Genomic DNA, 134,189 nt, shown 5'->3' on the forward strand with positions numbered 1-134,189 from the left:
GGTCAAATGACAATCGTCTGTGAATTTCAACTGTCCGTCTGACTCGGAATCCTGGGCAAGAAGAGAGGCTCGCTGGTCACTGGCCTGCCAGAGCTCAAAGGGCACCGTGCTCGTGATTTGTCCTGAATGGGACGACCGAATTTAGCTCTTTAGAACGGTGCATCGATCGAGTCCTGACAACAGGCGCCGAGCGGGGGCGCGCGCCAGCCGGGCGCGGCTAATCCCATTGTGGCTGACCCCACTGACCAGGCGCGCGCCTCGCCGCCGCCGCAGCCCCGTGGGAAGCGCTAAACAGCCGACAATCAGACGTCGCGTGACCGAGCTCTCAGGTGATTCAATCAGTGTCCCCGGACAGACCTTTGTGGGATTCTCTGTGCGCTGTGCCCCGGGGGCAAATGGAAGTGACGCCGCGCGCCATGCCGCCGAGGGGTCGGCGATGATTGAGAGCGGCGGCCAGCGACTCCGACCCAAGATTGGCCGGCCGGCGGTTCGCGGACGGGGTGCATAATTAAACGGCGGGGAGGTGTGACGTAATCTGCCGGTTATTGCCGCTGACGTCACCGGCTGATCAGCAGAAGTGGCCGTGATGGATGGTCGGTGACGTCACGCAGGGGTGCCGGTCGGCGCCGTCTGAGTCACACGCCGAGGTGGGAGCGCCAGATGTCGTCTCCGCGGGGAGAGATCAGACGCGGAGAGACGAGGGGACGCGAGTCGAGGAGTGATTCCGAGTCCCCGCTATCTGATCCCCAGCGCACGTCCAATCAGCGACTGTTCAGAGCCGCCGCCGGTCAGTGGACTGGCCCGACCACTGTCCGGCGGCAGTCGACTGTCGGCTCTCGAACCCCGATCTTCCCTACCAGGGGACGCGGTCAGTGCCTGACCACACGTCCGGCGCCCGTGCGCGCGGAGAAGACGGCTGCGCTCGGCACGCGCGTTCATCACCTCTGACGACGTGGGGTTGAACGGCTCGATGGTCTGACAGGGTCATTTGTTAGACGGTGGCTCACGGCAGACGGCGACTGGAGTACACGCAAAGAGCCCGATAGCTGGTCCAATACAGCACGTGGACAGCGCTCCTTCAGCCTTTCAGCACAGGGCGCACAACCTTCGGTTGTGCGCCCTGTGCTGCTGGTGACGATTCCATACCATCCCATAAACAGACAATACGATGACAACAATATGTATTTGGTACAAAGATGCATTATGTCCGTTCGAGACACAGCAGTGTTTTTGACCCTGCAGGGTAAGCATACAGACTTCTATAGAGCCTTGATACAGACCGTGCCCCGACGTCACACAGCACACGCCACGTGCTTTGCATACACACAGACCAGGCTCGGGCAAGGCTCTCTCCATCGTCGTGCCAAAATGAAACTTAACCCGGTCACTGGAATAAAAGAGCTAGCGACTAGAAGTTTTAAATTCCGCCGCCATAAATGATATTTAGCTATTTTCCAATGATTTTATTCGAATAAGCTCATTGGACATCTACATATAAACACAATTGTAATCACTAAATGAAAAGAAATGATCGAGGCATTAGAGTTTCGCACAGTTTTACGCGTTTAACATTTTTTCTTTTAAGGAATGAGAAGATGGCCGACCGACTTAGTCTACACCAGATATGAGCACATGTATGTTGTGTAAAACAAAACATCTAAAACGACGCAGGCCGGCCATTTCGTTGCATAGCGAAGTCCAGCACCGTGCATCCCGCCGATTCCACACAGTTTGAGCTGAGAACATCCGTCTGCCGAGCTGCGGACCAGGACGGGCCCGTCGGCGGCGCCGTCCAGATCAACCGTCATGAATTATGCAATACGCATGACACCAATTGCACAAATATTGCACACCAGATAGCATACTCATTGCAAATTGCCGGCCGTCAGAATATTTATAGGCGCCATATGCCTACATATCTGAGAATTGAAGCTGAGAGTAAAAGACGAGACGTAGAGATGCGAGGCTGATGGTAGACAAGATGTCTGCGACTGCACTGTTGTACTGAGTATTCGTCAGCAGTTTATCAAAATACGACATGAAGAACTCCGTGCGGAGCTTATCACCACTGTTTGAAAAGCAATTATAAGTGCGTGGATTGAACAGTGCACGTTAGCTCCTCCCCTTGCATATTGTACATCCCTCAGGCCACCGAATCCCGCCAACTTCCACAACCCCCCGCGGTGGCACCTTTGCCTTGTGGCCGTCCTCCGATCGCTCTCTGCCACTTGATCCGTCGGCACCGACCAGAAGAAAAACTCGGCCGGTGCCGCGCCGGCGATTAACGATGCAGATTCCTCGGCGCGTCGACGTCCGGCCGAACCATTTCTCACGGCGCGGGCGGAGAATTCGGCCGAATTAATTCCGCGTCCGTCGGTGCCGGCTCTCGACAGAACCGGCGCCGGCTTCGCGTCGATTTACGTCCCGGCCAATAGGATTACGGCCGCGCTGTGAATCGCACGCACAGCACGCACGGCCCGCACCCGGCGGCACACTTACCACCCGCTCCCACACATTTTCTACAGCTCACATGCAAGGTTGGCGTAGCCCTGACACACACACATAGCGCCCCAGGCATACGACACCTACTCACAAACACGAACACATCGGTGCGTAGAAATACGAACAGATTTATCACCGATAATCCATCGGGTATCTCCATGTCATGTGAGCGTTATCACGGAAACACGACTCAGAGCCGGCACTACAAATAGTTCAGGTTGGAATAGTACTCTGGCATGAACTCCTTGACGACGGTGAAGCGCGCCAGGATGGGGCAGTAGACGCCGACCAGTAGTGTGAAGATGAAGAGCACCAGGCCCCAGGCGACCTCACAGTGTCCCGAGCTGTACACGGTGGACTCGGGCCCGCACTCTGTCCTCACGAACGAGCAGCCCAGTCCCAGGGGGAAGAGCACCACTCCCAGCAGTGAGGGCACCACTGAAACACATAGAAACGACGTGTTACTACTGTAAAATATAAGATAATTTGTAATGGCCATAGCAACTATTCAGTCGCATGTTTTGTTGATGGTTTACATATCTTGCAATTTATATTGCACTTCAATCACCTTTTGGCACAGGATAAAATCAGTTGTGTTTGTCAGTCATTTGGCTGACATGCAATGCATGGAGAGATGGATTCCGTCATATTGCAACCGCAATATTTATTGTGTCATGAACATTGAATTGGTGCCAAGCTACCGCGCCACTTGACTTTATCAGATACCTACTATCACTTCGTTTGTGTTTATGAAGTTTGCGCTCCTAATTGCCGTTTTATACCATAAACATAAAGCAGGAAACATCGTATGAGCTGTAGTCGCAAATATAACAGCCGTGCATTAATCATATTAACGATGTCATTCTAGCACGGTCAGTGACACGCCCTGACAGTTGACGGCTATCAGCCGAGCTGCCTCAATCGTCCGATGGACGGGCGCCGATCGGCCGTCACCGCTGTCCTGAGGAGACATACCGCGCCACCATTATCTGATCACGGCCGTGCAGCGTCTGTTCGGGACGGCGTGTCGTGGACAGAAATCAGCCAATACCGAACGCCGGGGCTTTATTTAAGGGACCGCCACTGTCAGGCTCCGGAACACCAAATCGATTTGCCAGATCATTTAACACGCGCAGTGGAAGGGGGGGGCGGATTTCGCCCACCCCTCCTGTTTTTCGCCAATAACTCGCGCCGCAAGCATAATATCAATGTCAAATTTCGGATACCTGTCTAGAATTGAATTGCGGATCTTCTCGTGCAAAAAGTAAGAAAATCGGTTCACAACTTTTCTAATAATAGCGGTGTAAAGTCAAACATCCTGCCGCCGCGGCGGCGCGGCGGCGCGGCGGCCGGCGCTAGCCGTTACGCGCCGCCTGAATTGTAGACTGTTGCGGGGCGGGACGGTTCTGTCTTTACATCACGCTCCTTACCGCTGATTACATTAGATTCGCGTCAAATTCGGTGAGAAGACTGAGAAATGTTCAGGCAATCATATGGTCAAAGAATTTTGAAAATCGGCCGGTAACAACTTCAGTTATGAGTGTGTAAACACAAAATTGTGATTGCCGCGTTTCCCGCGTCGGCCGATCCCGCTTCAGCCGGCGACATCTTATCCTTAGCAGGCTTCTAACTGCCATATTTATTGTTCGATTATCTATAAATTCACCATACATACTCAAAAATGTTTGTTCTTTCGTATAGTGGAAGATTAAAGAAAATCTGCCGGTAACTTTTTGAGTTATCGGCGTGTAAACGCAAAAAAGTCGCTAATATGGCAGATTTGACCACATTTGACCTCATTTGACCTTGAAGATATTGACCTAGGGTCATGAAATTCACACACAACAGAGTTCCCCATAGCCCCCACCTACCCTCCAAATTTCGTCTTTCTAGCTCCAGTGGGAGCTGAGATCTTAGGGGGGGCGACATCCGCCCCCCCCTTCCACTGGGCGTAGTACTCGCAACCCTTCCACTGCGCGTGTTAAAGCCGATTTGTAGCATGGAACAGTTCAGAATAGTGATATACCTCCGTTCAAAACATATGGTGGGTGAAATAACAATTGGTGTGGAGTTCTGGTGCGCTTCGAAGCTTTTATGCACCTAAAATATATATTTTTTCAATGCGAAGTAAATCACGCTGTGATGGTCTTACATAAATACCACTCGCCAGCCATTGATGCACCGGAGATAGTGGGCCATGATTACAATGTATGTAGTTAACGAAAGACGTCGCTGGAAAGCTGGAACAGAGCACCACAAAGGTATTCTGACCATTTTTGGCTAATTAAAATCGGAAATTATCATTACCTAATACAAAATATAATATAGGTACTGGCAGGAACTGAAAACAAAACAATGAGTGCTGATCAGCTTTGTGAGTTGTGAATTGCAGTTCCTGTAACGCATTCATTCCAGGCCAGTGATTCAAATCGATTCGTTAGGCTGGAAGCCGTCCAAAACAGCCGATAACCTCATTATTACCCATCTCTACACACGGTGGTCGGTGTGCAAACCCAAACACGCTTAACTCACTCTGAATGGGCCTTCGCTATGATTTAAGAAGCTGCGGTCTCTTCTTAAGAGCCCCTGCATCAGTATTCATTACCGCATAAACTACGCATCTCGCCAAGTCGGTATTGATTATTCCAATGCCGCGCCGTCGTCACTGTTTCCGCTGTGTTTATTTGCATTGTGGTCCACGTGCCAAAATGCGGCCGAGCCGGCCTGGCCAGCGCCTTCTGATGCCAATTGGCCGCTTCACTGGCGGGAGAAGACCTCGGCAGTTTTGCGTGAGATACTCGAAATAAAGCTACAAAGTGAGGGATTGGGAGGAACGAGAGAGGGAGCGAGAGAGAGAGGGAGGAGAGAAAGAGAGAAAGAGAGAAAGAGGGGAGAGAGAGAGAGAGAGAGAGAGAGAGAGAGAGAGAGAGAGAGAGAGAGAGAGAGAAAGACGTCCTCATTAGAGAGTTATAAAGCGGTCACTTGGTGCCTGGAACCACACCTTGTAAATACTGGTTTAACACGCGCAGTGGAAGGGTTGCGAGTACTACGCCCAGTGGAAGGGGGGGGGCGGATGTCGCCCCCCCCCCCTAAGATCTCAGCTCCCACTGGAGCTAGAAAGACGAAATTTGGAGGGTAGGTGGGGGCTATGGGGAACTCTGTTGTGAGTGAATTTCATGACCCTAGGTCAATATCTTCAAGGTCAAATGAGGTCAAATGTGGTCAAATCTGCCATATTAGCGACTTTTTTGCGTTTACACGCCGATAACTCAAAAAGTTACCTGCCGATTTTTTTAATCTTTCACTATATGAAAGAACAAACATTTGTAAGTATGTATGGTGAATTTCTAGATAATCCAACAATAAATATGGCAGTTAGAAGCCTGATAAGGGTAAGATGTCGCCGGCTGAAGCGGCATCGGCCGACGCGGGAAACGCGGCAATCACAATTTTGTGTTTACACACTCATAACTCGAGTTGTTACCGGCCGATTTTCAAAACTCTTTGACCATATGATTGCCTGTACATTTCTCAGTCTTCTCACCGAATTTGACGCGAATCTAATATAATCAGCGGTAAGGAGCGCGATGTAAAGACGGAACCGTCCCGCCCCGGCACAGTCTACAATTCAGGCGGCGCGTAACGGCTAGCGCCGGCCGCCGCGCCGCCGCGCCGCCGCGGCGGCAGGATGTTTGACTTCACACCGCTATTACTAGAAAAGTTGTGAACCGATTTTCTTACTTTTTGCACGAGAAGATTCGCAATTCAATTCTGGACAGGTAGCCGAAATTTCACATTGATATTATGCTTGCGGCGCGAGTTATTGGCGAAAAACAGGAGGGGTGGGCGAAATCCGCCCCCCCCCTTCCACTGCGCGTGTTAACTTTGGATTTGAGATCACTTCACAGTGATATTTATCCTGGGCAGTGTAGCTGCGGGAAGGTTCTGTAAAGACCGCAGGTAAATGGCAAATGCAGCTTTTGGCTTGATGGTTCCTTACAGTTCCCCATTTGGTCTTTAGATCAACTTTCTCTATGAAACGAGGCGCCTCGTTAGCTAACTGAAGTTAGTGTAGGTAATTTGAGAAGTGCACGCACCGGCATAATGACCCCAGTTGCTCAATGTTCTCAAAAGTGACGAAGAAAAAGCTTGTGTACATTGCGTTATGAATCTTCCTCAGTAGAAGGGTAGTTTATCATAGTGCACCGGGCGTGTGAAAAACGACTCAAACGAGCGCGTCGACAGTGCAATTAGTTTCCGGTCTGCAGAAAAATAGTGCCCAGAGCGCATAATGTGATCGGATTGGGTGCACCGATTTGATCTCAGAATGGGAAAATTTTCCATCATTCACATTGAGTTTAAACAATTTTTGTAATGATGAAGGCCCGTGATATGACTCTCGATTCTACCACGATTCTTTGTAATTACTATTGTTTAGCTTCTCTTTCGACCTTCAGCCGGAACTGCGTTCGAGATCACCTCCATCTCAGAACTACTGGAATAGATTATGGGAGACCGTCTTGGAACCATACCGGCCTCGTTCAAGCATTGCTTAACCCGCGCACCGACGGGGGGGGGCGGATATCCGCCCCCCCCCCTGAGGTTTTTCGCGGATAGCGGGAAAACCGCGGCGCGTAGCGCCGCGAAATTTGGTATGACTATTCTCTTATCAATTTTACACATGGTGTGCAAGTTTGAACCTCCTAACTTTTAAGGTCAGGTCACCAGGTCACTTTGAATGACCCAACCTCAAGTCACTTTTTTGCAACTTTGTCACCGTGCCAGAGCTACAGTAGATGTCGGAGGCCTTTGAAAGTCGCAGGATGTTATTAGGTCATTAGTAGCTACAATTTGTATATCTCGGATTTTTGATGTCGGTGACCTAAGGTCAGGTCAAATTCGCGACCTCCCCATTATAAGTCAATGGGGGAAAAATCAACTCCCTGTTTTTACCACTAAAACGGGTCGGAATGGCCCCATATACCATACATGACTTCACATACGATCAACCTTCACTACCTTGAGGTCTGTTTTGCTGTTGGGCAGCTGTAAGGTCATGTGACGTCATCAAAGGTCACCAAAGGTTTTTTGCCAATAACTCCTTACAGGAACAAGATACAGCCGCGCGGATGGTCTCATTGTGTTCAGCTCGTCAAGACGCATCGAATGATATACATGATGACCTCGAGGTCACGTGACCTGAGGTCAACCTTTGACCTTGACCTTTCGAGGTCAACATATATATCATTCGATGCGGATTGACGAGAGGATCACGATGATGCCCTTAGTTTGTTCCTATCTTGACTACTTCGAAAGTTATTCGAGAAAAACCCTCTCCATATCTAGCGCCGCCATTTTGACTTTTTCGACCCCTGTGACGTCATCTTTGACCTGACCTGAAAATGACCTTAGTAAAAATTGTAGACCTTGTCCGTGCGTATCCGATGCCGTTTACGGCTTGTCGCTATCTTGCTTCGTTCTCGAGATCTCAGGGGGGGGGCGGTCATCCGCCCCCCCCCCCGTCGGTACTAAGTTGGCGCAGACCCCCGTCGGTGCGCGGGTTAATGGTAATCGCCTCTTCTGCCGGCCAATTTGCAATGCATGAAATCGTTCTGTTAGTATTCATGCTGCATAATGGATTGTTTGGCTGTGTAAATTGCAATGTGTCGGTTGCTGAGTATGATAGGTACACATGCCTCTCTTTGGACTTTTGATGTGGTCAACATGAGCTGTATAAAATCCATGGGAAGCGAATTCTTAGTTTCATGGTGGATTGAAAAAGACACTAAAAATAACGGTAGATTGAAATAGCTAGGCTTAAAACTCCTATCTACTGGTTTGATTGTGATGATAATTGAACACCGTTAACCCGCGCGGGGCTGGGGTCTCCAGCCGAACGCGCGGGGCTGGGGGGGGGGGTAAATTTTACCCCCCTGTTATCTCCCGAACTAATGGTCCGATTTGGAAAATTCAAACGCCAATCGAAAGATCTCATCACGAACAACTAAAAACATGTACTTAATTTAAAGTTTGAGGTCAAGGTCAAGGTCAGGTCAAGGGTACAAATTGCAAGTTTCTACAGTATCGGCCTTGCACCGTAGTTGCCGAAGAATGGAGTCATGGACTGAGACTGATTGCCCAAAACGTGTTCTTAGGCTACCAAGACAATATTCGTTGCATACAATATCATTCAGAGGTCAAGGTCAAGGTCAGGTCAGCCCAGCCAGCAATTCGCTTGGGCTAAACTATGGCAAACGTCGGGCAGCTTGGGCTTAGCTTGGGTTTTCTCACTTAGATAAAAACCAATGCATTTTTTACTTGGGCTGAGCTTGGGCATGCCGCAGCTATGCCCCAGTGTGGCCAGCTGCAGCTCAGCCCGTCATCCGCCCGCGCATCCAAAGCAGGCTCAACTTGGGCGGAGCGCGGGCTGATCAAGCTGTCTGTCTCCTTTGTCTAACTGCAGTAAAGCCAGAGTTAAGCCATGCTTGATCGGCTGTTCACGCATGCGCATTTCTACGCCAGTCACGTTTTGGTCGGGCTTACATCGGGCTACCGCCAATCGTCGCTCAACTAGGGTTTAACTACGGTTGTCCGGAGCTCGCAGAGCGGGCATACCTCCGGCAGAGCATGGGCTTTAGTCGGCGTTTTTGTGTCATACGCCGACTTTAGCCCAAGCCCTAGCCGACTTTAGCCCGACTAAAATCTCGGGCAAGCCGCACTTTAGCCTGCTTGGGCCCGGAGTGAAATTGCTGGCTGGGAGGTCAGGTCAGGTCACCAAAAACAAAATATATAAAAGGGCATGTGCGACACATGTTTTATGGGTCATTTTATTCATAGAATTCAATAGGCACACTCAATAAGTGATATGGACCACCTCTGGATGAATTTCAGGTCAAAGTCAGGTCAAGGTCATGTCAAGTGAGGTCAAATTTTGAAGTTGGTTGTTAAGGCCTAGAAAGGTGTCTATCTGATGTAGTTTTTCACGGCGAATCGAATGGTGCTATTTTAGTTTCTGTACGAGGTCTAGAACTTCCAAAAAAATCATTTTTCAAAAAATTTGTGTGTCGTGACGTCATAAAATTTGAAATAACACCCACCTTTTTGAACCGATTCTTTTGAAAATTGATATGTAGGTGCACATAGACCACTTCTCTGACATATATTCCGTTTTTTTTTCGATACACTCGAAATTTTGGATTTTATGATTATTTTCCCCAAAAAGTCAGTTTTTTGGAAAAATTTGGGCCAAAATCCAAAATTTTCAAAAAACCGAGATGGCCATTTGATAGACAAAGTAGAATCACGTATAACCTTTTTTTGTTACGTCTTGATTCCCTTAAAAATGAAGATGTTAGCGGCGTTTGAAATTTTGCCGTTTTTGAGGCGAAAATGGCGAACATGACGTCACTAAAACGTCATTTTCTAAAAAAAAAAATAGATGTCGCCCAAATTTTCAGGGAACGTGTCAAATTGATGTAAAAAAAGGTACTGAAAGTTTGGCGGCGCTGCGCGCCACCGTTTTTGAGATATTGTAAAAATTCGCGAGGGGGGGTAAAATTTACCCCCCAGCCCCGCGCGGGTTAATATGTATAAGTATGGAAACCAATGTCAAAGGAAATATTTAACGTGAAAGCAAATAGAATCATAAATGTTTTCGATTACATGGAAAGTGTAGCCGTTTCACTCCCATACATATGGGCATATTTCTCCATTTCAGCAGACTCCACCGGGACATACCTTCATATCCCGCGCCCCGTAGGGGGGGGGGCCGAAACGGCCCCCCCCCCTGTCCTTTTCCGTCGATATCTCCTAAACGACTGGAGATATCGCCACCAAACTTTCAGGACCTCTCCGGGCATCAATTTCACACATTGTGACCAAAACATTTTCCAGAGGCTATGACAGGTTGGCCACAAATGACGTCAGAATGACGTCATGTTCTGCCATTTTCGACCGAAAAAAGACCTTCGCGAGAAGAGCTGTCAGGCCTACAGCTTTGAAGATACAGAAAAATGATTAGACATAAAAGATGTAGAATTGACAGGGCTACAAAACTGTTATCTCGGATTATTGAAATTTTTGAGTTTTGACCCCCAAAAATAATTTTTTTTTTATATATTAGCCAAAAAATCCAAAGAGTTTTTGAGTTTCGAAAAAACCGGAATATGTGTGATAGTACCTACCGTCTTCTATCTACATACCAAATTTCAGATCGATATCTCGTTTTTTGGCCAAGTTATAGCGAAAAAACTGTTGAAAAATGTTGACGTCAAATTTTCAAACTCAATTTTTGACAATTCTGGACCACCTAGGGCAAAACAAAGACCACCATTGGACTCCCCGTGACGAGCTGCATCGAATCGATACCCATTTTATGCAAAAATAGCATTTTTGAAATTTGACCTAATATGACCTGACCTTGACCTGACCTTCACCAAAACGTGACCTTAGCTGGCCCCAAAGGCTGCCTGACCCACATAATCGCATTTGTCATGTAAAATGGACCATAAAACATGTATCACACGACACTTTCATATTGTGACCCCCCAGTGACCTGACCTCTGTGACCTGACCTGGTATCAGTGACCTCAGATAGCGAATTATGTGTTTGACGAATAATGTACCATCGGTGGTTTTCAATAACTTACCAATTTACTCGATTTCACAACACATTTCTTGAAATGCCTGTGAACGGTAAAAATCCGACCTTTGACCTGACCTGTGACGTCATCGGTTTGACCTAGGTCAATGAAATTTGGTCACAATGTAGTTCCCGGGTGGGGCTATCGAACGCCGTTTAAATTGTGAAAATCGGCCGGTAAACTTTCGAGATCTTGGGGGGGCCGAAACGCCCACCCCCCTACGGGTGGTAGGGTCCGCCGGTAGCCCTACGGGTCGCGGGATATCAGATCATATCTGACAGGTATGAACTTCTAAATGACACCGATGGTTACTATATATCAAACCGACTGCCAAATTGTACTCTCGAGACAGATGGCTAGGTCCATTCCTGACAGGGTAACCCCTGACCTTTGCGCTAATTTCTGGCGGCTGGTGATTGCCGGCCGCGCGGTGTGTGCGCGGCTGTTGACACATGACATACAATTCCCGCCGGCTCCGGCCGGGCCATGCATGCCATGTCATCAGCGTAATCAGGGCCGCCCGACAGCAGGTCGTAAAGCCAGCATGCCACAGCCGGCCGGGACCTTCTGAGGTCTGCAGAGGTCCCAATCATGGCACCGCTCGCGGCGCAGGGCAGGACTGGGAAGGGTTCAGCGATGGCCTTATCCGACTCCATCCTCCAAATTCGAGAAACATGTGTCTGTTGACCTTCCTTGATTGTTATCTAATTTGATAGATTAACCCTCGCCCGCACATGCTATTTTCCCATCCTAGAACGCACATGGGGGGGGGGTTGCCACCCCCCACGCCATTTCGTTCCTGTTGGAGATAGAGCTTAGCGGAGATAGAGCTTAAAGACCAAAAAGATTCTTTGGGAAGAGACGAATCCAATGATACCCAGTTTTACCTTCTCAGGTCAGTCATTGACCTCCCAGGTCAAGTCAAACTAAAAAAATGTTGCTGTTTTGGGTCACCGTTGGATATCAAGTGCGCTGCTTAGCATATACCGATGACGATGCCGTTTTCTGGTGCCAAGCCAGCTAGAACCTCTTTGTCACACTACCCGACCAGGTTTTTGCTGCTGAGGTCATTTCAGGTCAAGTTAGGTCAAGGTCAATGATATGTGTTTGTATGTCTGTGTGTGTCTGTGTGTATACTGATGTGTGCACCGATTGTTTATGTGTCCATATTACATGAAATCATGATCTGAGAGGCTTTTACCAAAAATGCAGTCAAAAAACTTCACAAAAAGTAAATTCCGCTTGCCAAAAACGCAATTATCTTAGATGACCTACGTTGGCCTTGACCTTGACCTTGACATCTGTACATCGTCGAACAACATGTTCCATGATAGGTGGGAGGTAAGACTGGCAAAAAAGGCCGAAATCAAGGTTTCAAAAGCTCACAAGGCCCATAGCCAACGCAAGATGTTGAGAATTGGCCATTTGGGTCATGACATGACCTGAAAAACAAGGTCATATCTCCGAAACCAAAAACCACAGAAACTTGAAATTTTCAGTGGACATCAAGAAAGGATAGAGGAGCAGCTATACGAAAAATCAGGCTTCTAGCTCTAAAAATGTTGAGTGCAGAGCAGAAAGACAACCTGGGGGGGGGGGTGGCAACCACCCCCCATGTGCGGGCAAGGGTTAAAAGGCACCCAAGGCCTTGAAATAGCTTATCAATTGGTTGAACAATGCATTTTGTGTGCACCATGGAATATTTCCTAGCTCAATGCTAATCTGATGTGCCAGCATCAGCGATAAATCAATGATAAACATCTTGTTAACATCTGCCTAGCGAATACAAACCATCAAGAATGTATGCACTTTGAGCATACACCCATATCATATTGTCACTCAAAGATGGAGGCACCGTCTGACCGTTACAGCATCGCAAAAGGTCAGTCCCTGTCCAAGTTTATCTGTAAAACTGTCGTAAGGTCAAATAATTTTCTGGATGTAAGCCACAGCCAGCACAACTGACATTTCACAGTACTGTACTGGGAAACTCAGCACATTCAAAACTTTTCCGGATAACTTTGACAGGCGGCTAAAAACAATCAGATTCTCGACCGCCTGTCACGCTTAGGTGATGTTTTTAGCTTGGGAACGTGATCATGGCTCCCATTGACTTCATGTTTTCACGAGGTTTGCCAAACCGTAAAAAACACTTTTTGTGGAAAAATGCGATCTTTTCATTCATCCAGGCATCAAACATCTGTCGTAGTCCTGGAACATCAACGACTCAACATTCACACAGCTCGACAAACACTCAGGGTCAGTTTGTGATCGTTTGTCTCGTCAGACAGGGATACAGGGTACGAGACCGGCTCCAGTCGTCACGCCGCGCACAGTGCGCCCTGTAGCCTACCTGCGGCAGCCTGCACGTAGGCAGCCACCATGGAGGCCTTCCTGCGCCACGCGTGGGTGCTGAGGAAGCCGTGAGCCAGCGAGACGAGCGCACCGACGGCCAGCATGACGCAGCCGCCGCCGCAGAGCACGGCCGTGACCTGCCAGACGGCCGAGGCGCCGGCGCCGTGCGGGGAGCAGCGCGCCGCAGCGCCGCCGGCCGTGGCGTTCAGGTAGCACACGGCCAGCGCGCCGAACGCCAGGTGCGGCCGCCGGCCGGCGCCCACGAACCAGGCCGGCTGCAGGAAACTGTAGGCGGCCAGCACGGCCACCGCCACCGACACGGTCGTCCACACGGCCGACACCGGCCACGACGTGTACGTGCGCACCACGCGCAGCTTCATGGCCGGGCCGCGCGCGCCGCCAACGCACCTCCCATCGCCGCCGACGTCGGCGCGCCACTGACGGAACGTCGACGCCGTCGAGTCGAGACCGACGGCGCGCGAGCGCGACGCGCGCCGTCACCGCGGTGACGCGGAGGTGGCGGCGGCTGCCTGGCGACCGTGGAATAAGAAACGGCGTCCATAGACCAGGCGAAAGACGCAAATATTAGGGTCTGGTCGTCAATGTGTGCATGCACTTGTCCAATTTGCTGTAATAGATTATAAGCCATAGAGACTGAATGGGTCATGGTTGCGCCAATGTCCCTGGGTAAGGCAGAAAACCACCGATGGAGCACTGGTAGGCTGGCCAGCGGACGCGCTATGCGGGCGCTTGAAGGCTAAAGTAACGACCGCATATACTACGATCCATAATGATTGTGGTTGCCGCTCCCACGTGGCTGCCATACGCACCAGTTGACTATCATCGCTCGCTGTTGGTTTTTATGATTAACGACAGCCAGCTGAGGACATTTCATTCACCTCGAGAAGATGTAGCGTTCGGCTGAAACGGTCACTCTAGAGGAATATACTGCATCGCTGCCACCAACATGATTGGCTGATCCATCATTTGATTCAGCGCCCAGCGACGTCTATGGTGAACAGCCTCCCCGAATCAACGCTGCAACTCCATCTACTGCAGCATCATTATCTAATTTATTGCTAGGCAGAGATAGTTTTCAAAAAAATAATATTTATGCTATCTGTTTCAACAATTGTTTCTACACTACCTCTTACCTATCGCTAAGCAAATCAAACATTTTCTTTTGATGACTGTGCTAGCCAACCGTTCACCAAATGATACGATGGCTATCTAACACTCGCCGGCACAGGCCACTTTGCGTCCTTCGACGGCACATTGTGTTTGGCCCCTGATCGAGCTAAAGCTTCGCGGAAAAACGAGCGTGTTGCCCGTGACGAGAGGAAGCCGATGATACCCGATTTTAGGGTTCTAGGTCATCGGTTGACCTTCCAGGTCAGGTCAATGAACCAAAAGTCGGGAAAATCGGGACCTGTTATATCGTCGTAAAGTGTGGTTGCTATGGGGTTTTCGGGGTGCTGGTCACGAGTCCCATGTTAGTTTTGATCACAGATGATGTCTTTGTGCATTTGGGCCAGGTCGGGTCAGGTCGGGTCAGGTCAGGTCAGGTCAACCTGTAGGGGTTCTGCCGGGTATTTGTAGTACGTGTCAACCGCCTCTGACAGCTTCGTAACATGTTACGAAGGCACCAAAGCTACTTCGTAAATGTTCAAATGGCTGCTAAATTGGAATTCAGCTCCAAAAACTAGCTTAAAAACATGTAAAACTCGAATAAGTGGACCGAGGTCATCAAAGGTCAATGACCTGACCTGGCCTTCAGGTGACCTTGACATCCGCCGTAATGCATGGGAGCAACAGCAAATCACATGTTTGAACGCTTGAAACCACGAAAAGACTGCAAACGCGCAGCTTATGCCAGCAGACATGCGCCAATCGCGATTCCGGCCAAACATGGTCTCGGAACGTAGGTCACAGGTAAAGGTCATTTAGGTCAGGGACATGAAATTTTTAGGGTAAGTGTAAAATTAATTAATGCGAGGATACTGAAAGTTTCGCTGCGATCGGCCGCTTTTTACGCGAGTTATTTGCAAAAAAACTTTTAGGGGGGTTGCATCAACCCCCCCCCCCCCCCTGTGCCGTCGAGGGCTAATGCATATAAAATCTATACTACTATTTGAACAGGATCCATCTGTTTGTTTGTTTGTTTGTTTGTTTGTCCGCCACGTCGTGTAGTGGGTTCAATTCCACTCGCCTACAGGGCAGACGGTATATCGTAGGGGGTTGAAATTTGCACACCTTCTAGGTGACAGAGCGGGTCAACGCCTTTTCTAGGTTTCGGCTCGCTGGGGTGCACGGTTCGCGCGTGGGGCGCGCTGGAAGAACGCCAATGGAATTTTGATCGGTTCGTAGATCTTCATTGAGAGCCGGGGTCGACAAACTTTGTGAGCTAAATGCATGCCGATCGGCGGCGGGTGCCTCGCATTGGCGGAGGGGCAGGTTTTAATTTGAATAAATAGTGGCGAGAGAATGTGTTGATTTTCGTTCAATGGGAACAGTTTGCGATACGAGTACACAAATGCACCGCGTTTGCCGCAAGGCGTCACATTGGTCACAGGGCACCATTTTTGCCGCAAATCGCACAGTTTTGTCAAATATGGTCCGATATGGGTGCAATTTGGTGCAAAGATGCATGCTCAATCACCGGCTGAAAATGCGCCGCGTTCGCCGCAATGCGCCATATTTGTCACAATGCGCCATTTCCCGACAAAATCGATTAAGCGTAATGGAATGGCATGAATAGGGGCAGGGCTGGGAACACTTTAAGTCTGATATTTTAGTACTGATTGGATCCAATTATTCTGTGACCTGACATGACCCAGCGGTGTTGGTAGTGGTAGGGGTAGGGGTAGTGTAGTGGTAGGGGTAGTGTAGTGGTAGTGGTAGGAGGTAGGGGTAGGGGTTGGGGTAGGGGTAGTGGTAGTGGTAGGAGTAGGGGTAGGTGTAGTGGTAGTGGTAGGGGTAGTAGTAGGGGTAGTGGTAGTAGTAGGGGTAGTGGTAGGGGTAGTGGTAGGGGTAGGAGTAGTGGTAGTGGTAGGGGTAGTGGTAGGGGTAGTGGTAGGGGTAGGGGCAGGGGTAGTGGTAGGGGTAGGGGTAGGGGTAGTGGTAGGGGTAAGGGTAGTGGTGGAGGCAAAAGTTGAACAGTGGCCTGGGCTGATCCCATTGGACGAGAGGTGACCTATGTGACCTGGCCTCACCCAAAGTGACCGGGGCTGACCCCTTTGACCCGTCTTGACCCCGTATCAGCCAAATTTCATCCAACAAAGCCATCAGAGCAGTTCTTTTTTCAAAATTTTCCCTTTACATTTCCGTCCATATCTCTGCTTCTAGACGACACATCGACGTAATTCAAACACCATTCGAAAGCAAATTGGCTGGTGCCGCTTTTTTCTACCACGCAGCAAAGCAAGTGGCGCAGCCGCTTGTCTATACTACTATTTGAACAGGATCCATCTGTCTGTCTGTCTGTCTGTTTGTCCGCCACGACGTGTAGTGGGTTCAATTTAGCCGGCCTACAGGGCAGACGGTATATCGTAGGGGGTTGAAATTTGCACACCTTCTAGGTGACAGAGCGGGTCAGCGCCTTTTCCAGGTTTCGACTCGCTGGGGTGCACGGTTCGCGCGTGGCGGGCGCCGGAAGAACGCCAATGAAATTTTGATCGGTTCGTAGATCTTCATTGAGAGCCGAGGCCGGCGAACTTTGTGGACTAAATGCATGCCGATCGGCGGCGGGTGCCTCGCATTGGCGGATGGGCAAGTTTTAATTTGAATAAATAGTGGCGAGAGATTGTGTAGATTTTCGTTGAATGGCAACAGTTTGTGATAGGAATTTACAAATGCACCGCGTTTGTCGCAATGCGTCACATTTGTCCCAAGGCTCCATCTTCGTCGCAAATCGCACAGTTTTGTCAAATATAGTCCGATACGGGTACAATTTGGTGCAAGGGTGCATGCTCAAACAACAGGTACAGATGCGCCGCATTTGCCGCAATGCGCCACATATGCCACAAGGCGTCATTTCCGACAAAAGGAATGGCACGAATAGAGGCAGGGCTGGGAACACTTTAAGTCTGATATTTTAGTACTGATTGAATCCAATTATTCTGTGCCCTGACATGACCCAGCGGTGTTGGTAGGGGTAGGGGTAGTGGTAGGAGTAGTAGTGGTAGGGGTAGTAGTAGGGGTAGAAGTAGGGGTAGGGGTAGTGGTAGGGGTAGGAGTAGGGGTAGTGGTAGTGGTAGGGGTAGTGGTAGGGGTAGGGGTAGGGGTAGGGGTAGGGGTAGGAGTAGGGGTAGTGGTAGTGGTAGGGGTAATGGTAGGGGTAGGGGTAGGAGTAGTGGTAGGGGTAGTGGTAGGGGTAGTGGTAGGGGTAGGGGTGGTGGTGGGGGTAGGGGTAGTGGTAGTGGTAGATGTAGTGGTAGGGGTAGGGATAGGGGTAGTGGTGGGGGTAGTGGTAGGGTAGTGGTAGGGGTAGTGGTAGGGGTAGTGGTAGGGGTAGTGGTAGGGGTAGGGGTAGTGGTGGGGGTAGGGGTAGTGGTAGTGGTAGATGTAGTGGTAGGGGTAGGGATAGGGGTAGTGGTGGGGGTAGTGGTAGGGTAGTGGTAGGGGTAGTGGTAGGGGTAGTGGTAGGGTTAGGGGCAGTGGTGGAGGCAAAAGTAGAACAGTGACCCGGGCTGATCCCATCGGACGGGAGGTAATCTATGTGACCTGGCCTGACCCAAAGTGGCCGGGACTGACCCCTTTGACCCGTCTTGACCCCGTATCAGCCAATTTTCATCCAACAAAGCCCTCAGAACAGTTTTTTAATTATCTTCACATTTCCGTCAATATCTATGCTTCTAGCCGACACATCGATTTGAAACGAACACCATTCGAAAGCAAATTGGCTGGTGCCGCATTTTTTCCTACCACGCAGCAAAGCAAGTGGCGCAGCCGCTTGTTTAATTATCCATTTGAGTAGGATTTGGGTTTTTTTGAATTGCTCAGTTTTTGCAGCGAGCTTTTTCTGTTAGGGCTTGCGAGATATCTGCGTGCAGACATATCTCTTCAGCATTGCGAAGGACACAGGAATGTGGCTGATTCACGTGCGATTGTGAGTGAGGTACCCCCAGTTTGAAGATTCGGCTGTAGAATATGTAGTTTTAAATACGTAGTTTGACGTAGATCTCGGAAAAGTGAGATACGGCCAGAAATGAGTGTGGGTCCCTCCGTTCTGAAGATTCTGATCGGCGCCGATTGAAATAATTCGCCGTGCATATCTCGGCTTATTGACGACCGATTGACACGGGACAAACACCAATCGATACCAAATGGCTCGGGGGGGGGAGTAGAGTGGCAAGTTTTCCTACCCGACGAACCCGGAATTATCCCGAGGGGGTAGGGGTGGGAGTAGAGTCGGGGGAACGGGGGGGGGGGGCGAGTGCAAGTACCAAGTACTTTCGCAAGTACCAAGCAAGTACCAAGTACTTTTACAAGTACCAAGCAAGTACCAAGTACTTTTACAAGTACCAAGTAAGTACTTTTACAAGTACCAAGCAAGTACCAAGTACTTATGCAAATACCAAGCAAGTACCAAGTACTTTGGCAAATACCGAGTACTTATGCAAATACCAAGCAAGTACCAAGTACTTTGGCAAGTACCGAGTACTTTGGCAAGTACCAAGCAAGTACCAAGTACTTTTGCAAGTTCAGCAAGTTTTTCGCCAATATCGAAGCTTCTAGACGTCCGATCGTCACCGGAAAAACACCATTCGATCCCAAATTTTCTCCCGAATCTTTTTATGGCCAAAGCGACGCGGAGCGAGCCAAGATATCTTGTATAATATACCATTTGAGTAGGATTGCGGGTTTTTTGAAACGCTCAGTTTTTGCAGCGAGCTTTTTCTCTTAGGGCTTGCGAGATAGCTGCGTGCACACATATCTCTTCAGCATTGCGCGTGACATGGAATGCGGCTGAATCACGTGCGATTGTGAGTGAGGTACCCCCAGTGTGAAGATTCGGCTGTAGAATATGTAGTTTTAAATACGTAGTTTGACGTAGATCTCGGAAAAGTGAGATACGGCCAGAAATGAGTGTGGGTACCTCCGTCCTGAAGATTCTGATCGGCGCCGATTGAAATAATTCGCGGTGCGTATCTCGGCTTATTGACGACCGATTGACACGGGACAAACACCGATCGATACCAAATGGCTCTGGGGGGGGGGGGGGAGTAGAGTGGCAAGTTTTCCTACCCGACGAACCCGGAATTATCCCGAGGGGGTAGGGGTGGGAGTAGAGTCGGGGGAACGGGGGGGGCGAGTGCAAGTACCAAGTACTTTCGCAAGTACCAAGCAAGTACCAAGTACTTTTACAAGTACCAAGCAAGTACCAAGTACTTATGCAAATACCAAGCAAGTACCAAGTACTTTGGCAAATACCGAGTACTTATGCAAATACCAAGCAAGTACCAAGTACTTTGGCAAGTACCGAGTACTTTGGCAAGTACCAAGCAAGTACCAAGTACTTTTGCAAGTTCAGCAAGTTTTTCGCCAATATCGAAGCTTCTAGACGTCCGATCGTCACCGGAAAAACACCATTCGATCCCAAATTTTCTCCCGAATCTTTTTATGGCCAAAGCGACGCGGAGCGAGCCAAGATATCTTGTCTATACTACTATTTGAACAGGATCCGTCTGTTTGTTTGTTTGTTTGTTTGTTTGTCCGCCACGCCGTGTAGTGGGTTCAATTCCACTCGCCTACAGGGCAGACGGTACGGCGCAGGGGGCTGAAATTTGCACACCTTCTAGGTGACGTAACGGGTCAACGCCTTTTCTAGGTTCCGACTCGCTGGGGTGCACGGTTCGCGCGTGGCGGGCGCCGGAAGAACGCCAATGAAATTTTGATCGGTTCGTAGATCTTCATTGAGAGCCGGGGTCGACAAACTTTGTAAACTAAATGCATGCCGATCGGCGGCGAGTGCCTCGCATTGGCGGATGGTGAAATTGATTTTGATAAATGGTGGCGAAAGAATGTGTTGATTTTCGTTCAATAGGAACAGTTTGTGATACGAGTTAAAAAATACACCGAGTTTGCCGCAAGGCGCCACATTTGTCTCAGGGCGTCATGTTTGCCGAAAATCGCACAGTTTTGTCAAATATGGTCCGATAAGGGTACAATTTGGTGCCAGGATGCATGCTCAATCACCGGGTGAAAATGCGCCGCGTTTGCCGCAATGCGCCACATTTGCCACAATGCGCCATTTCCGACAAATACGATTCGGCGTTGTGGAATGGCACGAATAGGAGCAGGGCTGGGAACACTTTAAGTCTGATATTTTAGTACTGATTGGATCCAATTATTCTGTGACCTGACATGACCCAGCGGTGTTGGTAGGGGTAGGGGTAGGGGTAGTGGTAAGGGTAGTGGTAGGGGTAGGGTAGTGGTAGGGGTAGGGGTAGGGGTAGTGGTAGGGGTAGGTGTAGTGGTAGTGGTAGGGGTAGTAGTAGGGGTAGGGGTAGTAGTAGGGGTAGTAGTAGGGGTAGTGGTAGGGGTAGTGGTAGGGGTAGTGGTAGGGGTAGTGGTAGGGGTAGGAGTATGGGTAGTAATAGTGGTAGGGGTATTGGTATTGGTAGGGGTAGGGGTAGTGGTAGTGGTAGAGGTAGGGGTAGTGGTAGGGGTAGGGGTAGTGGTGGAGGCAAAATCAGCAGTGGCCCGGGCTGATCCCAGCGGACGAGAGGTGACCTATGTGACCTGGCCTGACCCAAAGTGACCGGGGCTGACCCCTTTGACCCGTCTTGACCCCGTATCACCCAAATTTCATCCAACAACGCCCTCAGAACAGTTCTTTTTTAAATTCTCTTCACATTTCCGTCCATATCTATGCTTCTAGACGACACATCGACATGAATCAAACACCATTCGAAAGCAAATTGGCTGGTGCCGCAAATTTTTCTACCACGCAGCAAAGCAAGTGGCGCAGCCGCTTGTCTATCTTACTATTTGAGGAGGGTGCGTCTGTCCGTTACCGAGGTCCCGACTTGGTGGTGCTTTGCGTGGACTACAGGTCAGACCGTTGCACCTAGCGCGGTGAAACTTGCACAACTTATAGATCAAGGATGCGCGACGTGCCTTTGAGGGGTCTGGGCTCGATCGGGTCGATAGGGAGCGCGTGGCGCGTGCTCAAAAAGTGCAAATTCGCGTCATAGACTTTACATGTATAAATCGGCGTGCGAAATCGGGCGAGAACAGCCAAATTTGCCCGACACGGGTCCGGTCTCGGTGCCATATCTTGGTGACCAGGGGTCCGACCGGCACGGGGAAAACAGCATCGTGTAGATAATTGAATGGGCAGTTGAATGGTGTGCGATGCAGAGGATAGCACGCGCCACGTGCACTGGGGAGGGCACTTTTATTTGGAAAATTGACGTTTTGGACGGATTTCGGAATTTATATTATTTTCAGGTGACCGTCAGACGGAGCGAGTTGAAACAACGCCTATTGGCAAGAGAAATGTACCGCCTATCATGGAAAAATTGTGAAAAGCTGATTGATCCAAATCAAGGTGGTACAAATTACGGGAAAAAATTGTGTTTGTCAATTTTCTGCCACTTTATTAATCACACGGGTTTTGCTCCATGATCTAATATCTCTGGCAATTAAAAATGGCACCGTTGGAAAGAGCATTCAATTCTGTCCAATATTCACTCTTCATTTTTGCATGACGGGCAACAGTATTCTTAAAAATGTAAATGTTCCAAACCATTACATTGCCATTTTTAGCGAAATTCATCGATGGCCCTCAAAAGACTTCACGCCAGTTTTCGAATCATTCTAAAGTAGAACGCATGATAATACGACACGGGCACCTCGATGCGATGCATCTTTTTGTTTTCTTACAAAATGCTTGGCCGTCAAAAAGCAATCGAACGAAATGGATATCTACCAACCAAATCGACACAGACCAACCCAATACCCACGGGTCAAAAAATCCCCCCTTCGCGTTGCGGAGCACGCGGGTAACCCTAGTGCTATACCTATGTTCTCTTTATTGACCTGGGGGCTTAGAGTGGCCTGACTTTACCTGAGTCGCACTCTGTCCCACTGTGCTCGATGCTGCGGAGCACAGAGAAAATAATTAACTAAATGTTTAATTTTTTGTAACAAATAAGTATAATTACTTTACTGTTATATTCAATGATACAGATTTAAGTTATTCATCAAACTCATCTCGAGGTCAAATATCCGCTCCTTTTGCAACGTAATTAAACGCAACGCAACTAAATGCAACGTTCGTAATCGCCAAGAAATTATCTAGTTTCACAGCACTACTTCGAGTATCAAAGCTCACTCATCGACATCATCATAATCATCATAATTACCAGCATCATCATAAAAATACATGTCCTTTTTCGAATGTTTTGCACCACTGTTGTATTGTAGCATGTGTTTTACTTGTTAAATGATATTATTACTGATAAAACATACATATTATATGTGTGCTTGTTCGAGCCACAATTAAATTACCTACCTAAATTTCTGCATAAGAAGAACTCGTGTCTCCAGAGCTCGATCTGACGCATCATCAGCCTTATACGCTGCGTCTTTTGTGAGCTCGTTCCTCTTGTCTGCGAGCCGTCCGATAAATCACTTCTACGACCTGCGGTGAGCAGGGGCGTCAAATTGGCTTTTATTAGGATTGCCCAGTGCCGAGAGGGGATGATTCACCGATTTCGTATTAGATTTCGGCCCAAATTTCGCAGCGTCGCCCTCAATCACCCCTGAAATGAGGCTGATTGTCCATACACTGGGCGGAAATTAGAGCCAATCACGTGCAATGATGTCCCCACGCCCGCCGCCCACCATCATTGTCCGTGATGGAAACGACAATGTCCTCAGGCTGTGGCAGACGCTGTGAGTTCAGGCACCAACAACTACTCACCTATTGTTTGCAACGGCCAGGGCACTTATAATGCTCTACGCATGTTACCAAAATGTTCCTCCATTAGTAGTCTGTATTGTTTTCATAATTATTCTTAGCTTGAAAGATATCTTCCTAACCACGCACGTTACCGGTAGCCTGATCAGTGATCACACATCTTAGTACGGCAGTTTCATGTCGCAGTCGTGTATTGCAGCCTGCAGGCGAGTATACCTCGTCAGTCGTCAGGCATATCGCTATCCTCCCTGACCCCTATCTGGCAGAATCTCACCTAAACACAACACCAAGTTTGGCGGGCTCGCTGCCAAGAAAACCCGCTTATCTGGCAGAAATCTGGCGCGAGAAGTGCCAGGCGCCGTGGGCGTGGCGCGAATAAGCGATAGGATCGAAGTGACACAGTGGCGCGTTCGGCTTCCGTCGCCGATGGTCGGGGGGGGGGGGGGGGTAGGCGGCCCGACGGTCGGCCGGAACTGATGCTATCGGAGGGAGAGACGCGCCAGCTGGTCGATCAGGCATCGACAGCCGACAGCCGGTGTCTGTATTGAAGGCTTAATTGTGGTATATGCATTTGCACGAACCGAGTTATATTCAAGAAAAAAGCCCTTAAAGATTCTTCAATTTCCCGCTCATGAAATGCAAATTTAAAAGTATAACACAAAATTACTGAACGCAATCATATCACTCTCTTCTTTTCCAAAACTTGCTTGCCGTTCGGCTGGCAACTTTCCCAGCCATCGGAGACATGTCATAAGTCACTGTCTGGGCTTTCCGACGACAGCCTACTTTGTCATCCAGAAATTGTCATCAGTTCTGTCCGCCATGGCATTATGGACACCCAAAACGACCTGAGAAAAATGTGTATACTGTATAGCGATGTCATTTGTCTATCCCGGCCTAAATTTCGCGAAATACAAATATGCAGTCTGCCCAAATAATATCGTCAACAGTTTGAAGTTGGACATAATGGATAGGGTCTCCATAAAATCTCAAAGGGAAATGATCGACATATCGGGATAGGCATAGCAAGTAGTCATCAACGTCTTGCGTATGTGAATAATTCAATTTCACATAGATGATATCGATGCATGATTTTCTGTAGCAAAACTGTTCAAGTTGGTGAAGTTGTTCACGTCCGCTTTATCACGATCAACTCACGCATTGGTCACTGAACCTTGCTCGTTTTCCAGTATAATTTATTCTGCTGATACTCACCTCCACCTTGTGGCCGATACAACCTGCGCCGCATTTCATCCCGAAATTCCCACGCTCCCGTAGATAGCGGCGATAGTTCAGTGCACCCGGCTGTGACATTGGACCGCTGCCGATCCGCCGACGGCAGGCGCGATCTGTATCAGCACCTCCGATCGCCGGCCAGGGTCTCCCCTTCCCTCGGGACTGCGCGCCGCTGCTCGCCGAGACACGCGCCGCTGCCCGCCGCACCGCGGCAAACGCGGCGCGCCGCCACCGCTGCTGCGGAGACGCTGATTACCATCGCGCGATGAGCCGCGAATAATTGATGTTGATTTTGAAACGCGAACCAGACCGCCGCAGGCTGCGGGCGCCCCTGACTGAGTCACGTGCCCGGTGGCGAGGGTCGCGCGCGGTGCCGGGACAGACTGCAGGGTCCGGGCTAGGCGCAAACGGCGGCCACCATTCGGGATTGGCATGCAGCGACTGCCGGCAGTGCATTATTTCGCCGAGCATCGCGGCCGCTTGGTAGCTCGATCACGTGCCCACGCAATGATCGTGTAGTTTTAGGCGCTGAAAGCGCGCGGAAAGGCAAACTGTTTGGACTCTGTTATTTACGCCATTTGGAACCCCTTTAACTTTTCTTTGTGGTGAAAACTATGGCAAATTTTTAATAAAATGACTAACTTATCGATGTCAAAACCAAGAAAATATTGCGTTTATACTTAAGTAATTCTGATTATCAAAGTAGGTATGGTAGCAACTAAGAGAACGCTGAAAGCAAATTTCAATGCATTTTTTCACATTGACCTGAAGAATTCATGAACCGATAACATTTACATTCATTAACTTCAGACGAATAATGAATATGCAATTGAATATCAGGGATCACATACCTCCATTACGGTGCTAAATAATACTGCAACAATTTTGCCCCGAGAGCCACAAAAAAGGTCGTAAGTCGTTCACGATCGCACTCCAACAACCAGGGCATTTCGAAATCTGATTTGGGATAGGAAGTCCATTTTAGGTTTGTATGTAATAGTAGTATACCTACCCAATGCTTTCAGATTGGCCTCAACACACCAAGCGAATATGTAGATGCCCCACCTGAATAAATCAAATAATGTTGGCAGTCGTATGCCTTTTGATAAACGAAACTTCAAAACTTGTGCGAGATGAAAGGTTAAATCTAGCCAGAGTTTTTAATTGGATTGCATATCCTTGAACCTGGTTAGTTTGTGGGAATTTGTGCGTCACGCTGCGGCAAAATTATGGTCACAGAAACCACTTCTGTTTTAATTAAAATAAGGTTGTTTTCATGCTACTTAGTGGCTACATCTAATGCCTGAAACAGACTCTTTCCGCAGTCAAGAAATCGCATGCGAGAGCCTATTCAAATACATGGAAGCACGCTCGCATCAATCGCACGCACCTCCCGGATGCGATTGATGCGGGAAGAATTATAATGTATTTGAATAGGCTCTCGCATGCGACTTCCTGAACGCGGAAAGAGTCTGTTTCAGCCTTTAGTAGAGTTACTCGCACAACTACAGCACGAATGCATTTTTATGACCACGATGCTGATCACTAAACTGAAAGGAGCACTAGGCGATTGATCACAAATCACTTAACGATGAGGACACCCGTCCTAATCCTGTAGATATAATCCGGTTTTTCTTTGTTCAATAAGGGTATTGTGCATTTTCCTAGCCTTTAATATTGGGTCCATCACCGCTGAAGTCATTTTATAAGCGTGGCTTTGAAGTTGCTTTGTGAATATCCTTCTCGCTGTTAAAATGAAAAATGTGGAGTAAGGATTTGCAGAGAAAAAGAAAAGCAGACATTCCAATGCGTGAGCAAACTTTGTTAGCATCTGGAAGATGCCAGGTAATGCAGGATGATGTATGCTCAGCTACGAGAAGGCTTTCGAATATAGTCACTTTCAGTTGTTATACTGAGTGTCACTAAGGACAAAAACAAAATGTCAGGAGCTAACATCACTAGTGGCATGCTCTATTGTTGTTCGGATGGTAAGATAGCTGATGGATTTATAGCCGAGATGGCTTGCTGTCACTCCCTGACAGTGCTTATCACCATATTGCACATAACGAGTTGGCGATTGAGAGCTGAAACATGAAAGCTGGCATACCTGATTTGTGGTTCAAGCCGAATCAGTTTGTCTTGTGACACTTGTCGCAATTTATTTAGCTATAAGTGAACTTCTCCATTATCCTAAAATGTGTTATGTACCTTCGCAACGCCCTAATTGCCAAAATTTCTCGTATGGCAGATGGAGCCTATTCACAAATACTTTCGACTATACGAGCACCTTCAGCAACTTTGGAAAGCGTTTGCTCAGAATATGGTAACTGTGATTGTAAAGCGGGCACTTATGACTTGAAAATTTATTGAAGTATCCCATAAAGATATGCTTTATGGATTGAAGCAGGATTTTATTAGACAGACAAAATAGTCGTAGACGTGTGAAACGCAGCTTTGAGTATGAATAAACCAGTACAGTGCCATTTTATTGGACTTTGACTTTCATTTATTCGGCCCAACCAAGCTCTCGGCCGCATTAAATGGCTAGTAAACGGCTCGACAAGGCTGCATTCGTTTGTGCATTCCTCTTACTTTACAAAGCCCGTTCTAAACCATCAACCTTTGTCGGTATCAAATAACTCGATTTCGTATAATAGTCCCGTTTCACTTGAATAAAGTTATACGGCCCGGAAAGGCTCGTGCTGCACGCACGTGCTGCCCGGGCGGGCGCGCCGGGGTCGGAGGAGGGCTGCAGCGTCCCGGCCCGCCGCAACCCACTTTGGCGCCGCGCTGACCACAACACTGAGTTTACCGCTCGGTGAGCCCGGTGACAAACACCTGGGTGGCCGGCGACTGGCGCGATCACCGCCACTTCCAGCGGCCAGCCGCGGCCGCACATTACGGCGTCACGTATGAAAAATGCAGCCGCCAGGCCCGCTGTTTGGCGACCGTTCGTTAATCTGTTGGGGAGGTGACGGCCGATACAGGCGGCGCAGTGTGATTTTCTGGTCCGGGCGGCGACTGCGGCGGCTGCGGCGGGCTGACGCGGCCGAACGGGTCTGTTATTACTCCTCCGACGGTGAGTCAGAGCAGCAGATGAACTTTAATCTGGATTTCACAGTTGGTCGCCGGTGGCACTCGGGATGGAGCGTTCTTCTTTTACAGTTCATCGGCTGGAGAGAGAGAGAGAAAGAGAGAGAGAGAGAGAGAGAGAGAGAGAGAGAGAGAGAGAAAGAGAGAGAAATAGGGTCTGTCACCACGCGTGTCATCGCAGCGCCGCAGCGCTCGGTCAGAGAAGCCGGCGGTGCTCGACCTGTTCGGGTTCGTGTGCTCCCTTTGCGTGAACATTCTGTTCATGAATGAGTTATTGTACCGTAAAGGGAAGCAGCCGTCACGGAGCCACGGATTCTTTCACTTCTAATGGGTCTCTGTTTAACAGCCACGCTAATGCAGATTATCAGGGGCGTCTCTTGTATGCCCAGCAAGGGGAGAGCGGAATCGCTCAAATACTGCCGCATCTATCTAGACAGCGCTCTCTTTTCATATGATAATGTCTCCCATTCATCGGCAATAAGCCCTAATGTACCGCGCACTCCAATGAACTGGTCTTCGATCGTCTCTCTGGATTGAGGAGAGACGCGTGTAACAAAACGCTGAAGAATAGATATTCAGGAAATGGATTAAACCATAAATCTGTGCCTTCAGGACAGGTGAATATTTCATAGTCCCCCAATAAGTGATTAATGGATGTATGAGTAGGTAGGTATGCCAAAACTATGTGGACTCGGTGGGCCTGCATTCTCAAGAGAAATTTGGGATGTACTGCATATACTGGCTTATTCGCTTACCTACATATGTAATGCTGCTATGCATTTCTCCTCGCATGCCACATCTGAGCTCCTTGAAATAATCAGCTCTCTTCAGAACCAGCGCGCTGAGTCCTCTCATTTACCTTCCCCTCGAGTTTCTGCGAGTTGGGCGCAGTTTACGACGGTCTCGCTCGCGCTGAACCAGCTCAGAGAGCCTCGGAGCACTCCGCAGCCCTTTATACGAGCACCGTCTCAGATATCCGCAGTCGCGCCCAAACTGTAATGTGAATGCCAGCACTGGCGGCCACCAACAGAGGCAACAAACGAGCTCTGAATCCGGCATGATTTAGCACAATGCCGCCAAACGAGCCAGTTTCGTGGGTGAGCCGATATATTTTACTAGCGTCGTCACGCACTCGGGCGATGAAACTGTATTTCCAGAAGAATGCTGCTCTCAGTTTCTCTCTCTCTCTCTCTCTCTCTCTCTCTCTCTCTCTCTCTCTCTCTCTCTCTCTCTCTCTCTCTCTCTCTCTCTCTCTCTCTCTCTCTCTCTCTCTCTCTCTCTCTCTCTCTCCCTTTCTCTCTCTCTCTCTCTCTCTCTCTCTCTCTCTCTCTCTCTCTCTCTCTCCATCCCTTCCCTCTCTCCCTCCCATGTACTCTGCATTTTTGCTCAATATCATCATTCTGTATTTTTGCTCATTATTCAGTTTTCATATCGGCGCATACCTAGTGGCCAAGCCTCCATGATGGGTACTTTCGCATTGCATTAGACGTTTAATGATCCCACTAGCCTTAGTAAAATTGACCTTTTCGGAACTAAACGTGATTGAGTCTCAGAATGAGTAATGAACTCTGTAGAGAGTTGATAGGTTTTGACAGGCATTCTAACCGTGAAAGCCGGTAAAATGAGAATGGAAGACCGGCTGTAATTTGAGCATTAATGGGCGAAAGGGGCCGATAATATATTCCCGGTATGCTCACTACCATGTACGCTATAGTTCAATGCACCTGCGAACTGGAGCGCTTTTTCGCTTGCATGCAATCCTGCACGGTATAGATGTGCACATTGTTAAACTCTAAATTAGCGTAATCCACATATGTAGAAGTAGGGTTTATCGGGATACCATCCCTCGCTATCAACACGATCTTAGTGACCAACGAGCCGCCAGCGAGCAGCATTTCCGCAAATTGCGGGGTCCGCCGGAGCACTCTATTTGGTGGCCACTGCCGGTGACGGCGGTCATCAGCGCGGCGCCGGCGGCGCTCGGCCGTCACCCGGTGACCCCTGACCTCAGCCGGCCGTCCATCGCCGGCCGGCGGCGGCGACACGCGCCATCTGCAGAAGGTGGCCGCGCGGCCGGCCGGTCCGTCTCATCGCCGCCGGCCGCAGGCCATTTCCGGCCGGCGGCGGTGGCTGCCCCCCCCCGGACCCCCCCCCCCCCCGGACCGGCACACCGTGACTCCATTAGCCCGCGATCGTCTCCGACTCCATTTGTCTCCCGGTCAATCGTCACAGTCTCCATTGGTCTCCTCGGTGGTTCCTGTGGATATTAGTAGGGCGCTCGTAACGCAAGCGATGCGTATGATCATTAGGCATATACATCGAATGCCAATACACAATCGCAAGCACCTCATCTTATCCATTGAGGGTATATCATAATAACTGCACCTAAGCTATACTTTATTCTTGGTCGACGATCCAGCTAGCGTTCTTTGAGCTTTTCAGAAACGCGGCTCATAAATTATAAGACGTTTTCCGTCGTCTATCGTTTCACCGAGGCGTGTGTTTGACAAGCCCCAGCAAATAGCGATAGGCAGCGGCGGGCCAATTTAGTGTTCACTCTTGTTTGCAAAGTAAACACAAAGTCTTCCAGGGTAGCCCGCGGCGAAGGAGAACAGAGCCGCCTAATTATCCGGGGATTTCTTCTGTTCTCCGCAAAGGCGACGGGCGAAATTTTTACGTCTTCTCCGCCGACGGATTGCGAACTCATTTCGGAGCATCCAACTTGCAGCGGACAACGGGTGTGTCCCATCGGCATTTCCGCAGCCTCAGCTTTGTTTTCGGCGAGCTTCTGTGACGGAGTTGTGGGCGGCAGCTGTGGCAGTGGAGACGGCGAAAATTATGGCACAGCGCGCCGCGTTTGTCGACTGATAGATGCTGAGCTGCGCCACTGCTGTATCCGCTTTCGCCGCGTCTGCGAAGTGATTTCGCCTCAAGCTGCTTCCAAAAAGGAAGCCCCGATACACAACATGATTTGTCGTTAGTCTAGCTTCCTGCTGCCTCCGCCAAAGCCGCGCCTGGGGGCTGCGGTGCTTCGCAGCTCATCATAATAGGATTTCATAGATGATCGGCGGCGCGGCGTGACAGGGCGCGGCTATTTGCGGCCGGGGATACGGCTGGAAGTTTGATGGCTTATCCTGGGCCCCCGCCGGCGTCACCGGCCCGCCGCCACGGATACGGCACGGCAAACATGTTTTCGGTCGGCGCTGTGAGTGTGGAAAGTATGGCCACAAACTAATGCTGAAAGAGCTGCCCGGCAAACATTTGTGCAATTTGCCAACGCATGAAATTCGCTTTATGAAGGCTCAAGCAAACATGTTTTCACCGAATGTGTGTTGGAAGTGTGAAAATACCTTTCATCAACAGGAATGCATTTAAATATTTGTCCAAGACAAACCCCGAAATATGTTTTAAGTTTACTGAAACTGGTTGGACAGGTTACATGATGCACTTAAAATCGGGGTAAATAAAAAACACATTTTCTCACCTGGGATTGTTCGGTTTAGAATTCAGACCCCTAAAGGTCACAAACGTTCAGTAACGGCATAGGTACTCCCGATGAGTTTTCGGTCACCACGTGCTGCCATTTTCTCGTGAGTATTTACAACGGCTGCGGTCGGTTTGAGATGCATCGAGCTGAAAATCAAATGCGTTAAGTTCGTGTGGCGAGGGCGTGTAGTGACGATGATGTGGCATCTCTCATGGTAAAACACGACCCCAATGCATGCATCGATTCCCATCTAGCAAACGGATAGGAAAAAAGTTATAAGCTGCATGCAGAAAGCTTGCCGAGCAGCCAGACTTTACAAATTTGGTAAGGGAATAACAACAGCACGAAGGCAATGCGATTACGTCAGGAATCAAAATAATGTACGAGCGTGTACGTTTTCTACGAACATTCGTTTCATTTATACCCAGACTACGAAACATCTTAGCGCTACTTTAATGGTTAATAAATATACACTTCTTAGCACACCGCACCACCGCAATTCAGTTGCTGGTGGGGCCGGCGCGCAATGTCCCGAGGTAACTATGCAGGTGAGACTCATTGTACTTTGAGTCGTCAGCACGCTTGAGACACGCTACTTTTCTGAAATATTCGTGGGAACTGTGGCAGCTGTGACCGTCGCGGCAGCTGGATGGCTCTGGGTGATAGTTGGGCAGCAGTTGCGCGGCAGTTGGGTGTAAACTGTGGGCCTGTGGTGGGCCTGTGGCGGCCTGTGGCGGGCCTGTAGCGGGTCTGTGGCGGCCTGTGGCGGGCCTGTGGCGGGCCTGTGGTGGGCCTGTGGCGGGACTGTGGCAGATGAAGCAGCTCAGTCACGCAGCTGTGCTATATAGTTGCAGTGCTGCGATGGATACATGCAGCTGTGCCGAAGCTGCGGTAGCTGCGATGGGTGCAGCAGCTGTTCCGTGTGCAGCTGCGGTGCTGCGGTGCTGCGGACGGTGCAGTAGCTGTGCCGTATGTAACGGCACAGCTGCCGTTAACTGCAGTAGCTGCGGTACTGCGGACGGCGCATCAGCTGCGATGATTGTCGCTGAGTCACGTCATTCTCACGGAGCGTCTGGAGACGAGTCCCGTGGAACAGCCGGGAGCCACCGGGAGCCGCCGGGAGCCACCGGGAGCCGCCAGAGCCGAGAGGGGGCCGGGGACCCGGCTCCCGCTCCGGCTGATCAATCTCCGGGGCGCGGCGGCCGAGGGGCCGGCCGCGCTCCGTCGGGGGACCGGCCGACCGGCGTGTTTGTAATGGTGACGATATTGGGCGGCGCCACGATTTACGCGCCGGCCCGGCGAATAAAAAGCGCGCCATTGGAGAGTCGGGCAGATGACGTGGCACAGGCAGCGGCAGAGAGTAATGACGGATCCAAGCGTCAATATAGAGAAACCGGAGGGCGCGCTCTCGGTTTTATGGCACGCTCCCTAACAAGGGAACAGATGAAGTTAAATGCAGATGTGGATGTACTAGTCATTTATATGCCAACGACACGCTACCTTCTAATGCAAACATTCACTCACTCGTACCTTGGCATATCTCGCATTTTATTAATAGGAAGATACACGAATAGCTGAGAGGATGTGCAGGGTTGAACCGTGGATGATATTGCAGTTTAACTAACTGACCGCCTTTTACCTCCTTTTTGTATAGCTGTAGACTGTAGAGCTCTATATAGCATCACCACCTCACGGCTCACCTGTACACGGGTCCACCGCGGCAGCCCACAAGCTATCAATAACGGCGCTGCTATGGCTGCGTCCGGCCGGTATTTTCCGACATAATAGGCCATTAGTGTGCCGATAAATCAAACGGAGCCGTCGCTGCAGTGGCGATCGGCCGGACAGTGCCGGGTCGCCTTTAACGCGTGACGGACAGGATGAGGCCGCCGGCCAGCCGGATAATTGGTGGCCGAAAGCAATACCTCCAGAACGGGCACGGATTAATGGATGGTTCTTTTTCAGTCACTTCCGTCACATTGAAATACATTGGTTAAATTGGAAATATTAGCGAATAGCGATGCCACTCATTACAGCTTATACGTTTAACATCATCATTGCTTTTTTATATATTTAGCCATAGATAACTTGAATCATGTTTTGAATCATGAATCATGAATTATGAATCATGATTTATGAATCTTGATTCATTTTTTCTATGATTTAGCAATATATGCGCAATAGAAAAGATGTCTCAGGCATCCAACTGGTATATTATATCTGTAGGTATGCATACGGGTGACAATTTCAAAGCTGCGGTCCGACGACCACCCACATTGATAAGAACAACTGAAGCTATTAGCCTGCAGCTGCAGTCTCTCTTCGTCGACAGTATTTATTGACCACGCTCAGAGCTAATCAGGCCAGTCTCCTACTGCCTTCATTCAACTGATGCGTCCCAATTGGTGGGTGAGATGGTGCCTATTGCCTTTTCAGTTCTACTAAAACCAGACCGACGCGCTCTTCTGATCAGTGTGGAACTTTGACGGAACGTTTCACCTATTGCGTATAAAATGCGAGCTGCTGTGCCACTAGAACAGTTTTCTGACCATTTGTCTATATTCCTGGAAATGCAGGTTTTATCCCTCGCCGGCACAGGCCATTTTGAGTCCTTCGACGGCACAAGGGGGGGCGGGGGTTGGTACGACCCCCCCTCGCGTTTGGCCCCTGATGAAGCTAGAGCTTCGCGGAAAAAAACGAGCGTGTTGCCCGTCACGAGAGGAAGCCGATGATATCCAATTGTAAGGTCCTAGGTCATCGGGTGACCTTCCAGGTCAGGTCAATGACCCGAAAATCGGGAAAATCGGGACCCGTTAGAAAGTCGTAAAGTGTGGCTGCTAGGAGGTTTTTCGGGGTGCTGATCACGAATATCGTGTTAGTTTTGATCAGAGATTATGTCTTTTAGCATTTAGACCAGGTCGGGTCAGGTCAGGTCAGGTCAACCGGTAGGGGTCGTGACGGGTATTCGTAATACGTGTCAACCGCCTCTGACAGCTTCGTAACATGTTACGAAGGCACCAAAACTACTTCGTAAATGTTAAAATGACTGCTAATTCGAAACCAGCTCCAAAAACTAGCCTAGAAACATGTAAAACTCGAAAAAGTGAACCGAGGTCACCAAAGGTCAATGACCTGACCTGATCTTCAGGTGACCTTGACACACACCCTAATGCATGGGAGCAACATAAAATCACATGTTTGAACGTTTGAAACCACGAAAAGCTTGCAAACGCGCGGCTAATGCGAGCCGACATACGCCGAATCGCGATTCCGGCCAAACATGGTCTCGGAAAAGAGGTCACAGGTCAAAGGTCATTTGGGTCAGGGTCATGAAATTTTCAGAGTAGGTGTCAAATTGATGAATGCGAGAGAACTGAAAGTTTCGTCGCGATCGGCCGCTTTTTACGCGAGTTATTCGCGAAAAACCTTAGGGGGGTTGCATCAACCCCCCCTGTGCCGGCGAGGGTTGCGAGTCAGGTCGCCTAGAGAAACAAAAAAAAAACACAAATCAATCTATGTTCTTCAAAAATCGAAGAGTGGTGTTCGGTCACGGCGGAACAAATGGTCACGTTTCACATGGTTTCCCTAAGTAACATAGGTATATCCATTTTTCTAAGTTATTTTACTAAGTAAATAAAAACATTTTTCAAGCTAATGGATGACGTTAGAGCGACGGTAGACACTGATGAACCTTTTCAGTTTTTCTTTTCAGGAAATTTTCAATTTGTTAAAAGTTACACCCGATCTGCGGCGATGAAATGATAAAAATGCCAATAAGTTAGAAAGATATGCACATAAATGTTACACATAAATGTGTATGTACACTGCGGATGAATACCAACGGAAGTCTGAATGTTTTGGTAATCCTTCTCTCGCATAATCACAGCCATCACATAACGAATATCATGCCTATCTTTCACGATAAAGTCATGTTCTGTCTTTCTGGATGATGTAATGTCGTGTCATGGCGTGCAGCTCGATGTCTTTATGTATTTACCCGTAACTGTACGAGGAATAGTCGTGGTGGAATCGCTGCTGTTCTGTCACGGAAAGTCGCCATCAGTCGTTTGGCGGCTAACACACAACTATATACTCAACAGTCTGTCGCTTATGAACCCGCGCCCGGCTGGGGGTCCTGGATTTCCACGCCCTGCTGGGGGGGGTGTTTGAACACCCCCCATTCTAACTCGGCTCCTGGGCCACGTAGCGATACGCGGAAGGCGGCGTTCGAAAGAGCGTCAAAAATAATGAGGAAATCACTTCGGTCAATTTTTTGGTCAGGTCAAAGTCACCAGACCAGAGGTCACCAGAGGTCATTGAAGGCAAAATTTCGCCGATTTCCAGGTCGAATGTCGACAATTTCCAAGAAGCCAACGCATAACTCGGGAACCAATAGAGCTACAGCGCCGCGGAAAAGCGCAATCGATAGCCCTATTAACGCCCTTTCTGAGTAATTCTCTCAAATTTGACCTCACGTCAACGGTTTTGCCTGCAGGGGGCAAAAACTGCAAAAATAGCCGATTTTTCGGAAACAGTTTTTCTGCAATAACTTTTGACCCAAGCCTTGTACGAGCTTACTTTTACCGGCATCGTGTTCCTCTTGTCAAGACGCATCGAATGAACTATAACTTGACCTTGAAAGGTCAACTTGAAAATTTGACCTCAGGTCAAGGTCATGACCTGACCGGAAAGGGTCATGTTGCATATCAGTCGATCCGTATCGTCGAGCTGAACACATCTAAGGCGTTTTCATCGCTCTAGCATGCCTCTATCAAAAGTTATTTGCGAAAAACTGTTAGATACCATTCGTGACCTAAGATGACCTCAGGGCATAAACAGGGGTCACGGACACCATTTTCATGTTCAGTGTGTCTAAACCACTTGTAATTCAGTGTTTGGGAGTGTTTATAATGTCTTTCGTCCAAAAGAGGCGCATTTCAATTTTCTCCCATTGACTTATAATGGGGAGGTCGCAAAATTGACCTGACCTTAGGTCATCGATATCAAAATTCTGAGATATACATTTTGTACATGCTATTGCTCTTAGCAATCTGTGAAAGTTTCAAAGCGATCGGTCACTCGGTGTAGCTATGACAGACATTGAAACTTTTTATGAGGTGAGGTCACTTCAAGTGACCTGGTGACCTGACCTTGAATGACCTTGGTCTGAAATTTTAACAACATGTGTAGAATTGATGTATGATAAGGTGTACCAAAAACGGCGTATTCGCGAAAAACCACAAGGGGGGTGTTCAAACACCCCCCCCCCCCCCCCCCCCCAGCAGGGCGCGGGTTAATAGGTACTGCATTTTCAGGATGCTGTGTTTTTGCACGGAGGATTAATCACGAAATAAAGTCTAATTATCTTATATACCACTCCGATATATCAGCATTATCCAATAAATCAGTACACCATACAGGCCGTTTTCGCGACGGAACTTTCGCGGTGGAACCTATTTGATACCTGGAGTGGAAAGTACCAACTCTTTAAGGCTTTATAATCCTTACAACTAAAGTCTTTTGCCTTCAAAATATTTCAAAAGTTGTAATCCAGGCGATTTTGGCCATCAAATCGCTTATTTATTTACAAACAAGTCAATTTTCGGTTCTAGTAGCCCACCTTTCGACTATGAGGGATCAAATCAGCCTGGCAGCTAGATACCCGGCTTCTGTTTCACCGGCCCGACGCTGCGCGCGCCCTGGTGGTGACCGGGCGCAACAAATCCGCCGCCGCCTTGGCAGTGGCATTGACTTCCGCCGTCTGCTGCGGTTCCAAAGTCAAGCCAGCGTGGAATTGGGAGAGCTCGGTCATCCGCAGCTGGCAGCTAGTATATTTCCTTATCATTGTGCTAGCATTATATAGATATGCTGATTTCATAAACGTGCTTACGCTTTAGGTTTACGTGAGTGGTAAACCCTTAGATAAAATAAATTAATGTAATATTTAGTAGAAAAACAGCAAAGTAACGGGCCACTTATTCGAAAGGTAGAAAACCTACTACAAAGAACTCCTAAAATTCCTCAGGCATCAAAGGAAACTACTAAAATTCCTGAGGTCAAAGGTCCAAACAGGCATCTATTAGGTACCCGTTATTCCGTCGTGAAAACGGCTACAATGTACCTACTGCTTATCTCATTCTACATATTCCACACAGCGCTGCCCACAGCGGATGTCGGGCGGTTGCAGGGTATTCGGGTGGTTGGTCGGTCCGTCGGTCCGTCTGTCTGTCGGTCTTTCCGTCGGTCAGACGGTCGGTCTTTCCGTCTGTCAGTCGGCCGGTCGGCCGGCGGTCTGTCGGTTTGTCGGTTTGGTGGTCTGTCAGTCTGTCTGTCACTCTGTCGCTCTGTCTGCCTGTCACTCCGTCGCTCTGTCGGTCTGTCGGTTGATCTGCCTGTCGCTCGCTCTGTCGGCCGGTCGGTCGCTCGGTCGGCCGGCCGGCCGGTCCTCCGCCGGTCTCAGCTGGTCGCGCTGGCCGGCCTCCCCAGAGCGACACCTGTTATTACCGGAGCTAACAGGGCCGATGGTAATCTCATCAGCGCCGCCCGCGGGACCACCGGCGACGCCGCCGCGGGGCACTGATGGCCCTTTCGAGTGTCCAGAGGACTGCGCCGCGCCGCGCGGATGTAGGGCACGTCAACACGGCGCGCAATACTGGCGATCGGAATGACTGCAATGCATAGTCGCCTCGGTAATGCGACGCAGTGCTCCTGATGGATGTAAGATGTAATGTATATTGCGCAAGATATAAGACGAAAGACGTCATTAGCTTGTGCTACAGACCGGTATCTACCGGCTAATTCGGCTCCAGACTCTATAAGCCGCATCGTGGTTTATTATTTCGTCCAGCCTGCCTTCTTCGCCGTGCGGTGAGTCGTGCGGCACAGCATAGATTCAGGCGCTATGGTGCGGAGAGTCTTGCGGCACAGTATCAGTTCAGGCGTTTGACACCAGTGCCATCTATGGACCGGCATATGAAGTGTGTGATACAGCCTACCTTACAGGCGCTCTCGGCCGGTCCGTCCGCAAAAAAATGCGAGGAAGTGTAGGTAGATGGGAGGGCGATGCAATGACGAAGTAAAACGATTTGTTTAGAGCTACTAAAGTCACATGCCCGTGAATATCGTGACATGTTCATTGTTCAGTGTAATGCAATACAAACAGTAAGTGAAGTGCATAACGGGCAATTACGTACGGCGTATGGCGTACTAATTACTAGTAGTAGGTAATTCCTCCGGAGTAGGGAATTTTGACGCGTCGTTTGAATGAACCCAGACCCTATTTCCATTTGGAACTAATAACCCGCCGTGCATTTGCATAGCGGCTGCACCTCACTGACAGTTGCTGATCCGATTAGTGTGGTCTGCTCTGCGCTTCCGGACTAATTACCGTACTGCCGGACATGTTAGTTCGCAGGACAGATGTCAGACCATTAATTTAACATGTCAGGAATCCATAAACCCGCCATCATAACTCCTTCCTACTTATCTCCGGCTTCGCTGCCTGAAACCAGAGGTAACCGTACCACCGAGGAACTGCCTCAATGGAAGGCTCTCCTGGCACCAACCACGGGAAGCCCACTCAGCTCCAGAGTTTTTACATCGCCGCATTTTACCGCGCTCCGCCAGTCGCCGCCGAGCTGTCTGCACGTCGCCGCGATCACAAATCAATGGCGCCACGCACGCGGGTCAGGTCGATGCAGCGCCGGGCACCGGGCAGTGGTCGGCGGTCGGCGGTCGGTACCTCCATTCAGGCAGCACTGGGCTTGGACGGCCACCGGCAGCGGTCACACAGCGGCCGTGGCTTTGTCAGTGACGGGTCATTGCCGCCGGCCGGGATTAGCCGCGGACACAGCCGGACGGCGAGCGTCGAACCAATGTCGGGCCGATCCGGCGGCGACGGGAGAGGTAACTGATGGAACTGTGGTGCCAGTCCGAGGGACAGCGATAGTTCGAAAGGCAAGTATAGACTGTTCAAAAGGCCGTGGATGGAAAAACAGCAACATCGTGAAGGAAAGTTATCGATTCAGGCCGAAACATGTCGTCAAACATGTATTCATAAAATCAGCACGTTTATAATGCTTCAGCGAGATGGCTAATGCACAATCAACAATACAAGCGGTAACAACAAACCGTAATAAAAGTACACTTGATCAAGGCAGTACCCCCACACTCATCACACTCTCAGACACTGTGACTAGAAAATGCCTCCCCCGAACCAATGCCACAAGGAACAAACGGGACAAAACCACGCAAGTGGCGCCCGTGAGTGCACTTGAAGTGAAGGATGACGGAGATATGAAGGAGACGGAGCTGGCATCACTCCACCAGTGGCTTTAATGAATAGCTTGCAGCGATCTAAAGCACAAAGACAATGAAAAAAAAACTTCATCAAATGTGTGATGTGAATTATTAACGAGCATATCTCAATAACAGCCGAAAACAGTCTGGTGCTCACTGCGAGCTCCATGCGCAGACTGACCAATCGGCAGGTCTTTCTTAATTTCTGACATAATCTAGAATGCAGCGCAGTCAAAAGACAGCGAGGTTGGGAAGCACGTGGACACTGCTGCTTGCATTCATCAGATCTGTCCCAGAATTGCCGCACGAGGCAGTTCCCAGATCATCAGATATAGATGTCGCGCAGGTAGCGTTGTCACACCAGCCGGCCCATATAGAGGGCGCGCGGGTAGCGTTGTAGTAGCTCCGGCCACTGCACTATCACGTCGTCAGCTAGCCGGTACAGAATCTGGCCGCTGAGCGAGAGGGAGCGCACGCGACACACGCTCTCCACAAAAGTCACGTGCACCGGCCTCCAGAGCAGCCACTGAAACAGAGCCGACGGGGCGGGTAGTCAGAGGGGAGCTGTACTCAATGAACACGCTACATCCACGCTCGATAAAAAAAAATATAAAAGCCCAGGTATGACTTGAAACCGATTTGTTTAGGTCACGGAAACTAAAACTAAAGCACATGAATTGGAGAACCGAGTAAAAAAATATGGGAGATTCCGCAGCCCTAAAGCACATGAATTGGAGAACCGAGTAAAAAAAAATATGGGAGATTCCGCAGCCATTATCTACCAAAAACCGGTCATTTCACAATAATCTTTGTCTTATAATGAACACAAGACTGACTCAACCATACCCTGTGGCGCCAAGCCGATGTTCATGTGAACTAAAACACGAGCAGTGGTTTCAGAGTACCCGCTTACCTTCATGAGCAGTGCGGCCAGGCAGACGGGCACGCAGGTACCGGGTCCGTTCGCCAGCACCTGGGGCCAACAGGCGGATAAGCGTGCGTCATCGATCCACAATCTAGTTACATAGGTTAGTAAATAGACTGCAGAGATATCAATTTCACAGCGAGCTGCCGCAAATTTCTGCGGAAATATCTAAACAGGTGCGCAAACAGCTCCCGGTGCGCCCGTTGGCTGACAAACGTGCGGTCATGAAATTCTACACCATCACCTTTCCACGCAGCGGTCCAGTCGGCAACAATTAGCAGGATCAATCAGAGCTTCACCCAATCTTACTTTCTCAGTAAGTAAGTCAAGGGCTTTTTCTCAAGGCCTTACCACACTTCAATTTATCCCACTACCTCTTATCACGGCTCTAGACCTCCCAGTATCAGTGAACCCGGAAATCATCCTTCCATCACCGTATCATCCTGCTCTGCTATCTCTGCTACACCCTGAGAGTAACATACATTCACCCTCTCCGTGCCCCCCTCCCCCCCTCCCGCTCACCAGGCGCGGTCGGACGGTGAACACCAGGCGGAGCGCGGCCAGCAGCGCCACAGCCGTGGTCCATACACTGGACACCCACGACTGACCGACGCGCCGGCTGCGGGGGATCGTCTCCAGGCGCGCGGCGTCCTCCTTCTCCGTGCGCAGCGCGCGCTCCCCGCTCAGCGCGTCGCCAGCGGCAGCCACGTACACCCGGGGACGGAACCGGCGCCGGTCCAGAGCCGCGGCCAGCGACAGTATCTCGGCCGTGTGACCGCCTGCGGGGAGAGGCACCGCGACGGGAGCCGTGAGAGGGGGGGAGGGAGGGAGTGGGGAGAGTGGGAGAGGGGAGAGGGCAGGGTGAATGTGGGAGTCGGGTAGAGGTGGGGATTGCTAGTAAAACGTTCACTTTGTTTGAATAAAAAAATGTCAAACACGAATATGAAACAAGCAAGCTGGACGAGTCTACAACAGATAAAACAGACAGTTCTTGAGACGGGTAAAATATCAGTAAAAGGCACATGGAGTTCCTTCCAGCCGATTGAGCGTCTGTGGTCCTGAGATTCCCTCTCGTCAATCCGGCAATTTCGTCCCCGACCGCCTAAGGACGACTCATTGTCAGTGCAGTCCTCTCCGCACTCGGCATCAGATCCTAGAGCCATTCAAAGCAAGCGAGACGGCTCGGCTGGACTTGGAGCTTGATCAACCGTCCACCCTTCACTGCATAAGTATCACCGAGAGGTCGTCGAGTATGGAACCACAGCCGGAGGCAGATTCAAAGTGACCGCCCTGGAGCGTCATCAGCATCACTGACGTCAGTGTGACGTCAACCGGTCGTGAAGGTCACGTCCAGGTTCTCCATCAGCGCCTCGATCTGCAGCTGCTCCCACACCTCCGGCTCCACGGCGATGCCCTCCACGTTTCCGAGGCTGCTCAGCTGCGGGCACGAGTCCAGCAGCGCCCGAACGCCGCGCACGTGCAGCTGCGGCGCCCAGCCGAGCCACAGCTGCTGCAGCTGGCGGCACCGGCCGGCCGCCAGCTGCCGCACCAGCTGCGCGTCCGTCAGCTGCTCGGCGCCGTCCACGGTGAGCCGCTGCAGCCGCTCGGCGGCCAGCAGCAGCTCCCAGGCGGCGGCCGGCGCGGCCGTCATCAGCAGGCGCGCCTCCAGCAGGTGCGGCCAGGCCGCCGGGCCAGCCGACAGCTCGGCGGCCGGTCCCGGCGGCAGCGGGGGCTCCTCCGGCGCCGCCAGCTCCGCCTGCACCAGCTCCAGCTTCTGCAGTCGCGGCGTGAGCTGCGCTAGCTCCGTCAGGTCCAGCGGGCCGCGCGGCTGCAGCAGCTCCAACCATACCAGCCGGCCGCCGAGCTGCGCCGTCACGGCCGTCGCCGGCGCCCGGCGCAGTTTGAGCTTCTGCAGCGCGGCCAGCTGGCGGAGCAGCGGCACGGCGTCCTCGTGCGGCGAGTCCAGGTAGAGGCCGCGCAGGTGGGGGCAGGCGGCGGCCAGCTCGGCCATCTGCGCCCGGTCCGTGACGCAGGCGTGCAGGTAGGTGAGCCGACAGGTGGCGATCGCGCCGCGCCGCCGCGCCGCCAGCACACACTCGGCGCCGTGCTCGTTCTCTCCGAGACAGACGAGCCGCGGCAGGGCGGACAGCAGGCTGACGCCGGCCGACGGGTCGTCCCCGCGCCGGCCCGGGCAGCCGAGCCGTACCACCGTCAGCCGGCGGTGCGCGCCGCCGGCCACCAGCGCCGCGGCGCCCGCCCCCGTCACCTCCCGGGACATGGAGACGTCGAGCAGCTGCAGCCGCGGACAGCTGCCGGCCAGCTGCTGCAGCAGCCGGTCTGACGCCACGTGCGGCACCACCAGCTGCTCCAGCGCCGGCAGCTGCGGCAGCAGCTCCCCGAGCCGCTCTAGCTCGGGCTGGGCCAGCCAGGCGCCGCGCAGGTCCAGCTGCGCCAGCGAGCCGCCGCCGTCGGCCAGCGCGGCCAGCAGGGCGGCGTGCTGCCGCTCCGGCAGGGAGCCCGTCACCAGCCGACTGACGCCGGGCGCCAGCAGCGCGGCCAGCGCCGTGGCGCGCACCCGCGCCGGCAGCAGGCCGTCGCGCAGCGTCTCGTCCAGCAGCGCCTGCAGGCCCGGCCCGGGCAGACGGGCCAGCAGGGCGGCGCGCAGCCGGCGCAGCGCCGCCGAGCGCAGAACCAGCTGCAGCTCATCGTCGGCGGCAGCGGCAGCGCCGGCCGACGGTAGCAGCGCCGCCTGCCAGACGGCGTCGGCCGCCGACCACAGCCACAGCACGGCCTCGGACAGGCAGAGCCCGTACAGGGCCGGCGGCTGGCGGCGCGGCGGCATCGCCACCACCTGCCGGCAGCGGCGGGCGGCGTCAGAGCCAGAGCGGCAGGGCACGGCCGGTCGAGACACAAGCGGAAATAACGCATCATTGACGTTCATACTGAAATGAAAGAAACTGGTCGGTTATCTTTAAAACCAATTAAATGGGTGGCCGAAAGTCAGGAAAATCAAGCAGAATTCCAAGCAACAAATGAAGGCAATGCCAACCAATCAGAACTTTGGAAAGGAAACACATATACTTCTTTCAGCGTTATTACACGCCCTTTGACAAATTTAGCAATCAGCAAGGCAGCGACATGCAGCTTTCAGACGTCCACACTGACGAACGTTCAACGGGACTCACCTGGCCGCGCGTGAACGCCGTCTCGAGGTCGCGACTAAAGCTACTGACGGATGTCTCTGACTTCTATGTGAGGCTCCGCGGAATGGCTGCATGCCCTCCAATCGGTATGTCCCGGACGGAAGTTCGCACATCTCTGCACTTTGCCCGAGTGTGAGGTCACTGTATGATACTTTTTGTCTTTGAAGAACCTATCCTGGCGATCTTTGCCGACCCGAATATTTCATTCACTATGTCTCTCCGCAGTCTTTTCTAGCATGAAGCATCCAAGCCCCATGACCCAGTACACGGTAAAATGCACAGCCCTTCAGTTTCGCAGCAGCGCCGCCTGAGGCTCCTCGCTCCTCCGCGCGGCACCCTGCCTGCACAGCACGCGCACCTTTAGCGCCAGATTCTCGGCCCTGGCCCTCTCCCGCACGTCGTCCACCTCGTTATACTCCGTCCAGTCGTGTGTCACAATGGTCAGCTCCCGCAGCCGCGGCCGGCCGCCGATCAGCGTCCAGAGCGAGTCTGACGTCACTGCGCCGCCGGCCAGTGTCAGCTGTTGGCAGCCGGGCGGCACCAGCCTCTCCAGTTCGCCGTCAGAGAGAGGCTCCAGCACGCCCAGCTGCAGGCTGCTGAGGTGCGGCGACCGCTCCAGCACCGGCAGCAGCTGCGCTGCCGTCAGCGCCGAGCGGGCCGCCCGCCAGCCGGCCGTCTGCAGGCGCAGACTCTGCAGTGAGAGCGGAGGTGCGGCCGGTGCCACCGGGCCGTCCCCGGCTCCGTCCTCTCCGGCAGCGCTGTCACCGACCAGCCGGCACTCTGTCAGCTCCAGCTGCTCCAGCCGCGAACAGCAGGCCAGCAGCTCCGTCAGCGACACCGGCAACGGCTCGCAGAACGACACGGTGAGCGCCGTCAGCTGCCGCAGCTCGGTCAGCAGCTGCTGCAGCTGCCGCCGCGACAGAGAGGCCTTCCACAGCAACAGCCGGCGGAGCGGGGCCTGCGCCAGCCCCAGTAGCGGCGCAGCGCTCCGCAGGCCACCACAGGAGAGCGCCTCCAGCCGCGGACAGGCGGCCAGCAGGGCCGGCAGCCGACCGGCGGCCGCCGCGTCCTCGGCGCCGCAGCTGAGCTCGGTCAGCGCCAGCCGCAGGCCGGGCTCCAGCGCGCGCAGGGCGCACACGGTGCGCGGCGTCAGCTCGTGATCGGCGCTCTCCAGGGCGGGACAGAGCACCAGCAGCACGGCCAGGCCGCAGCCAGTCACCCGCGCGCCGCGCAGCCGCACCTGGCGCAGCGAGCCGGCGCACGCAGCCGGCGGTAGGCGGCGCAGCTCGGCCGGCAGCAGCTGCTCGCTGGACAGGCAGCGGCGCATCAACTGGTGCCGGTGGTGCTCGGGCACTAGCAGTCGCAGCAGACCGCGGCTGGTGACGCCCGCAGAGCCGGCCACGTCCAGCCGCCGCAGCAGCGGACAGCCGGCGCCGACTGCCTCCAGCAGGGCGTCCGTGGCGGCGCCGGGCAGCTCCAGCGAGCGGAGCGCCGCCATCCGGCGCAGCAGGCCGGCCAGCGCCTCGAGCTCGCCGCGCACGGGCGCGCCGGCGCCGCCCAGCGGCAGCCGCAGCTGGCGCAGCGTGTCGGCCGACGGCGCCAGCAGCGAGTAGCACCGCTCGCGCAGACAGGGCGTCAGCAGCGGCTCGGCCAGCAGGAACCGCTGCAGGCCGGGCGCCGCCAACAGGCCGGCCAGCCGGGTGAGCGCGGCCTCCGTCAGACCGGTGTCAGAGAGAGCTCCGTCCAGCAGCCGCTGGCGGAGGCTGGCTGGCAGGCGGGCGCCCAGCCAGTCGCGCGCGCCGTCCCCACCGGCTGACAGGGCGGCCAGATGGCGCAGCGCCGCCGCCTCGCAGAGCTGGGCCAGCTCAGCTGGTGGAGCGCGGCGCACCGCATCCATGGCAGGCACTCCCAGCGGCTCCGACGGGCCTCAGAGCACATGGCAGAGTCCAGAACTGCCTGCGAGTTAGAGGCACTAGCTACCATGGCAGTGAAATGAGTCTGAGCATGCACGACAACTGTCATTGTAAACAGATAGCTTACTTCAGCCATCAAATCCTTGCACACAAGGAGCTTGGGCAATGTCACACAAGGTATTAGTATTAGCTATACACAAGTGAGAATAGCTAAAATGTTTCAAGACAACATATTCCAGGGCTATAACTACCTTTTGCATCCTCTAAAAACTGGAGAATAATACATCTTTCTTAGCTTGAAAAGTGACACCACACACCAATACAATATTGCTTACCTAAAACATTTTCAAGGCAGACCCAACAACCCATTGAGTAAGGTAAGGTTAGGTTATGTTACATTGTGTAAGGTAGTCTTAAGTCTGCTACATAAGGTTTTGGTATTCCTGCTCTTAGGTCACCTGTTTTGCTTAGGAGTAAATGATGGTATGAACAATTTTTGGTAGTAGTAAAGCAGGCATCACACTTGTTTTTTGCAACCAAGGAGAGGTGCTGTAAGTCAGGTTGCAGGTTTTAGGTGGTAGGTTTTAGATTGTAGGTTATAGGTTTTAGATTGTAGGTTGTAAAGGTTAGGTCAGGTCTGGTCTGGTTTGATTAGAAAGCATCTCTGGGTATGCTATAGTGCCTCTCCGTGGTTGCAAAGTGTGATGCCTGCTTTACGACTACCCAATTTTCTAGCTTGATATATTACACTGTTTGTGACAATATCGTGTGATTAGTTAATTCCTCATTTGCTCAAACTGAGTATAATAACAAGCCATGTTGTCACAAACAACAACCTTACTTGACTCAATGTAGAGGTTTGGTGAAAATTATGAATGTTTTGTGTGAAAAATATCTTAAGTATCAATGTTTAGTCTCATTTTTCAACCTCAGAAGGATGTGTTCGTACTTTTCATGCTTTTGTTTTGAGAATTTACTCAGTTTTTAAGGGTGCAAAAGGAGGAAATCAATGTGTACCTATTTTTTATTCCATTTTGATCCCAGGATGGAAAAGGTGACTTTCACCTGTAACAGTCCTAAGCATTTGGAAAACCAAAATTTTGACATCACAATGCACATCACAAACACACTAGACACTACCAATGGGAGTATCTTCGTTTTGGAAAAATTGCCATATTGATATGTTAGAGGAACAACCAGCATTTGAAAATGATGAACATAAAACACACAAACTGAAACCATGCTCCGGAGAATACAAACTAAGGCCAGAGTAATAGCACTCAATCCTAATTCAATCCTAATTCATGCTCATTCTCTGCTTACCTGATCCTAGAACAATTAGAGTCTTCACTGGTTCACCTTGGGTTACCTCCATCACCAATTTGCCTCTTTCATTAATTTAAATGATCCAGAGATACTGGAAGACCATACCCTGCCTCGATATTTGAAATAATCTGAATAATCAGAAAGAGCTAAGCCCAGGAGAGCTGAGGCTGCATGTAAAATGCATAAAATGCACTATCGAATAAGCATGTTTATTAATCCCACCCAGAAATGACAAACAAAGCCTCTGATTGGCCAGTTTTGGCTGACAGACGCAGAATATTTGTCAGCCATAGAATACTATGCTTTAGCACTTTTTCAATAATGACGCATACGTTATATTCACAGGTTAGGGCAGCTAAAATATTGTAATGGATCTTACGTGTTAAATATAACATTTTTTGGAAGCCCGTACAGATTGTTTCTAGTGAATTAGGTGTCACAAAGTATCAAAAGAAATGATTGTTTTCTACTTACTTAAGAACTAAGGCTTTCAGCCACTAACATCCGCCCGACAGTCTCCAGAATCCTGCGTACGGGGACACCGCAGTCTCGGTTTCTTATGTTATCGCAATGGGGAAAAAGTGAAATTTTAAATGAGTCAGTATCGTGTAAGTACGGATGCTTTCAAAACTAAATACCTTTCAATTCAAATTCCAGAATATCCTTTCGCGGAAATAGCCCTTCTCAGCCTGTCGGCCCATTCTCTAACGCTACAAGCCTGAACAGTGAGCGTCTCATGCGTTGCTCACGTATCGCGATAAAAAGGACGGTGTCATATAGGTAATCAAATGAACTTTTCTTATACATAGAGCATTTGAAACCTCACACCAAACGCCTCCCTTCCTTGTTTTCTACTGCTGCCTTTCACATACCTACCCAATGACCGTTCCCTCGACGTTCCTTATCGACTGCCTCACATTCAACGGCCATATCCCACCTACGCTGAAAACCAATCGGAGGCACTTTCCATCGTTCCTTGAATAAAACTGCTACCTACACGCATTTAGAGGAGAACGAAGCCCCGAAAAGGCATGCATATTGCATAAAACGATTGGTTTTGGCCCCCATGGAATAAGCCAGCAGGTAACATCATATTGACTGAAGAACATTTTCGAGGACATGATATCTATTAGATATTATTTTGCAAAGGTATTGTGAACATAACGTCCGCGTATCGCAGCTCTGAATCTGCTGGTGTCAGTCCCATGCAGCAGCCACCAGACCACCGCCCCGCCGCCTGCCGTTCGCTGATCATACAGGCCGGCTGTCCCAGTGTCTCATCAAACGATCACAGCTGACTCAGTATTTATAAAATGCTTAACAAAAACAGACACGCAATATTGTAGATCATGCCAGCTCTTTCAGTCATGCGCGTGGAGATATATCGGTAGTTTTCCTATCACAGATCACACTGAACAGAGCAAAAGCGTAGACACGCAGCAATAAATAATGCATTATCAAGTACACCGATCGATGCATCGTGGAATACACCGAATAATATATCACTGCTTTAACCCTATTAGTGGCAGGCTCCTGGCTACCCCATATTAGTGGCAGGGGGGGGGGGGGCTGTTTACGACCCCCCCTTGATATCTCGAGATCTAACCGGCCGATTTTCAAAATTCAAACGGCATTCGATTTGGCTCAACGAGATCTACATTTCTAAAAAAAATAAAATTAAAAATGTCAATAGGGGGGTAGAGGGGGGTAAAAACGGGCAAATTGCAGATACATTTTAGACTGTTTATCACGGCCAGGTTTCTGAACCAATCTTAACGCAACTTTTGCCGATCGATAGAGAATGAACCAGGAATTCACATGGATCCTAAAAATATGCATTTTCAAAAATCATAGGCGGATACAGATCATTGAGATTGGGGGTACACAAAAAGTATAGTAAATAAGGTTTTTGTTGGTACTGTTTCTAAAAAGGGTGGCAATGGTCTTGTTATGTTACAATTTTCTTATGAGAGAACGACTAAAATTGTATTGGTCATGCATAGGCGGTGTCAGGGCACCTATGTTGGGAGGTAAAAAATAACCCCCCTTTTTGGACGCCTGGATCCGCCTATTATAGCAAAAACGTGTCAAAAGAGGATGCACAATAACTTTGTATATGTTATCACATGATACCTTTCATTCACTGTTCGTAAAACTGGTGCAGCATCGTGATCTTCGCCCAAATGACTCGCTTCACGAATAGGACACCCAATTCCCAGTGCTCTGGAGCCGCCCCTGGTAAAGTTATGAACTTGAAAATTTTCAGGGAATGTGCCCAATTTAGTTTTAGGAAAAGTCAGAAAATTTCAGCATCGTAGCTTCAGCGGTTTCGGAGATATTCCCGAAAAACCTGAGGGGTGGATAAAAACAACCCCCCCCCCCTCACCCCTGCCACTAATAGGGTTAACGTTCCCCCAGGTGGGGTGGGTGGGGGCGTTTTTGGCCGCACCTGACAATTTTGTGCTTGCATAAATAAAACGACACGAAACTTAGTATAGCTTATGTATAATGCATCGATTCGCATCATTTGTGAAAAATGTAACAAACCCCATGTCACCTAAGGTCAGGTCGGGTCACCATGACGTAGAAGTTTGAAACTCGAGCTATTGCATGAGAGAATCAGTACCAACATCCAGAATACATATCTTTAATTTTGATATCGGTGACCTAGGGTCAGGTCAACTTTGCGACGTCTCCAGTTTCAGTCAGTATGAGGAACTCGAAATGCTCTGCTTTTGAAACAAAAACACTCAAACATCGGGATATATCGTATGCTCTTGAGGTCATCTCAGGTCATGTAACGTCTCCAACAGTTTATTTTTGTACATTGATTTTAGATGGAACGTGGCCAGAGCGCTAAAAACATCATAATCATAGGCGGCGGAACGGGGAGGGCACCGGGGCACAGTGCCCCCTTTGATTCTGGCATTTTAACATTAGCCCTATGGGCGTTGCATGGAAAGAATGGGACCAAAACTCGGCAATGCCCCCTCAATTGAAGGTGTTCCGCCGCTACTGATGTTAATCTCAATCTCAATGTAACGAATCGACTGACATGCAATATGGCATTTTCTGCAACTTTGACCTGAGGTCAAATTTATTAAGTTGACCTTGTTAGGTCAACAAGACGAGAGAAACGCAGTGCCAGTAAAATCAACGTAATAAAAGGTTAGTATCAAAAGTTTTAAAAGAAAAGACGATTTCCGAAGCACGCCGAATGTTCAGTTTTTGCCCTTTGGAGGCTCAAACTAGTTGACCTTAGCTCAAATCTGAGAATCTGAAAGATTTTCGAAAGAGCTATCGAATTCGCTTTTCCGCGGCGCTGTAGCTTCTTTGGTTCCCGAGTTATGAACCAATATCTGAAGTTGTCAAAATCGGGAGCCAAAATTCGTCATCATTTTACTTTTGGTGACCTCCAGTGACCTTAGCGATGACCTGATCGAAAATGACCTGTATGATTCTGAAAAAAATAGCGAGCTATATATTGATTTTACTGCGTCTTTCCAGCTTTGTTACATTCCAAGATAACCTGGTGTGGCCGAATACGCCTCCCCTCCTTCCCCCCCCCCCCCCACCACCACCACCACCACCACCAAGTTGGCTGAGGGCCACCCGGGCGCGGGTTAATAACATGGCGCAACAGGTTTTGTTATCAACTTGTCCTTTTCACACATAGGCGACACTACATATCACAACCAACGCCTATCACCAACCTGGTGGTGGGCTTTGGCCAGCGATCGCCGATCGGGGCCAACGCGGGCTCTTACTCGTCCGCAGTCAGCACGAATGATGAATTACAGCTGCTCCAGACCGGCCACTTCTATCCAGCGTGTAATCCCCAGTCCACATCAGAACCACTAGTGAAACTCTACTGAGTGGGCCAACTACACTGCATCTTTGACCTCCTTTGCAGCTCTGGCTTTTCAGAATTTGAACAGCCTTCTCTTTCCCCCCTTCTGTGCTGATGAATGATGATCCTTTGGAAACCTGAAAAAAGACAGTACAGAGAGATGAAACTGTTTTGCTATGGGTCTGTTCCAGTCGCACTTCCTAACACATCTTAACTCCTCCAAGAGCAAGATAGAGGAGGTTGGAGCAGGGCCCTTCTTGTCTTTGTAGGGGCGAAAGCTGCCACTGGAACAGGGAAGCAATCTTGGAGGAGTTAAGAGGTGTTAGGAAGTGCGACTGGAACAGACCCTATGACAATGTCTGTGCATAGAGCGAGCAGATGGTAGAAGTGGTCGATTGGTGAGTGGAACAAATGCAAATGTCAGGAAAGCAGTCATATTTTGTGATAGGCATGATGCAGATGTTGGCCAAGCTGACAAGGCATATATAATTATCAGCTTATTACACTATCATATTTTGTTTGTTTAACAGAGGGAATATAATGTTAAAAAGCCTTAGCCAGATGAAAGTAGATAATATAAGCTCTATAGAAAAATGTTGATGTAAGTAATGTAGGATTTGTGGTTTTTAAAGGCTAGGTAAATCTAAATGTGTTCCCTGTTCAACAATTATTCAGCATTCAGACATTGATATCAATGTACATGCATCAACATACCTGTTGTGAAGTGATTCTGGGCTGCTTTCCTGAGCAATTGATGGCCACGACTGGAATATTAAAAACACAGCTAATTTTTTTCCATTTTGTTAACTATGACTGAGGATCTTCTGTGCTGAAAAAGAGATAGACAATAGACATCAGCTGAAAGACATTGTACAACTCATTTGTGAAACAAGATCAATTCCATTTAGGGGGAGGTCTTGGGATAATGGTGACATGAATGAATTTCAGTTTTCACTTTTCACCAGTCCAGGTACCTAGTGACAAAAATGAAATATTGTAGGAGGTATCAATGATAATGTTTCTGGTAGAAAATGCAGGCATTTTAGAATTCAGTTGAAGATTTAGATGGAGGATTTTTGGAAAATATTTGCCACAAATAACATAGGAATCTCAGAAACACAAATCAAATCTTATTTGATGTCAAAAACAAATCAAACTGTTACCATTGAACACCAAACAGCATGCTGAGTAGTCATTGACTAAGACATATGCATGTTACACATGGCTACAGTACTTTGAAATAGCTTTTATAAAATGTATGCATTCATGTAATCTGAACATGTAAATATTTCAGCTTAAACTTGTTTTACACTAAACCTGCTACGTCAAAAAAAAATGATTAATATGAGAAGCCCAAAACAAGTTATTGAAAACATAAACAAAGGTAACGTTACAACAAAACTGAGTCAAAACACTCAAAACTAAGTGTTTCAATGAATGCAAGATCAATGCGTGTCACACAAGCAGCTGTCCACTGTAAAGCGGAGTGGGCACAGCACGGTGAAAGCAGGAAGTCGTGCACAAAACTGAATTAAGTAGAGTGCCCGACTAACTGTATCTGCATCCCTAGTTACATGTAGGTGCTTAAAAATTTGAGCACAATCAGCCAAAATTTGACTGTGAAGGAGGCCATGCCCACTTGCACATGAGAGGTGTGCAAAAACATGCCTGTAATACCTTATGCCTAAATACATAAAGATGAAAATGTGTTGTGACTGTGTGGTTAGTGGCATGACGTGACATGACTATCATCAATACCTGACAGTACAATTAGCATGATATTATCGTTATTGCAATTGCAATAAAAAATGATAAATTGAACTTTTCTTCTCACTTTCTATAGCCAAAATACCTGAGATTTTTTAATATCAAGTTTGCGTACTCCAAAATCGTAACTATTCTGCTTCCTCCAGTACCTAATAAGTTTGCACAAGACTATTACCCATTAGATGTAGGGACAATCATGACCAATTGACTAAAAAATGGTTCACTTGGTTCTTACAAGCCTGTTAACTCACTACACAAAGTGAGGGGGGCACTGCAAAAGGGCGTGGAAATCGCCACATTTGTCTCAAGATGTTTAAATCGGCACCAAAATATCGTCGTATTAGTATGCAATGTCACAAAAAGAAAAAGCCAACGTCATTTATCAAATATCAAAGCAAATTGGCAATATCTAGCGCAACGAAACACATAATTCAACATCCAACGAGGCCGGCCGAGTCCCCGATACCACCATGGCGACCGCTCAAGTCCAACTGGCCGGCAACTGGCCAATCAGGGAGCTTGTTTGTCATTTCTGGGTGGGATTAAAAAACATGCATCGAATAATAACAGCAATGTCTTTTCTGCGCAATTTATGTATGAAAACGAAGCTTATTTTGCAGACAAACTTTGTAATCAAAAGTGTAAAACTAAAGCACTATACGGTCCATTATTTATAGAGCATGCTTGATTACTTATAACGTATAATGCAAAATATCAGTACCTTATGTATAAGCCTATGTAACTTATAACTTGATAACTTATAATGCGAACAATAAATAATATGAATGGGCGGCAAGCTAAAGAGTGAAGACTGACAGTGGCAGGACCGGCATGAAAATGAAGAAAAGCAATGATCAATTTCTACCCCTAACTATTTTGTCTTCGCCTCTGCCCTTGCTAAAAAAAAACAGCCAAATAAATTTGATTTCTCAGCCTCAATGCTGTTGAAAATGTTATCTGTAGACTGTAAGAATCTTGGAAAATGTTATGAAACCAGACACTCCCATTTGAACGTCGGGTTTGCGAATCTATAGTTGTGCACACGGCCGATAGATGTCAGTAAAATGAGAGCTTCGAGGAGGCGCCTGGGTACAAAATAAGCATCGTGGGTACAGATGTACCAAAGATTTAGAACAGACGGTTGCTGTTGCTGTGTAGGTAGGGGAAGGGGTAGGCAGACAACTGAACCAGTGACAACTGAACCAGGGACAACTGAACCAGTAAAACTGAACCAGGGACAACTGAACCAGTGACAACTGAGCCAGTGACAACTGAACCAGCGACAACTGAACCAGTGACAACTGAACCAGCGACAACTGAACCAGTGACAACTGAACCAGTGACAACTGAACCAGGGACAACTGAACCAGTGACAACTGAACCAGTGGACAACTGAACCAGTGGACAACTGAACCAGTGACAACTGAGTCAGTGACAACTGAACCAGTGACAACTGAACCAGTGACAACTGAACCAGTATGACAACTGAACCAGTGACAACTGAACCAGTGACAACTGAACCAGTGACAACTGAACCAGGGACAACTGAACCAGGGACAACTGAACCAGGGACAACTGAACCAGTGACAACTGAACCAGTGGACAGCTGGACCAGTGACAACTGAACCAGTATGGCAACTGAACCAGTGGACGACTGAACCAGTGGACGACTGAACCAGTGGACAACTGAACCAGTGGACAACTAATGTCGTACTGCGTTGTAGGTATAGGTAGCGCGTGGCTGGACGGACGGTCTGTGCCAATCTGCCGGTCTGCCAATTGATCTGTGTCCGATCTATTAGAGTGTCCGTCCGAGAGCCGTACGACGGCTGACAGGACTGACAGAGCCTGGTGGTCGCGAACTGGTGTGGTAAGTGGTAACCGTTACGCCCACCACGTGGGCTTGGCAGAATTCAGCCCGCCTGGGCCCAGAGGAATCTCTGGTATATAAATGGATTCACTGCTCGGGCTTACATCGGGCTTACGCCAAACGTCGCACAACTAGGGCTAAACAACGGCTGTCCTGAGCTCGCCGAGAGGGCATATACCTACGGCAGAGCATGGGCTTTAGTCGGCGTTTTTGTGTCATACGCCGACTTAATTCTTTAGCCCAAGCGCTTCATGCCGACTTTAGTCCAAGCGCTAGCCGACTTTAGCCCGACTAAAAATCTCGGGCAAGCCGCACTTCAGCCTGCTTAGGCCCGGAGTAAAATTGCTTGCTGGGCTACTGGTTAGTGGTTCAGTTGTCACTGGCTCAGTTGTCACTGGTTCAGTTGTTACTGGTTCAGTTGTCACTGGTTCAGTTGTCACTGGTTCAGTTGTCATACTGGTTCAGTTGTCATACTGGTTCAGTTGTCACTGGTTCAGTTGTCATACTGGTTCAGTTGTCACTGGTTCAGTTGTCACTGGTTCAGTTGTCACTGGTTCAGTTGTCACTGGTTCAGCTGTCACTGGCTCAGTTGTCACTGGTTCAGTTGTCTACTGGTTCAGTTGTCCACTGGCTCAGTTGTTCACTTGTTCAGTTGTCCACTGGTTCAGTTGTCACTGGTTCAGTTGTCCCTGGTTCAGTTGTCACTGGTTCAGTTGTCCCTGGTTCAGTTGTCCCTGGTTCAGTTGTCACTGGTTCAGTTGTCACTGGTTCAGTTGTCACTGGTTCAGTTGTCACTGGTTCAGTTGTCCCTGGTTCAGTTGTCACTGTTTCAGTTGTCCCTGGTTCAGTTGTCACTGGTTCAGTTGTCCTGGTTCAGTTGTCACTGGTTCAGTTGTCATGGGTGAATTCTTGGGTGAATTGCGCCACCTTAACCCGCGCACCGACGGGGGTCTGCGCCAACTTCGTACCGACGGGGGGGCGGATGACCGCCCCCCCCCCCCCTGAGATCTCGAGAACGAAGCAAGATAGCGACAAGCGGTAAACGGCAAGGGATACGCACGGCAAGGTCTACAATTTTTACTAAGGTCATTTTCAGGTCAGGTCAAAGATGACGTCACAGGGGTCAAAAAAGTCAAAATGGCGGCGCTAGGTATGGAGAGAGTTTTTCTCGAATAACTTTCGAACTAGTCAATATAGGAACAAACTAAGGGCATCATCGTGATCCTCTCGTCAATCCGCATCGAATGATATATATGTTGACCTCGAAAGGTCAAGGTCAAAGGTTGACCTCAGGTCACGTGACCTCGAGGTCATCATGTATATCATTCGATGCGCCTTGATGAGCTGAACACAATGAGACCATCCGCGCGGCTCTATCTTGTTCCTGTACGGAGTTATTGTCAAAAAACCGCTGGTGACCTTTGATGACGTCACATGACCTTACAGCTGCCCAACAGCAAAACAGACCTCAAGGTAGTGAAGGTTGATCGTATATGAGGTCATGTATGGTTTATGGGGCCATTCCGACCCGTTTTAGTGGTAAAAACAGGGAGTTGATTTTTCCCCCATTGACTTATAATGGGGAGGTCGAAAAATTGGCCTGACCTTAGGTCATCGATATCAAAATTCCGAGATATACAACTTGTAGCTTCTATTGACCTTATAACATCCTGCGACTTTCAAAGGCCTCCGACAACTACTGTAGCTCTGGCACGGTGTCAAAGTTGCAAAAAAGTAACTTGAGGTTGGGTCATTCAAAGTGACCTGGTGACCTGACCTTTAAAGTTAGTAGGTTCAAACTCGCACACCATGTGTAAAATTGATGAGAGAATAGTCGTACCAAATTTCGCTACGCGCCTCGGTTTTCCCGCTATTCGCGAAAAACCTCGGGGGGGGGGCGGATATCCGCCCCCCCCCCCGTCGGTGCGCGTGTTAAGGGAAAACGCTAATTGTAAGAAAACCGCTTGAGATATAAGCATGCACTGGTAACCATTTCAAAGAGGAACTTATTGGCTACGATTTAAGAGCCTCCCGATCAATTAAGAATGTTTCGTTTGCTTCTGACAGCTGCTTTTTCAGAAACATGCAAAAGGGCGCATTTGCCAACAACTGCTGTAAATTGCGCCAGGGGGATGGCGCAATTAGAACCCAATTGCGCCCTATACTTTAACATGGCTAAGCGAATGAGACGGAATGCAATCACCCCGGCAGTGTAATATCATTGCGGCTTATTTTAACATTCATAATGTTATTCACGCTGGTTAAATAATAGGGGAAGCCGGGGGAAGCCCGGGCGCGGGGGAAGCCCGGCCACCCCGTTTCCGGCTAAATGATTCACAATAAAATGCTGAACTGTTTGTCCTTTCAGCGTGGCAGCTAAGGTAACGCCAGCAAAAAAGCTAAGGCTAACAAAAATTGTATGTTGTTAAAGTTATAGAGCAAAAATGATATTTTAAGGGTTTTTAGCTAAGAAGTGAGATATGTTGCACTGTTAATGTTATACCATTCAGTCCTAATATTTATACGAATGTTATGTAAGGACCGTTTAAGTGTTTGTAGTGAGGGGTGACGAGGCAGGCTGGCTTAAGTATGACATTTTTTCGAACATCGCTGTTCTAAAATAAAAATTAGCACATTGGGGTAACCCCGGGCGAGTGGCCAAGCTTACCCCCAACCGAGAGCAATGCCACTAAACCACTGCTTTCCATGAGATAATAGGTACTGAGTAGGTTTGTTTTACACCTAGATCAAAGATAAATTTCGAAAATAAACATGTTATCATAGACAAAGCCTCTTCGGCCTGTCGCTCTATTCCAGTGCCTATAAATATCAGGTATGGATGAAGGGCGATTGCTTGCCTGGTTTTTACTGTAAAATATGGGAGATATCCACTCCATTTTAACGGATTTTAGTTACCCTTCATCATTTTATATCAATAAGTGACTAAGTTTATGTTTGTATGCTACAGGAACAGTCATGTCACTTGAGGTCAACTAGGGTCAAACTACGTTTTTGCAGATAACGCGACAGACAATGAAGCTAGAGCTTCAAAAATGGTGTCGTTGTGTTCTTCTTTATCAGCCGAGTCGAATGATATGCAATATGATGCATTTAGGTAAATAAAAAAAAAAAATCTAAGGAATTTTGAAATACACATTTTTTTGTCAATTTTGCATTGCGATTTTCATCGACCTGTACTGTATATGTGGTAGACGCTAGCTAAAATACCAGTAGTGACATAAGCTATAAGAGGTCCGGAGCTAATCAGTACCTTAATATTTCACTTTCCGTCAATATTTGGAAGACACATAATGGTTTCATCAACTCGTTGTAAAGCGCTGGGGAGGTGGCCGGCGTTACCCCTATGCCGGGCTTACCCCAGAAAAAACAACACTTTTTTAAAACTCGATTTTCTCAACCTTATACTATTTCCACGAAACCGAATTTTTGGGAAAACACGGCCAATTAACTTATCTAGCTAACAGGATATCAACATTTTATACAGCACGTTTGGTATGTAATAAAAATGAAAAAGAGCTTACTATGCCGGGCTTCCCCCGGCTTCCCCTAAATGTAGGTGTAAATCGCGATGTTTTTTGCCCAGGTAGATAACTTTACATGTGTCCGTACGCTTGTAAAAGTGCAACGAAAACGTTTACTGTCAAACCGACTAGATATATGTGAACGTATGCGCCATGTACGGTTACATTTTCAATCGTGTCTCTCAAAATTAATATTTTTTATCGTTTCGACAGCTTTTTTAAATCGTGTCTCTCAAAATTAATAATTTTTATCGTTTCGACAGCTTTACGACATCAGTTTTTACTTTTTATCATAGCTGTCACCTCTCACGCCTGAGTTCATGTTGAAAATGTCGTATTTTGTCAATTACACCACAAGTTCCTAGCCTAAATGGCAGCTGCATTATAAGTTTGACGAGAGAAATAATTTGCGGACCGGCGACAGCGGGCTGCTCCCCTGCCTGGCATTAAACTCCTTCTTTATTGCAATCAGTTAATGATGCATTCATACTGTCGTGATACAATAGCTACAACATTATTCTATTTGCGCCCCCCTGGCGCAATTGCCATGGGCGCAATTAAAAATGAGGTAATTTTAATTAAAAGCGTAGAAGTTATTATAAAGATGTTGAAGGAAGTTTACTGTATCAGTGAAATATAATGAAAAAAGGGTTTTTCTTTCTAAATATCACTCTGAAAATGACACAAATATCACACATTTTATAGCCCACGGTTCAAAAAACTGCAAAAAAAAATAAGAAAACGCCATAACATCTTTGATGGCGTAATGAGCCTTGCTGATTGGCTTCATCGGAGAGCTTGGGCCATAAAAGGAACTATCCAGTGGGGAAAATAATGTTTTCGAACACAAAATTCAAAACATGCCATTGAATCCGTGGGAATGATGGTGGGCGCAATTGGTTAGGAGGGCGCAATACACCCACTTTCCCCTATATGACATATGTTACAGGGAGTTTGAGAAATCTGTGAGTTGGAGTTTGCAAACTAGACCATTCATGAGCCTGACATCTTTTGGACGCCCTGTTTCTCCGATGTAAATTTCGCCACATTCACATTGCATTTTATATATCGTAGGGGAAAGTGGGGTAAGACGGTTAGGGTAGGTAAGACGGGCACCCCTTCTGCAGACCAAACCAATAGCGCTACGAGCGAGAAAATTTAGGACCAGAATTGCCTTTCCCACTACACACCACCATTCAAGTCTGGTGAATTTGTGTTCAGTCGATAATCTTTTATTTTGATTTCTTTAAAGCACTCATTTCATTGAAAACATCCATAATGTATTGTGCAAGCTTTTGTGTGCAGCACTATAGAGTTAACCCGCGCCCCGTAGGGGGGGGGGGGGGGCGAAACGGCCCCCTGTCCTTTTCCGTCGATATCTCCCAAACGGCTGGAGATATCGCCACCAAACTTTCAGGACCCCTCTGGGCATCAATTTTACACATTGTGACCAAATATTTTTTTCCAGAGGCTATGATTGGTTGGCCACAAATGACGTCAGAATGACGTCATGTTCTGCCATTTTCGACCGAAAAAAGACCTTCGCAAGAAGAGCTGTCAGGCCTACAGCTTTGAAGATACAGAAAAATGATCAAGACATAAAAGGTGTGGGTAGAATTGACAGGGCTACAAAACTGCTATCTCGAATTTGTGAAATTTTTGAGTTTTGACCCCCAAAAATCAAAAAAGCAATTTTTGGATACATTAGACAAACAATCCAAAAAGTTTTTTGAGTTTCGAAAAAACCGGAATATATGTGATAGTACCTACCGTCTTCTATCTACATACCATATTTCAGATCGATATCTCGTTTTTTGGCCAAGTTATAGCGAAAAAACTTCAAAAATGATGACGTCAAATTTTCAAACTCAGTGTGTTGTCAATTCTAGACCCCGTAAGAAAAAACAAAGACCACCATTAGACTCCCCGTGACGAGCTGCATCGAATCAATACCCATTTTATGCAAAAATATCAACTTTGAAATTTGACCTAATTTGACCTGACCTTGACCTGACCTTCATCAAAACGTGACCTAAGCTGGCCCCAATGGCTGCCTGACCCACATAATCGCATTTGTCAAGTAAAATGGACCATAAAACATGAATCACACGACACTTTCATATTGTGACCCCCAGTGACCTGACCTCTGTGACCTGACCTGGTATCAGTGACCTCAGATAGAGAAGTATGTGTTTGACGAACAATGCACCATCGATGGTTTTCAATAAATTACCAATTTACTCGATTTCACAACACATTTCTTGAAATGCCTGTGAATGGTGAAAATCCGACCTTTGACCTGACCTGTGACGTCATCGGTTTGACCTAGGTCAATGAAATTTGGTCACAAGTTAGTTACCTGGTGGGGCTATCGAACGCCGTTTGAATTTTGAAAATCGGCCGGTAAATTTCCGAGATCTTAGAGAAGGGGCCGAAACGCCCCCCCCCCCCTCCTACGGGTGGTAGGGTCCGCCGGTAGCCCTGCGGGGCGCGGGTTAAAAGCTTGCAATCACTTGTGGTACACTCATATGCCACTAGTGTTCATTTACCGTGGATTTGCTTTGTCTGCATCAAATTGTCCACAGAGAAAAATCGTGCTGAACTTCTGACATTGAGTTTGGGGTAAGACGGGCAACTATGAATCCAATGGGTCTGTAATGGTGAAAATATTTTTGTTGCTGTATGAAAAAAAGACGCATTTCTGAAAAGAATATGTTCGATTCCGATACTCACAGACATGTTAGCAATATTCCTTCGGCACAGTTTATTCTCGAATAATGATTGTGAAAAACGGTTCTACATGGCTTCTGAACTAGGGTCTATATACGAGCATACGCCTCCTGCACGAATCTCGTATACTGTCATTTCCGAAGCACTTGAGACCAACGAGCGACTGTATCAATGCGGCTAATCTCGGGCATTTGTTGCGAGCTGTGCTGGTCGGTGAAAGAAGCTGGCCGTCTTGCCCTACCCATGTGCAGAGTTGGCCTACGTTACGTTATTTTGAAGTTTTCGGTAACCCGTAGCTGTCAGTACCGTTTCGTAGCGTAATTGGGATGTTTCGGTAGCGTAGTACGGAAAATAATAGAATAACGTAGGAACTACGAAATGGATTCCGTAGCAATTACAGGTCAGCTGTATTTGTATAAGGTACATAATTTTTTTTCAGTTTACTCATATCGTCACCAGACCTCCGGCCGTTTACACGGATGTGAGACGCCTGCTATATGAATACCACTGAGTCTTTCTTCCGGCCGGACCGACACCGGGGATCTCCCACTGGGGAGTCCCAGGGAATTCCCTGTCGGAAGTCCAGCGCATCTAGCGAGTAGCGCGTAGGCACCGCCGCACCGACGATGCTGCAAAGCCGGCGATCATTGTGCGCAGTATTTGGCTTACTAGAGACTAACCGTTTCCACTGGGTAGTGGATGATGACATATTGCATAACGTAGTACGATAAAATAATTTGCTGCGTTAATGAACAAATACCGTAATTCAGTAACGTAGCAATATATAACGTATCGTAATTCGGTATCGTAGTTTTGGCAAAAAAAGCAAACGTAGCGTAACGTAGTGCGTAACGTAGCGTAGCGCAGGCCAACTCTGCCCATGTGACCGTCTTACCCCTTGGGGTGGGGTAAGACAGGTTTTTGCAAGGTTTTGCAAAAATAGCTGCAGTTTATTTGTTGAATCAGGTCTAAGTTTCATCTTCTGGCAAATTGAAGTAAAATGTCTAAAAAAGGTTTTCACTAAGTTTCCCGTTTCTATGATGTTTCTAAACGGCCGAAAAATGGCTCCAAAGTTAAGGTGCCCGTCTTACCCCACTTTCCCCTACCCTTTCGCTTGGCCTTAGGAATCCTATCTTTCTTTTTTTTAGGTTTTTGACGAATGTCCTACAAAATACAAATTACGTTGTGAGCGCGTAGAAAGCGGGAGATGGGCTCGCTTACTCCTTTCACATAAGGCATGGAGACATAAAGAGGGCGGTTAGCGTTGGACTGCTAATTGGTAGGTGGCTGGTCCGACCCCGGCGGCGCTGGCTGACCGGTCCCAGGCGGCTGGTCGTTTGGCCCCAGATCGAGCTAGAGCTTCGCAGAAAAAAAAACGAGCGTGTTGCCCGTCACGAGAGGAAGCCGATGATACCAATTTTAAGGTCCTAGGTCATCGGTTGACCTTCCAGGTCATGTTAATGACCCAAAAGTCGGGAAAATCGGGACCTGTTATAACGTCGTAAAGTGTGGCTGTTAAGGGGGTTTACGGGGTGCTGATCACGAATATCGTGTTAGTTTTGATCACAGATGATGTCTTTAAGCATTTAGACCAGGTCACGTCAGGTCAGGTCAGGTCATCCAGTAGGGGTCGTGACGGGTATTCGTAGTACGTGTCAACCGCCTCTGACAGCTTCGTAACATGTTACGAAGGCACCAAAACTACTTGTTAAATGTTCAAATGGTTGCTAAATTCGAATTCAGCTCCAAAATTAGCTTATAAACATGTAAAACTGGAAAAAGTGAACCGGGATCATCAAAGGTATCTAAATGACCTGGTCTGACCTTCAGGTGACCTTGACACCCACCCTAATGCATGGGGGCAACAGCATATCACATATTTGAACGCGTGAAACCACGAAAAGACTGCAAACGCGCGGCTAATGCGAGCCGACATACGCCGAATCGCGACACCGGCCAAGCATGGTCTCGAAAAGTATATCACAGGTCAAAGGTCATTTGGGTCAGGGCCATGAAATTTTCAGGGTAGGTAAGGTGCCTAATTAGCGACCCTTTCCCATTTGCGACCTACCTCCCTACAGAAAAACTGGTAGGAGAAATCGGGGTAAAAACATTGTCAAAAGGTGAGGCATAGGTACTCTGGTTATCAAACTAAGTTATTTTCCGGTTGTCGGTGTTTCTGGTGGGACGTTTCAGGTGAGTTTCAATAAAAATGACGAGTTTCTTATCCAAAACGTGTGTATTTGGGCCCTCTCTGATTGAAAGCGATGCATATTAGGATGATGCACCTTTTTTATTCTGAATTGACAATCCTTTTTCAATTGATTGCCGTTTTCCCATAGTGAATCACTTAACTGTGCACTGCATGGTGGTTAGAAATGTGTTGCAACTCATATTTCCTTTTTGCGCCCGACATGGTCGCAACTACTAGCTCAAAAAGGGAAAGACAGGGGAAAAGAGAGAAATGAAAATGACGTGTTGCTGAAGCTTGCAATGTGTGGCGGGGGATGCCAAATGTCGTCACCGAATGCAGGGTTGCCGAATCCAGCGCGGGCCTCGAATATCATACGAGGTAGCCCGCAAAATTTGGATTTTTGCCTTCTTTTCGCCTTATGGTGCATCACGTAATCAGCTTTTACTTACGTAAACGTGTTGGATAAACGTTCCTGTTCGAGTGATTGAGTGCTTTGCGTATAGGTTACGTTTTTTTGGTTCATATTTCATCTTTTCAGGCGTCGCATTTTTTGCCATTTTTAATATGGGAAAACCCATAGACTTATTAGCGACCCTCCCCGGTCGCTAATCGGGTCGAGTTCCCTATTAGCGTTTTTTTTTTGCAATGGTTTGCTAAAATGCTCACTACAAACAAATTAGTGGATATTGGGGCAGCAAATGACTAGATTTTAATAGAAAATGAACAATCTCTCCGAAAATCAAGCCAGTAATACAGTGGCACCCATAGAGCGTGAGCAATGGCGGTTCAAATTAAGGGGGTCGCTTATTAGGCACCTTACCCTAGGTGTAAAATTGATTAAATCGAGGCCGGGTACTGAAAGTTTCGTCGCGATCGGCCGCTTTTTACGCGAGTAGCGAGTTATTCGCGAAAAACCGAGGGGTCCGTTCGACCCCCCCCCCCCATACGGGCGAGGGTTAAGTTGGTGGGGCAAAACGCTTATTGGTGGGGCAAGATGGCAAGTTGGTGGGGCAGCGGCCCTACCAACTGTATAGGACGCTCCGCCCCTGTCTCGTAACTCAAAATATTACCGGCTGATTTTCGTTCTTTTTACCATAAGATTGCCTATACAGTATGTAAACGTTGCTAAGTCTTCACACATATTATAAGGCGAATCGATAATTGACAGCGGTAAGCAGCGGCCAGCGCAATGGCAAAGACGGGAACCATCCGGCGCCGGCCCAGCCTATATTAGTCCGGCGACGAGTCTGCCGCCGTGCTGGCCACCGCGGACAAGGCCGTATCAGCACCGGCAGGCTGAGCACCCACAATATATTAAAAAAAACACCCCTTGTCGGGAAAGATCTAAAGGTCTAAGCTGTCTCAAGGCATACGACTCGTGATTTCATGCACTCTTTTTTGTAAGGTCCGATGCTTGACTTTTGCATTGTTGACCTAGCGACTAGCGTAACGTTATTTATGAAGTCCTTGACTCCTTATAAACTCATATAAGTTTTTCGTCAATATCTCCCGATCAAATTGAGCTGGCGAGTCACGAAAGCCATCAATGGACTCTGAAAGACGTGCTGAATCGAATAATATGCGATATGACCTCCTTTGACAGTTTGACCAATTTCGTGACCTGAGAGGCGCCGGGAGATCAACTCACCCGAACAAAATGCACCTATACCTACCATTCGACGCATGTGAGCTAGACAAACACACGACGATGCCAACATCGTGGCTCTGCGCCCTGCGATGATTTTTGGCGAGGTTATTCACCAAAGCCGAACCCGTGCCTTGTGCTACTTGACCTGACCTGAGAGGTTACCGGTTAACCTGTGTAGGTATCGGATAGGTAGGTAGGTACCAATCGCTACATTTCGTAATCGTAACGGCTCACACGTACGTTTTTTTCCGCGAGACTCTACGGCCCGATTAGGGGCGAAACAGCGAGGGGTCGTACCTTCCTCAGCTGGGGCGTAAATACATAGAAAACCAATAAGCCCGGCGAACTTATGCGGCCCGGAAAACCTATGCGGGAGTTCCGTCCGTGATCCTCTTCACTCGCACCTTGTGGTTTGTTGCGGTGGGCAGTTGAAGTGGCGGTCTCCTGCCCGGTATGAATCGCCGTCGCACAGTCCGATGCGCCTCGTTCCACCACGCCGAGCCGAGGCCGTCGACGGCGGTCGGCGGTCGGCGGCCGGCAGTTACCTCCCGACCGCCGTCCCGTCCGCCACGCCGCCTGGTAGCGGCGACCAACGGCAACACCGTCCGCCGGCTGCCGCCAGCTGTCCGCAGTCCGCAGCGTTTCGAATTTTGAAGCAGAAAGTGACGCGATGGCGGCGAGTCCGGTGAAGGCACCCCCCGCGACGTTAGAATTTTTCGATTTAGATAATGTGAAGCTCAACGGTTCAAACTTCTGGGCATCTGCGCACGTACCATTGAGAAATGGTAGCGTACAATCACAGTCGGACGAAGAGGAGGATGCCGGCCAGAAAACCGTTGAACTTCGCCGGAAGTTCCACACTGGCCGGTACCTGAATATCCGGCAAATTCCCAGAGATGTCACCGAAAAGGTAAGCTTTACTTAAATTGTTTGCAGCTGTCTTGAACTGAAAACCCTACCTTACTTGGCCTGCTTTGAAATTTCGATTTTTTATGATGGTTTCCCTGGCTGATATTCTTAATTGATTATTTGAAGTTCTGATCCATGCAGGCTTTCAAATTAAGCTAAATTTAGCTGTTTTGTTATATGTATGCTATTCCTAACTTCAAATTTTTGTTCTTTTATACTTTTAATTGACTCATTTTGTTAATGACTGAAATTGAAGGGCTGTGTAAGCAAGTTTGCTGCGGCATAGAAGCACATCGATCAGCTTTTTGTGGACCCTGATTGCGATTGCATCCTGTTCAGTGTTCAGTGTTCAGCCTCAAATATGTTAGATTGATAATATTTTGCTCTTCTACATTCATTTATGAAGACACTGACATAGAAAATGCCATGAATTGCTTTAAAACATAGTGATGCATGTTCAAAGTTGACATTTTGAAGCCATACTTTTTATTTTAAGACAGAAGATTGTTGATTTCCACCAGTCTCTTTTTAGTAGTATTTAAAAAAGCATGTGCTGGTTAATAATTGTATTCATCTGATTTTGTAGTAGTTGTTTTACTTGTCAGTTATGCTCATCATTTGAAGATGCTTGTATACCAATGCATGATGGAAGTATGATGAACCATGATGAGTTGTAGGTATTGTTTTCCATCGATTCCATCATATTGTCTTTAAACTTTTGCTCAAATGTGAGTTATGATGCTCACATTTGACATGCAATGCTTGATAGGCTTAACTCTTCCCTGGTCCTTTTATGCATATTGTACGCCAAAAGGTACCTATTTGAAGCATGTGCTTGATGCTCATAAGTCATAACCCATCAGAAGGAGGCACAAGTGTCCCAGTCCGATGTGTTTGGCATCACGGGAGTAGGTCCGTTCGTTCATAGTTTATGCTCGATGTCGGTTCGCTCGGCAGGTAGCGGCACCTCCGGGGCGTGTTCTGCCGCCGACTCCCGGGGGGCAGACCGCGTGAATGGCGTGCCTCCCCTCGGGTGCCGGCGGTGCACGCTCCAGGAATCGACGGCACTTTCAGTCAGGGCTGCGGAGTCGATGGATTTTCGGCGACTCCGACTCCGACTCCGACTCCGGCTTTCAAAAACCAGCTCCGACTCCGACTCCGACTCCGGGCAGAATTGTCGACTCCAACCGACTCCAACTCCCGACTCCGACTCCGCAGACCTAGCAGGGCTGCGGAGTCGACAGATTTTCGGTGACTCCGACTCCGACTCCGGCTCGGGTTTCTAAAATCGACTCCGACTCCGACTCCGACTCCAGTCACAACTGTCGACTCCGACCGACTCCGACTCCGACTCCGACTCCGACTCCGCAGCCCTGCTTTCAGTGGACCCCAGTGGTGTGAAGTTCTAAACGATGGGCGTGTAGGGGATGGCTGGTATCCTGCTACCAAGCTGGCGAAGGTACGCCTAATGGCAGGCGAGTACGCCGGCTGTCAGGTCGGCCGTGCCGCACCTGTAGATTGTTGAGCTCGTGCGGACAGGCTCCGTGTCGGGCCCTCCAGACAGCGGGACGCGCGTGTGGCCGAGGCCGGCACGCCACGGGCGTGGTCCACCCCGCTCAGCGGCGGTCACGGTGACACCAGCTGCCGAGATGGCCCGGAGGAGCAGCGGCGCTGCGAGCTCTGACTGGACCGGCCGCGGCCGCTCGGCGTATCGCTGACGGTGACCGCGTTTGTGTTGGCCGCGGACGGGTGTGCGCGGCGGTGGACAGCCGCGCGGCCGTGACGCGCCGCCAGCCGCCGCGGCCGGGCCGCGCTGATACCGGCCGCTCCGTGTCGAGCGCATCGATCGCGACTGGGCGCCGGCACACCGCGGGACCAACAGGCCTGCCCACCGCGCCTCGGCGGGTCGGAGAGCGGCGGTCAGACCACGGAGACAGGGCCACAGCCTCGGCGGGCCGGAGAGCGGCGGTCAGACCACGGAGCCTCGGCGGCCCACTAACAGACTGCTGCTCGAACAGTTCATATGGGAGGTCACGTAAATGGAAATTTGTTATGACGGTCTAATTAGATCTAAGTGTTTGATAATACTCTGTTATGTTGTCGATTCCAAGGGTGCTTTTAAAGCCCCGGAGTCGCGGTTGGCGGGCTGGAGCCTAGAAACATCCAGATGTTTGCCGTAAACTTTCCACTGAAGAATCGTTCGTTCGGCTTTTCTTGCACGTAGTCTAGACGATATTTGAAGCGAACCGCCTGAAGAGGACCCAACTTTTCCGTGTAATTGTTTCTTGGAGCAGATAAAACCGAAACCCAGCTCTCATTTGCTGGATGGAAGTGGCACTCATTCAATAAAGTTGCGCCCCGTTTGTTCATCTGATGCACATTTTTTACTTCTGGCCGTTGGTTGTGCATCAGATTGGTTCTTCAGTCCGACGTTCCCTATGTGACATCCGTGCCGTGACGGGCCGCGACTGCAGAGGACTGCCGTGTAACGGCGCGCCAGTGGCGACACGTGCTGCCGTGTCCTATAGAGAGCCGACTCCGCGCGGAGGGGCACTGCGTCCGCGCCGTCTGGCCGCCCGCTCACCACGGGCTCCCACCTGAGTTATGGATGGTCTATGCCAGGAAGCGGGAACAACGCCACCGCTCTAGACTGAAGACCGTTCCCTGCTAAATCGTATCGCTTCAGTTCCAGTCGCGCGCCGACCAAGTGCCGACCACATGCGCTGCTGACTTACGGTCCATAAATACATGGCTGTCTCGGCGCCTCTGCACGCATAAAGCGCCCGTCCCGACCGGCTGTTCCGACGCGAACGGCGCCCAAAGCAAACACCATCACGGCCCGCGCGGGGACCAATCAGCGGCCGATGTGCCGTTACACTGCAGAATCACCCGGCCGGCGGCAGCATGTCGCTAAGGACGGTCGCCTCCGCCCCGGGTGCTGACAGGCCCGGCGTGTGCGATATTCACGCGTTGTTTGCGCTGGACTGGCGTGCTTGTTGTTGTATTTCGTTTGGGAATGGCTCTGCCAAGAGGCGCGGTCGTCGGCGGCCCGCTGTGTATCGCTCGTACAAACGTCCGTCTACCCGCTGACGGCCGTTACACTGGTGACGCAATGGCGGCCGGACCCTAGTGCGGTGCAGCAAACCCCGTGCTATCGACCGGCCGCCGTCCGTCGGTCACTGCGGTCCGTCGCTCATTAGCTCGGTGGTCCATGGCCGCGGCTTTGTGCCCGTCCGGCGGACGGTGACCGTCCCGGCCGGCGATCTCGAGCTCCCACGGCCGCAGCAGCTCAGCGATGAGCGCTCGCCGCGTCGGTCGGCTCGGTGGCGAGGGAGTTACCGTTTGTGGCCGTCCAACTCTCAAGTACCGTGCCCTCCCCCGGGCCTCCCGTGCGCGGTCGGCTGAAGGAGTTCGGGCAACTTTCCTCGGAGCTGTTTGCCGACTCTCCGTCATCATCTGGTGCAGGAACTTTGCGCCGCTAATCCGCGGTACTTAGGCTAGGCTGGTCTTTGGTCTGATGACTGGGTGGGGTCTTCGATAACCTTCCCTCGAGCGCAGGTAATCCCACGGCTCATTCGCTGTGACATTTGGGAGGCTTATCGCGTAGAAGGCGGACACCGCGGATATCCTGATTGACGCGATGTGCATCGTTTGGGAAACAAAGAATCTTATGTAAATGGCCGTTAACGACAATGTCCCATGTGGCATGTCACTTTGATACATTCCTGTCGCCTGCAAAAAATGCTCAGATGTAGGTGGTGACTGCACCACGATGTGTCACAATCACACGGCAAAAGCCCAAAATTCCACACTTAGCAACTAACGGGTGTCCACTATTTTTTTGCACAAAGTTTGGATGCTACTCAATCAGGCTCTAGGTGTCGCACATCTCTGAAATTTTGCTTAGATGAAGTATCATCAATTAGGTACACGAAACTACATACATATTACATTTACTTGCAATATTCATTCAACACGGAGACGTTGACGAAAACAATGGTTCGCGGTTTTTGTGGCAAAATTTTCCCAGAACCACGCCTCTCATAGGCAAACGCCAGCTTGAACATCGGCTGAGGATAGCCGTAATTGCCAAAAGAACCTGTTATCACATTTTGAGAAACCTCGAGGTGTAAGATTTCAGCCTGGAGAAAAATTCCCAAGAAAGCTTCTGGTGTGGATGACTATCTCCCAGTGTTCTAAAATTGGATTTTGGTTGGGTGTGCCGATGAAGAAAAAAATCCTAGGATGAGAAAAAAGGAAATGAATAACCGAAGTATATTTGCAAAATGGTGTAATCCCAATTTGTATGCCAACTGCTAAACCAGAGCTCTGTTCGCACCCCGTTTATTTATCAGCAAGCTGCGACCATGCTGCTACTTCTTGGCTCCTCATTGGTCGAATTCAAGTGGTCTATTCGTTAGACCAATGAGAGGCCAAGCCGCGCCAGCAATAACTTCCTTATATGGGGAAAACCGACAGCACGCTGATATAAAAACAGCGACCGAACAGGGCCCAGGATTTCATGTCAGAATCTTGACAGGGTGTGAAACAAAAGGATGTGGGTGCATCAACTGTCAAGTGACATGTAAACTGGCTGTCGGGAATACATGAAACTTTTTACAGAGATGAAGTAAAGTCGGTCATTCATATTTTAGGGATGAAAGTATTTTCCCCATTAGGTGTGATTTGCCACCAAAAAGTCTGAAAAATGGAATACTGCTATCTCCGCAAAAGGGGTGTTCAAGCCAATCATCTGTCTTAGTCGGGCTAACGTTGGTGGCGACTTCTACCGTCGGGAGTGTCTACAGAGGGGGCTTTTACCCTTCATCCAGCAGCACTACCCTCAAGGTGGATACATCTTCTGGCCCGACCTCGCTGCCGCCCATTACGCACGACGAATGACAGCTCTGCTGGAGAAAGCCGACGTGCCTTATGAAGGCCGCGAGGAAAACCCACCCTGCGTACCGCAACTACGTTCAATCGAAGACCTGTGGGGCATCGTTAAGCAGGGGGTCCACATGGGTGACTGGACAGCACGGTCTGAGAAGCAGCTGAGGCTTCGCACTCATCGCGTGATGCGATCACTCGACAAGGAAGTGCTGCACAAGATGATGGGGACACTCCCAGCGCGCGTGCGCCGTGCTGCCTGGCTTGGCGTGAACAGCACCGTGCACTGATGTCAGCCTGACAGAAAAATAATTTATGTAGTAGCATGGAAAGTTTGGTGAAGGAAAAATGAAAAATATGTGAGTATCATTGTGTTGAAGTTTGTGCAAAAAAATAGTAGACACCCGTTATTGAGATGTGAAACGTTCACAAAAGCGATGATTGTAGCCGTCTCTCTCCTCCCTGTGACTCCCTCCAGTGTCACGGCTCGGGCAGCAGGTTTCCGTCCGGCGCAGACCGGCTCTCGGCTGGCTGTTTGTCGCCCCCCGCGTCGGTATGTGAGTGTGGCGTGGCCCGCTGCTGTCGACGGCGCAGCACGTGGTGCTATCGACCCAGCGCCGGGCCCGCCGCGTGCCCTGGGGCGATCAACAGGTCTCCAGCGGCGCCCCGGCCGCCGCCGGTGGAGCCGAGCCGACCGATCGGCAGTCGAGGAGCGGCCGAGAGGCACAGAGGGGCGGCCGGGTCTCTGGCGGCTTCCCGGGCCGATTTCCTGCCCCGCCGCCGCACGGGTGCGGGCTGGGGTCACGGTCACATGCCCCCAGCCTGATGGGGATCAAAGGAGCGGTCCCAGGACTGCAGAAACTCATTTAGGGCCTGGGAAAGGAGACGGACCTGTACGAGACGGTGGGACGCACGAGGCGTACCCGGCTGGGTCATCGTCGCCGTTCGGGTCCATTATGCCGCAACTGCAAAGTACAGTACTATCATAATCATTCTGGAGCCTTGCATTGTGTTACGAAGTATATGCTGTGTGAATTACATTTGGTTATGCCTGCTGCTCGGTTTGTGGGGTGGGAGCGCGCCGGGGCTGGGGGCGGGTGCTCCGAGGCGGACCGCGCCCGTTCAGGTTGACGTTAATCTCGGGCGAACGGCCCGGCGGGCGCGAAGTGACGTCCGTCCGACGATCAAACTGGCGGCGATTGAGGCCGCTCGGCGCCGGCAGACGAAAACAAACGGCCCGCTGCCGATGGCCCGATAATCGGCCGCCCTTTGACCGCCCTTAGGGCCGCCGGCCAGACCAGGCGAGATCGGCGGTGAGCTGCCGCTGTCGGGAAGCTGTGTCGCGGCGCGCGCTGCAGACACGGACGGGAGTGCCGGAAAAATGGCCAATTATCCGCCAGGCCTGCGGTACCTGGCAGGATCTGTGGCTGCTCACGTCATCCCCGAACCCCGCCGGAGCCGGCCGCGTCTCCTTGGCCTTGGCGGCGCGGCGCGGCGGATCCTCGCCGGCGGGGGTCGACCTCTGGCGCGGCCCGGCCGTTCCCCGGCCAGGCGGCCGTGCTGTGACCGCGCGGCGGAGGGCGGACGGTGCCGGCGGCGGCGGCCGCACCGTTACCTCGAGTCGTTCACCCCGGCCGGCCAGCCGGCGCCTCGTCACCGGCCCGGAAGCCATGAGCGGAGGCGACGCGGCGCGGCCGTCACCGCCGCCGTCAGAGGGCGCTGGCCGGGCGGGTGACCTGGACCGACACGGAGATGTCGGCCCACCGACTGCCGGTGACCGACACCGTGTCACTCGGCCGCCCCGCCGGCAGATGACGTGATATGCGCCGCCCGGGTCACTGGATACATGACTTCCAGACGGCCGCCTTTCCCATCAGCCGGCTGGCCTGGCTCGGCTGCCGTGGCCGGTTCGCCTTCCGTCCCGTCTCGGGCCGGTCTCGGCGGGCTCGACTCGGCGCGGCGCGGAGGTCGCCCGGGTCACGGCCGGCCGGCAGGCGGCGGATTCCAGCGGCGGCTTGTGCCGGCCGCCGAGTGTCGTGTGTCGCGGACAGAGCGACCGGTTCGGCCACTGCCCTCCCGGCCCCAACCGGGCGGGCTGAGTCGGACGGTGCTGCTTAGCATTAACCTCACAGGATATCATGGCATTGCCGGAAGGAACTGCCCGTAGGTCGATGGCATTTCGGCCTTGGATTGGTAATGATCGTTTGCTGTTTTTGTTTCGCGTTTTTCATTTGGCGGTCCGGCTCGTAAGCTCCATGTATCGCCTGTTCCGGATTGAGGAGCGTTCACTATTGTCCGACTCGTTTAATGCCTACGTTTGTTTGTATTATTTGCCGATAAGGCCTCTGTTCTGGTGCCGCCTGGCGAATCGGGGGCAGCGTTTGCCCCTGGTCTGGTTCCGCCCGGTCACCGATCTGCTCCGTGTCGTCTCTCTCGGCCAGGGTCTCTCTCTCTCTCTGACGTCGCCGGCTATTCACAGCTCCGCGCGGCCGGCGTCGTCGTCCATCAGCAGCCGCCGGCGCTCGGACTCGTCCCTCCTTTGTATCCGGCCTTAGCGCGTCCGATGGCGGCGTGTCGCGCGCTTAGCAGAGGTATTCAATATCCTACAGCGGGACACGGCGCCGCCATTAATTACCCTCTGGCCTCGGCCCGGAGGATGTCCAATATCCCCTCCGAGCCGGGAATCACAGCGCGCCGACAAAAAGAGCCGACGCCGTTCTGCGCGTCGGGATCGATGCGGCGTTGAGCAGCGTGGACGCGCCAGGTTCTCGGCTGTCTCTGTTCGTCCACCGTGCGTCTGTCGGGCCGGCTCCCCGCCGTCTCTGCCGCCTCCCGGCGCGCTGAGCGATCGGCCGCGCCGGCACGTCCCCACGTCCCCACCGCGGCGTGCAAACACGACCACGTGGTCCCGGCGGGGGAGGGGAGGCGCCGCAGGCGGGAAGGGCCGAGTCGCTGCACTGACGGCTCACGCTGCCCGGCGGCTCACCTCCTGTATGAGGTGGTACGGAGCCGTGCCGGCGGCGGTGGCCGTGACGGCTGTATCTGTGGCGCTGATGACGGGCCGCTGACCGGCCGGCCGCCGCAGCTGACGCCGTCGCCGCCATCTGGCGCGGCCGGACGCCATCCTCCGGCGCGCCGGCTGCAGCCAAGGTCCTGGGAGCGCGGCGGCCACAATTGCGGCGCTGGAGCTACCACATCGGGTCGGCACCGGCGTCGGACGGGCCTGCATCGATCTGCAGGGTATGATTCAGCGTGTTGTGCCCTGCTGTCGCCCCCGGCCGCGGCGCGGAGGGGCGCCGGCGGCCGGTGCAGCGCGCGAGGGGAGTCGCGGACCCTTCGCGTCTGCCGGCCGGCCGCCAACGGCGGCGGCGCGGTTCAGGGTCGGCCACGGCCGCGCTGAGGAGCCATGGAGCTGGGCTGCGGGCCGTGACGGCGCCGCGCGCGCTGGGGCGTATCGTCCCGGCCGGCCGGCCGATGGACGTCGACGTGGGAATGTGGGAACAGCTGCGGCGCGGTGCATCGGACTCCGGGTGGTTTGGAGTGCAGAGCGGAGCGGAGGTCTCATGGAGCAACGCGACTCGTCTGAACCGGTTTTGTCTCCGTAGTGGGTTTCGACTGGATGGAAGCATTCCCTCGGTGTTGTGATATCACACATCCATGTAGCTAATTCACTACACGGATTTCCCATTTCTCCCGTCCCGTCCATTGGATACACAAAAAATGTGCCTTACGTACGCAGAAAGCCGGCTGGCCCGGCTCCACGGCTCGGCAGCGGTACCCCGGCCTGTGGCCGCGGACAATGTGTATCCCGGCGTTTCACGCGCCCGTCCGGACGCGTAAACAGCTCGCTGTCGGCAAGATCGTGAGCGGCCGCCAAGAAAGCCGGCCGGCTGTTGGCTGTTGGGCTAGGCGTATTTATGGGCCATTACGTGTGACGCAGATGCGAATAAATCGGCCGTGCGCACAAACGCGTGCCCGAGTGACGCACCGGCGTGTCGGCCGGCGGTGATTGCGAAAGCGCGCGCTGTTTTGGCTTGCCGAGCTGGCCGGCTGCGCGCGCTGGCGATCACAATCGGGTGTGAGGTGCGCGCCGGTGCGTATTTTGCCGACCGCTCCGGACGTCCGGCGTCGGCCGGCCCGTAGCCGGGCGGACCGCGGACCGCTCCACATTCACTGCCCTCGGCCGCGTCCCTCCGCCCGCCGGCCGCGTCCCTCCGCCCGCCGGCTGAGGCGGGGTGGGGGAGGCGCAGCGGGCTTTAAACACCGGCCCTTGTGCGGCGGCGGCCGGCCGGTGGCCGACTTCCTTTGTTCGAGCTCGCCCTCGCCCTCTCGCCCGGCCTCTGCCCGACCGTCGGCGCGGCGTGGCGCGCTCCCCTCTGCGCACAGGTGCCGGCCGGGCGAGTCACAACAAAGGCCGTGGCTGCCCGAGGAGGGACAGGCACGCCGGCCGGCCAGGGACGCCCACTTCCAGTTTCGACACTCGCGCGAGGAATAATGAGCGCGGCAGGCACACAAGGGGCTCTCAGTGTTACACAGGCCTTTGTTTTGAATTGCTTTAGGGTCCGCCTTTGATAGTATGGCTCCGCTAATAGCCATGCCTCGCCTAATTGAGTTGATATATTTCTCGCACCCTTCGTTGCCTTTGTTTCAAGCGAGGCTGCTACTTCAAAGCAGCTCGTGTGGTGTGATAATGTCAGCGGCTCCGACTCTCGACCCGTGCCGAGTGCCGACCGCCGCGCTGCACGTCTCGGCGCCGCTGCCTGACTGCCTGACCGTCCCGTATGTGGCCGAGCACGGCGCGCCGAGACCCGCCGCGGGCACCGGCCGACCCGGGCCGAGGTATGTCGGCCGGCGCCGCGCCGTTACTCGGCTGCACCGCGCCGGAATCGCCGCACAACGGACCGCCGCCGCCACAGCAGCAAAAAAAAAAAAAACGACACAGTGGAAAACGGTCCGACGAGCGCGGCGTAGGGCGACGAACGGTTTGAGACGCTAGCGACGCCGGCGATTGTGCTCGGTGGCTGACGGTGCCGGCTGGCCGCGGACCGAGCCCGGTCTGTCCTGGGAGCATGACGCTGCTGGTCACTCACCTGCGGCGCGGCGCGGCGGCCACTGACCGGAGGCCTCCTCAGCGCCGCGCGCCGCGAGGTCACGGTCACGCGCCGCTGCAGACGCGCCGTCCGCGGACTGGTGGTCGGCGAGCCGCACCGAGCCGCGACACACAGCGTCTCAGCGCCCGGCCGAGACGCGGGGTAGGTAGGGTCTGACCGCGGTCTGTAGCTCCGTCTCCCTCCCCCCGCAGCCCCGTGGGCCTCCCGGCTTGTTCTGGCCGTGTATGGAGGGGCGAGGTGCTGCCGATGCTCGCTTGTCAGCAGAGTGGCTTCGTCGGAGACGGGCGAGCGGATAACGAGCTGTGCGGGCGTCGCGGCGCCGCCGGCAGCCCCGTGGGACCGCAGACGGCGTGTCAGTGCCGACTGGCCGCCGCCGCCGCCGCCCACACGGTCATCTGCCGACCGCCGCCGGCCAACGGAAACCAACGGCCGACCGGCCAAAATGGACAGCCTGCGAGCGGCCGTGGTCGGTTTTAAATTTGAGCGCCGCTGATGGCTGGGAATGGTGCGGCAAATGACGTGGCGACTGAGAGCCTCCGTGGAGTCAGCGGTTCCAGCTACGGGTGTCGTTAGCGCCTGGGCGCATACAAGAGCTGCAGTGTCGCGTTACACTTAGCGCAACAGGCGTGGTGCAGTCCTAGCTCCCTCAGCTCCCCTCGGCCCACGTCAGCAGCACTGCAGTCTGCAGACACTGCCGGCTAATCTGCGGTGTGTCTGGCGCGTGCTGCCGGCGCACGGTACCGCCGCGCTGCAGACCCTCTGTTCCACCCTCCGCTCCCTCTCACCCTCCACTGCCAATCCCGGTCCGACCGGTGACCGTGTCGACCGTTCATAGGACGAACAGTGAACACGGCAGCGCTGACGGCAGCTGTGACGCTAACGGTGTCGCCGACTCCGCTCCGTGGGGTGCGCTGCTCCGTGGGGTGCGCCGCTCGGCCCGCCGCGCCGCCGGCGGGACCGTGCTCCGGAGCAGTCGGACCGTGCTGTTCCGCCGTGCTCAGCCGGCCGGCGTGCCCCGCCACGCTGCAGGCCGTGACCGTATTACGCAGCAGATGACTGACGAGGGCGGCCGCCGACTGCGTTATGCCTAAAGATGCATGGAGAAGGGCGGCCACCTAGCCGCAGGCTCGTGTCGATGCTAGCGTGTCTTCCGCCGCTGAGTTTGTCCGACCCGCCGCCGGAAGGTGCCGCCGTCGGCCGCTGTCCGGCCGGCCGGCCTCGTGTCGTGGGAGTGTTTAGCTTGGCGTGCGCCGCACGGTAAGACGGCTCTGTTATTTCGGGTCCTCGGCGGTGACATCAAACGGGGAGCGGCACGTCTGTCGCCGCCGCGGGCGACGGCGGACGGCCCGTGCGGCACATTAGGACGTGACCCGGCTGCACCACATCACTGACGAGCTGCGGGACAGGGGCGGGGAAGGACCGAGGTATCAGAGCTGTGAGAGGGCACCTGTTCTCGGTGAGACGCTCACACGGCGTGGGATATCGGACTGAAATGGATCGGCCGCGCTGCCCATAACTCCGCCGGAAACGCCGGAAGTAGTCTGTCGGGTCTCACGGGAGTGGAGCCTGCCGACAATAGCCGTGTGACTCTCTCATGGAGAGGGAGACGGTGTGGAGGGAGGGAGGAGGCCGCGCCGGAGGACGCTCACACGTCGCCCGGCGTCCTCGTGTCCTGCGGCGGACCGGACTGGACCCGTCTGCAACCGGCGCACGGCAAATTGCCTGTTTTTATGGGCTCGTTAAGCCGGTTGACGCGTTGAGCGGAACCGTCGGCCGGTGTGGAAGGCTACAGAGGCTGTCTGAGGAGCGGACGGTTTCACGGGCGACTCGTCTGCTGTGCCATCCTGCCGCCACCCTGTTCGCACAAACTCATGGCGTTGACTTATGACGCGCTAGCTGAACAACGGTGTCACGTCCGCAGAAAGGCAGGTGCTCGTCGCTGGATTTTACCGCGGCGCCGGCCACAAACTACCGGTGCACGGAGCGCTGAGCTCCGGGAAGTGATTATTTCGGAGCAGACGGTCGGACTCCGCCGCAAGACGGCCGGCACTCGCGGTTTGCGGTCGGTGCAAGGTATACACAGTCACAGTGGCGGTGGGAGTTCTTTGTTGGTGCCCGACCGCGTCGTTGAACGTATTCAGCACTTGTCGTAAATCAGCGTGACAATGTCCGAAGACGGAGGGTGGATAAATATCGCATGACTGTTGTTGGTTGTAGTGGCCAGTATTGTGTGGCTAGTTGTGCACTTAAAGCCGCAAGTATTGATCGTGCCCTTAGACTGCCTTAAAGGGTATTAGCATTTAGCACCGCAAATAGACTTCTCACAATGCACGTCAGGCACGCCATCGAAGCAACCGGCGATTTGAAGTGCGGGAATACGGAAGTGCCCGCTTTGGATTAGCTACCTGGCTGATAGGTCCCATTTTATCGCACTTTACCTGAACAATGGTGTACTGCCTGAACAATGAACAGTGAACACCCATAATCACTAAATCACATGCAGCGTTCCCATATTTTAATCACAGACGCAAATCTCGGACATATTATTCTCGTTTATTCGGGTTATGTTCTATTCTCGTACAATCTCATTGTCTCGGTCTGCCGGCGCTGCAGCAAACACCGGCTGGTGTTCGCCCGGTCGGTCCGGCGTCTCGCCACCGTTCGACACGACAGCGGCTAACCCACCTAACCAGCCCGTCCACCGCTGACAGCGCAGCTCGGCGCCGCGTGGCGCAATATATCCGGTCCGAGCTGCTCCGCCGTGCGTCCGTCGCCGCGTCCCGACCTTCCACAATGTGCAGGGGGCGGCGGCGAGCGGTGGGCGCCGCCCCGGACGGCCATATACGCCCCCGCCGGCCGCCGGTGCCGACGCCGACGGCCGTCGAAGGCGATGGATGGGCTGGGGTGGCACGCTCGACCTGTTGCGGTTGCGACGTATAGAACAGCGAGGCCGGGCGGGTCCCGTGGGTCCTGTGCCGCCTGTCCAGCGGCCGGAACATCGCTCTCAGTTCCAGCAGTCGTGTGGCGGTGTCGCGGTCTGCCGGCTCGTCTCCGCCCGGTGCGGTGCCCGCCGGTGGTCCGTGTTTCACCGGCTCCGTCGGCGCGGCGGGACGGTGTATTTTTGCCGACCGGCCGCCGTTCATCTCGCGCCGGGCGGTGTTTGTGTGAGTTATCGGGCCGGTCGTCAAAGCAGCCGCAGCGTCGACGATCGCCCCGCCGGCTCCGACGCTCGCCCCGCCGGCTCTGGGTGCGCCCTGTGCCTAATTGCGCGGCGAGCGGTCAGCAGACTGGGTGTCGGGGGTGTGGGGTGGCGCTGGGTGGTCGCGCGGTACCGGTGGATGGGCACCGCCGCGCGGGCCGTGCAGTGTTTCATTTTTCAGCCTTTTTGGTAGCAAATCACACCTAATGGGGAAAATATTTTCATCCCTAAAATATGAATGACCGACTTTACTTCATCTCTGAAAAGAGTTTCATGTATTCCCAACAGCCAGTTCACTTGTCACTTGACAGTTGATGCACCCACATCCTTTTGTTCCACACCCTGTCAAGATCCTGACATGAAATCCTGGTTTATCAGTTAGCATAAAAATTGGCATTACACCATTTTACAAAAATACTGCAGTTATTTACTTTCTTTTTTCTCATCCTAGGATTTTTTTCTTCATCGGCACACCCAACCAATATCCAATTTTAGAACACTGGGGCCGTGGCCCCTCGATCAATGGCTGTACGGACGGGCGGCGCCGGGTCGGGGTGTCCGTGCCGCCCTCCCGCCCGGCGACCTGTTGCGCGCCGCTCCGTGTCGGCGGCCGCCGTGAGCGTCGCTCCGACAGCATTGACAAATGGTCGGCGCCGGCGCTGACGCGGGCCCGTCGCCGCCGATGTCAGGTGCCACACGGATCGGTGCAAACTCGTCTGCCACGCCCCCGCCCCTGCCCCGGCCCGCGCCGCCTCCCAACATCGCACCGGGGCTGTCTGGTGGCCCTGTTCCGTTGCCCCCGTGAGCTACCAGATGCATCCCATCGCGCTGGACGCAAGGCTAACCCTCAGGCTAGCTGTGCCAGGCGAGAGCACCAGGGTTCAGTGAACTACAGTGGGAAAGATTTCCCAGGCGGGATATTGCATACAATTCGGACGTGTTTGCTATGGTTGGATCATCGTTATTGTTGAAGTTGCCCTAATCTATGCCGAGGAATGCCGAGCGCCGGCTAAGTTTGGCTCACCGACCCGTCCGATTGTAACGGCGTGTTTCCAGCCGGCTGAAGGTTATTGGAGCGACAATAAACTCGACTAGTGTGAGTCTGTTTCTTCAATTTCAGCTTGAGTCCGCCTGCAATCCCATTGGTTTCCAGGAGAGTGGGCTGAGCGGCGACTCCAGGAGAGTGGGCTGAGCGGCGGCTCCAGGAGAGTGGGCTGAGCGGCGGCTCCAGGGGAGTGGGCTGAGCGGCGGCTCTCAGAGGTGACCATCGCCGCCGACCTCCGGCGGGGGGGGGGGGGAGGGGGCAGTCCGGCGATTGGCCCCGCCGGCACCGATTAGCGTCTGCCGGCCGACATTGACGGCCGACGACGCAGCGGCTGGCGGACGGACGCCCTTGGCCTCACCGCCACCCGGCGCATCCCCGACCTGTGTGTGGATGAGAATACATTTTGGTCCTGACCTCGCGGGGCGCGGAGAGGCGGCCTCGAGAACCGTCGCGCTGGTCCCGGCAGTCGCCGCGAGCAGTGGCGAGCCGGGCCGGCCGGGTAGGGAGGCCAATCTGGTGCCGGATGGAAATAGCGCCGCTGTTTTTGTATCTCGCCGTCCTCCGGGGAGGGAGCGAGTGACGTTCGAGACCTGTCCGGCTCGCACACCGGGTGCTGACTGCACGCCACACACGCAGACACACACACAGGCAGACGCGCACACACACACATACGGCGGTGGAACCTCGCACCGACACCTGCCTTCAGCCACACGCAGAGCACGGACGCGCGGGCGGATGGGACGCGCAAACAGGCGCGTTGATTCCTATTTACGTCTAATGGGGCAGAAAAGGTTCACTATAGCTGCATTAGTGCATTATGTAAGCATGCCGGAACACAGGCCGATGCAGGCATATCTTCTGTCCGAGTGTGGCGCGACCTTTGCAGCCGCTAACTACGGACGCCTCGGCCCGGCTCGTGTCGGCTCCGGCTAAAGTTAGTTGGTCTCATCAGTTCGACGGGGCGGCCGGTGCCAGCGGCGGCGGCGACACGCGATCCTGTCCGACTTGGTCTGATGAGGACACGACCAGAGGACGGCGCCCGCGGCCGTAATAATCTGCACCACCGCCGCCGTCCTTACCCGGCTTCTTCTGCTCACTGCTTTTGGTCCTTTACATTTGATTGAGATTCAGCTCACGACCAGCGTACCTATAAGCCTATTGCTTCACGTCTAATAAGTCGCAGTGTTGCGGCTCCAGCGAATATACGCCTTTCCTTGCCAATAAAGCCTTTCTGAATAGTCGGTGTTTCGCCATCATATGTCAGTTTTTCTCTCTCCAATAAGCCTTTGTGGCCGGCGCGGCGATTGGCCGTCTCGGCCGTGTCGTCGGCCGCGGGCGCTGGCTGTTATTGGTTCCCGGGCACACGGCGGCTGTTTACGGGTCGCCGGCCGGCCTCAGCCGCGAGCCGCCGCCGGCCGGACCTTGGGAGCGCGCCGCCGACCCGCGCGGAAGCGCCACCTCCGGGCCTTGAGCCCGGCCGTCACCTGCGCTGGTAACGCCGCCGGCAGTCATAACGAGCGCCGAATGTACCTATCAGCCGCCGGCGTCGCACTCCCGGAGGTGGAGGTGGCGCGGCGCGGCGGGCGGCTCCCGTGACGGGGCCGTGACGGAGCGTGCAACGTGACCTCCGTGAACTCCGTGACGGAGGGGTATCACGCTGACGCGGGGTGACGCTCGTCCGACCGCTCGCCTGGGGGGCTGATGTGGTGCGAACCGCGCCGGCTTCAGGCCGTCTCGGCTGGCCTAGCGCAGGAGTCACCCTGCTCCGGCCTGGGTCGGCCAGGTTCGAGGACCTCTCGGCCGCCACCGCCGCCGCCGGCCACCACGCCTCCCAAGTTCATTGTCGTCAGTCTCGGGCTAGTTGGGATGACGGCCGCGGGGCGGCGCTGCTGGCCGTCAGCACGTGGCGGGCGATGCGGGTACGTCGGCGAGTTTTTATGTGGCCGGGGAGGTGCTACAACAGTCGACCGCTGCACAGGCAGAGGGCGCCCGCAGCTAATCTGGGCTCATCGCCGGTCGGACCCAGCGTCGTGGCGGCACGCCGCAGCGCCAACGTCTGTTGAACGGTGCAGTATACTGTATAGCAATGGGCGCCAATATCCGAAATGCACTGTCACTCCATCAAATTGTTTTCAGTTGGAGACGACCAGTCTTCAACAAGTGAACAAGTCCCCCGAGGCCGTTGCCCTGCAGGCGATGCACTTGCATAAATAAGGAACTCGCTGTTCCTGCAATCGATTAGCGGTAACCTCAGGACAGTGGTACGGCCGCAGCCCTATAATCTCAGCCGCCCGCGCTGATTAAAGCACTTCATCTCGGCACGGCTTCCCGTGGCGGCCCGATGGTAATTACTCGGACGTCCGAACGTGGTAATTTCGCCGGGATCCGGCGGGCGCCGATGGAACCGTCGCTGTGGCCGCGGGTGTCGTCCCAGCGGGGTTAGACGTGACACCGTCCGGGCCAGTAAATCCACCGGGGGACCTAATCGGCCCGACCCGGCGCCACTCTGCCGCCCGACCGACCGACCACGAGCCGTGCCTCATCGGCTGGTGACCCCGGCGTACCGCGGCGGCGTCCCGGTGGGCCCGCACCGGCCCAACGGCGGGGCCGGCTGCGCCTCCGCCGTTTTTGCCGCCGCCCAGCGTTACTGCATGCCCCTCGGTCCGTGGCGTCCTGCGGCTCATGGCGGGCATTTCCCATAGATGCCTGACCCGAGCGGATGCCAACGGAGCTCGGAGAACCTAGCCAGGGTGGCAAAGGCACTATACGATTAGACGCTCAGACTCGCAGACATTTTTAAGTCGCCGTGCTGGTCCATTTCGCCGCGCAGACGTGATCGGCTATAGGAACCGACTCAATAGAGTCCAGGTTCACGTCGATCATTTTCGTAAGAATTTTCTTAAGTTTGATCTACTTCTTAAGTAATTTTTTTTATTCACGTGAACTCCGTCGACAAAAACTTAAGAAGTGTCGACGTGAATACCAAATTATACTTACGAAAGAAAATCGACTTACGAAGTCGACATGAATACGGTCCCAGGGCCCGCGCCGCGCCCGCTGTGCTCCACTGCACACCTCCGTCTCCAGGGAACGGTCGTGTCGAGTAGTCATCACCTGGGAGGGCCGCCGGGACTCGGTGATCGGCGCGCTGCTTCGCTGATGAGTTCCGGATCGGACGGCGCCCTCTGGGTATTGTCATAGAGGCCAGGTTCTCCGGGGTCAGATCGGCAGGAGCGTCCCGCTCCTCCTGAGAGGGGGTCGGTCGGTTTGGTGGAGCGCGGATGACTCCAAGAATGAGCTTATGTGGTGCTAGACTAGCCTAACGACGTACATCATTACGGAAAACGGGCGCGGAACGGCGTCCGTCTCGGACATGGACACGGGTTGACCATGTGATCGTTGCAGTCTAGTTATGTAACGGTGTCTGTCACGGGGTCTGGGCTGAGCCAGCCCGTCCTCTGTGCCGCCCCCGGCCGTTCCAGCGCCGCCCTCCAGCCGCGGCCCATGCTCAGCCCACGCCTCCCTCGCCTGCCGGAGCCGCCAGCGGGCTGTCGACGCCGCCGGCCGCGCGCCAACCGGCCGTCACACGGCCGACGCTCGTTTAACGCGTGAGGAACACGGCGCGCCCCGTGTCACACGCCATCGTCGGCAGTGACGATGGTGCCGACGGCCGGCGGAGGCGCCGGACTTTAATCGTTGGCGGCGCCGGCTCCGATGATGTAGCGCCGCTCGGCCCGGTGACTGGATGCCCCTCCGACCCGTGTCCCCGGCTGCTGCGCGGTCGGTCGGTTCGTCCCCGCTCGGTTCTGACGGCCGCCGGACAACTCCGCTGTTCGCCCGCCGCCGACAGTCTGTGGAGCCGACCGGGCGGCGGAGATGGATGGTTGCGCCGCCCGCCCGCCCGTCCGTCCCCGCCCGCTGTCGGCGGGTGTTGTGCGGCTACGGCGCCTCGTCTGGGCCCGCTCTGCAGCTGATTACCACGCCGCGGCAGTCATTTGGACCGGCTGCAGCGGCCCTGTTAAACTTGGACGCGAAGCAGACCGCCGTGGCGCCAGCGTGCTAACTGCCAGCCGCCGGCTCTAAATTGTCTCTGTCAAAAGTTGACTGGCCGTGTGACAAAATGGCGATTAGTTGTTCCTGACCTCGGACCACACATAAGGCTCATAACTATGCCGAGTTTGATCGATACACTGGCCAGGTAATACATGTAAATAGATTCTAAACAAAGACGGAATGATTCCCGTCTTAGAGACCGGCTACGTGAGATTGAAACACACCGACCCCTCCAGCCAGAACGCCGCTTTCGGGAATGGCGTCGTCTGTTGTCGCAGTCTGCGCGCCGCTCATTTCCTGAGAGCGGTGGTCCAGACGCGTCTCCGGTCCGCCTAACTACATTCCGGGGGCTGTCACGTTAATTGGCTGAGCGTGTAGTGTTCTCGTGAGCATGCGGTGCCGCTGAGCTCGATGGATAGAGTGGTGGCCGATGACTCTTACGAAATGAGAGGCTGAGGTGGGGGACTCGTCCGGAACTGTGTCCGGGAACCCTGCGTGGATGACCTGATGCTTTATAAGGTGATCGCCGGCACAGATATGTCCACTTCCTTGGTGCCTACTATATTGGCTCCACTATCAGGGCGAGCGAGTAACGGCCAGCTGCCGGAGATGCGGCGGCCTCGTGCGGATGTCGTGACTGCCCTTCCGCTCTCGTGCTGGCGTACTATGCTCCTGAGGTGTGTGCAGCGTCCGTTTTCCTGTGAGGTAGGTCGCTCGCGACCGCCTCGCCCGCAGCAAGCGGCTGAGCCCGTTTTCCTCTGCCGTTGTTATGCAATGCCGGCTGTGAGCCACACAGCTGCCATATGAATAAGAGGAACGAGGCTGTGCCCGCCGAATGTGATGAATCGCTGTGTTGCTATTCAAACGGCTTATCTAAATATCCAGCCGAGAATATCCCACCGTTATAAGACGTACGATGCTGAAACTGCCTCAATAAATCCCGCTCGAATCACAGTAAATAGTGGCGGGGTCTGAAGAGGCGCCGTGGGCGCTCTCCGGCCGTGCGACTGAGCCGCTGGGCCTGTCACGCCGGCCCTCCGGGCGGGTCGGAGTAGGTACTCCCCTCGCCCGCCGAGGCCGTGTGATTGGCGACGGAGCCACGGACGGGTTTTCCGGACTCGGGATGATCGTGCGGCGTCTGCGCGACCTCGGTCCAGTCACGTCTTCCTGCGTCCGTCGGCCGGTCCGTAACTGGCTGCATTCGGTCGGTCCAGGGCCGCGCGACTCTGGCTCTGACTCGGGAAGCCGCTAACTAGGCATCATTATTCACCGGGCGGTGTCGTGTGGTAAATGGTTCGCGTTGATGGTCCGGTGATTTGTTGACAGTTCCGATTGTTTTGATTTAGTATGCAGTCCTGGCTGATGACAGTCGTCAGCTCATTCTCCCGATGTCTCTCCACCGAGGTCCTTGTCGCGGCCGAGTGGCAAAATAACGTTGGTAAGGCGGGCGGTGATTAATGCTGCTCGTGCCGCTGGAAGAAGTGTGCCGACTGCGACAGCGGGCCATTTGTTCGTCGCTGGTAGCCGGTCATTATCTCCGGTCCGGTCCGAGCTCCGACCGGCTCCGGCCAGCTGACTTATCGCGGCGCGGCCCCAGGCAAGCGCCATTTATTCCCCTTCATATATCTCACCAGCTGAATGTCGAGCGTCAAAAAGTGTGGGGATCGCGCGGTCTTCCGTCTTTTCAAGTGCTCTATTAAAGTCGGTCGGAGATATCTCACTTCTTTACGGGAGCCGTTTTGGGAAGTTTTCCGGAGTCGGCGAGCGTGCGCTGGGCCGACGCGCTGGGATATTTCTGGGTGAGTGCCGGCGACCGGCACCGTGTGCCCGTCGCCGCCCCGTCGCCCACTCGTAAATCGAGGCAAAGTTGGGCGTCCGATCCTCTCGATGATTGATGCGCCGGCTCTGTTGAAGTGTGGCCGGTCAGCTGGGCTCCCAGTCGGCCGGTGCCGGCTCCGGGTCTGTGAGACAGCGCTGCGGGGCCGGCTGGCCGCTCGTCCGTCCCGCCACACAAAGACGAGCCGTCGGCAGCACGCGTCCCGGTCCGCCGCGCGGGGATTCAGGGAGGGTGGGGCGGCCGTCGGTCGCATCCCGTTACCGACAGCCGAACATCACTCCTTTGTCTCGGCTTCCTCACCCACTAATTAATTGTGCCGATTAATGCCACCGTTGATTGGTATGAAATTTGTAATGAAAATGATGATCACAGATCATTCAATGCCGTCATCGGCTATTTACACTCTGTCCTATTTTTCGCTTGTACGTTGGAAATTGTGTTTTGTTAACCCGCGCCCGGCTGGGGGTCCTGGATTTCCACGCCCTGCTGGGGGGGGGGGGGTGTTTGAACACCCCCCCTTGTAACTCGGCTCCTGGGCAACGTAGCGATACGCGAAAGGCGGCGTTCGAAAGAGCGTCAAAAATAATGACGAAATCACTTCAGTCAATTTTTTGATCAGGTCAAAGGTCAGGTCACCAGAGGTCATTAAAGGCAAAATTTCGCCGATTTCCAGGTCGAATGTCGAAAATTTCCAAGAAGCCAACGCACAACTCGGGAACCAATAGAGCTAAAGCGCCGCGGAAAAGCGCATTCGATAGCCCTATTAACGCTCTTTCTGAGTAATTCTCTCAGATTTGACCTTACGTCAACGGTTTTGCCTGCAGGGGGCAAAAACTGCAAAAATAGCCGATTTTTTCGGAAACAGTTTTTCTGCAATAACTTTTGACCCAAGCCTTGTACGAGCTTACTTTCACCGGCATCGTGTTCCTCTCGTCAAGACGCATCGAATGAACTATAACTTGACCTTGAAAGGTCAACTTGAAAATTTGACCTCAGGTCAAGGTCATGACCTGACCGGAAAGGGTCATGTTGCATATCAGTCGATCCGTATCGTCGAGCTGAACACATCTAATGCGTTTTCATCGCTCTAGCATGCCTCTATCAAAAGTTATTTGCGAAAAACTGTTAGAAACCATTCGTGACCTAAGATGACCTCAGGGCATAAACAAGGGTCACGGACACCATTTTCATGTTCAGTGTGTCTAAACCACTTGTAATTCGGTGTTTGGGAGTGTTTATAATGTCTTTCGTCCAAAAGAGGCGCATTTCAATTTTCTCCCATTGACTTATAATGGGGAGGTCGCAAAATTGACCTGACCTTAGGTCATCGATATCAAAATTCTGAGATATACATTTTGTACATGCTATTGCTCTTAGCAATCGCTGAAAGTTTCAAAGCTATCGGTCACTTGGTGTAGCTATGACAGACATTGAAACTTTTTATGAGGTGAGGTCACTTCAAGTGACCTGGTGACCTGACCTTGAATGACCTTGGTCTGAAATTTTCACAACATGTGTAGAATTGATGTATGATAAGGTGTACCAAAAACGGCGGCGCTACGCGCCGCCGTTTTTGAGATATTCGCGAAAAACCACAAGGGGGGGGGGTGTTCAAACACCCCCCCCCCCCAGCAGGGCGCGGGTTAATTGTTTTCCTGTGTGTCCAATAAGCTCGGAGCGATGGGCCGGCCGGCAGCGGATTGTGCCTCACTATCTCCCAATGCAATGTCTGCCCGGGAAACGGACGGCTTCCCACAGCGGCTTAGAGGCGTAAGCCGGCCCCGGGGGCGGCGGGCCGAGTCTGGCAGCTCTCCTCCGCCGACTGCCGGGAGGTGCGGCAGCTCGGCCGCAGTCTGTCCGTCTTCCCGGCGACTGTGTCACTCTCCCTGCTCCTCTGTGGCCGGTGGCCGCCTGGTAACTGGCCCGGCGGCAGTCAGGGTCACGTCAGCCGTGGACTGCTCCCCGGCCGCCGCCGAGGATATAATGGCCGACAAATGCGGCCGTCCATTGAGTGGGGCCGCCCGCCGGCGGAGCGGCCGACCGGCCGGCGACGGTCGTCAGGGTCAGACGCCGCCGCCGCCGCCGCCGCGGGAGGACGCCGCCCGGCACCACGACCCGCCGACCGCCCGTGACGGCGTGTGACGCCGCCCGGGAGACTGCCATCCCGGGAGGACCGGCGCCGGGCCGGCCGTCTCGGTCGATGCCGCGGCAGCGCCGGTCGCCGCGGGCCGCCAGTACCCGATCGGCCGTATCGTCAGCCCCCTAATGAGATGTCACCGGCCGAGCGGCGGGAAATGGTCGCGCCATCACCGCGGCCCGCGCTCTGTCGGCGCCGCCGTCCCCCCGCCTCTGCCCGGTCATCTTGTTAGCGTTACCATCTTATCGGCGGCCGACGGCCCTCTGCCGTCCGCCGGCCATCGCTCTCTCTCTGCTCTCCGTCCGCCGGCTGTGTCTAATCTCGGCACTCTTTTCTCATTCCGGCCGACATCGTGCGGCGGTGTCCCTGTGCGGCCGGGACGCAGCTGTCTCCGGGTCGGCTGCCGTCCCTCCCCGCCGCTGGAGCCCGCCCCGACCGACCCCGCCCGCCCCCGGCCGTCCGCCGCTCTGACGCTCCCCGGGGACACTGGGGCTCTCTCTGATCGGGACCGACACGCCGACACACGGCTGGCGCTCGCCCGCCCTCTCTCCCAGACTGTCGAGCTGTCGATGCAACTTTGGGGGATTTGGAACGTGGCTGACAACCAATGGAGACGTGCACCCTGCAGTAATACCTGTCGTGTGACATTTCCGTCGTCCCGCCCATGCCACTGTCTATTTCGCTGTCTATTACGCCATGTCTAGCCGGCTCCTCCTCAGACGGCACAGTGCGACCCTGTGACATGGTCAGCGGCAACCCGGAGCTGCGGCTCGTCCAGTGCCCGTCCACAGCTGGCTGGCTGCCGGCCGGGCGGCGCCCCTAATTCAGACGGCCGCCGTTCCTGTGACACCTGTCGACGGTGGGGTCCGTTTGGGGCCATCCTCCGCCTGCCGGGCTCTCACGGATCGGTCTTAGGGACTGCTTTCGTGACCGGCCCCAAGAATAGTCCCGCCGTGCCCTGTGCCCCATCGGAGTCCGAGATGGTGATTATCATGACTGTTTGGCGAAATGCAACACAACGAAAAATGCCGAGTCTGAGTCGAACATGACGTCAGTGCCGTAAGGTGAACGGGACCAGACGCGGCCGACTCATCGGGGATTGACCACCTCGGGCGGGCCCCGCTCACCAGCTGAACTTCAAAGGTCAACTCGTAAAGCTGGAAACTATCGGCTAATTCTCAATTGACAGCTATCTATTTGCCATCTGTGGCCTGAATTCGTCTCCCAGCTTTCTTGTAAAGGTCCTTGGCGCGCCACAGACATCGCTCGCGGCTCTGCTGTGACCGGTCACCCCTCTGCGTTCCAGGAGCTGCAGGCGGCGTTCCGTCCGAAGTTGGAACTGACCAACATCCAGCTGCAGCCGGCCTCCCAGTCTGCCACGGCCCAGGTGCGGCGGCCCGAGCTGCTCGAGGAACCGGCGCGCTACACGGACGTGCGCCTGCCGAGCGGCGGCGGCCCGCTGACAGTCAGCCTGTCGGCCACGGACGGCCTGCTCTGCACCGCCCGGCTGCCGGCCGCCGTCACCGACGACGAGCTGCTCCTCACCGCAGAGATGTTCGGGCCCGTCCGGTTCGCGTTCGTACTGCGCTCAGAGGCGACAGGTGAGATTCAAGTGGAGGAATAGAGAGGGGACGGAGGAAGGGGATAGACATGAGATCAGACTGAGATCAGTAGCCGAAGCCCTGGCGGACGTCAGAGAACGTCTGGGCTGCAACGGGTGCTCAAGAAAACGCTGCACCGACCTTAGAGACGGCTAGAACGTCCGCCCTTCACGTGCGCTCAATGAACCTAATCGGGCCATTGCTGGCTGTTTGGTCACCATCGGACGGTGACGGGCGCGCTGATTAACCCATTCAGCGGCCGACTGTCCCGGCGGAGGGCTGCTGTCCGTCGGGCCGTCGGTCGGTCCCGGAGGTCATCCCTCCTCCCTCCCTCCCTCCGTTCCCGGGCGCTCTGATTCCATCTGCGGCGCATTACGTCCGCCACGCAGCCGTGATGGCACGTCGTGCGGCGGCTCTGCGGCTCGTCTCCGCCGCTGGCGACGGGAGGGATCGTCGTCAGCGACGGGAGGGATCGTCGTCAGCGACGGGAGGGTTCGTCGTCAGCGACGGCGTGATGGAGTGGCCTCTGCCGCCGCCGCCGCGCACAGTTGGGGCTCAGCCACGCGGGAGGGCAGGGTGGGCGCCAGGCACGTACGGCGTGGATGGCTGCGACGTGGAGGGCGGGAGATTTATTTAGGAAGATGAGAGACGTGAGTAGATGAAAGAAGTTTTAACAACAAATGAGATGTCTAGATTATAAGGAAACAGGAAAATTGGACAACGTTTCAGCTGAAGGGTACTTTGTTTTATGCTTGGTTTTCTTTGCTTATTCTTGACGTTCTCATCTGCCTAAAGGTAAATCTGCAGAATAGTATTTATGATGATGGTTTATTTTCTTACGCCCAATATGAACTCTTCTGCAGTTAAATGAAGCCTTCTGGGATAAGGTCAGACCGCTATGTCTGACATTATTGGTCGTTACGAGGCCATTTGACTGCTATTATTGGGATGGTGGCGACTAATAAAATCTTTCCGCCCCCGGGAGGCGTCCGGCCGACTGAGGTGATGAGACGCCCCCCTCGGACGGCGCGCCGGGCTGGGGTGTGATGAGACGCCCCCCCCCCCCGGGACGGCGCGCCGGGCGGGGGGGGGGGGGGGTGATGAGACGCCCCCCTCGGACGGCGCGCCGGGCGGGGTGTGATGAGACGCCCCCCTCGGACGGCGCGCCGGGCCGGGGTGTGATGAGACGCCCCCGTCGGACGGCGCCGGGCGGGGTGTGGTCCCACCGATGGCGGTCGGTAGCGTCACGCTGTGGGCGGCGGACGGGGGCGTCACGCCCGGCCAGGGGTGTCTCAGACGGGCGGGCCCCATCCGGCGTGACGGCCCGGCTGAAGGAGGCCGCCCTGGGTCACGCCGCGCACCTGGGGCGTGACGGTGCCATTATTAGCGGGATAGGAGAGATCTCAACACACCAGCCAGGGTATACAATGACAAAATCGTTTGTGGGCCAAGCCTTTTTTGTCTGAACTTATCGTTGCTAAAAAGGAAGCAGGGGATTCTCCGCGGTCATCTCCCCCAGTGCTTTCCCCTGACTGTTAGTTGTTCCAATGTCTCTCCCGTCATGTAGGGCCCTGCTCCCGTCTCCTGCTCTTCCCGTCGTCCTCCTAGTTCAGTCTCCGTCTCCTCTGCATCGTCTCCGTCCGTCTCTGCTCTGTCTTTATGATTGCGGCCTTCCTCTCCGCTCCGAGATCCACTCGGCTCTCTATTGATGACCGGCTGCTATCGCCTGGCGAATTAAATTTTCATCGAGCTGCTCGCCGTACGTCAGCTCCGGCGATGGCTGGGGCGTTCGCCGGGGTCGTCGGTGCCGATAAGCGACCACCGCTCAGCGTGGCCCTCTCCCGGCCCGCGGCGCCGTTCTGAGACCGTTCTCGGACTGTAGGCACACCGTTCCCGTCCGCCCATGGCCCGTTGGCACGTCGTTTTCGCGTAGTTTTGGCGCCGGGACCTGAGATACGAGTATGACGGCGTTTCGCGGGGACAGGGAATAAGGTGGTAGCGAATTCCCTGAACGAGGAGCGTCTGAAAGTGCTGACTTCGCTGAGAAGACTAGCTAGCATTGAAGTTATCACTAGAATCTAGAACAGTGATGTCGCAGTCGTATGTTGGTTTGACGATGTCGATGTGTCTGACTCTGTTAATTCGCTGACCTTTATATGTAACGATTGCCCGTATTTTGTGTCGCGTTTCGTCATACGGTGCGGCCGATTAGCCCATTTTGTGTCCTGGTGCGCAGTGCTGACCGGTCTGCTGCCGACTCGCAGGCGCCAGCAAGGGCTACGGTTTCGTGATGTACGCCAGCAAGGAGTCGGCGTTTCACGCCAAGGGTCTGCTGGACGGCAAGGTGCTGTCGGGCTCGGCCATCATCTGCGACTGGGTGGACCCGACGCACACCACCATCAGGTCAGCGGCCCGCCCCGGTCCCCGGTCCCGTCCCCGCCCCCGCCCCCGCCACTGCCGCAGTCTCGGCGATTGCTCTTCACCGACTCTCTGTCTCTATCTCCGAGTCTCTCACTCTCTGATTCTCTGTCCACCTGTTAGCAGCTACTCTGACTGTGAGACTAGTCACACTGTCCGACTGTCGTCTCTTTCTGTCTCTCTCGTCTCTCGTCTCTCTTTATGTCGCTGTCTGGGGCCGTGTGATCGGCCCGCCGCCCCCTATAGTTGACCCGGACGAGCCGCGCTGCGCACCGCCACTCGGCCGGTCTCTCTTATCGGACCCCTGTTCTCTCCTGTAGCTAACGCCGTCGGCTTCTGTGGTTTTCAGATCTTTGCATTCCAAGTGTTTGCACGTGGCGAATCTGCCGGCCGGCTATAAGAATATGGGCGAATTTAGACAGCTATTCTCTTGCGTACAAAACCCTCCTTACTGCCAAGTAAGTATTCGTTTTTATTGGCCAACACTGCCCCTGTGGTAGAAGCTTTGCTTGGTTACGCCTTGTTCACTTTTGTTTTTCTTTCCGATTGGTAACCGTTACTGTTTCTGCTCTTTGTAGCATTTCCAGGCCAAGTAGCTACCTCGGGCGCAGTGTTGGATGCGTGTCTTCGCCTCTGTCGTGTATCGTGTGCCGCTCTTACCTGTCGTGCTGCTGCTATACTAAATACTGTCGTCGCTTCTAACCCCGATCCAACTTTGAAAATATAGCAACAGTTGCTCTCTGCTCTCTATGCCACTTCTCGCTGCGCTCTTGTCTTTGTATTTAGTGCTGAATGCCCGCTGCTGCTGCTGTTGTTCGACAGTGCGTATGAAGTTTTATTAGTTTTATCTGCCTGCTTGTCTGTCTGCCTGTCCGGTACGTCTTCCGAGTGATATGCCAATCTGTATACAGGACCCCGTTAACTGTCGCCCCCTCTCACTCCGTGACCCGTGTTGGCGTGTGCCGCCCGCTCCGACTGTGCCCACTAATGACCCGCCCTGCCCGCGCTCACTCGGCCCAATGTGCTGCTCATTGTTCTCGGTGTAACAGGGCCGGCACTGAGTCGCTCTGTTCGCGGTGACGGCGCGGCGGAGCGGCCGCCCGGGCTGGCAGCAGCTCGCCGGCAGACGGACACGCGCGCCTTGTCTGTCGGCCGGCCGCGGTCTGTTTGTGGCGGCTGTTGTCCGCGGCCGGCCGGCGCTGTTTGCGCCGCGGCGGTAACATGCGCGACCCGGCGGGCCGGGTCACCGACAGAACACAGGCCCGCCCGCCGCCGCCGCAGCTCGTTCACGCGTCTGTTTATCGCACGCCCGTTGACTGACGAGCGGCGGAGCCGGCCGCCGCCGCCGTCTCCGTCCCCGTCTGTCTGCCCCGGTCATTGAGGCGAGGTGACACGCCGTGGCGGCTCTATTCAGCGGCGCGCGAGGCAGCGCCGACCGTCGGCGGCGCCGCTGAATGCCTGGACGGGCCGTCCGCGGTCGTCGGACCGAAGTGACACTCCAGCGATGCAGCTGCAGCATCACGCTGCACCAGGACTGACGGGAAGAGCTCGGAAACCGACTGGTCGCCCGCTGGAAACATCCACTCCAGCGCGACCGGCAAAAAAGGCCATAGAAATTGGCGCACACGCCTTTTCCATTTAGCGGTGTGGTTCGATTGGTCGCCATTCGTCACTGAGACCGCCCGCCGCCGACGGCCTCGCTCCTCCCAGAGTCGATCGCGGCTAGCGCCGGCCGCCGCCGACCCGTCCCTCGTCTGTCAGAGTCGCCCGCTGCCGACAAAGTGGTGATAGAGTCTCGATGGGCTGCCGAGCGGCGATCAGCGCAGTTTCCGCCCCGGGCGTCATCGCTGCACGGCCGGCTGCCTGTCCCGGATCACCTCATCTGTCCTGGGTTCATCACCTGTCTGGGGACTCGCTGACATCCGCGAGCCGGACAGAGCAGCTCGTGACGGAACTGACTGGTCCTGCGGCATCGCCTGCGCTCTGCTCAGGTAGCTGGCCGGCCGGCGTATCGATTCTAAACACGCAATCTGGGGCCGATCGCCGCTCGGCCGGCGACGAGAGCGCTCGAGCACGCCGTCGGACGTGCTCGATGGCGGGCGAGCACGGCGCTCGGCGTGCTGCCGCCCGCCGGCGCGGCGTTATTGCCGATACGAGTGCCTCGGCGGACCGGCCGACCGGACCCGATGGATGGCGGGCGAATGGCGGCGCGGCTTCGGCCGACCCCGGCCGCCCGCTTTGATGGATGACCACGTTCATTACGAGCGCTGCTGCCGGGCTGAGCGGCCGAGCGCGGCCGATCGTGCTCAGTTCTCCTCCCCCGGCCGGCGCGGGGACCACTGCGTGACCAGACGTGACCGGAACTGCCGACCCGGGCGGTGGCCAGAGTTGACTGCCCGTCACTGGAGACGGCGGCACCGACGGCGGCGGGGGTGGCTCGATTACCGCGCGGCGCGGAGGGCGGGAGCGCGGAGAGCGCCAGCCGCCTCGCACCTACCTACCGGCTTTACAGTCGGCGAGCTCAGTGTAAACAAGGCCGCGGATCAAAGCGTCTGGTCCGCCGCGGCCGGTCCTCCTTCATCGCGACGCAGACGGCGGGAGCCGCCGCCGAGCGGGAGCGAACCACAGATGATTTTCGGCCGGCCCTGGAGCCAGCGATCCGCGACTGGCTGAGAGCCGCTGAGAGGAACGGCCGACGCCGTCGACTCAGCTCTAATAACGAGCTCACCATCGACGGCACGTACCCGCGAGCGTGATTTGAATTGAGTGCTGCAGAGAGGGACTGTCCCGGGAGTATTTGGGACCGCCTGTGTTGGTGTGGGATGAGACGGGATCTCCCTTTCTGCAGAAAGGAGCTCTGCAAGGTGGTGTATGAATTACCGAGTTCAAAACCACCTCCTCCGTTTATTCCCCGGAGAAGTTGGTACCGACTTTATCCGTAACTTACTTGAGCTGTGTGTGGAGTGGGGCCTGGGCCTCGCGGTTTTATCCACGATGAACCAAGCCTTATGTAACACACGCGCTCAATAGATGTTCAGCAACATCCATGTCCTTAGCAAAAAGCTGCATTTGAGACTTAGAAGTTTATGAAGTGTAAACCCGTAATTGAACTCAGTCAGTTAATTGAATAACAGTTGCAAGAAGAAAACGCTCGCTGTCCTCCGCGTTGTATCTTGTCCTGCTCCCCAGTGTCCTGTGACTGTCAGTCCGGGTCGGTCGCCAGTCGCCTTCAGTTATCTCGCCTTGGAGCGCCGCGGCCGACGGTCGAGCCGCTCTCCGACACAGCGGCGGGGCGCGGTCGGAATACATCGGCCGTCCTGTTCCCGTTATCGACACCGACAGACGCCATCACTTAGCGGCGATGGACCGGGCCGGGCCGGGCCGCCGGCGGAGGAGGACGCTGCACACAGCGCCGCTGCGAACTACCCCGGTCCGCGGCCGCCCTGTCCCGGCTATTTGGCTGATTGGGCCTCTGTTTGAGCGGCGCGCCGGCGGCGTCTGGGGGTGCAGCGGCCGGCCGTGCCGCTCCGTACGGCCTCCTTACGGCGCTGTTAGCCTGAGTGCGGTACGGCGTTTGCCGCTCGGATGGCCGACTTCATCCGTCCCATCTCGGCCGTTCCGGCTCTTGCATTTCGCTCAGTGGCGATGTGTGCAGCGGGAATGGGGCCGTGGCGGAGCCAGCCGGCCGGCCGGCTCGGCTCGTCGGTTTCCGCTCAGTGCCGTCACGGCCTCCTACGGCGTATCGTGACATCACCATGCACCACGTGCTGATTATTCCCCCATGCGACCACGTGCAGCCCCGCCCCGACCATGGCACTCGGTAGGCACCTCTGCAGGCCGGCCGGCCGCTGATACCGTCCGGTCTGCCGGAGCGCTCACCGCTCCTTGTTTGTCCGCGATAGGCGGCCGGCGGGCCCTGGCGTCGGTCGGGCCCGGTCACCGATACCCCTGAGGCGCGCCCTGCGCCCCGCTGTCGGACTGTGCGGCGCCGGCCAGCTGCCCACCAGCTGACCCGCCGATCGATTGTCCGCCCCGCTAATTTGGCCCGCCGCCACCGACCTTTTCGACGCGCCTGTATCAATTGCACGATGATAAACGGTGCCCCGGGCGGGATGAAGACAGCCGCCTGCCGCTGAACTTCGCGCACCCGCCGGGGACTGGCGGTCGGCCGAGCAGTAGGCGGCAGCGGCAGGTCCCTCATCCAGCCTCACTGACGCGCTGGTCCGCAGCGTTTGCCGGCGGGCCGGGAACAGTCCCAGCGGCGTGGGTGGCGGGCAGAATGGGTCCTCTCAGTTCCGAGACTAATCCGTCACTGACTGGCCCTTGGGCACAGGCCAAACGGCGGCGAACAGGCGGTTTCATTACGCGAATTTCCTGTGGGAACTCCACACCCGCCGGCGTGTTTTATTCAGTCATAACGGACGCTAAGATAAACAAATAGCCTGTTTGAGCAATGACTTGGTTCGCTTGAGTAAATACACAGTGTCTGATTTCCTCAGTGATCGACAGTGCAGCTGTTCGCGACCGCTGATTTCAGCTATATTTATAGCCGGTCCCTGCACCCCACCCTCCCCCACACACACCCTGCCCTGGAGCTGTGGTCTGAACGTAACCGGTGTGTATGACCCGCCGTGACCCGAATCTGACTGATCCTATGCCCGCCCGCCCGGCAGATCGCGCTGAAGAACGGCTCGCCGCAGGACTGGGGTCTGGTCGAGTTCATGTCGGCAGATGTGGCCGAGAAGACCTGGCAGCAGATGCAGGGCCACCAGCTGCGCGGCAGCCGGCTCCAGGTGCACTTCTGCATGCCGGGCGTGCGCGCCATCGACATCTACATGCGGCTGCTCAACGAGTCGGCGGCCCCGCGCGGCCGCTCGGCGCTGCTGCCCGACCCGCCGGCGCCCGCCGTCTACCAGCAGATGAAGAACCTCAGCCAGCAGAACCCGGCGTTCGCGCAGAACCTGCAGAACATCGTCACCTCGCAGATCTCTGAGCTGCAGCAGGAGATGGCGCAGAGCGGGTACGCAGCGCCGCCTCCGCCGCCAGTGGTGGTCAGCGCGGCGCCCACCCGGCCGCCGCCGCCCCCGCCGCCGGCGCCGGCCGCCGCGCCGCCCGTCTCGCCAGCCATGTTCGGCCAGCCGATGGTGTTCCCGGCCAGTATGGTGGGCCTGATGCCGCCGCCGCCGCCGCCCGGCGCCCTCCGAGCCATGGCTCCTCAGGTACGTACCGGCCCGTCCCGGGCCTCGCCGCCCGATTACGGCACGCCGGCTCGGCTATTGATTTGTAGTGCATTAATCTGTCACAAGTCGGCTGCGAGCGGCTCAGCGGCGCAGATCGGCTCCCGAGCCGGAGCCGGAGTCGGAGCCTGATGTGTTGTCGTGGCGCGCAGAGAGATTAGCAGCGCCAGCCCCTTTTACTACCGAGTTATTGCCGCATGTTGTGATGCCAGACCCTAATTGCAGCCGCGACGCTGTGCATAAGATATCGGCGCTGTGCGGCGCGGCTCCGTAATCAAATGACGGGCTGATTGCAGCCTTGCCGGTTAATGAAATGCACTGGGCGTGATCAGCGTACCGCTGGAGTCTGGTCCGAATTCCCCGACCTGACCTCTGCAGGTCACCCCTCCCCTGGTGCCCCAGGCCTGACCTCTGCTGGTCACCTCCTCCCCAGGGTGCCCGCGGCCTGACCTCAGCAGGTCACCCACTCCCCCGGGTGCCCTCGGACGGACCCACGCGCCCGTCGGCGCCGATCGGGATTAGCGTTGGCCCGGCTCTATCTGTCGCTGCCCGGTGTAACGGGCGCGTGTCGGACCGCCGGGTCCGCGGCCCGGCTCAGCCCGGTGACACCGAGCAGTTAATGAGCGCTCCGCTCGGCCGGCCGACGGACCGATCCGAGCCCGGCCGGCCGCCGCTGGATTAGCTCTGTAGCCAGAGCGCTGCGGAACGTCGGCCCGCGTCGGGCGGCCCGGGCTCAGCCGGGGAGGGAGGGTGCGTCGGCGAGCACCCACGCAGAAAGGAAACGGCCGTAATGGCAACGAGGCACGCACCAGCTGGTCCGGAAATCGACTCAGCCGAGCGCGCTCAAAAGGCCGCGCGGCGCTGTAGACACCGTTTGAGGAATTAGTGAGGCTCGCCCGTTTGATTCATTTCAATCTAAATTTATCCGCGAGAATGAATTCAGCAAACACCTGGGCTCGAGATGTGCTTTGATTAATGTTTGGAACTTGCCTTTGGAAGTTGCAATTAATCGCGCGCGAACTAACGACCGCAGATTGTGGCCGCCGGGAACATAACATCAATTATCACCGGCCGAAATTAGCGTGCGACGCCATCCGTCAGAGCGGGGCGGGGTTCGGTCGGACGGAACAATGGCTCGTCTGAACTCTGAACTATCGCCGCTAGGGAAAACAGCTCCTCGGGTGCCCGTTTCTGCCGCGCGGCCCGTGTCGGTGCTGTTTTCGTACCGGCCGGCCTGACGGGCTAACGATAACTAACCGGCTGACGGGCGGCTGTGACGTCAGGTGGCGCTGGTTCAGCTGGCGCCCGCCCTGCAGGGACGCCCACCGCTGTCCGGGGGGCCCGCTGGAACACCCACAGACAGCTGACCCCCTGGAACACCCACCGACAGCTGACCCTCCGGAACACCCGCAGTGGCCCGGGGACCCGCTGGTACACACCGCCACAGAAACCCGGTGGGAACACCCACAGTCGCCCTAGCCGCTGCACTGAGACGCCCACCCCACCCCACCGACCCGCCGCACTGAAACACCTACCCCCGTCTGACGTCCCGCCGTGTGTCTGTTGCAGTACTACGTGCCCGGGCTGGCGGGCCTGCTGCCGGGCGGGTTCGCGCCCGGCCAGCTGCTGCCGCCGCCGGTCTCCGTGGCCAGCTCGCCGCTGCTGCTGCCGCCGCCGCCGCAGCTGATGGCGCCGCCGCCGCCGCTGCCCGTCTCGGCCGCCGACCCGGTCAGCCAGATGAGTGACGAGCTGCAGAACACCATCTCCTCGCTGATGAGCAAGGCGCAGGGCCTGAACCAGCTGCTGGCGCTCATGAACGGCCAGAAGGCGGCGGCAGCGGCGGCCGGCTCGGTGCCCTCGCTGGCGCTGCCGCCCACGCCGCCGGCAGAGGACTCGACCCAGTACGTGGGCTCGCTGCTGCAGGCGCTGCAGAACGCCCAGGCCAAGGCGGCCGTGTCGGCGGCGCCGCCGTCGTCGCCCGTGTTCTCGATCGGCGGCTCGCCTGTCACGCCGCAGGGCCAGAAGCGCAAGTACCACCACCTGCTGCCCTCGCCTGAGCCGTCACCGGAGACCGACTTCATCGGCCAGCACTCGCAGGGCCTGGGTGGACACTACGCCGAGACCTACCTCAAGCGGAAGCGGTACTGATTGCGGCCGGGGCGGCCGCGCCCGGCCGACCCTCCGTGTCTCTGTCCGTCAGCCTGTTCGTGCCCGGTGTCCGTTTGTCCCCGCTCCTGTTGCGCTTGTCCGCGGCCGGCGCACTCTCCCCCAGGCCGGGCGCCGTCTTGATTGGGTGCCTTGGTAAGAGGCTTTCAAGAGATCAATTTTAGTCTTCGTGCGCGCACGAGACGGCGAGTTTGAAACCCTGGCGAGTTCACTATCAGGTGATGTAGCTGAGACCGGCCGTCCGCCTCACGTCAGCCGGCCGTCTCACAATTGTACATATTGGGGTTTTACAGCGCGACGCGGACAGTTCCGGAAGCCTTTTCGTGCGACCGGTCGCGACCTTTTCTGTGCAGTTTTGTTACGTAGCCGAAGGGCATTTTTACTGGGCTCAGTTGTTCGAACTTTTGAGACGGCCGCCTGTTGACTGGCCGGTGTACATGTCTGATCTCATCTGGCGCGGGAAAGGTGAGGGAAATTTCTCAGATTCCGAGGGCATTGTTGTGCGTGGCCGCAGGCGCGCCGTTCAGAGGACCAATCCGAGGCGTCTGTGAGGGCTCCGGCCGAGCCCCTGTACATAGCCAGCCGTCCAGTGCAGAGAGTGAGCCGGCGTCGGCAGCCGGCTCCAATACACATACTCAGCCCCGCCTTCAGTCTCTGTCTGTCTGTCTGTCTGTCTGCCTGCCTGCCAGTCTGTCCGTCTGTGATGCCTCAGCCCGTGACCCAGGTCGCTCAGGGAGGGGGGGGGGGGAGACGGATGTTGTGCGGTGTTTTCCGCCACTCCGTCTACTGGCACGCGACTCCTTCAAGCAAACAGCCATTACGTGACTAACGTTTATTCCGGCGCGCTTTTTAGTCTCTTCGGTGAGCTCTCTTCCGACGTCTTCGTTTTCTTCTCGCCCCTCAGTCGTTCTTCCTTTTTGCTCTTGTAGTCGGCGACGTTGTCGAACCACTGTTTGAACAGCCAGGTGACCTCCTCGGGAACTTCGAACGTCTCTGTGAGCACACATAACGGATTTGTGAGGACACGACACATTGCGCTACACGACTGACTGATGTTGAGAAGGTGAAGGTATTGTCAGCTGAGGCAAGATTCAACAATGTCATAAAGACCAGGGACAGTCTGCACGGTAGTTATGATAACCCCATCAATCATAAATGCTTCACAAGAATAGCAATTAAAGACAACCATACGCAGTCCGCGGATACAGCAACCGTGATAACCAGCAGTTCACAAACATCAATTCATTATCATGCCAACATAATTCCAAATGTTCAACATTCGTCAGTCCACCTGGGGATTGTCCTGACACCTGGACAGTGAGCAGACCGCCAAACAGCCTCTTAGCTCCCCATTAGCCGTGCGGCGGCACGTGGCGCGCGTCCCAGACCGTCCGGCCCTCATTCCATTCCGAGCCGGCGCCGGCAGCGGTCGTCACACCCGCGCACCCATCACCACATCAAACGCGGCTCCGTCCGTCCCCGCGCCATCCGGTGACGCTAACGGTGACAGACACGGCCGCGCGACACCCACCTTTGAGCTCGGTACAGAGCCGGGCGGCGGCAGTGGCGCGCGCTCCGGCTGGCTGTAGGGTCAGCCGACCGTCGGCGGCGGCGCGGTACTCGACCAGCGGCGCCTCTGGGTCGGGTCGCAGCACCAGCAGCCGGTCGGCGGCGGCGGCCACCGCCCAGGGCGCCGCCGGCTGTCGGAGGGCGCCCTCCAGGTCCGGCCGGGGCGTCAGAGAGTCGCAGGAGACGGAGAGCACCACCAGGCGGCTCCAGCTGCCGGAGGAGCGGGGCAGTCAGTGGTGGTCCTAACTCAGCGCGGGGTCCGGTCAGTACAGAATACAGATGGACCACGGCGCTGGAGCCGCCAGTGACTGCCGCCGCCGGCGCGCGGTTCGGCAGCGCGCGGCAGATGAGGCGTAGCACATCCTGCGGCGGTGAGCAAGTGGCGCACGTGACTGGCCCCAATAACGGAGAGCCGTGGCGCGCTGTGACCGGGAGCCGAGCTTTGTGGGCCGTCCCGGCTATCGGCCCGGGTCGGCGCCGCAGTTCTGCACACACCGGCGGAGTCGGCACCGCCAGAACTGGCCGAGAAGCAGGGTTGGCATTTTTGCCGGCAAAAACTAGTTTATGCCATTTGCCGGTTTAAACCGGTTTTAACCGGCAAAAAGTGGCAAAAACTGGCAAAAACTAAAAACCAGCACAATGATATGCCTAGACATGGATTTAAAGATGAAACATTTTTAGGAGAATTCGGTGAAAGCTTTATGCTTTCAACCAGAAGTGACATTGACCGTTGAAGTGTTCTATAACTCAAAAACATTTTCATGGGCTTTCCATAAGGCGCCTTTTGGGGGTGACAAATGAGCCAGTGCAAGAGTGAGTCCTGCACAATCAGAAGTGCGAAGGGGTATCTGCCACTGATATGCGCACTGCACCCTACCGTGGCAGCCTTGCCCCACTCCCCTACATGGAAATACATTCTGTGGTGGATGCCTACTGACATGCATAGACATTTTAAGCAGGGATAAGTAATGAGGCAAACTTCAGAATGTTTGGTGCATCTCTATAACATCAAGAAATGCATTTGTACATTTCAGATCCATTCCTAACTAGAAAAGTTGTGGTTTGGCCCACCTGAGTTTAATCCAGTTTTTGCCAGTTTTTGCCACCGGGGTTTCTGCCAGCCGGTTTAAACCGGTTAAAACCACTGGCAAAAACCAGTTTTTGCCACCCCCTGCCAACCCTGCCGAGAAGTTGGTCAGACAAGTCGCTAACACTCTCCACTGCTTAGCAGCCCAAAAGGGAACTCGCGGATCACTCACAGATCGAAGTCAAACCCCCGAGCAGTCCTAAAACAATCGAAATCGATCGTTTGCAATGTTTCAATGTTTCATAACGTACTGCCAGCTGCACTAAGGAAGCTTGCAACGCAGTACATCAAGCATGTGACATTCAGTACATCAATACTGACCTTGGACACTCAACACAGCAACAGGCCGCCAGCACGACGACATTAAACATTACGGACTACTACGACACTCCCCCCGTGTAGCCGTGACGAATAACACCTGTCGTCGGAATGAGGAACAGGTGTTAACGACAGGAAACGACGCATTGCAAACATAACGACATAACTAGACTTTGCATTAGGGTCTTATCATCACACGAATTGGACAACCCTTCCACGGGGCCGCGCATTCCCCGCTGCCGTCGGTTGCGCAGTACGCCAGCAGGACTGGACAGTGGATGCAGTCACCGTGTAACAGAAGCAGTCGATACGCTCCCCTCTGGCGGTATTGACTCCCGTCGCTGCCGCGGACACCACTGACAGCTGGGTCCCGCGATTACCCCCAGACCCACCGCGTAACGTCCCCGGCTGGACAGGACAACATCAATACCGATTACACGGCCGCCGGAGGGGCGCCACGCGGCGTACCGCCGCCGTGACCCGGACCACCGACACGGCACCCGTCCGACCGACTTAGTCCGCGGCCGGCGCGCGGCTCAACCGACCCTAATACTCCTCCAGCCTGACGCGCCGGCCGCTGCCAGGCCGTGACCAAACTGCGGCCGGCCCCCGCAGACAGCCGGAAGGCCGACGACGTCACCGACAAACCAGCCAAGCTGACTATATTGGCCGCGACGGACGACAAACTAACCCGTCCATAGACTGATGACTAACCCGTCTGATGGCCCCGACCGAAGACCGACTAAGCCGTCCATAGCTTCTGCGACTGATGACTAATCACGCCTCTCCGGTCGTCCGTCCCCGGTCTCGACACCTGTCACAACATTGAGACGCCGCCGCCGGGTTTGATGGGCCGTGCCCGCGCCCCACAGATGCACCAGCGACGTGACGACGTCACTCCCACCGTGACGGAGCTGACGTGACGTGACGCCTGGCAGCGCGGCGCCCGCGTAAAGGAGCGCAAGCGGTACGCTCCGGCTGTTTTTTAGTAGGCTGGCACTACCCGACTGTGGGAAATAATTCAGGGCAGGAATCGCAGAAAACGCCAGGGCGCAGCCGTCTAACAGCCCAACAAACTGCAACCCAACACGAATAGCAAATAGTGGCGGTGCCAACACAAGCCCGCCGAGCCGGCGTCCGCCGCCAGCCACGTCAACCCCCGAGTGAAGCGGCACAGGCATGTGATATCTCTTCTTGACTTCCCTGTCTTTGCTACAGCTCGCGCATGATTACCGACGTTTCTTTTATGTCAGCACTATTTATTCCCTGAGTGAACAAGACAGCCAGCAGAGTATAAGATTATAAATGATGTATGTGAAGACAGTGAATATGGATTATGCATTTATTGAACCGATGATGGTGTGTAAAGGTTATAGTATCTGGTGAGGAGCCTGTCTGGAGATCGGCCAGTACGTTACGTTATTTAGTGATACGAAATACACTCTACACAAATGTCTGCCACATTATGTAGATGTACGACATGCAGCATGACCTACGACGGTGCGAGGAGGCTGTATCCGTTGCCGATCACCACTCCTTTCCAGAGGCACGGAGAGACACCGGCGGGCCGCGGATCCCGGCCGGGGCGCCAGTTTGCTTAGCGTGTAGGACGGCAGCGCATGCTCTCGCCCGGAACGCCGGCTTAATTTCGCCAGCCAAATGAAATAACGCTTCTCAAACACTCAGGACAGATTTATAGTTAATTTTCGCAGCTAAGCCGCCCAAATTCCCACTAACCATGGCGTTAATCATGTGACTGTGATAATTCAGGACGAGCAGAAGGTGCCTCATAAATTGCTTGCACGTATAAAGCAGCTACGACAGCCGGTATCTCCCGGACCCGACCACCGCCGTAGAAATACAACCATGGCGGTCTGGTGCGGGTCCGTAAGAACGTCCGGCTGAAAGGCGTGCGAGTTTTGCTTTTGCTTTGTAAAAGTGACAACAGTGACATTAACTGATTATAAGGAACGGGCCTATGTGCTGTGACGCATCTGGATAGAATACCAACGGCAACGCACAAAGCGAAACAACAGCATGACTGCATGAAATACTGACAACATCAGAGAGATGTTTACAGCAGCAGATTGAATGCTGCTCTCAAGAACTAAGTTGGATTGCTAAAATGGAACTACGAAAGCAAAACGAAAAAGATTATTTCAACCAGTGCCAGAGCCAGGTCAGAGTCCTGTAACCGGAAATTACATTTCCCTATTCCATAAGTTTCTGCCAACATCAACCAGGGAAGAGAACTAATGCTAATGTAACGTGAGAAATCACATTGATATCGCCCGCACTCCGCTGGACCCCCGACACCAGGCGCGGTATAGGACACGCGCCGGCCGCTCAGAGATTCTCTATCCGGGAAACGCTGCGCGAAGCGCCACTATCGCCACACCACCTCCAACGGAGCCGGAACACGCGGTGCTCCGACTCAAGGACACGGGATCAGTGTGTTCAAACGGATGGACGGGGAAGCACAGTGCTCCAACGGATGGACGGGTGGAGGGGGGGGGGGGGCACGGTGTTCCAGCGGGTGGAGGGACAGGACAGGTGCTTCGGCAGATGGACGGGGTAACACGGTGTTCCGTTAGATGGGCGGGGAGCACGGTGCTCAGCGATCTCTGCAACGACCGAGTGACTAGCTCGAGTTCAAGGGTCGAGCTGCATTGGGTCAAGGTAAATTACGGAATGGCTCAAAAACAACCCTAGCGAGAAAACTTCAGCATAATTCAAAAGAACCGTGTTACACTACCACCCACGTTCAATTTCCGACCCGGAGGTCTCAGAGTTTCGATTCAATGATGCAGATGTGCCCGGAGTAGTTTCGGGGACACCGGCAGCATAAAAAACAGCGTCTGACCGCGAGCCGACCCGTCAAAGCCGACCTCAGATGCCTGTTCAATGTTCATAGAGCAGTGGTAACCAGACGACCCAGCCGACGACACGGACCAACGGAGCTACATACACTGTTCCGTAGAACCTGAAACGGATGCTAGGTCCGCGGAAACAGAAGTCATTAGTGAGGATCAAATATACAAAAAAATATGTATCTCAAATAAATATGCATCCCAAATAAATATGCATCTCTTCCTCGGTTAGTCTACCCTCGGGATAGCGCACCACATTTTCCTCGAAGCTCCACGAAACAATATAACCGGTTCGCGCTGTGCTGCAAAGCACTCCTTCTCTATGGAAGGAAAACAAGAGATGAGCTAAATAGCTCCTTAGGGGACATCACGCATACCGTTAAACCTACTGCGCAATACATCACCTCGGGCCACGCGCAATTGAGAAGCTAGACAGATTAAAATATATGATCCCATAGAGCGGCAATTTAGCACGAACACAGCAATTGAATAATCCCGCGGGTGCATTGGCGGCACGTATTTCAGCTGAAAACTATCGCCCCATTACGGGCGCGTCCATAGGTTACGAGCCAGCTCCAGTTTATGGCGTACATTAGCCACGCATGCCGGCCGGCCTGAACGGGCGAGCGGAGCGACGAATCGGCTCTGTCCTGCCGCCAGTGGTCAGCGGCGGACCGGGTACCGCGAGACCCGACCCGACTCGACCCGACCGATCGACCTGGAGCTGACCCGAGATGGACCGAACGACTGCTCAGCCCCACTGGACGGATCGCTCGCAGCCCGGCGCCGCGGCAGACTCTGCGCCGGTACGTGAGCGGTCCGCGCGGTCTGTTCGGCGAGCCGCTGAGTCCATCAGCAGCGACAAACGAGCGCGCTGTTGGACAGCGGCAGAGCCGCTCTGAGCCGGGAGCCGCCGGCTCGCGCCGTCCATCGCCGGGCGGATCGGCGGGGCGGGCGCCGCGACTGACCTTTCTCACCGGAAGGATCACCGGAACACCGGCCGGAACGGAACGACGACGGGATACACCGTCCGACAGAGCCACATCAGCCGGCTGACGGCCACAAAAACCAACCAACCGCCATCAGAGGAACGAACCAACTCGGCTAGTCATGGGCGCAGAGCCAGACAAATGAGTGGACAGAAGAGCTAAACGGTCGGCTATACCGTCATTCAAGTCAAACGAACTGATCAGAAGCCGACACACAGCACCGTGAATGAGAGTTGATAGCATAAGTTGGGCCGCCTGCGCCACCCGAAAAGATGTTTGCGTCCACTCATCCATATCCATCTTTGTTGTCGCAGTGAGTTTACTGGTTGGAGTGGGCCCTTATCAAACAATGCCGGCATTATCCTTCATGGGTGCCATCACACGTCTGAGGCAGCAAAGAATGTCGATTTTGTCGACAAATACTAATGCATCCGCCTGGTCAGGTAGCCAATCATACCGACCAAACCCGAGCCGTGCCTGGGACATCATACGCAGAAGGTAGATTCCCAGACCAGGGTGGGGCACAGATAGGACAGGGCCCTAGTTCCTACTCGGCATTGTGGCGCCCCAAATCGCCCGCGGTCGCCCTGACGTCCCAGAAAGGCCCCTCTGACGACAAAACGCTCAGGCCGGCAGTAGCTCAGACGTCACGGTGGCACATAATGGTATTGCACCGCCATCAGCAATTCACTTACGGCCGCACAGATTAATAATTAATCTGGGAAATTGCGACGCCTTTGGAAAATGACCCGGCGAAGTAAAAACACATTAGCTGTTCTAAGGTGTCGTTTAGCGTAAGATGATGTAGTGACGTAGAAATGGTGCACTAATTAATTCCAATTACGTCACGAAAAAATGTCCCACTAGCAGATTGTGAAAGCACGTAATATAAGATAATGAGCACAGCAAGGACTCTGTAGCGCGCTCTACCGTGCTAAAATGTGCATCAACGCAGAAATTGGTCTTTAGTATTTACTATTCAGTACCTTACGGCAATAACTGAACAGCACCGTTTCATCCGCATAATTATGATATACATATAAACGACACAGCTATAATATTGTAGGTCAGCCATGATAAGCATTCGATTAGTGGGAGTTGCATACACTCATCGACACACGTCTAAAGCTTCAAAACCACACTGTTGACGTTGGCATACGTTTTGATTCTTACACAATACACAGTGTCCAAAGAAATATTCAGATCTACCGCGAACCATCAGTCGAGCAAGCCGCTTCCCTAATGGAAATCATCGAATAGTTCCACATATCGTTCACATAAAATAGTAAAGACCCCATTTGTAGTCCGTCATAATCTCTCTGGCACGACTCACGTACATATGTTCATTACCGGTGGCATTTTCATATTGAGCTGCCGCTTATCGATCGATGCCGTAGCAGTATTTGTAAGCGCCGCGGGCAGCGATTGAAACATCAGCCGCCGCTCGCATATTAACGGCCCGGCCGGCGAGCCCCATCACTGAATCACGAGTCATGCGGTCCTGTCCCAGCCGATCAATACGCGACTGACTGACTTTGGTCCGGCCATCACTGATCGACTCGTCGGTACGCGACTGACTGACTTTGGCCCGCCCGGCCGTCACTGATCGACTCGTCGGTACCACGCTGGCTGTTTTGGTCGGGCGCCTAAAACCCGACACATTCCAACAAACAACTTTCCTGCACCGGAAATGTTTACAGCGTGGCACGTCAAATAAAGGTGGCTGACTCCTTTCTCGTTACCGCTCGCTGGCACTGATTCCCCATACGAGCATATGACAATGACCGCGACCACAGCCCTGGAGCGAAGCGCGCAGCCGCCGGTCGCCACCCCGCCCGGACGAACATCGAATCCCTCGGCCGCAGAACGGTGACAAACGGCGGCCAGTGAGAGTGGCCATTTGTCGAGCAGAATATTGCTGTCGTAACCGGGCCACAACTCGTGCTCGGCGTGCTTATTGTCGCAGCACATCCGTTTTCGCCCGCCGACCGGGCGAGTTTCCACTCTGCCCCCGTGGAGTTCCCACTGGTTCCGTGCAGTTTCCACTCGCTCTTGTATCTGTCTGTCGCGGCGGCGACATGGATTTGCATCTATATTGGAGCACCGACCGAGGCAGCCGCTGAATACGATAATGACCGTTTGCTGGCCCCGAGCGACCTGCCTTCAACAGGCTCGTCGGCGCCGGCTCCGGTGAATGTCAATGTCGCTCGGTGTGCCGCCGGCCGGGTCCGCGGCGCTGCGAGGGCGGCCCCGCAGCTCGCCTGTTTTATACAGCGGCCCGGCGCGGCACTGGCGCTGTGACACGGTGTCCCCGAGACACTCACACGTCTTAGCGGACCCGGGGGAGCGGTGTATGTCCCCCGCACAGCGCAGGACCCGGGTCAGAGCAGATCCTCCACCACCGACCTGGGACGGCGCACCAGACAGAGCACTGAGCAGCCACTCTGCCGCCGGAACGCGCCCCTAAAACCCCCGACGACGCTGCGCTGCACGTCATTTCTCTGCGTGTTACCCCCGATCGGCGGGACGCGTATCGGGTATTCTCTGCTCATCACTCGCCACTCACACTCCGTGACGCAATATCCCGGCCGAGCGCGTCCCCTCGCCGCATTACCCGCTCACAAATGAGCCGCGCTGTACCGCCGGGAGCGGCGCAGATCGGCCATACATCACCACCGCTCGGCCGCCCACAGAAGACAATGAGGTGACGGCGGCGCTGACGTCAGACGGAGAGCGCGCGAGACGCCATCACCCACATCAGTGCGTCACGGGAGCCGCCGTGGCGTCAGCGCTCGGCCGGCGAGCAGCGACAAATGAGGGCGCCCCGGGTTCAGCCCCAGAGACTGATTGGTTTGTTTGACGCCATCAGCGCAGGCCGGGCGATACCGGTCTGCACCGACGTCAAAGCAGCCCCTTACTAGAGAACCGGCGGGCAGCGCGGAAAAAAACGAGCTTTTATCCGTTCTCGGAGAACTGACTTATGATATTGTGATACCCGAGATCTGAGATTCAATATGCTACCCAGGAGACACCTAAAGAGTAGCGTCGTGCCTAGAAATGTGAAATAAAATACATCAGAAAGAATTCTCTCAATAAAGAAGCGAGCTCTAGAGTCCTAGACGTAAGTAAACTACTCTAAGAGCCGCGTTGCAGTAAATATGAGAAATGTTTCGTTCCCCGCTACCTACATTCTGAGAGCCGGGACAAACAGCCGCCGGCGGAACAGACTCGCCTGTTTGCGCTCACCTATAACGCGGAATGTACGCTCCACTTATCCCGTCTGAGCTAAACATACACCAGACGTGGGTGGCGGGGCATTGATTCACACCTTTCCGAACAACACACCGCTTCCCGATCGGTCAGCCCGGCCTATATCTGTGAGCCATCAATAGTGGGGCGACAGTTCGGTAGCGGGTTATCTCAATGATTCACACCTCCAGCGGCCAGTGACCGCCGGCGATAGGGGATGGCCGGGCCATTTCGGCGCTCGTTTGGTAGCTATATTGTCGCCGTGTCGCGACCGGCCGACCTCGGGGCCATATTTCATTGGTGGACTAGCGCGGGTCCGCCAAGACTACGATACCGTGAAATACTGCTGGTGGTATGGTCACCGATATAGCCAACTGCCAAGCATGCTCAAATGCTTATCCAAAGACCTGGTTTCTAATAACCCACGAGGTTTTGGACGAGATGTAAAGGCTGGTGACCAAAAAATGCATAGTCGTGTCCCGGCAACAAAAACAATCCGCCTGAGCTTGGCTGAGCCATGACCAACTTCAACACTAACCCGAGGTAATATTTTCTGTACGGTACCTACCCCATACGGTAACCCCATATCAACAGTGAGGACAGATGACAACACCAGCGGCCCGGTCAGTGATGGTGCAGCCGACACATACCTGTGAACCCGAACGACGAGCAGACTGTCCTCCCCGGCCTGGACAGCGACGATCGACACCACCGCCACCTTTTGCTCGCTATTTGAACTATCACTTCCCTCAGCCGTCACTGGACAGCACGCCAGCTGGCGACCTGACTCCGGGTCCCAAAGACGAACGGTCATATCCTGAAAAAGCACAAAAATCAGCATCATAAGACCTAATACACATGCTTGCCCGCCCCGTCTTGTATTGGCCCCCGGGTAACGTATCAACCGAGTAAAACACAGAGAGCGGTTCGATATCTCTGCGGACGACGAAAATATTGCAGGTTGGCCAGCAACAACGCACGCCGATCGTGTGATAGCGATAGCGTTGATCTGGTACACTGGCAGTACCCGATTACTTTCATATTAATATCAGAGCAAACATTCGACACATAAATAGTTCGGCTACAGTGCCGTGCGCAGTTTACTTTATGGGTCATGATAATACAGAAGCGATAACAGTAAACACGTTATGTAACATTCGACGATAATGATATGCGTGTCAGGTATCAAGAGCAAACAGCTAGCATAGTTCAGATTCTAAAAATGAGAACTAATCGAAAAACGTCCTAACCTACCTATAAATGGCATTTGTATCTACAGACTATATTGTGTTACACTATAAGCCAATTCATAGAGGAGATGCACATACTGGCACCATTTCGTAGCATTTTCTATTCTGTTAGCTTTGCCACCAACACTAACTCAGCAGCATCGTTCCACCAGACTCGCTCTCCAGCGCCCACTCCTCCTGAGAACCCCAGCCCCCTCCCTACCCGCACCACCTCTCCCCACCCCGGAGAGAGGACGCTCCACTCACCCCGCCCCCGGGAGAGAGGACGCTCCACTCACCCCGCCGCCGGTGACCAGCCGGCCGGCCGCCGTCAGGCACAGCGCCGACACGAACTCGGTGTGCCCCAGGCAGTAGGCGGCGATCGACCACGTGTTGGGGTAGCGGGTGACGCGCACCTTCTCATCGCGGTCCGAGGTCAGCAGGTGCCGGCCGTCACCGGTCACACACTGAGGGGAGGGTCAGAGGTCAGATGTCAGAGCCCAGAGGTTACAGGTCACAAGTCAGCAGGTGTCGGCCGTCACCGGTCACACACTGGGGAGGGTCAGAGGTCAGATGTCAGAGGTCAGCAGTCAGAGGTCACAGGTCAGCAGGTGGCGGCCGTCACCGGTCACACACTGAGGGGAGGGTCAGAGGTCAGATGTCAGAGCCCAGAGGTCACAGGTCAGCAGTCAGAGGTCACAGGTCACTGGTCAGCAGGTGTCGGCCGTCACCGGTCACACACTGGGGAGGGTCAGAGGTCAGATGTCAGCAGTCAGAGGTCACAGGTCAGCAGGTGGCGGCCGTTACCAGTCACACACTGAGGGGAGGGTCAGCAGGTCAAACACACATATTGTGAGAGGTCAAAGGTCACAAAGTATAGGGAGATAGGTCACACACAGAGGGAGGCCCAGGCCAACAGGTGTAGGTTGTTTGTAGATACACCAAGGAAAGGCCACAGGTCAAAAGTTGCCAGATAGAAGACACATACTGCAGTGAGAGAAATATCAAACACAGCATAAAATTCAAAACTGAACTCCTCATACCATATCTAGAACCATGCAGATGTGTCCTAGGATGAGCTGCGGTTTTGTCTCTGGCTCACCCAGCTGGCACTTGTAAACGTCTCCAGACTTATCTGAAAACAGTGAAACAGCCTTAGAAAACGCAAAGCGACCATTCATCCAGCTGTGTATGAGACGAGTGAAATGATGGAAGGGAAACGACATTGAAGGATCATGTTGAGCACATTCGCCAGTAAGGAACTCTCACATAATCAATGAACTCCAACCAGATACTTAACGCAGCACTTTGCAAGATTGATATAACTCATATTTGACATGTTTGTATGAAAAAACGTAACAGCAACAAAGAAACATTGATATGTCGAAAATTAAAATAGAAACGTGTTCCTCTAAATAGACCATCAACATCTATTAATTCGTTTTCATCAGATGGTGGATTAATTTGACCCGACTGTCTGTGTCTGTCTCTCTGACTGACCGGCCACCAGGAGCGCCTGCTCGTCGCGGGAGAAGGTCAGGCAGCTGCCCTTGCGCGTCGTCTGCCACGAGGCCAGCCGGCCGCCGTCCTCGGCCCGCCACACGCACGCCGTCTTGTGGTCATTCAGTGCTGCCACCAGGCGCCCGGACGGGGAAACACAGACGCCCAGCACGCGGCCCGACGACTGCTCGTCTCTGAGAGAGCGGAGGGCGACAAACGGCGCTATATGGGACGAATGCTACACTTGGTGTGTTTAGCACACAGTCAACAACACAAAAATGATGTTGTGACAATAAATATATGTAAGCTTAAAACACAATGTAAAAGATGATGTGCAGACTGCAGGCCTTACATTGACCCTAACTGTCTGTGTCTGAGCTACAAACTATGAGCTCCCAGGGGAAAATATTAAAATAGCATGACATATTTACATGTAGGTACATAGATATGGTCCAGCATATCCGTTGCATTTTGTCAAGTGGACAAGTTCATTATCAGACTAACCAGGTGCAATATGAGCCAAACTACCAACACATCTTGATCTAGGCATCAAGTCTTAGATGAGCCAGACTGTCCTATTGATACAATGATCTACATCTAGACAGGTTGATAAAAAGGTCTGTATTGTATGGTTTCATCTGAAATGTCTTGCATCTGCAAAGTTCCTCATCATTATTTAATTTGTTGCATGAAACACAAATGAATCAGCTGAGTCAGCAGCAGCGTAGGTACTCACCTTTCCTGTGGCTCATCTCCTGCCTCCTCTCCATTGGCCTTGGTTGGGTGTTTTGCAGTAGTCACAGGGGGGAATGTGAATCTCTTCAACTCACCACTGGAAGTTAAACAGATACGGTTACAACTTACTGTCACATTACACACACACACTGACACAGCTGTAAGACACCTTCCACAACACAAATTAATGTAAAGGCCACAGATGTATATCATAAGAACTGGTCTATAATAGGGAATAAGAAGTACCTATTACATTTTACAAGTTGTGCACTGTGCAGTATCTTAAAAAAGATATACAGTGGATAGCTTAATCACAAATCAAAAATTCTTTTGCATGTTAAGGCATCTTGATAGTTGTATGTATGTAAGCTCCCAACCCCTGCATTACATGACAATCGGACACAGTTACCAACTGTCCCAGTTGAGATATTACTTAATTCCATAGTAACAGACTATCATGCAGTGATAGTCTGACTATCACTATGTATGGCTTAGCGTTAGATAGTCTGACTATCACTATGTATGGCTTAGCGTTGCACACAAGGTCGCGTACCCAGACCAAAGCAAAACTCAAACTCATTTAGTTTGGGCCATGCCACAGCATTTTACATATGAGTCTGATACCAGCGTGTTAACTAGCCAATATCAAAATGAGAACAGCTTAACTGCACAAAACTTAACTTCATTTCAACATTCAAAATATCGCAATGCATCTTGATCCCAACTTACCAGTCATTCAATAACTTGACCTCTCCTCCACAGCCAATGAATGCTGCATTGCCGACTTCTCCACAGCAAATCACTGACATGTAGCCCATGCTGATGCCTTATATGTGGTCGGACCTCGCTTTTAGAGTTTAAATTGATTCATGAATAATCAATAATAAAACCCCCTTGGAACGACGCCAACCCCTCCAACAACCGCGAACCGCAGCCGCCACCACGACAACCAGCCACGCTTATTTTGTCTTTAGCGCGCCAGAGCTGGCGTCAAGGAAATAAATTGATGAAAGCAAGCTGCTAGGAAATCAAAATAGCTTCATTTATATGCATTTGGAAGAAATAAACGGCAATTTTATTACATCTTTGTGTGTTATCTATCCCATCCTTGATAAAAATAATGAATTAATTATACGTATCACATCATCTGAAATAGCTTTGAAGTTAAATACGTTCGTAACGTCTAAGTTGTATATACTGCAAGTACTGCGGTACAGTGTAACATCAGGCGTTCTCAACGAGCGACATCTATGGGCCATATTTTAAGTTAACCATAACCAGGGCCATGCATGGCATCCATGCCGCTATATACCTAATTTAAGCCGCCTTACCCGATGGAACACACGAAATCGAGAACACTTCAGTCATGAATCGGCGTTCGTCCGACGTCCATATTGTGAAGCATTTCTTTTCTAAAGTATACTCGTAGTCGTAGCCAGTTTATTGAATGCATCGCCTAAATAGAAGAATTATGCATCTTTGTGAACTAATGTGATGGAATCGTTACTGTGTCCATCGTACGTACTAACTACGTACCTTTAAGTTTCACGAATAGATTCGAACAGCTATTTGCATGAAGTAAGTAATAAGTATGAAACAAGAAATCCAGTGAGGCGCAAACTTTGCGGATATTAACTGAATTAACAAATGCCACTCATCTGCTTTACTAAAAGAACAAATAAATGTTCCTTATTGTAAGTGGGTAACGGATATTGAATGCATCCCAGTCGTTAACTTCGACAAACACGTTAATTGTAGTAAACACGTAATAGATTCGCCACTGTGCCAATTTGCACCTCTTTCCCTAACATGGGGGGACAGATGTCCTCTCGCCCACCTCTCCCTGGCATTAGAAGGGCCGTCCGCCTCGCTCGCTGCTCCCTAGCTTGTGGCGGGCCGTGCGTTTCGTTCGCTGCTCCCTAGCTTGTGGCGGGCCGTCCGCCTCGCTCGCTGCTCCCTAGCTTGTGGCGGGCCGTGCGTTTCGTTCGCCGCTTCCTAGCGTTTGGCGGTCTGTCCGGCGATGCCGCAGCTGGCGGCGGCCACCAGCTCGTGCGCCTCCTCGTCCCACTGGTCGTCCTCCTCCTCGAGCCGCCAGTAGCGGCGCGCCGCCCACAGGCAGCCGTCCTTGATCACCTGGGCGGTGGAGAGGACGGAGACGCCGAGCAGGAGTCCCAGCAGGCCGCCGACGTCGGCCAGGAACTGGATGCCGCTGTAGGCGCGGTACTGGGCGGCGCGCGCCGTCAGGCCGGTCGGGTAGTAGATCTGCACCTGGCTGATGTTGTTGGCCAGCAGCTCGGCCGCGCCGCTCACCGACATCACGTACAGGCTGTAGAAGTTGTTGTCGCACGGTCGGATGCAGCGCGCCAGGCACTCGCTGTAGAGCGAGTCCTCGCGGCGCACCACGCTGCTCAGCAGCGGCTCGAAGCTGGCCGAGTCGTTGCAGAGCGGCTGGGCGCCGGCGATCCACGGCGGCCGGCAGCCGTACTTGGCCTCCAGCCGGTCGGCGATGCAGTTGTAGTGGCACGAGGCGACGTTGTAGTCCTTGACGTCGGCGCAGGAGGCGTCCTGGCGCTGCACCGACGAGTGGAAGCTGCCCTCCAGCTTGGCCTGCACCCGGTCACCGGTGAGCACGCTCAGAGAGTCGTACCAGCCGAGCGCCAGGTCCGACCAGTTGTACTTGGGGTCGTGCACGGTCACCGTCCAGCCGACACCCATGCCGGGGCTGACGTACTCGTCCGGGTCGCTGCGCAGGTACAGCTGGATGCCGGTCTCGATGCCGGGCCGCGGGTGGAGGTCGGCGCGCGGCCGCAGTGTGGTGCAGCCGCCCGACAGCGGCTGCAGCTGCCAGCTCAGCTCGAACGAGCGCAGCCCGTCGGCCAGGCCGGCCCAGACGGGGCACACGCCGTCGTTGCGGCCGTCGCCCAGCTGGCAGGTCATGATGGTCTCCTGGGGCGAGTAGCTGGCCTCTGTCCACAGCTGCTCCAGCGTGGCCGACTGCCACGGGAAGCGCGACCAGCGCGCCTGGAACGCGCGCGAGTTGCGGTCCCAGCTCTGGTTGTAGCGACTCACCACGGAGCGCTTGAAGCCCTCCATGTGGCAGATGGTGACGGCCGGGTAGTACATGCTGGTGTTGTAGACGCGCCGGCTCTCGGTGCCGATCGGCGGGTTTCCGAGCGTCTGGATGCGGTCTACGATCTGGGCGATGAGCACGGCCACGCAGAGCAGCGCCACCAGCAGCCAGACCAGCTGCAGCTGCAGGTGGAGGCCGCGCCGCGACAGCAGCCGGCGCCAGAGCGGCGGCCGCGGACCGGCGCCGGCCGGCCGGCCCGACCCAGAGCGGCGCTCCACCGAGACGGCCGTGCGCGCCGCGCCCGCCGGGCTGCGCTCCCCCAGCCGGCCGCTGCGGATCACTATGGTGGTGGCCGGTCGGCGGACGGGCGCCGGCGCGTCCGGACAGCCCAGGTCCACCTCCTGGGCGCACCACTTGGAGACGGCGCTGCTGGGTCTCGGTGGCACGCCCATCGTCCGGCCCCCACGCCCACAGGTGACACACTGCCCGCCGCTCCAGGATGCAGCCAGCTGCCATCGCCGACCAGACGCCATTAGGGGCAGTTAGAGCCGATAGCGACTCGAGTGCGCGCACCGTAATGAAGCTAATAAATCACTCAGACCAGCACAAAACGCAGCTCGACCGGCTATACGAGCCAGACAGCGCTACTGTTCTCCTTTGTCCTCGCCTATACAGCGAACACAGGGCGGCAAAATTCGCCGTCTGAGCTCTACTGAAAAGCGAACATTTCTAACCGAGCACCGAGCCACCAGTGATGCAACCCACCCTCAAACGAAGACCACATGACGGGTTCACACAGACTGAACTTCGGTGGGCCAGGGGGACAATGAATAGCTACAGCTAGGGATCTGTGACGCAGACACCATTGACACAATGAGCACGGTAATTGCACCGTAATGCCATGAACAGACACCATCATAAGCTAGTTTGTGGTAAATGCAAATGAAATGGATGTTAGTGAATGTAATTGGTATTTAGCGACTCCAGATGTTGATACCCTCTACCCAACAAGACGTTCCCACAAGCCTGCAACATTGAATTCATCAGATAGCACCATTTGTGCAAACTAGACCATTTACCAAACAAGTCATGAGGTCGTCAACCGAGAAAAATCGCTTCCGCTTGTGCTCCACACTCCACAAAAAGCGGATGATTAAGCAAAAATAGAATAGATGAAAAAAGAAACAGCCGATCACCATGACTGCTGCGATTTCACTCATTTACACCTAAATTGAACTAGTTGGATTATGATCGTGACCTTCAGTGTCGAATTAATGATCATTTTCAGTTTCGGCAGGGGACAAGCGAGGGTGTTGGGGGTGCACGGTATGGCAAGAAAGGTAGCCGATGAACAGTCCAGAGCATGAAGTAGTCTCAGCGATCTAAATTTTGCTTGTAGAGAAGCTGTCACTCGATAAGCAGAAATGATAAACATCATGCTACTACAACATACATTTTATTATACAATACACAAATCAGATTCAGTGCCTGGAAGAGCACAATTAACAAAGCATGGCCTACTCACGGGCCATGTGGATTGTATGTAGCTGCACAGCACCCAGTTCGTGTGATGTGCCTGCTGAAGACGTCTTAACGCGCCGCACCTATCACAGTTTGGGCTCTGGTCGGCGCTGCCTCCTCTCGCCAGAGGGCAGCCCCTGCGGCCAGCCAGAGGTAAGTCACTTGGCACGGCGGCGGAGCACTGCTCAGTCTCAGAACACGCGATCCTGGTAGCTGGAGATGTTGTCGACCACGGCGCGCTGCTGCTGCTGCGGCTGCACGGCCGGCCGGGCGGGCATACCGCGCCGCGGCGGCGCCAGGAACTCAAACATGCTCTGCTTGTGCTGCTCCAGCATGCGGCCCAGCTCGGTCGGCATCGGGTCCGTCCAGAAGAAGTCGTGGTTCAGCGCCGTGTCCGAGTCGATCCGCTTAGCCGGGTCCAGCGTCAGCATCCTGTCAAGGAGGTCGCAAGCGTACGCGTCGCGCACGTAGGGCTTCAGGCGCTCCTTGACGCGGCGTTTCTGCTGCTTGGGCAGCTGCACCTTGTTGTAGAGGTCGAGCTCCTCGACGCCCTGCCAGACGTCCGGCCCGATGGAGCCACACAGCTGCGAGATGAGCGTCAGCTGGTGCTGCTCCGAGCTGCCCTGCATGATGGGCGAGCGCGTCCACATCTCGGCCATGATGCAGCCGGCGCCCCAGACGTCCACCGGCGGGCCGTAGTTGCGCTCGCCGAGCAGCAGCTCCGGCGGCCGGTACCACAGCGTCACCACCCGGTTCGTGTAGCGGTTCCGCGTCCCGGAGATCTTGCTGAAGGCGCGCGCCAGACCAAAGTCGGCCAGCTTCAGCACGCCGTTCTTGGTGATGAGCACGTTGGCCGCCTTCATGTCCCTGTGCAGAATGTTGTTCTGATGGATGTAGTAGAGTCCGTTCAGCAGCTGCTGCATCACCTTCTTGATCTCGCCCAGGTTGAATTTGACGTTGATGTTGGAGAGGAGGCCGGCCAGGTCGTGCTCGCAGAACTCGAACACCAGGTAGAAGGTGGAGCGGTGCTTGTTGGCCGCGTTGGCCGGGCCGCGGCAGATCTCCAGCAGCGAGACCACGTTCTCGTTCTTGAGCAGCTGCAGGATTCGGATCTCGCGCAGCGCCGTGATCGGAAAACCCTCCTTCTCGTTCTCCATCAGCACCTTTTTGAGTGCCACGATGCGCGAGCGGTCCGTCTTGAGGCGCGCCTTGAACACCTCGCCGAAGGTGCCCTGGCCGATCTTGGCCATCCGCTCGTACTTGGAGACGTCGTGGCAGAAGGGGTAGCGCAGCGACTCGATGTACGAGTCGAGCTCGCGGCTGCTGCCGCCGCCGCCCGAACTGCTCGGCGACAGCTGGTACATGGCGGCCGCTGTCGGCGGGGGAGGGCACAGGTCAGAGCTTACATGCCGGCCGCTGTTGGCAGCGGAGGGCACGGGTCCAGTCGTTGTCGGAGGGATGGTACGGGTCAGGGCCAACACTGGCAGCGACTCATACTCATACCCACTCCGGTGTTCTATTTTGATGGTGGCTTGCATAATGTCGTTGCTCAACAAAAGCAAATATTTACATTTCATGATTCATCTCATTGCTTTACAGCTTAAAAATGCCAGTAAGACTAGCAACAACATTGGACTTGATCACCTGTTCAGAGTTCTATTGGGGTTCAACTTTATCAATCTAAAGACCATCCACGTCATCACTTAAAAATATGATTCAACAATCACTGAAGGACGTCCAATGACACTGAAAACAATCATTCAAACTGGTACGGCAAGGCGAAACATAGAATACAGCAAGGTTGAACAAAATAATTTGTCTAAAAATGTATATTTTAATTAAAGACATTAACTTAATAACAATAAAATTCGCCAATCCAAAGACTTTTTCCAAGCACTTTTCGTCTTAATTATAGTCAAAATATGTTTGGTTGTGAAGCCTTTGCTAATCACTTATGATTTATTAAAGCAGTGTGGCCAAATTGGTGATGTTGCGGGGAAAGTCGCCCCCAATGAAAAGTATAATGACATCCTCAGAAATTTTAAAATTACATCATCACAACGTTTTTGTTGTGAAAGCATACCTTGTCAAGGAATAAAGACTAAAAATGTTCCAATGTACGATTCACACCGTCATACTCGTACTTTCGCGCTTGCAATGTTTTTTCATCTTTGATGACAATATTTGATTTTTTTTTTTTACTTTCCACCAGAGCTTGACGTCAGGTACCTATAGTTTTTCCACATAACTTGTAAAAACTGCACCTAAAATGACACTGAAGACGATTTTTTTTTTTAAATAGTGACATCCTCATACGACTGTTTTTATACATCCTCCCCCTAACGCTAAACCAATTTGGCCACACTGTATTAAAGAATGCCATCAAATATTGCCCTAGCCCCTAACTATATGTATCAGATTATGTTTGACACTGTCAGAGGTCCATGACCAGTAAAGCATGGTCAATAACATGCTCTTTTCACACCTATTGCAACTAAAAGGCTAAAAAGTAGCAACTGAAATGCTCAAACTTTCTTCCTATAGACTATAGTAACTACCATAACAACACAAAGGTGTAACTATGGAAGGCCAATGGCCATGATGTTTTGACCTGTTGTTGGTAAAAATTTATATATATACATTTGTTTTTCTGTGAAAGCAACAAGGTGTTTTATTTGTAGGTCACCTACTTGTCAGTTGTCACCCTTAATGAAAGATGCTTAAGTCCAGCTATCTCAGCTCACCAAAGTCCAAACAATAGCTGAAAGGCTACTTCATTTGGTGTGTCCAGAGCTCAGTGCCTGTCTCTCCTGCTCATTCCTTTCCATCTCTCTTTCACAACATTGCAAATCTGCTAGCCTGAACATGTGAATAAACATGGGTGCTGTTCAGAACTTCAGTCAGCTTCTTTTTATGACCTACCAGGCTCAAGGCTGCCAGGTTGGTGGCATCCTCAGATTCTGATGGATCAAATTCCCAATGTCTGAGTAGTTCCCCAGAGATGAGCCAGAAAATGCCAGCAAGGAATTTCAATATTGATGTAGGTAAGGCAAAACAGGCAGCGCTGAGCACATGTGGAACTTTGGCTATATGTGAAGATGAACTATGAAGTCTGCTATCTGAGTGATATGTAGGTTGGTAGGTAGGTAGTAGGTTGGTAGGTTGTAGGCATATAGGTTGTATGAAATGTACGTAGGTCGAAGGTTAGTAGGTTAGTAGGTAAGGTTAGGTTTGGTTTGGTTAGATTATGCTTTGGATCTACCTACTCAGCTCTGACTTCCCCCGCGTTCGATGTCTCCCGGACGGCGAAGATTCTATGCCGTCCGGGCCCAAAATGCCGTTCGATGTCGCACGGACGGCAAAGATTCTACGTGACGTCACGTAGAATCTTTGCCGTCCGCGCAGAATCTTTTGAGCGTACTACGGTGGGCAGAGAGGCAATGATGGCGCGTATTTCAAAAGCGGCGCAGCAGCTGTGTACATATGTTGTTGACATTTGTGAGCGGTCTCTATGGAAATGTAAACTTGGGCCTTTTTCAAAACTGACGCACATTGCGTAAGTGGCGCACAAAATGGCCGGTCTCGTCGTCCGACTGTGTGCTTCTTTGAACGCAAAATAGAATATTCTGCGTAGAATGTTCTTCGTCCGAGGAGACATCGAACGCGGCCTTCATCTTTAGATTTACTGAACTTTCTGCCGAGCTGGGGGTGCCTGGGAGCGGCAAATCTGGTGCCACCCCAGCAGTGAACTTAATCCCTACCGTCTACTACAGCTTCAAAGCCAAGCCTGTGTGGAACTTGGAGAGTTCAGGCATCCCTATCTCAGCACAAACATCCACCTATGATGCTGAATTGAGGTTTTTGCTATCCTTTTTTAGGGTTTTATTAACAACTAGATAAAATCAGCTGACTGGCCACTGGCCAGCTGGCGACGTACAATAGCTGTGGCGTTTCTTGATATAAACACTGTAGTAGTAAGTAGAGGGACATGAACACTAAAAAGTAAAAATAGCACTTATAGAAAAATTAATAGGCAGGAATTTAGTTGTGCATACCTAGCATTGATACATAACAAGCTCTGCTAGTGCCAGACTCACTGCCAACATACGGCGCCAGCTGGCAAATAATCCAGAAAATAGTACCGCCCCTTTTTTGTTCCCTTAGGTACCTAGGTATATAAAATTCTCATGGTTGAAAGAATTTACCCAAAGCCCATATTGATATATTAGAGTAAAACTGCATCAAGGTTATAAAATTATCATAAATTGTGAAAGATGAGTTTCTGACAAAAATAAGATTTCACCACCCATCCCCATCCAATGCGGCTTCTACTTACAAATACAAATATTCATGACAATGCCCGATGGGAACGGATCAGTATTGGTCTTGTAATTATTGGCCAATAGAAAATAGTAGCTACTTACCGCAATTAAATAACTTTCAAACGCAGATTATCAGCAGCACCAGCCAAGGCCGTGCACCAACTCCTTCGCGTTTCTACGACATACAATGTAACGGAAGTTGGCACAGATTCAGCACAGATTCAGCACAGCACAGATTCGGTAGGGGGAAAAAAGGCCCCGGTAGAGGGAAACCTTTATGACCCGTTTTCCCCTAGAAATGACGTCACAAAGAGGTAAAAATGGGTATCAATCGAAAGCTCTCGTTTGCCCAGACACAGTCCTGCAGGAAAATTTCACTTTTTCCCCATAGGAAAGTTTGTACGGGAAAATCAAAATTTTGGGTCAATGGGGGGTCCCCCCAGATTTCGTTCAAAATCGGCACACAGGTGCCCCACCACCAGCCGAGAAACTTTCCCCAAAACGGTCCCCGTTGCATTGACGTTTAAGGCCCGTAAAGCCCCCTAGACTCGTAAAATATCCGTAAAATCGCCTTTGTACGGACAAAAAAGTGGTGCTATGGTAAAAATGGGTATCAATGGAAAGCTCTCGTTTACCCAGACACAGTCCTGCAGGAAAATTTCACTTTTTCCCCATAGGAAAGTTTGTACGGGAAAATCAAAATTTTGGGTCAATGGGGGGTCCCCCCCGATTTCGTTCAAAATCGGCACACAGGTGCCCCACCACCAGCCGAGAAACTTTCCCCAAAACGGTCCCCGTTGCATTGACGTTTAAGGCCCGTAAAGCCCCCTAGACTCGTAAAATATCCGTAAAATCGCCTTTGTACGGACAAAAAAGTGGTGCTATGGTAAAAATGGGTATCAATGGAAAGCTCTCGTTTACCGAGACACAGTCCTGCAGGAAAATTCCACTTTTTCCCCATAGGAAAGTTGGTACGGGAAAATCAAAATTTTGGGTCAATGGGGGGTAACCCCCCGATTTCGTTCAAAATCGGCACAAAGGTGCCCCACCACCAGCCGAGAAACTTTCCCCAAAACGGTCCCCGTTGCATTGACGTTTAAGGCCCGTAAGGCCCCCTAGACTCGTAAAATATCCGTAAAATCGCCTTTGTACGGACAAAAAAGTGGTGCTATGGTAGAAATGGGTATCAATGGAAAGCTGTCGTTTACCCAGACACAGTCCTGCAGGAAAATTCCACTTTTTCCCCATAGGAAAGTTGGTACGGGAAAATCAAAATTTTGGGTCAATGGGGGGTCCCCCCGATTTCGTTCAAAATCGGCACACAGGTGCCCCACCACCAGCCGAGAAACTTTCCCCAAAACGGTCCCCGTTGCATTGACGTTTAAGGCCCGTAAAGCCCCCTAGACTCGTAAAATATCCGTAAAATCGCCTTTGTACGGACAAAAAAGTGGTGCTATGGTAAAAATGGGTATCAATCGAAAGCTCTCGTTTACCCAGACACAGTCCTGCAGGAAAATTTCACTTTTTCCCATAGGAAAGTTTGTACGGGAAAATCAAAATTTTGGGTCAATGGGGGTCCCCCCCGATTTCGTTCAAAATCGGCACACAGGTGCCCTACCACCAGCCGAGAAACTTTCCCCAAAACGGTCCCCGTTGCATTGACGTTTAAGGCCCGTAAAGCCCCCTAGACTCGTAAAATATCCGTAAAATCGCCTTTGTACGGACAAAAAAGTGGTGCTAGTGGTGACCCAAAATTTTGATTTTCCCGTACAAACTTTCCTATGGGGAAAAAGTAAAATTTTCCTGCAGGACTGTGTCTGGGTAAACGAGAGCTTTCGATTGATACCCATTTTTACCATAGCACCACTTTTTTGTCCGTACAAAGGCGATTTTACGGATATTTTACGAGTCTAGGGGGCTTTACGGGCCTTAAACGTCAATGCAACGGGGACCGTTTTGGGGAAAGTTTCTCGGCTGGTGGTGGGGCACCTGTGTGCCGATTTTGAACGAAATCGGGGGGACCCCCCATTGACCCAAAATTTTGATTTTCCCGTACAAACTTTCCTATGGGGAAAAAGTAAAATTTTCCTGCAGGACTGTGTCTGGGTAAACGAGAGCTTTCGATTGATACCCTTTTTTACCATAGCACCACTTTTTCGTCCGTACAAGAGCGATTTTACGGATATTTTACGAGTCTAGGGGGCTTTACGGGCCTTAAACGTCAATGCAACGGGGACCGTTTTGGGGAAAGTTTCTCGGCTGGTGGTAGGGCACCTGTGTGCCGATTTTGAACGAAATCGGGGGGGGACCCCCATTGACCCAAAATTTTGATTTTCCCGTACAAACTTTCCTATGGGGAAAAGGTGAAATTTTCCTGCAGGACTGTGTCTGGGTAAACGAGAGCTTTCGATTGATACCCATTTTTACCATAGCACCACTTTTTTGTCCGTACAAAGGCGATTTTACGGATATTTTACGAGTCTAGGGGGCCTTACGGGCCTTAAACGTCAATGCAACGGGGACCGTTTTGGGGAAAGTTTCTCGGCTGGTGGTGGGGCAGCTGTGTGCCGATTTTGAACGAAATCGGGGGGGACCCCCCATTGACCCAAAATTTTGATTTTCCCGTACAAACTTTCCTATGGGGAATAAGTGGAATTTTCCTGCAGGACTGTGTCTGGGTAAACGAGAGCTTTCCATTGATACCCATTTTTACCATAGCACCACTTTTTTGTCCGTACAAAGGCGATTTTACGGATATTTTACGAGTCTAGGGGGCTTTACGGGCTTTAAACGTCAATGCAACGGGGACCGTTTTGGGGAAAGTTTCTCGGCTGGTGGTGGGGCACCTGTGTGCCGATTTTGAACGAAATCGGGGGGGACCCCCCATTGACCCAAAATTTTGATTTTCCCGTACAAACTTTCCTATGGGGAAAAAGTGAAATTTTCCTGCAGGACTGTGTCTGGGTAAACGAGAGCTTTCGATACCCATTTTTACCATAGCACCACTTTTTTGTCCGTACAAAGGCGATTTTACGGATATTTTACGAGTCTAGGGGGCTTTACGGGCCTTAAACGTCAATGCAACGGGGACCGTTTTGGGGAAAGTTTCTCGGCTGGTGGTGGGGCACCTGTGTGCCGATTTTGAACGAAATCGGGGGGGGACCCCCCATTGACCCAAAATTTTGATTTTCCCGTACAAACTTTCCTATGGGGAAAAAGTGGAATTTTCCTGCAGGACTGTGTCTGGGTAAACGAGAGCTTTCCATTGATACCCATTTTTACCATAGCACCACTTTTTTGTCCGTACAAAGGCGATTTTACGGATATTTTACGAGTCTAGGGGGCTTTACGGGCCTTAAACGTCAATGCAACGGGGACCGTTTTGGGGAAAGTTTCTCGGCTGGTGGTGGGGCACCTGTGTGCCGATTTTGAACGAAATCGGGGGGACCCCCCATTGACCCAAAATTTTGATTTTCCCGTACCAACTTTCCTATGGGGAAAAAGTGGAATTTTCCTGCAGGACTGTGTCTGGGTAAACGAGAGCTTTCCATTAATACAAATTTTTACCATAGCACCACTTTTTTGTCCGTACAAAGGCGATTTTACGGATATTTTACGAGTCTAGGGGGCTTTACGGGCCTTAAACGTCAATGCAACGGGGACCGTTTTGGGGAAAGTTTCTCGGCTGGTGGTGGGGCACCTGTGTGCCGATTTTGAACGAAATCGGGGGGGACCCCCCATTGACCCAAAATTTTGATTTTCCCGTACAAACTTTCCTATGGGGAAAAAGTGAAATTTTCCTGCAGGACTGTGTCTGGGTAAACGAGAGCTTTCGATTGATACCCATTTTTACCATAGCACCACTTTTTTGTCCGTACAAAGGCGATTTTACGGATATTTTACGAGTCTAGGGGGCCTTACGGGCCTTAAACGTCAATGCAACGGGGACCGTTTTGGGGAAAGTTTCTCGGCTGGTGGTGGGGCAGCTGTGTGCCGATTTTGAACGAAATCGGGGGGGACCCCCCATTGACCCAAAATTTTGATTTTCCCGTACAAACTTTCCTATGGGGAATAAGTGGAATTTTCCTGCAGGACTGTGTCTGGGTAAACGAGAGCTTTCCATTGATACCCATTTTTACCATAGCACCACTTTTTTGTCCGTACAAAGGCGATTTTACGGATATTTTACGAGTCTAGGGGGCTTTACGGGCTTTAAACGTCAATGCAACGGGGACCGTTTTGGGGAAAGTTTCTCGGCTGGTGGTGGGGCACCTGTGTGCCGATTTTGAACGAAATCGGGGGGGACCCCCCATTGACCCAAAGTTTTGATTTTCCCGTACAAACTTTCCTATGGGGAAAAAGTGAAATTTTCCTGCAGGACTGAGTCTGGGTAAACGAGAGCTTTCGATTGATACCCATTTTTACCATAGCACCACTTTTTTGTCCGTACAAAGGCGATTTTACGGATATTTTACGAGTCTAGGGGGCTTTACGGGCCTTAAACGTCAATGCAACGGGGACCGTTTTGGGGAAAGTTTCTCGGCTGGTGGTGGGACACCTGTGTGCCGATTTTGAACGAAATCGGGGGGGACCCCCCATTGACCCAAAATTTTGATTTTCCCGTACAAACTTTCCTATGGGGAAAAAGTGAAATTTTCCTGCAGGACTGTGTCTGGGTAAACGAGAGCTTTCCATTGATACCCATTTTTACCATAGCACCACTTTTTTGTCCGTACAAAGGCGATTTTACGGATATTTTACGAGTCTAGGGGGCTTTACGGGCCTTAAACGTCAATGCAACGGGGACCGTTTTGGGGAAAGTTTCTCGGCTGGTGGTGGGGCACCTGTGTGCCGATTTTGAACGAAATCGGGGGGGACCCCCCATTGACCCAAAATTTTGATTTTCCCGTACAAACTTTCCTATGGGGAAAAAGTGAAATTTTTCTGCAGGACTGTGTCTGGGTAAACGAGAGCTTTCGATTGATACCCATTTTTACCATAGCACCACTTTTTTGTCCGTACAAAGGCGATTTTACGGATATTTTACGAGTCTAGGGGGCTTTACGGGCCTTAAACGTCAATGCAACGGGGACCGTTTTGGGGAAAGTTTCTCGGCTGGTGGTGGGGCACCTGTGTGCCGATTTTGAACGAAATCGGGGGGACCCCCCCATTGACCCAAAATTTTGATTTTCCCGTACCAACTTTCCTATGGGGAAAAAGTGGAATTTTCCTGCAGGACTGTGTCTGGGTAAACGAGAGCTTTCCATTGATACCCATTTTTACCATAGCACCACTTTTTTGTCCGTACAAAGGCGATTTTACGGATATTTTACGAGTCTAGGGGGCTTTACGGGCCTTAAACGTCAATGCAACGGGGACCGTTTTGGGGAAAGTTTCTCGGCTGGTGGTGGGGCAGCTGTGTGCCGATTTTGAACGAAATCGGGGGGGACCCCCCATTGACCCAAAATTTTGATTTTCCCGTACAAACTTTCCTATGGGGAAAAAGTGAAATTTTCCTGCAGGACTGTGTCTGGGTAAACGAGAGCTTTCGATTGATACCCATTTTTACCATAGCACCACTTTTTTGTCCGTACAAAGGCGATTTTACGGATATTTTACGAGTCTAGGGGGCCTTACGGGCCTTAAACGTCAATGCAACGGGGACCGTTTTGGGGAAAGTTTCTCGGCTGGTGGTGGGGCAGCTGTGTGCCGATTTTGAACGAAATCGGGGGGACCCCCCATTGACCCAAAATTTTGATTTTCCCGTACAAACTTTCCTATGGGGAATAAGTGGAATTTTCCTGTAGGACTGTGTCTGGGTAAACGAGAGCTTTCCATTGATACCCATTTTTACCATAGCACCACTTTTTTGTCCGTACAAAGGCGATTTTACGGATATTTTACGAGTCTAGGGGGCTTTACGGGCTTTAAACGTCAATGCAACGGGGACCGTTTTGGGGAAAGTTTCTCGGCTGGTGGTGGGGCACCTGTGTGCCGATTTTGAACGAAATCGGGGGGGACCCCCCATTGACCCAAAATTTTGATTTTCCCGTACAAACTTTCCTATGGGGAAAAAGTGAAATTTTCCTGCAGGACTGTGTCTGGGTAAACGAGAGCTTTCGATTGATACCCATTTTTACCATAGCACCACTTTTTTGTCCGTACAAAGGCGATTTTACGGATATTTTACGAGTCTAGGGGGCTTTACGGGCCTTAAACGTCAATGCAACGGGGACCGTTTTGGGGAAAGTTTCTCGGCTGGTGGTGGGGCACCTGTGTGCCGATTTTGAACGAAATCGGGGGGGACCCCCCATTGACCCAAAATTTTGATTTTCCCGTACCAACTTTCCTATGGGGAAAAAGTGGAATTTTCCTGCAGGACTGTGTCTGGGTAAACGAGAGCTTTCCATTGATACCCATTTTTACCATAGCACCACTTTTTTGTCCGTACAAAGGCGATTTTACGGATATTTTACGAGTCTAGGGGGCTTTACGGGCCTTAAACGTCAATGCAACGGGGACCGTTTTGGGGAAAGTTTCTCGGCTGGTGGTGGGGCACCTGTGTGCCGATTTTGAACGAAATCGGGGGGGACCCCCCATTGACCCAAAATTTTGATTTTCCCGTACAAACTTTCCTATGGGGAAAAAGTGGAATTTTCCTGCAGGACTGTGTCTGGGTAAACGAGAGCTTTCCATTGATACCCATTTTTACCATAGCACCACTTTTTTGTCCGTACAAAGGCGATTTTACGGATATTTTACGAGTCTAGGGGGCTTTACGGGCCTTAAACGTCAATGCAACGGGGACCGTTTTGGGGAAAGTTTCTCGGCTGGTGGTGGGGCACCTGTGTGCCGATTTTGAACGAAATCGGGGGACCCCCCATTGACCCAAAATTTTGATTTTCCCGTACCAACTTTCCTATGGGGAAAAAGTGGAATTTTCCTGCAGGACTGTGTCTGGGTAAACGAGAGCTTTCCATTGATACCCATTTTTACCATAGCACCACTTTTTTGTCCGTACAAAGGCGATTTTACGGATATTTTACGAGTCTAGGGGGCTTTACGGGCCTTAAACGTCAATGCAACGGGGACCGTTTTGGGGAAAGTTTCTCGGCTGGTGGTGGGGCACCTGTGTGCCGATTTTGAACGAAATCGGGGGGGACCCCCCATTGACCCAAAGTTTTGATTTTCCCGTACAAACTTTCCTATGGGGAAAAAGTGAAATTTTCCTGCAGGACTGAGTCTGGGTAAACGAGAGCTTTCGATTGATACCCATTTTTACCATAGCACCACTTTTTTGTCCGTACAAAGGCGATTTTACGGATATTTTACGAGTCTAGGGGGCTTTACGGGCCTTAAACGTCAATGCAACGGGGACCGTTTTGGGGAAAGTTTCTCGGCTGGTGGTGGGACACCTGTGTGCCGATTTTGAACGAAATCGGGGGGGACCCCCCATTGACCCAAAATTTTGATTTTCCCGTACAAACTTTCCTATGGGGAAAAAGTGAAATTTTCCTGCAGGACTGTGTCTGGGTAAACGAGAGCTTTCGATTGATACCCATTTTTACCATAGCACCACTTTTTTGTCCGTACAAAGGCGATTTTATGGATATTTTACGAGTCTAGGGGGCTTTACGGGCCTTAAACGTCAATGCAACGGGGACCGTTTTGGGGAAAGTTTCTCGGCTGGTGGTGGGGCACCTGTGTGCCGATTTTGAACGAAATCGGGGGGGACCCCCCATTGACCCAAAATTTTGATTTTCTCGTACAAACTTTCCTATGGGGAAAAAGTGAAATTTTCCTGCAGGACTGTGTCTGGGTAAACGAGAGCTTTCGATTGATACCCATTTTTACCTCTTTGTGACGTCATTTCTAGGGGAAAACGGGTCATAAAGGTTTCCCTCTACCGGGGCCTTTTTTCCCCCTACCGAATCTGTGCTGTGCTGAATCTGTGCTGAATCTGTGCCAACTTCCGTTACACCGACATACAATCAATCCTGAATCCAAAGATGTTCAAAGCATGTACTATTTTTAGCAAACTCTGTGAGTACGGCCTTGATTGTGAGTGCTAGCGATACGCGTGCTAGCGATAGTCATAAGCCAACATTATTTGTCGAGTGACTTTTCAAGTCAAATTGAATCAAATTGAATGAAATTGAGGGGTCATGAATCAATATTCATATGATTTTAAGAACGTATTTGTGATTTGAAATAGGCCAAATAGCATTTAAAGGGAAACAACATTTAGCATTCCTCAACGTTGATTGGTCAAAGAACATGCTAGAGATATATTGAACAAGGGTAAGAGAAAACCATGTATGAATCTTAAGCGTCATAAATGAATCACCATGCGAATACACTTGGCTAGCAATTTCTATTATATCTAAATGCTAAGATATAGAAGCTGTCAGAGGCGGTTGAAACCTATTACAAATACCCGGCAGGACCCCCACTGGTTGACCTGACCTAGCCTAAGTGCATGAAGACATCATCCATGGTCAAAACTAACATGATATTCGTGATCAGCACCCCGATAAACCCCTAGGAAGCCACGTTCTAAAATCCCGAATTTCCCGACTTTTGGGCCATTGACCTGGACCTGGAAGGTCAGTTAATGACCTAAGACCTTAACAAGTTAACCCGCGCCACGCGGGGGGCAGAATCTGCCCCCTCCCGTTTATCGCCAATAACTTCTTAACGCGTTAGGCCAGCGACGTCAAACTTTCAGTACCTTATCAAGGTCAAGGTAGGTACAGTCCACAGCAGAAGTAATGTGGGGTTGAAGTCATGGGTATCTGAAGCTAAGGAACGATTAGCCAAACGTGAGCCAGACTACAATGAAACTTTGAATGTAGCTTATATGTATCGTCACCCTTGCGGCTGCAACTTTAGCTATTGACATCTTCTTTTCGATCACTCCGCATTAAACAATCGCCAGTCAAAGCCAACCGTTGAGATTGGTAAAACCCCACATTACTTTAGCGGTGGGCTGTAGGTACCTACATCAATTTAACCCGCGCCTTGATGGGGTCTGCCGAGCAACGTGGTCTGATGGGGGGGGGGGGGCATTTTGCCCCCCCCCCCTAAGATCTAGAGAACCACGCAACATAGCGACAAGCGGTAAACGGTGTTGGATAGCCCCAACGGGGAACTACCTTGTGACCCAATTTCATTGACCTCGGTCAAACTGATGACGTCACAGGTCAGGTCAAAGGTCGAATTTTCACCGTTTACAGGCATTTCAGGAAATGCGTTGTAAAATCGAGTAAAATGCATTTCATTGAAAGTCATCGATGGGGTAATGTTCTTCAAACACATATTTTGCTATTTGAGGTCACTGATACCAGGTCAGGTCACAGAGGTCAGGTCACTGGGGGGGGGGGGGTTACAATATGAAAGTGTCGTGTGATACATGCTTTATGATCCATTTTACATGACAAATGCGATTATGTGGGTCAGGCAGACGACAGGGCCAGCTTAGGTCACGTTTTGGTCAAGGTCAGGTCAAGGTCAGGTCAAGGTCAGGTCAAGGTCAGGTCAAGGTCAGGTCAAGGTCAGGTCAAATTTCAAAGTTGATATTTTGCATAAAATGGGTATCGATTCGATGCAGCTCGTCACGGGGAGTTCAATGGTGGTCTCCGTTTTGCGCTACGAGGTCTAGAATTGCTAAAAATTGAGTTCAAAAATTTGACGTCATCAATTTTTAACAGTTTTTTTCGCTATAACTTGGCCAAAAAAGAGGTATCGATCTAAAATTGGTATGTTTATCGAAGAGCGCAGGGACTATCACATATATTCCGGTTTTTTAGAAATTCGAAAAAAGGGAATTTTTTGAGTTTTCTAAAAAAAATCATTTTTTTATTTTTTTTTGGTCAAAATCCCAAAATTTCGATAATCCGAGATAGCAGTTTTGTAGCGCCGTCTTTTCTCTACACAACCACATAAAGAACTTTAAAATTGCTTGTTAACTGTAGACTTGGTGAGCGTTTCAAGATGTCATGTTTTTTGCTCATTTTTTCTCGAACATGACCTCAGTTTGACCTCAATAACTCCTGACCTGAGGTGACCTGTGACTTGAAATTTTGTGTGAAGGTGTCAAATTGATGCCCGGTAAGGTACCCAAAATTTGGCGGCGCTGCGCGCCGCCGTTTTCTCGCTATTTAAGAAAAACCACAGGGCGCGGGTTAATTAACACGCGCACCGACGGGGGTCTGCGCCAACTTCGCACCGACACGGGGGGGGGGGCGGATGACCGCCCCCCTGAGATCTCGAGAACGAAGCAAGATCGCGACAAGCGGTAAACGGCATGGGATAGGCACTGACAAGGTCTACAATTTTTACAAAGGTCATTTTCAGGGGACGGTTCAGTTTTTGGTGAATAACTTCGCAAAAAACGGTCGCAGAGCCGCGATTTTGGCAGCATCGTGTTCGCCTTGCTCAGGCGCGTCGAATGATATAGGGGAGAGTGGGGAAAGATGCCCAGGGTTTTGCTATGTCATATACCTATTATTCGAAAATGACGATGGGAAAGCAAAAACTTGGAGTTTCAACGGAAGCCGACATCATTTTTCTCCAAAAATATCACACTTCCGTGCCTGAAATATGATAATTTTGTTTGCTATTAAGCATTTTCCCGAAGAAGTGAAAGGGGGCATCTTACCCCACAGGGTGGGAAAGACGCCCCCTGGCGTTGAGGAAGATGCCCCCTGCACTATAAGTGACATAAAAGGGCACGTGAATCGCCTGAACGAATCAGTAGTCCCTTCGAGCCTGCAGTAGACACCAAACGTCATCGTAAGGACGTCCGTGAAGTTAGCGTCGTATTCCGCGACGGATTCAGCGTCGAGTCCGAATTTCAACTAAACCCAACCTATCCGTTGCAGTTTGGGACGCTGATTCCGAATATCGTATTCATTTCAAATTTCAAGGTCATCTTCAAGGTCAAATCACGGAATGAAATTGAGTTCCCGATTTTTCCTACACCGATCGTCCGATCCGATTTCTGAAGGTCGCATTCGAAAGCTAGGGTCAGAATCTCGAATTCCCTAATATATACCTTATTAAAAATATTTGACCTTAAAGGTCAAATCACGGTTTGAAATTTTGAGTCCCCTATTTTTTCTACAACGATCGTCCGATCCAATTTCTGATGGTCGCATTCGATAGCTAGGGTCAGAATCTCGAGTTCCCTAATATATACCTTATTAAAAATATTTGACCTTAAAGGTCAAATCACGGATTGAAATTTTGAGTCCCCCTATTTTTTCTACACCGATCGTCCGATCCAATTTCTGATGGTCGCATTCGATAGCTAGGGTCAGAATCTCGAGTTCCCTAATACATACCTTATAAAAAAGATTTGACCTTAAAGGTCAAATCACGGATTGAAATTTTGAGTCCCCCGATTTTTTCTACACCGATCGTCCGATCCAATTTCTGATGGTCGCATTCGATAGCTAGGGTCAGAATCTCGAGTTCCCTAATATATACCTTATTAAAAATATTTGACCTTAAAGGTCAAATCACGGATTGAAATATTGAGTCCCCCTATTTTTTCTGCACCGATCGTCCGATCCAATTTCTGATGGTCGCATTCGATAGCTAGGGTCAGAATCTCGAGTTCCCTTATATATACCGTATTAAAAATATTTGACCTTAAAGGTCAAATCACGGATTGAAATTTTGAGTCCCCCAATTTTTTCTACACCGATCGTCCGATCCGATTTCTGATGGTCGCATTCGATAGCTAGGGTCAGAATCTCGAGTTCCCTAATATATACCTTATTAAAAATATTTGACCTTAAAGGTCAAATCACGGATATTCGACCTTAAAGGTCACATCAGGATTGAAATTTTGAGTCCCCCGATTTTTTCTACACCGATCGTCCGATCCGATTTCTGAAGGTCGCATTCGATAGCTAGGGTCAGAATCTCGAATTCCCTAATAAATACCTTATTAAAAATCTTTGACCTTAAAGGTCAAATCAAGGATTGAAATTTTGAGTCCCCTATTTTTTCTACACCGATCGTCCGATCCAATTTCTGATGGTCGCATTCGATAGCTAGGGTCAGAATCTCGAGTTCCCTAATATATACCTTATTAAAAATATTTGACCTTAAAGGTCAAATCACGGATTGAAATTTTTAGTCCCCCTAATTTTTCTACACCGATCGTCCGATCCAATTTCTGATGGTCGCATTCGATAGCTAGGGTCAGAATCTCGAGTTCCCTTATATATACCTTATTAAAAATATTTGACCTTAAAGGTCAAATCACGGATTGAAATTTTGAGTCCCCCGATTTTTTCTACACCGATCGTCCGATCCGATTTCTGAAGATCGCATTCGATAGCAAGGGTCAGAATCTCGAATTCCCTAATATATACCTTATTAAAAATATTTGACCTTAAAGGTCAAATCACGGATTGAAATTTTGAGTCCCCCTATTTTTTCTACACCGATCGTCCGATCCAATTTCTGATGGTCGCATTCGATAGCTAGGGTCAGAATCTCGAGTTCCCTAATATATACCATATTGAAAATATTTGACCTTAATGGTCCAATCACGGATATTCGACCTAGTTAAAGGTCACATCACGGATTGAAATTTTGAGTCCCCCG

At 52.7% G+C, this 134,189-nt stretch overlaps 6 protein-coding genes and 1 long non-coding RNA gene across 8 annotated transcripts; 1 reads left to right on the plus strand and 6 right to left on the minus strand.

Annotated features, from left to right (window-relative positions):
- Positions 1–1,164: 1,164 nt before the first annotated feature.
- Positions 1,165–13,932, minus strand: LOC122391140 (transmembrane protein 211-like). The gene is made up of 2 exons (XM_043384815.1): positions 13,498–13,932; positions 1,165–2,940 (listed from the first exon to the last, which is right to left on the minus strand). The coding sequence occupies exons 1-2, from the start codon at positions 13,877–13,879 to the stop codon at positions 2,705–2,707; spliced, it is 618 nt and encodes a 205-aa protein (XP_043240750.1). The 5' UTR covers positions 13,880–13,932; the 3' UTR covers positions 1,165–2,704.
- A 25,964-nt stretch (positions 13,933–39,896) lies between these two features.
- On the minus strand, positions 39,897–41,613 carry LOC122391261 (UDP-N-acetylglucosamine transferase subunit ALG14 homolog). Its single transcript, XM_043385018.1, has 4 exons — positions 41,607–41,613; positions 40,989–41,245; positions 40,455–40,514; positions 39,897–40,067 (listed from the first exon to the last, which is right to left on the minus strand). The coding sequence occupies exons 1-4, from the start codon at positions 41,611–41,613 to the stop codon at positions 39,897–39,899; spliced, it is 495 nt and encodes a 164-aa protein (XP_043240953.1).
- Positions 41,614–50,366: 8,753 nt separating this feature from the next.
- On the minus strand, positions 50,367–53,070 carry LOC122391148. The gene is made up of 2 exons (XR_006258291.1): positions 51,473–53,070; positions 50,367–50,895 (listed from the first exon to the last, which is right to left on the minus strand). It is a non-coding gene; the product is annotated as an uncharacterized LOC122391148 (long non-coding RNA).
- Positions 53,071–65,056: 11,986 nt separating this feature from the next.
- LOC122391155 (ribonucleoprotein PTB-binding 1-like) lies at positions 65,057–99,755 on the plus strand. Its single transcript, XM_043384834.1, has 6 exons — positions 65,057–65,419; positions 88,994–89,288; positions 91,553–91,691; positions 92,056–92,164; positions 96,380–96,925; positions 98,513–99,755. Exons 1-6 carry the CDS (start codon positions 65,180–65,182, stop codon positions 99,089–99,091), a joined length of 1,908 nt encoding a protein of 635 aa, XP_043240769.1. The 5' UTR covers positions 65,057–65,179; the 3' UTR covers positions 99,092–99,755.
- Positions 99,756–99,926: 171 nt separating this feature from the next.
- LOC122391163 (tRNA (guanine-N(7)-)-methyltransferase non-catalytic subunit WDR4-like) lies at positions 99,927–113,672 on the minus strand. Its single transcript, XM_043384846.1, has 8 exons — positions 113,385–113,672; positions 112,657–112,752; positions 111,921–112,114; positions 111,464–111,555; positions 110,720–110,887; positions 109,842–110,008; positions 100,641–100,888; positions 99,927–100,102 (listed from the first exon to the last, which is right to left on the minus strand). The coding sequence occupies exons 1-8, from the start codon at positions 113,471–113,473 to the stop codon at positions 99,942–99,944; spliced, it is 1,215 nt and encodes a 404-aa protein (XP_043240781.1). The 5' UTR covers positions 113,474–113,672; the 3' UTR covers positions 99,927–99,941.
- Positions 113,673–114,650: 978 nt separating this feature from the next.
- LOC122391268 (acid-sensing ion channel 3-like) lies at positions 114,651–116,177 on the minus strand. Its single transcript, XM_043385032.1, has 2 exons — positions 116,004–116,177; positions 114,651–115,907 (listed from the first exon to the last, which is right to left on the minus strand). Exons 1-2 carry the CDS (start codon positions 116,175–116,177, stop codon positions 114,651–114,653), a joined length of 1,431 nt encoding a protein of 476 aa, XP_043240967.1.
- Positions 116,178–117,165: 988 nt separating this feature from the next.
- On the minus strand, positions 117,166–121,644 carry LOC122391170 (cyclin-dependent kinase 9-like). 2 transcript variants are annotated; one of them, XM_043384853.1, is made up of 2 exons: positions 121,583–121,644; positions 117,166–118,618 (listed from the first exon to the last, which is right to left on the minus strand). In XM_043384853.1, the coding sequence occupies exons 1-2, from the start codon at positions 121,596–121,598 to the stop codon at positions 117,438–117,440; spliced, it is 1,197 nt and encodes a 398-aa protein (XP_043240788.1). In that variant the 5' UTR covers positions 121,599–121,644; the 3' UTR covers positions 117,166–117,437. The 2 variants fall into 2 exon arrangements, with proteins under 2 accessions (XP_043240788.1, XP_043240792.1); XM_043384857.1 differs by lacking the exon at positions 121,583–121,644 and adding an exon at positions 121,534–121,544.
- Between the last annotated feature and the right edge of the window lie 12,545 nt (positions 121,645–134,189).

The sequence above is a fragment of the Amphibalanus amphitrite genome, unplaced genomic scaffold (assembly GCF_019059575.1).
Source record: "Amphibalanus amphitrite isolate SeventyFive unplaced genomic scaffold, NRLGWU_Aamphi_draft 000021F_arrow, whole genome shotgun sequence".
NCBI lineage: Eukaryota > Metazoa > Arthropoda > Thecostraca > Balanomorpha > Balanidae > Amphibalanus > Amphibalanus amphitrite.

Excerpts from the sequence above, each read along its gene's own strand:
- LOC122391155 (XM_043384834.1), top strand. The coding sequence starts at position 65,180 with ATGGCGGCGAGTCCGGTGAAGGCACCCCCCGCGACGTTAGAATTTTTC. Across the intron at positions 65,420-88,993 it reads CCAGAGATGTCACCGAAAAG|GAGCTGCAGGCGGCGTTCCG; the intron begins GTAAGCTTTACT and ends TCTGCGTTCCAG. Across the intron at positions 96,926-98,512 it reads TCCGAGCCATGGCTCCTCAG|TACTACGTGCCCGGGCTGGC; the intron begins GTACGTACCGGC and ends TGTCTGTTGCAG.
- LOC122391261 (XM_043385018.1), bottom strand. Across the intron at positions 40,515-40,988 it reads TCACCGTCCGACCGCGCCTG|GTGCTGGCGAACGGACCCGG; the intron begins GTGAGCGGGAGG and ends TGTTGGCCCCAG. Across the intron at positions 40,068-40,454 it reads TGGCCGCACTGCTCATGAAG|TGGCTGCTCTGGAGGCCGGT; the intron begins GTAAGCGGGTAC and ends GCTCTGTTTCAG.
- LOC122391268 (XM_043385032.1), bottom strand. The coding sequence starts at position 116,177 with ATGGGCGTGCCACCGAGACCCAGCAGCGCCGTCTCCAAGTGGTGCGCC. Across the intron at positions 115,908-116,003 it reads CGGCGCGCACGGCCGTCTCG|CTGCAGCTGGTCTGGCTGCT; the intron begins GTGGAGCGCCGC and ends CTCCACCTGCAG.
- LOC122391163 (XM_043384846.1), bottom strand. The coding sequence starts at position 113,473 with ATGGGCTACATGTCAGTGATTTGCTGTGGAGAAGTCGGCAATGCAGCA. Across the intron at positions 112,115-112,656 it reads GGAGATGAGCCACAGGAAAG|AGACGAGCAGTCGTCGGGCC; the intron begins GTGAGTACCTAC and ends CCGCTCTCTCAG. Across the intron at positions 110,888-111,463 it reads TCTGCATGGTTCTAGATATG|TGTGTGACCGGTGACGGCCG; the intron begins GTATGAGGAGTT and ends CCCTCCCCTCAG.
- LOC122391140 (XM_043384815.1), bottom strand. The coding sequence starts at position 13,879 with ATGAAGCTGCGCGTGGTGCGCACGTACACGTCGTGGCCGGTGTCGGCC. Across the intron at positions 2,941-13,497 it reads CTACGTGCAGGCTGCCGCAG|TGGTGCCCTCACTGCTGGGA; the intron begins GTAGGCTACAGG and ends TATGTGTTTCAG.